Consider the following 128,501-nt stretch of genomic DNA (forward strand, 5'->3'; position numbering starts at 1 on the left):
TTCAAACACATTTGCATGTTTTTGTCTCTGGCTGTATAATCTTCAGCAATTGGATTATGAAAATACATTTGGTCTTAACTTTCCAATCTCTTGTCAGTTTTAACTATGAGAAAATTAGTTGGGGTGAAATTTTAACAAGATGCTGGTGCTGGGTGCTAAAATTTGGTGTTGAAGAGTCTCTCTGAATACTCTCGGGGTTAAGACAGAAGATCTTTGATCTATAACTAGTTAGCCATTACTCATGTTGTTTGAAAATAAATGTCGTTTTCATTCTTTTGATGCACTGGAAAATCAATGTATTTTAACACAAAATATATAGATAGTTGTCTCATAACCATAGTACATAGTAAGTAAAGAAGTACTTGCATAGTTGCATGCATGTTTGATGTTTGTTTCTAGAAACATTCACAACCACTAAGTTTCATTGATAATGTTTTGAAATTATGTTAAACACAAACAGTGTTATGCGGTGAGTTGAAGAAATGGGGCTAAAAAATTTATATATGGAAGTAGAATGAGTGATATACCTTAACATTGTAATTTTTAGTGTTTTTTAAAACTATGGGAGGTACGATTTGTGTTTAAAAAATTTAAAAAATTTGGGATACACAAACAAATCGGACGGTTCGATTTCTATACTTCTTAAAAATTGGACAATCCGATTTGTACTCCCTAAATTAAATCATCCCATATTTTAGAAAAATATCAAAGTAATCACAATTCAGAAAAATACCATTGTTAATCCAATATTAAAAATAAAAATGTGAAGAAATGGAGGATCAAGGAGAGGTTGAAACAACTATCACCTCAAAGTACACATGGATCATCAAGAACTTTTCTAAATTGAAGTGCGACAAGCTCTACTCCGAGACCTTCTTCACTGGCAAGCATCCATGGTACTTGCTTGCAACCAACTCCTATATATGTATTTTGCCATTATTCACTAATAGGCATTCTCTTTGGTACATTGTTTTATTTATGTTATATATATATACATGCTTTGAATTTGATTTTTAGGCGGATTCGTATACATCCAGAAGGGAATAAAGTAAACTGCTTGTCAATCTATTTGTCTGTTGGTGATAATGCTAATTTTCCTGCTGGTTGGAGCAAAACTGCTAACATTAAGATGTCTCTAATTAATCAGCTCTATTCTGATGACACCATAACACATGGTACTTCTGAATTACTATTTCGATTTCTGCATTCTCCTTACAGTGAAGTTTACATATGTAAAGCTTTTAATGGAGTCTCATCGCTATCATTTGTCTTATTGATGAAAACTTTTATTTTCTAGCAATCTCATGCATGTCATAATGCTGTTTTTTGGATGATTTTTGACGATTTTTCATAGATGAATGATCATGTTATGAAGGATTCAGTAGATGGAGCATTTTTCACTCAATTCTCTTGTTCTTATTTTAATTCCAATCTATTCTGCTTTTGCTAGTGGCTGTGCATACCTACAAGCACAACAGCACAGGAGTTGTTGCTGCCTATGGTTTCCCATCCTTTGTGTCTTTACCTGAATTTCGTGACCCTAGTGAAGGGTTTCTTGTGAAGGACACATGCATAATTGTTGCTGAGGTTTCTGTCGAGAATTCAGGACATGAAGATACTAATGTTGATCACTTGCCCAAGGAAATGTACTCACCAACATCAACATGTGATGAGTTGATCAATTTCAAGGGTCTATGCCAAATAGAAAAAGACCATGTTAATCTGTTGGAGGAAGCATGTTTGAAGCATCCTTCCATTATTGAAAGCCATCGAAAGAGAAAACGGAGTCAGAAGTTCACAGAATGGTCAATCACAACTCTAGGGAAAGTGTTGCATTTTCTAAAGACTAAAAAAGTGAAGGACATGAATGATGATGCATGTAAGGAGCTTCAAGATTTGTGGGAGGAGCTTGAGATGGTTAAGTTTGATGATTTGAGTTGGCTGAAGCCCCATGTTGAATCTGCGTTGAGTATGAAAAATTATGCGGAGAGATTGACGAAGGTGAAAAGGCTGAAGGGTAGTGTAGTTGCTCTAGAGGTTAAGAGGAGGAACCTGAAAGAACTGATGATTTTAGCAGAGACAGATCTTGAAAGAGCAAGAAAGGAATTGGCAATAGCTGAAAAGGGGTTTGTAAAGAGAGAATTGGATGATGAACTAGGATGTGGAATATCCTAATTAAGATGACTGCCAAATTAGACTTCTATTTTAGTTTGCTGGCTGAGATTATGTTAGAATCTATTCATATTTTATGGTAATATTTATTGGTGTACTTCAAACATTACACATGCCATATGGAAATAGAGGCCATAACTCCTTAGATTTCTATTCTTTTTCTTTTTATTTGTCAAAGTGCTACTTTATAACTCTGTGTAGCTGAACAAAACTGCAAATCTCAAGTTGAGTCTGCTTAATCAGTTGAATGCCAACAAGAACATATCTTACATTTCATATTACTCTGTCAATATATAGTTGATTGGATAAAGTAAAATTTCGATTTAACTCTTAAAATCTTTCAATATCATCATTTTAAATGAGTTAATTGATTTTAAAAAATTCTACTAAGTCAAATAATTTTACCATTTAAATTATGTTACAATTTTATGTTTTACATGTTTAATTTATTCTTTCAATTTTAGTAATTCTTTTTCCTACCTGTTGGACAACTATACTTATATAAAAGTAAGAAAAGCAAATTTAGGCCATATAAACTATACATAGTTATTAGTTAAGATTAAAAGTTTTTAGAAATTTGTTAGATGGATTGAACAACTTTTAATTTTAGGTATCACAATACAACACATTCATACAACACTAAAAAGTTCCTTTTCAATACTTGGCACATTTGTCAAAATTTGAACTTAAGTACAGCATATTAAGAAGCATATGAATTATCACTGAAGCTTTAGCTTACTTCATGGGCCTAGAAAAAGTCCAAAATTTATTTTTTTTTTTGACATCATTATGGAAAGTAATAATGTTGAGGTCATACAAAATCTCAAAAAAAAAAAAAGAACTCAAAGCAATTATTTTAGTATCTTTATTGTTGACTGTTTGCATCTAGTATTAATATCTAGTTCTAGTACAGTAAAATTTTTATATATTAAGAGAAATAGTAAAAGAGTAGCTCATAAATTGGCAAATATATCTCTTACCAATTCAAATATAGTATGAATGAAAGATGTACCACTAACACATATATAACCTAGCACGTTTGGATAGCCTAGATCCTTTCATGAATAAATTGCTACCAATTTACCCGTCAAAAAAAACTACATAATAAACACACAAACTCTTCTATCTCATCTCTTCACTTATTTCTAGCTATTATCATTATCATCAGGTTCACCTTCTTTCTATTATTACTCTTTCTTTCTCTCATTCATTCCTTTTTCATTGCCTTATTGTGATGTTACTATGGCAAAATTAAATAATTAATTAAAATAGATAGTAGCATATATGGTCTTTCTCATTATGAAAGAATACTCCCAAAAAAATAGTTCTATATATGTGTATGTGTATGTGTATGTGTGAATTGAATTCTCACAAGTAATTACAGCTTAATACTACTTTCTATTATATAAGATTTATTTATTTATTGTTTTTGTTTTTTTAAAAGGTGAGAGCCGTGGCGGCCATGGCAGCACAAAAAGAAATGGGGAGGAATTTCAGTTTCAAAGACAACCTTATAATGTGCTTCAAACCTTACAACAACATTAACAACCACAACAACAACAATAATAATAATATTAAGAAGGAAAGAGATGATGATCCCATGGTGAAAGATAAGTTATCAGATTCTATGTCCAAATTGAAAGGTTAATTTCTTCTACTACAAGACCTTAGTAGAGTTTGAGTATTTTTATCGATTTAATTTCTATTAAAAGATTTGAATATTTGCGTTAGATTGTGAAAAATAAAAAATAAAAAAATACGCCATGGGTTAATACTTTAATTTGTTTACTACTATGGTAGGGGACTTTTTTTTTTTTACCAAAGATAGAAGACTCGAACCGGAGACTATGTCATTTGAACTATAACTCATTGGCACATGTATAATGTATTTGTAATTGAATTTTTATTTAATATTTTTAATATTATCAATTAGAATATAAGTAGTTGCCAATATTCCTAAGACAGGGATATAAAAAAGCTTCAACTAACCTTATCACAATTTCGGAACAAAAGTAGCATTGCTGTTTGTTAAGTCAATTTTAAAATTTTAATTTTTTTTTTTCATTCTGATTCATTTATTTAGTTTTTCTCCATTCTAAATTTAATATCACTTTCAGTATCAGACACAGGGAAGAATTTTTCTCAAGGAAGAATAATTGAAACAAATCTTTCTACAACTGTGAAGTATACATGGACCATTTGGAACTTCTCTGCATTGGAATGTTACCAAAAATACTCAGACACATTTTTTACAGGGAATCATCCATGGTATATATATATAAATACGAGTGACAATATAAAATATTTTATACAGTTGTATAATCATTACTATTTTTTGGATAAACATTTACGCAAATATGAGTTATGTGTATTTGCAATTTAATAATTATGTATTTTTTTTTATTTAATTTTAGGCGAATTAGTCTGTATCCACAAGGATTTCGGCCGAACTATTTGTCAATTTATTTGACTACTGGTGATAATTCTTTTTTACCGGCTGGTAGTTGGAATAAAACCGTTAATTTCAAGTTGACTCTGAAAAATTTGTTCTTCACTGATAAAGACATAACACGAGGTATTTTTCTCTCTACTCTCTCAATTCAGTTTATTTATAATGGAGTTTAGTTACTGTTATTTCATTTGGTTTATTGATTGACATTTAATTGATTGTTTGCCTTGTATTTTTTTTTTAATTTTATAAAAAAATTAGCACTATAATTAAATATTCTGCATTATTATTAGTTGTATGAATTTGATTATTATCACAAAATTTCAATTTATTAGTATATGATTTTGGCAGGTACTAAATATGAATATGGCAGTGCAAAATATCCTGGCTATGGTTTCTCATCGTTTATAACTTTAACCGAGTTTCTTGATCCTAACAACGGGTTTCTTGTGAACGATTCTTGTTCTATCGAGGCTGAAGTTTGTGTTGTGAATGATGGTCATCAACATCATCCTAATGATAATCGCATAGTGCCTTTGGTTACAAGAAATAACGACAACAACAACTTAGTGGATTTCAAGGGTTTATGCAAAGTGAAAAAAGATTTTGTTCCACTACTGGAGGAAGCGTGTTCTAAGCATCCTGAACTTGTTGAAGGTCAGAAAAAGAGAAATCAGAGTGAAAAATTTACTGAAAATTCGTTCATGACTTTGGGAAGAGTTCTTCATTTTCTAAAGAGTCATAAAGATGTAAAGGACTGTACTGATGATTGTGTTAAGGAGTTTCAGAATTTGTGGAAGGAACTTGAGTCTTCTGGATTTGATGATCTGACTTGGTTGGAAAATGATGTTAAAAACTATACGGTGAAAAAGTTAAACGAAAATGTGGATCTTCAAGGAGAAAAAGGAGAATTGTTGAAAGTAGATTAAGACTTTGTTATTATTATTTAGTAGAGAATAAATTCTGATATATTTTAGTAGATTACATCCTAATGTCAGAATTAAATCTCTCTTTGCAAACAATTTTAGTAGATTATATTATATTAGGGCAATTAGGGATTGGTTTAATTTAAGTATGATTAGTGTGTTTGCCTTAATTTAAGTATGTTTGGCTTTATTTAAATGTTATGGGTCTTTTGTATTTACTTTAATATTTAATATTGCTTTTTCAAAAAGATTTGGAACATTAATAATGTTTAACCCATCAATTTTTTTTTTTATTTGAAACAAGAATACTTATTTTTTATATTTTATTATTAATAGTATTAAAAGCATCAGAACGTGTCTTATATTGTTGATCAAATTTAATAAAGTTAGTCTAATATAATAAAAATTAGTTATGACTAATATTATTCAAAGTCGTATATATTGTTTAATTTGATTAAATTTGGTTCATAAAAAATTTTGAATGTGAAGCAATATATATATAATCCAACTATTTCTAAACAGCTTAAACCGCTCCAAGTAACTATACTTAAATTTATTTTCTTCTCTTACAAGTCACCGCATATTCTATTTACAAACCATATGCATCTTTAATAATTAGGAATAGGATGATATATGAATTACCTAATTAAGATGGTAAATTAGACTTTGGTTATTGCTTATTAGTCAGGTTCTTAAATTTTGTCACGATGCATGTCATGGATGCTGCGAATCTAATGACTTCTTGATGGGATATTCTTCTTTTTAAAATATAAGGTTAAAAGGTTGTATATTACTAGTTAATTTTTTGCATTATAAATTATGATACTTCACAGTTGAAAAGTTATGTTATTTTTTTTTTTAAAGAAAGAGCTCAACATAACAAAACTGAACATACTTAAATCTAAGAAAACAAGCAAAATTCTGAAACAAAAGTATTCGAGCACTGTCCTTGATTAATATAGCGTCTTCAACTCCTACCTATTATCATGTTATGTGAAAAGATTATTATAATTTATTTATTTATTTATTTTTGCAATTAGAGTTTAAAAAATTTGTCACGTAAAAACAACACACACATTAAAAGATATATTTGATTCTCCTCTTTAGTAGCATTAAAAGATATATATATATATATATATATATATACACTATTGAGTCTATGATATGAAAACTAAAAAGTCGCTCATTTGTTAGTTGTTAGTTGTTACTATTAATATTATTACCTAGTCTTATAAAAAATCGCTCATTTGTTAGTTGTTAGCAGGAACTTAAATTTTCGAAAAATATAAAAAAAGAAATTTAATAAATGAAAGCAATATTTTTTAATTTATTTTAATTTATTTAGCACCTATAAATAGAGAATATATTGTATCATTAGATACATAGTACCTACATAATAATAAACACACAAACTCTTTCGTCTGATCTCTTCTCTTATTTCTAACTATTATCATTATCAGGTTCACCTAATCACCTTTCTATCATTCTTCTTTCTCTCTTTTTTTTTTTCATTCCTTTTACATTGAATTATTATGATGTTACTATGACGAAATTAAATAATTAATTAAAATATAGTAGCATGTATGGTTTTTCTCATAATGAAATAATACTCCCAAAAAATGGTTCTATATATGTGTCTATGTGAATTCTCAGTAGTTACAGCTTGATACTATATTCTATTATTTAAAATTTATTTATTAGTTATTATTTTTTTTTAAAAAGAGGTGGACACCGAGGCGGTCATGGAAGCAGAAAATACTCAAAATAAAACGGAGAGGAAATTGATCAGTTTTATTAAAGGCCTTACAACGTGGTTCAGACCTTACAACAAGGAAAGAGATGGTGATGCCATGCTGAAAAATAAAAAGGGTAAAATATATTTTTTATTTTTAATTTTGTTTAATTTTATTTTTAATATTTTTATTTATTTAATTTTATTTTTAATATATTTTTATTCGTGTCAAAATTATTTTTAAAAAATTTTAATTTTGTCATTAACATTTTATATAAAATTAATGTCCAAAGTTAATTTTAAAACATTAAAAATAAAACTAAATGAAACTAAATATTAAAAATATTTTAAAAAATAACAAACTTCAAAAACAAAAAACTTACTTTATTCAAATAAAAAGACTGCCGTGGTTTAATTTGTTTACTACTATGGCAGGGGGCTTTTAATTTTTTAATTTTTTGGTATATTGTAGGATTCGATTTATTTTAATCTACTTTAATGTTTTTTTTTTTTGGGCGACTAATCTACTTTAATGTTTGATATTTTACTATTATTTATTTCATCCCCTTGTTTCACATATATGGGATTGAGTTGGTTTTTTACGATTACAAAAAGTATTCATTTTTGTTATTAAAATAATTTGGGTCAAACGTATATGGATTTTTGCATTGTCAGTTATTATCTTAAAATTTGAGAAATTATTGCACATGTATTTATAAATTATAATTACTGATTCTTAAATTTTTATTTAATATTTTAATATTATCAATTAAAATATAAGTAGTGCGAATATTCCTATGACAAATATATAAAATAGCTTCAACTAACCTTGTCACTATTTCGGAATAATAAAAGTAGCATTGCTGTTTGCCAAGTCAAATTTAAAATTTTAATGTATTTTTTTTTCCATTCTGATTCGTTTATTTATTTTTTGATTGATGGATTGATTCATTCATTTATTTTAATGTTTAATATAAATAGAAAAGAGATCGATAAGACTTAAATGATGTTAATTAAAATTAAAGTAAGATAGTTTTGGACCATGGAATCATTCACCTAATTATCTCCTGTATATCTTATTAGTACAAGCCTTTCCTTCTCTTTTTTGTAATAATAATTCTACTTTAATATCAGGGAAGAAATTTATTCAAGAAGGAAGAGTTGAAACAAAAATCTCTACAACTGTGAAGTACACATGGATCCTTTGGAACTTCTCTAAATTGAACGGCGAACCCAAATACTCAGATACATTTTTTACAGGGGACCATCCATGGTATATATATAAATATATATAATTACATATTATATATACCTGCAGTTTAATAAATTCATCTATACCCTAATTATATATTATTTTTTTTATTTGATTTTAGGCGGATTCTTCTGTATCCACATGGAGTTGAAAAGAACTACTTATCAATTTATTTGAGCTGTGGTGATAGTTCTTTTTTACCGACGGGTTGTTGGAGTAAAATCGCTAAATACAAGTTGACTCTAAAAAATTACTATTACTGTGGCAAAGATAAAACACTAGGTACTTTTTTCTCTACTCTCTCAATTTAGAAAAAAAAAAGTATACATGTAACTTATTTATAGGTAAAAATTCAGGTGCAGTTAACTTATTGATAAATAAAAATTTAGTTAAATCAGTTAAATCATTTTATGCACGTATGAAATTGACTGTCATTTCATTTGGTTTATTGATTGACGTTTAATTGATTATTTGGTTTGTATTTCTATTTTTTTTTGTTTTTAAATTTATAAAAAAAGAAATAAAAAACAAAAATTTTAAACTAAATTATTTTTCTTTTTATTCACAAATTATACAAACAGAAGTTAATAAAAATAAAAACTCAAATCTAACATGCCTTATTTCTTAAGAATCACAAGCATACATGAGTGCCAGAATTAAATATTTTGTATTATTATTAGTTTTATGAATTTGATTGTTATCACTCAATTTCAATTTAGTATATGATTTTGTAGAAGGTGAATATGAGTTCAGCAGTGGAAAACATCGTAGCTCTGGTTACTCATCCTTTATAACTTTAACTGAGTTTCATGATCGTAACAAAGGATTTCTTGTGAACGATACTTATACTATCGTGGCTGAAGTTTGTGTTGAGAATGATGGTCATCGACATCCCAATGATAATCACATAATGTCTTTGGTTACAGGAAATAACAACGACGAATTAATGGATTTCAAGGGTTTATGTAGAGTACGAAAAGATTTTGTTCAACTATTGGAGGAAGCGTGTTCTAAACATCCTGAACTTGTTAGAGGAGTGAAAAGAAAAAATTGGAGTGAAAATTTTACTGAAAGATGGTTTATGACTTTGGGAAGAGTTCTACATTTTTTAAAGAGCCATAAAGATATAAAGGACATGGATGATGATACTTATGAGGAGCTTCAGGATTTGTGGGAGCAACTTAACTCTTTTGGATTTGATGATTTGATTTGGTTGGAAGATGATGTTAAAAAATATATGGCAAAAAAAATGAGGAAAAATGTGGATCTTGAAGGAGAAAAAGGAGAATTTTTAAAAGTGGAACTAAGGCTTTGTCATTTAGTGAACTCTGGCCAATATGGTTTGGTTTAGTGTTAATATTTTCGCTCTAGTGACTTACTAGAATATTCCGTCAAAGCATGAAGAGCACCTTTTATTGACAAGGTGTTTGACCTGAAAATTACAATAGACTCTTTCTTAATTAAATTTGGAGTTCAAAGTGACTGTGATTAAAGGATTTGACTTCAACCTCCTCAAACTTGGTTGCACCTATTGTAAAGTGATTTAATTAACTTAGCTCTTAGGCTCTTTGTTTCTCTTTTTCTTTTTTTTTTAAGCACAAAAAAGAAAATTAAGTGTGATTAGTGTGTTTGGCTTAATTTCTTTGAACTTTATTAATATGTTTGACTTTATTTAAATGTTATGGTTATTTCGTATTTACTTTAATATTTAATATTGTCATTTTAAAAATGTTTAGAGATATTATTCAGTCTAAAATTATTCAAATTTTTTTATTTTTTATTTTATTTATTTGGAGATAATATGAAAACTTAGTAGTTTAGGTTACTCATCGTTTATAACTTCAACTGTTTCATGATCTAACAAATATAATTAAAGAATTTTTTTGTGACCGATTCTTCTGCTATGGTGGCTGAAATTTGTGTTGACTGTTGACAATGATGGTTATCAATATCATCCTAATGATAATACTCGAACTCGCAACCTCTTAATTGAGTATGGGGAGACTATACTATTTGAGGTATAACTCATTGACGAATTTCAAAAATTTATGCAAATTGAATAATGTTTTATTAATAGAGATTTGCATGAATGATGAACTAGCTAGAACACACGGCAGAATCTGAATTCATCTTAATTAATAGAGCGTATTCAACTCCTACCTAGCGGGTATGTCTAAAACGAGCACAACCATTATGTGCTTATTGAATGCGTCACATTTATATCGACCATTAGATTTGATTAGATGAAAATCAAAGGCTAATATGAAAGAAGAGCATTGATGGACTCTAATAAATACAGAATATTTTAGTACATAAATAAATATTTTAAATGACAATACTTTAATATACAATACTTTAAATGATAACAGAATCTTTTATTCTTAAATAATTAAATATAAAAATAAATACAAAAATATGAGTATTCTTTATTCAATAAGATTAATTATTATGCAAAAAATTTTTATGATATTAAAAAATCATATTAAAATAAAATTTTAAACTGTAACATAAAAATATAAAATAATTAAAATTTTATTTTATATTACTTAACAAATAATTAGATTATTATATTCAAAATTTATTAATTAATTAATTTTGTTAAAAATATTATTATATAAAATAATTTTTTATCAAAATATATCAAAAATATATTTTATTTAAATTATTATATATAATACATAAAAATATTAACATTTTTTATTTTTTTCAATTTTTTTTAGGAAAACGAAATGAAAATAATATAATTCTAAATACATGCCTATTATATTATATATTTACTTATATTAGTAAGGCCTAAACTAATCAAACTTACATAATTAAAAATATAAAATATATAAATATAAAAAATAAATATTTTTTATTTATTAAAATTAACATTTAAAGTTTCATATATATAATATTTAAAATTATATATTTATAATAAGATCATTTTTTATTTTTATTATTTTCAAGTATTTTTTATTGTTTTAGTTAAATTTTTTATTCTCTAATTCGACCAAATTTATATATATAGGTAAATTCTACTCAACACTCTCTAAAACAACATGTAAACTAGCCTCTATAACGTGACACATTTTAATTAGATGTTTAATTTTAATTTGAGTTAATTTAACTCAATGAGAGTTCACATCTTAACTAAAGTAGGACCATTTTATAATTAAATATTTTTTAAGATGGATAATTATATAATTTTTGTAAATATTAAAAAATAAATTTATATTCTTTTACCAAATCATTATTACTTAAATTCGTTCCACCCTTCTATTGAAAAACACATTCTCTGTTGATTGAAGTATATTTTCTCCCTTCTACTGTTCCTTCATCACTCAAAGCGTGTTGAAGGAACATACACTGTAACTCGAAGCAGGACGGAGAGTAAAGATGCAAGTATCCTTTAAATATCTAATGCAACGGATCTTGTGTACGATCCAATTATCTATAACCATTCCAAAGAACGGCTTTGATCTAATTGATATAGTCCAATTTGAATTCTAATAGACGGATGGATCAAATGCATATCTAATTCAAGCATCACTTTAATATATGCAATAATTATCTATCACAATCCTAAATCATAGATTAATGTATCCTGATAATCAAGAATTTATATGTGACACGAAATTATGTGAGCTAAAGAATAAAAGACAACTACAAAATAGCAGCACGACCAAATATACTCTCTTCAACTAATCGCAGATCTACTACAAATTGAAATCAATACAGAAGAGTAATCAGAGAGAGAAACAACGAGGTTGCAGAGAGCAAAGATTCAGTTTTTAGTATTTTATCAAATTATACATTTATTCTTTTAAATAATTTTTTAATTACAAAATAGCTTAATTATAGTTAACATAACAACCAATTAAAAAGTGACATGTCATATAGGGTAATTTACATGTTAAAATATAAAGAATAGAATAGAATTTTTCATATATATATATATATATATATATATATATATGAAAAATTAGTGTACAATGTCATCGTATTTTCAAAATACTTTTATTTTTTTGTATTTATATGTTTTATTTTTTAATTACATAAGTTTGATTAGTTTAGGTTATTTTTTTTGTATTTATATGTTTTATATTTTTAATTACGTAAGTTTGATTAGTTTAGGTCTTACTAATATAAGTAAATATGTAATATGATAGGCATGTTTTTAGAATTATATTATTTATTTTTTTAAAAAGAAAAATAAAAAGGTTAATATTTTTATGTATTATATAATATTTTAAATAAATTATATTTTTAAAATATTTTGATGAAAAATTATATTATATAATAATATCTTTAATAAAATTAGTTGGTTAATAAATTTTAAATATAATAATCTAATTATTTGTCAAGTAATATAAAATAAAATTTTAATTATTTTATATTTTTATATTACAGTTTAAAATTTTATTTTAATATAATTTTTTAATATCATAAAAATTTCTTACATAATAATTAATCTTATTGAATAAAAAAGACTCATATTTTTGTATTTATATGTTTTATATTTAATTATTTAAAAATAAAAGATTCTGTTAGTATTTAAAGTATTGAGTTACTATTTTTAATTATTTAAAAATAAAAGATTTTCTATTTAAATCATATTTTAATATGATTTTTTAATATCATAAAAATATTTAATTATAAAATGGTCCTACTTTTGTTAAGATGTTAGTTCTCATTGAGTTAAATTAACTCAAATTAAAATTAAACATCTAATTAAAATGTGTCACGTCATAAAGGCTAATTTACATGTTATTTTAGAGAGGGTTGGATAGAATTTACCTATATATATAAATTTGGTCGAGTTAGAGAATAAAAAATTTAACTAAAACAATAAAAAAATACTTGAAAATAATAAAAATAAAAATGATCTTATTATAAATATATAATTTTAAATATTATAATATGAAACTTTAAATGTTAATTTTAATAAATAAAAAATATTTATTTTTATATTTATATATTTTATATTTTTGATTATATAAGTTTGATTAGTTTAGGTCTTACTAATATAAGTAAATATATAATGTAATGAGCATGTATTTAGAATTATATTATTTTTATTCTATTTTCTTAAAAAAAATTGAAAAAAATAAAAAAGGTTAATATTTTCATGTATTATATATAATATTTTAAATAAATTATATTTTCGAAATATTTTGATAAAAAATTATTTTATATAATAATATCTTTAACAAAATTAGTTAATTAATAAATTTTGAATATAATAATCTAATTATTTGTCAAGTAATATAAAATAAAATTTTAATTATTTTATATTTTTATGTTACAGTTTAAAATTTTATTTTAATATGATTTTTTAATATCATAAAAAAATTTTGCATAATAATTAATCTTATTGAATAAAGAATACTCATATTTTTGTATTTATGTTTTATATTTAATTATTTAAGAATAAAAGATTCTGTTACTATTTAAAGTATTATATATTAAAGTATTGTCATTTAACGTATTTATTTATGTACTAAGATATTCTGTATTTATTAGAGTCCATCAATGCTCTTCTTTCATATTAGCATTTGATTTTCATCTAATCAAATCTAATGGTCGATATAAATATGGCGCATTCAATAAGCACATAATGGTTGTGCTCGTTTTAGACATACCCCTACCTAGCTATTATCATGTTATGTGAAAATATTATTGTAATTTGTTTATTTATTTATTTTTGCAATTAGAGTTTAAAAAATTTGTCATGTAAAAACAACAGACACATTAAAAGATTTATTTGATTCTCCTCTATAGTAGCATTAATATCTTTTTCTCTTTGATATATCTATGATATGAAAACTAAAAAGTCGCTCATTTGTTAGTTGTTAGTATTAAACTATTAATATTACCTAGTCTTGTGGAGATAGAGAGATGGCAGGAACTTAAATTTTCCGAAAAAAAATATAAGCTGGTCCGCTTTATTAGTTGTCTTTTAACTAAATACTCAATAGTCGATCAGTCTTGTAACAATAATTTTTTTGAGAAATTTTAATTGGATATTTACTCTATTAATTTTTTTAAATATTCTTAACTTAAATCTTAAATCTTTAAAAAAAATAAAAAAGAAATTAAATAAATGAAAGCAATAATTTTTATAGATGTTCACATTTAATTTTGATTAGGACATAAAATACACTTTTTTAATATTAAACTAATATATGTACTGTCAATGAGTGATAGCTCAAATGGTATAGATTCCCCATACTCAATTAAAAGATTGCGGGTTCGAGTCTCCTATCTTTGGTAAAAAAAAAAAAACTAATATATGTACCTGTATTTTACACGCAATAATATACAAAAATAAAAAAATATATATATAATATATATTTTTTAAATAAAGTACATGATAATTTTTGTTATAAAAGTTTTTTAAAGTTAGTTAAATTAAAGAAATTTAAGTTTATTAATATATAATAAATAGATAATAGATTATACTTTTGAATTAAATTATAATTTTATTTAACCACATTAATTAATTTACCATATATATGTACACAAGGGTAAAATAAAATAGCCAATTAATAACAAAAAAAAGTGTAATGCAGGAAGAAAAAACTAAAAACAAGGGGCGGGTGTGAAGTGTTAAGATAAGTATGTGGATGACCACGTTGATTTATTTTTTTCATATTGAAGGAACCTCTCTCCAAGACAATTAAAATAAATGAAGGTTGAAATCAAAACATTCTCATGTGTATAAATAGTAGAAGCAACGTTTGAAATAAAACAAGCAAGTAATAAGAAATTAATTCTCTCTTTATGTTGCAATCAAATACTCTTCTCTTTATATTTCTACTACAATTCTTTTTCTTCTTTTATTTTATAAGTATTTTAAATACTCTTTTTTATTACTCTTTACATATAATATTAATATCAATATTAATCATTTTTATTATATTGAGATAGTAATTGTAGTACTAGAATCTTCTATTTATACTTATTTACTTTATTTTATAATTACATCTTTCTTATTTATTTAGTTGTTTCACAACACGTTATCAGCACGAGACTCTGATCAAATTTTTAGGAAGACTCAAGTAACAAATTTTCATTATGTCGAAGCTCTCTCATCTTGAATTCAATGCTCTTGATATATCTGAAAACAATTATTTATCATGGATATTAGATGCTGAAATCTATCTTGATTCAATGGATCTTAGAGATACCATTAAGGTTGAAAATAATGCATCCCAGAAGGATAAAGCCAAAGCCATGATTTTTCTTTGTCGTCATCTTGATGAAGGATTGAAAAATGAATATCTCACATTAAAAGATCCTGCAGATCTTTGAAAAGACCTTGAAGAAAGGTATAATCATCAGAAAACGGTGATACTTCCTCAAGCCCGATATGAATGGACGCACTTGTGTCTACAAGATTTTAAATCTATAAAAGAATATAATTCTGCAATGTTTCAAATCACCTCACGAATGAAATTATGTGGGGAAAAGATAACTGATCATGATATGTTGGAGAAAACTTTCTCAACCTTCCATGCCTCGAATGTACTCCTGCAGCAGCAGTATCGAGAAAAAGGGTTTAAAAAATATTCTGAGTTAATTTATTGCCTTCTTGTTGCTGAACGCAACAATGAGTTGTTATTGAAAAATCATGAAGCGCGCCCAGCTGGCGTTGTCCCATTTCCTGAAGTAAATGCGGCAAATTACCCTAGAAGAGGTAAATGGCAAGGTTTTAATAACAAGAAAAATTATGGAAGAAAAAAGAATTATATTCAAAAGAGAGTATCTCACCAAAAGTGGGATAAAGAAAGAAATATCGGGTAGAGTAAATCAACAGAGGATAAGTGTTTCCGTTGTGGTGGAAAGGGCCATTGGTCACGTACCTGTCGTACCCCAAGGCACCTGGTCGATCTTTATCAGGCATCTTTGAAAAAGGATGACAAATGAAAGGAAACAAATTTTGTTTTAAATGATACTGAAAATTCCACCACTCATTATGATGTATCTGATTTCTTTGAGGACCCTAAAGGAAATATTGGCCATTTGATCAATGATGGAATAGTTTAATATGTGAGATTGTGAAGTATCTATGTAAAGAATTTATTGTTAAGTTTTATTTTCTATGTATTTCAGTTTCAAATGTGATGTATATAAATAATGAAATATTAATGTTTATGAATTTTGAAATTATTAAATGTGTCAAATTTTAAAATAAAATTTTAGTATATGATATTATGTTCAGTATTTCTTAGAAAAATAATTCCGATCAAGTATTCAATTTAACTATGCATACTACTCATGTTATTATTATTTGTCTTTGAAGAAAATGGCAAGGATATATAATGAAGATGTATGCCTTGCGAATAGTGCAAGTTCGCACACAATTCTCAAAAGTGATATATATTTTACTCATATTGTGCCAAAAGAGGAATATGTTAATACTATCATTGGCTCAGGCAATGTGATAGAAGGCTCCGGAAGAGCTATAATTTTGTTTCCTAGAGGAACAAAATTTATAATAAATAATGCACTATTATCTACCAAGTCCCTGAGGAACTTGTTGAGTTTCAAAGATATTCGCCGAAATGGATATCATGTTGAGACAATGAATAAGGGAAATCATGAGTATTTATGTATCACAACTCATGATTCAAATAAGAAAGTTATATTAGAAAAATTACCCTCACTTTTATCTGGGTTGTATTATACTAAGATTAGTGCAATTGAATCACATGCCATTGTAAACCAGAAGTTTACTAGCCCAAATGAATTCATAACTTGGCATGATAGATTGGGTCATCCGGGAACAACCATGATGAGGAGAATTATTGAAAACTGTCATGGACATTCACTAAAGAACCAGAAGATTCTTAAAACTAGTGAATTTTGTTGTGCTGTATGTTCTCAAGGGAAGTTAATTTTAAGGCCATCACCAGTAAAGATTGGATTTGATTCCCTGAATTCCTAGAAAGGATTCAAGGTGATATATGTGGACCTATTCATCCACCATGTGGATCTTTTAGATATTTTATGGTCCTAATAGACGCATCTTCAAGATGGTCACATGTGTGCTTATTATCTTCTCGCAACCTGGCGTTTGCGAGATTATTGGCTCAAATTATTCGATTAAAAGCACAATTTCCAGAAAATCCAATTAAAGTAATTCGTCTTGATAATGCTGGTGAATTTACTTCCCAAGCTTTTGATGCTTATTGTATGGCTAATGGAATAAGTGTTGAACATCCAGTAGCTTATGTTCACACACAAAATAGGTTAGCAGAATCGCTTATTAAACGCCTCCAATTAATTGCTAGACCCTTGCTTATGAGAACAAATCTCCCAACCTCGGTTTGGGGCATGCTATTTTACATGTCGCAGCACTTATTCGTTTGAGACCAACGAGTTACCATCAATTCTCTCCTATGCAATTAGCTTTTGGCCAGCAGTCAAATGTTTCCCATTTAAGAATATTTGGGTGTGCGATATATGTTCCCATTGCACCACCTAATCGCACCAAAATGGGACCCCAAAGAAAATTGGGGATATATGTTGGATATGATTCTCCCTCTATAGTGAGGTATCTTGAGATACAAACTGGAGATGTATTTAAAGCCCGGTTTGTAGATTGTCATTTTGATGAATCAAAATTTCCAACATTAGGGGGAGAGAATAAGCTTCCTGAAAAGGAACTTAATTGGAATGCATCATCGTTGATGCATTTAGATCATCGATCAGGGCAATGTGAACTAGAAGTTCAAAAGATTATACATTTGCAAAGAATAGCAAATAAATTGCCTGATGCATTTTCCGATACAAAGAGAATAACCAAATCTTATATACCAGCGAAAAATGCTCCAATTCGAATTGATGTCCCAGTAGGACAAATAGCCACTGAAGCAAATACACGCTAGAAGCGTGGCAGGCCTGTCGGTTCTAAAGATAAAAATCCTCGAAAGAGAAAAGAGGTAAATAATATTCCTGTTGAAAAAGACATAGTAGAGACACCTGCAGTTGTCCAAAATTTTGATGTAGTGTTAACGCCAGAAGACGTTCAGGTACATGAAAATTGTAAAAATGACGAGATCTCGATAAATTATGTCTTTACAGGAGAGAAATTGGATCGAAATAAGACAATTGTCAATAAAATATTTGCATATAATGTGGCATTAAATATCATGCATGAAAGTAAGGATCTTGAGCCAAGATCAGTCGAAGAATGTCGACAAAGGAATGATTGGCCAAAATGGGAAGAAGCCATGAAGGCTGAATTAGACTCACTCGGAAAACGTGAAGTCTTTGGACCTGTAGTCCGTACACCTGCAGATGTAAAACCTGTTGGATACCGATGGGTATTTATGAGAAAACGAAATGAGAAAAATGAAGTTGTGCGCTACAAAGCCCGACTCGTGGCACAAGGTTTTTCACAAAGGCCCGGTATAGATTATGAAGAAACGTATTCTCCTGTAGTGGATGCGATAACATTGCGTTATTTGGTCAGTTTATCTGCATATCATAAACTGCATATGCATTTAATGGATGTGGTAACAGCCTACTTATACGGCTCATTAGATCGGGATATCTATATGAAAGTCCCTGAAGGACTAAAGATATCTAAACCATCCAATGAATATTTGCAAGGGTTATACTCAGTCAAATTGCAAAGATCTTTATATGGTCTAAAGCAATCTGGACGAATGTGGTATAATCGTCTTACTGAGTATCTGGCCAAAAACAGATTCAAGAATGATGATATCTGCCCCTGTGTTTTCATAAAGAAAACTGCATTTGGATTTATTATTATTGCTGTGTACGTTGATGATTTAAATATCATTGGGACTCCTGAAGAGATTCCAACAATTATAAAAACTCTAAAAGAAGAGTTTGAGATGAAAGATCTTAGAAAGACTAAATTTTGTCTCGGCCTGCAGATCGAGCATATCAAAAGTGGGATCTTTATTCATCAAACAACATACACAGAAAAGATCTTGAAGAGATTTTATATGGATAAGTCACATCCCTTGAGTACCCCAATGATCGTAAGATCTTTGGATGTGGAGAAGGATCAATTCCGTCCTAAGGAAGAAAATGAAGATATCATTGGTCCTGAAGTACCATATCTTAGTGCCATTGGAGCGCTAATGTATCTTGCTAATAATACATGACCCGATATATCATTTGCTGTGAACTTACTAGCAAGGTATAGTTCCTCTCCAACTAGAAGACATTGGAGCGGAATCAAGCAAATCTTTCGATATCTTCATGGGACGATTGATATGGGATTGTTTTATCCCTATGGATCCAAGTCACAACTAGTTGGCTATGCAGATGCTGGCTACTTGTCTGATCCACATAAAGGGAGATCTCAAACAGGATACCTGTTTACATATGGTGGAACAGCTATATCATGGAGATCCACGAAACAGACGATTGCTGCAACATCCTTTAATCATGCCGAAATACTAGCGATTCATGAAACAAGTCGCGAGTGTTTTTGGCTCCGGAGTTTGATACAATATATTCTGTCATCATGTGGACTGATTGATCATAAGATAGCTCCAACTGTCCTGTTTGAGGATAATACAGCATGCATTGCTCAACTTAAAGGCGGATATATCAAAGGTGATAGAACAAAGCATATTTCTCCCAAATTCTTCTTCACTCATGATCTTCAAAATTAAGGGACAATTGATATCCAACAGATCCGCTCAAGTAACAATCTGGCAGATTTATTCACAAAGTCACTCCCAAAATCCTCCTTTGAAAGATTGGTACATGAGATTGGGATGCACCGATTTCGAGACATTAAATGATGTCGGCAAGAGGGGGAGACTGTACTCTTTTTTTCTTAGTCAGGTTTTTTTCCCATTGAATTTTTCTTGACAAGGTTTTTAATGAGGCAGTCCCCATCACAAAGGATATTGTACTCTTTTTCCTTCACTAAGGTTTTTCCCACAGGGTTTTCCTTTAGTAAGTTTTTAATGAGGCAATAATCCTAAATGGTCATCCAAGGAGAAGTGTTAAGATAAGTATGTGGATGACCACGTTGGTTTATCTTCTCCATATTGAAGGAACCTCTCTCCAAGACAATTAAAACAAATGAATGTTGAAATCAAAACCTTCTCATGTGTATAAATAGTAGAAGCAATGTTTGAAATAAAACAAACAAGTAATAAGAAATCAATTCTCTCTTTATGTTGCAATCAAATACTCTTCTCTTTATATTTCTACTACAATTCTTTTTCTTCTTTTATTTTATAAGTATTTTAAATACTCTTTTCTATTACTCTTTACATATAATATTAATATTAATATTAATCATCTTTATTATATTGAAATAGTAATTATAGTACTAGAATCTTCTATTTATACTTATTTACTTTATTTTATAATTACATCTTCTTTATTTATTTAGTTGTTTCACAACATGAAGAATTTAATTAACAATAAATCATTATAATCATTCTTCTCTATATGTGCCTGCTAACAACTAACAAGTAGAGTTACCAAATTAGTTGTACTTTTATTAGAATTCTAGTGGTTCATGTTGGAATAACATTTAAATATTTCTTAAATTTCTATTTACGGTTGAATTTAAATTTATTTTTAATCTTAAGTTAAGAATATCAGTTAATTTAGTATTTATATTTAAATTTAAGTAAAATAATTATTTTTTAATTTATTTTAATTTATTTAGCACCTATAAATAAAGAATATATTATATCATTAGATAGTACCTAAATAATAAATACACAAACTCTTTTCTCTTGTTTGTTAGAGTTTTTTTTATCAGTTTTTTGTCAGACAGTTTCTGACCTTACTCAAACTGGTTAAGTAATCGGTTTTCGGTTAATCTAGTTGAACTGATCACTCCGATTTGATTTTTAGAATCATGCTATTATCATTATCAGGTTCACATAATCACCTTCTTTCTATCATTCGGGTTATGGAACTATAGGGAGTTTTACACCAACTATAGTGTAATGCTGGGTTATGGAACTATGGAGAGTTTTACACCGGTGTGACGACATTCAAGTGAAGAGAAGTAATCGGACGGTCTGATTTATTGCAGTTAAAAAGGGACACAAATTGGACCGTCTGATTTGTGGTTCATAGAGGGCAGTACATGGAAATCGGACCCACCGATTTCATGCTTAACGTTCAGATTTTTCTTTTGCACAATAAAATCGGACCCAACGATTTCTTAGCAAGATGAAAAAAAATTTTGGAGGCCATGAAATCAGACCCAGCAATTTCTAAGTGCCACACTTCTGTCAAGCACCCTGCACCCCCATAGTATAGTTATACACCACCACTAACCCAATATCAAAAATAAAAAAGTGCTATCATTCTTCTCTCTTTTTCTCAGTCCTTTTTCATTGCATTATTATGATGTTACTACTTACTATGACGAAATTAAATAATTAATTAAAATATAGTAGCATGTATGGTCTTTCTCATAATGAAATAATACTCCCAAAGCATGGTTCTATATATGTGTCTCCGTGTCTGTGAATTGACTGAATTCTCAGTAGCTACAGCTTGATACTATATTCTATTATTTAAGATTTATTTATTAATTATTTTTTTTTTTTTTAAAAAAAGAGGTGGGCACCGTAGCGGTCATGTAAGCAGAAAATAGAACTGACATGGTGAAAGACAAGATATCAGAGAAAGGTTTGATTACTTCTACTCCTAGACATTAGTAGAGTTTATTAACTAGTTTCATCGGTTTTATTTATAGTAAGAAATAAGATTTGAATATTTGGGTTAGATAGTGAAAAAAAATAAAATAAAATATATTTTTTATCTCTAATTTATTTAATTTTATTTTTAACATTGTTAATTTATTTAATTTTACTTTTAACATATTTTTATTTGTGTTAAAATTATCTTTAAAAAATTTTAATTATGTCACTAACGTTTTACATAAAATTAATGTCCAAAAATAATTTTAAAATATTAAAAATAAAATTGAATAAAATTAAATATTAAAAATATTAAAAAAATCACAAAATAAAAAGTATGCTATGGTTTAATTTATTTACTACTATTGCAGGGGGCTTTTAGTTTTTTGATATATTGTAGGATCCGATTTATTTTAATCTACTTCAATGTTTTTTTGTTGTTGACTAATTTACTTTAATGTTTGATATTTTACTATTATTTATTTCATCCCCTTGTTTCAGATATATATATGGGATTGAGTTGGTTTTTTACGATTATAAAAAATATTCATTTTTGTTATTAAAATAATTTGGGTCAAACGTATATGGATTTTTGCATTGTCAGTTATTATCTTAAAATTTGAGAAATTATTGCACATGTATTTATACTAATTCTTGAATTTTTATTTAATATTTTTAATATTATCAACTAAAATCTAAGTAGTTGTGAATATTTCTATAACCAATATATGGATTTAGATCCTATAAATTTTAGATTTTATTTTAAAAGATAAAATATAATCTCACTATTTATTTTATAATTGAGATAAAAAAAATATAAGAAAAAAAAATATTTAAGAGTAAAAAATTATACTAATTTATTTTCTAAAATAAAAATTTAAAATTTAAAAGAAAATATAAATTTCACATATATAAAAAAGTTTCATTTATTTTTTTTAAATAAAAGTAGCATTGCTGTGTGCCAAGTCAAATTTAAAATTTTAAATGTATTTTTTTCTCCATTTTGATTCATTTAATTATTTTTAATTGATGGATTGATTCATTCATTCATTTATTTTAATACTTAATATAAGGTGAAAAATCATGTGTATATAAAGTTATAGTTGAAAACAGTTAAATAATTGATTTAACTAAATTTTTATTTAACAACTATCGCACCTAAATTTCTATTTTAATATAAATAAAAAAGAGATTGATAAAACTTAAATGATATTAATTAAAATTAAAGTAATATAATTTTAAACCATGAAATCATTTACCTAATCTATTTATCTACTTAATATACTAAAATTGGATTTTCCCCTAATTAATGAAGGTGACGTGTCGATCTCTCATGACTTCGTTTTCCCTTCAAAATGAACTTTCTTATTCTCTATTCTAAATTATTTTATAAAAAATATATTTATTATAATTATATTATAATTAATATTTAATGAATAATACATAATTATACTAATTTAGGAATATATCTTTATTTTTAGAAAGTACTATTTTCATGTAATTAAAGCACTCTTCTCTCTTCTAAAATTATTTTTAGAAAAATATCTTTATTATAATTATATTACAATTAGCATTTAATGAATAATGCTTGATTATACTAATTTAGAAAAATATCTTTATTTTTAGAAAGTACTATTCTCATGTAATGAAAGCACTATTCTCTCTTCTAAGATTATTTTTAGAAAAATATCTTTATTATAATTATATTACAATTAGCATTTAATGAATAATGCATGATTATACTAATTTAGAAAAATATCTTTATTATAATTATTTAAAATAATCTACTTAATATACTAAAATTGGATTTTTCCCCAACTAATGAAAGTAAGATGTCAATTTCTCATGAATTTATTTTCTTTTCAAAATAAAGGCACTATTCTCTCTTCTAAATTTATTTTAAAAAATATATTTATTAGAATTATATTACAATTAGCATTTAATAAATAATGCATAATTATACTGATTTTAAAAATATCTTAATTATAATTATATAAAAAATTAAACATAAATTTATAATTCTAATTGCTATAAATATGATACTAACGTTCATACTAGTAAATTGATATTGCAATAATTAATTTCTATAATTATTTTTGTACTACTAAAAGCTATATATAGTGTTTCTTTGTGGTTAGTGAGTCTAAATCTAAGAATCAAAGCATTTTTTTCTAATCTGTTATTCTTTTTTGATTGGGCAATTGTTTCTAAGGAGATTTGTAGATCAAGTTCAAGTCACATCCCCTCTACGTTTTCTACATTTGTCCAAAAATATTCGAAATGGAGCATATAACGTGATCGAATTTCCTCAATTTAGGTTCAATTTTAAAAAATTCGTGTCACCTTGAAGATGCAATTCAAAGATTGGTACTGTATTTAAATTTTTTTCTCTTGCTTTTTGTATTAAAAATAATTTTATAACATATTGTATTTTTTTCAGAAACTACCGGTCTTTTGGTGCATTAATGCAATGCCATTAAAGAGAATAAAAGTCAATTTAATTTGACAATTTTAACAAGAAGATAGTCTGAATTTGTACCGATTCTAAGTATTCGATCTTATGATCTTATTTCTGTTAGTTGTTACGAGAATGACTCTAATCTATACGTATCTAAGTATTAGAATAGATTAAATATTATTTAAATAATTTAGTTGTAATATTGGTAATTGATTAAATTAGTTTTAGAGAAATTTAAATTGTTGTCTCAATTTATATGTTATGACTATTCTTTACAAATATGTTATTTTTAAACTTTTTAATATAATTTTTTTAAGTCTGTTTTCTTTTTTGATATATGTATCACATTTTTTTGTATTTCAGATTAGTAATGTAATTATTAAGAGAAATGTAATTCATCAATAAATTAGAATGATTAAAATTTTAATTAAGATTAACTAACATCTGTTTTGGACACAAGATTGATTAATTAAGATTAAGGCGTGAAAAAGGAAAAAGAGTCACAATACGTGATTTTGCTTTCTTGCTAATATATAAAAATACGTGAAAAAAAATTAAAATATCACCATTTAAAAAAATTGTTAATCATACATATGAAAATGAATTGAAAAATATGCATGAATATAAAAATAAAAATTATTACTCGATTGATTGTAGAATAAAAAATAATCATATATATATATAAACAAATATTTAGAATTATTTAACAAAATTAATATATATGTATAAATAAATAAAGAAATTATTATAATTTATAAAAATTACACATACGATGACATTAATAATAAAGAATAAAAAAATTATTGAATGATTCTAGACTCAAAAAAAATTAATTATGATAAAAAAATTAATTAATATATACGATTTAAATATATATATATATATATATATATATATATATATTTAGAATTATTTAAAATAATAAATATATTCTAAAAATAAAAAAATTATTAACTAAACAATTAATATATATATATATATATAAATAAATACGAAAATTAGTATGATTTATGAATATTATTACGCATATGATGGTATTAATGGAATAACAAAATCAGTATAATTATTGTAGGCTAAAAAAATTATTTATAATAAAAAAATAAAAAAATAATTAATATATGTGACTTAATATATGTGTACTTAAATAAAGAAAGATTTAAAATTATTTAAACAAAATAAATAAATATATCCTACGAATAAAAAAATCATTGACTAATCGATTAATATATACTGGTAGTATAAATAAAAAACCATTAAATAAAAAAGAAATAGTATGTTTTTAATTTTGGGAATAAAACGTAAATAATTATAATATAATAATTTGTTTAATTATTAATATTTATAATTGTTATTTTAAATCATAAATTTAGAAAAAAAAAAAAGTAGATTAACAAAAATAATTAATAACTATATTAGAGTTGATACACATAACACTAGCTTAAGAAAAAATAAACGCAATTACTACAATTTAAATTAATTTTAATAAAATAATTAAAATTATAATTTTAAACTTATCACGTGCATTGTACAAATTATTGAACAATTTATTATCATATACATGACATAGATTATTAAACAATTTCTCATGTATTTTTTTTCCAAAACAAAAATATTATTTTTACTTATAATTATTATTCTTTATCAACTCTTTCATTTAAACACTAATATTATTTATTATTTTTTTATTTTTATTCCTCACATTTATTAAAAATTCCATTTCAATTTAGGTATTAATTGTTGTTATTTAATTAACTTATTTTAGGTATTTACTTATTAAAATTTTAGGTATTAATTATACCTCAATTACGGTATTAAGACTCTGAACATAATTTTAATTTAATTTTGGACAAATATATATATATATATATATATATATAGTTTGTTATTTTTCTATTACATGACATATTTATTATTATATTTCAAATTTAGAATTTCTTTATCTAACATTGCAGTGAAAAAATAGCAAGCAAAAAAAATTTAAAAAAAAATATGGAAACATTCTAAACATAATTATCGCTAATCTTTTTTTCTTTAGTTTTCAAATATATTATTTATTTTATTTATTTAGAGTAATAACTAAATTTATTATAATTATAGTAAAATTATCTTTAAACTATTAGTATTATTAGTAATTTTTTAAAATTATTGACATATTATTAGTATATATAATAAGCAGTAAATTTTCTTTCATGTTTATTATTTAAAAAATTTATAATTTTCACATAGTCTTTATTCTATTTTTTTCATACCTAATAACTATTGACTATGATTCTATTAATAGTATCATCTATAATAGATTATACAAAGAGAAAGTATGAAAAATAAAGACAAGAATTATAAGGCTATAAAAAGTTCCATTCAAGTTTGATAAGAGTAATACGGTTTACATAGAAATAGTTCTCATGGATGATAAGATTAATTGATTCATTTACTAAATTTTTTTAAGTAATGCTAAGTTCAATTTATAAATAGAGTCTAATTTTGATGCACTGATAGTGTAAAGCGTTTTACATAGTCGTGCAATCACATCCGTTCTTTTGGATGACCATTCACGCGGTCAATGTGAAATGTATTTATTTTTATTGATGTGTCATTACGTAATTGGATACACGTGTAAAACTACTTTACACTGTTAGTGCATCAAAATTAAATCCTTATAAATATTTGTAGTTCATATTTTAAGTTAATTTTATAAGTACACTATTTCACAAGTCAAAGACAATTCTTTTTAATAGCTTTGTAAATGCTAATAGCTTTTATATTTAATTTATTTTGCAATACGATAAAATTCATTGTTCAATCAAGTCAAAGACAATCCTTTTTAATAGCTTTGTAAATGCTAATAGCTTTTATATTTAATTTGTTTTGCAATACGATAAAATTCATTGTTCAGTCAAGAATTATTTGACAAAAATATTTGAGAATGAATTGGTAGAAAGGAAAGTCTATGTCTTCTCAAATTTTGAGATTGAGAAATCAAGCGAAATATATCTTCTGACTGTACACACATGCAAAATATCTTTTAAGATGGAGTTAGGTATAGTACATTTGGTCGACGATCGTAAAATTCTGGATAATCATTTTAATTTTCTTGCTCATAATGATATTTTGAAACAAACAAATATACGATTCTACTTATTTGGTACATAATTAATTTATATTAACCCACACAAAATTATTTTCCTTTTGATTTTAAGTTTTGCCAAAAAAATGTATAATAGCATCATTTTATCGATAACAAAAATTTTAACAGTTTATTTATGAAAATATTTGAAATTGTATTATGACTTTTTTAAAGGTATATCTTTTTATTAATATACTATTGTTAGTTTTATCATTTAATATAAAATAAATCAGTAGATTTTTTTATTTTATACACGTTCGAAGTTATAATTTCTTATATTATTCACTCATTTGTCCTTAATTTGGTACTTTTAATTCAATTTTTTTGTTCAATTAGATGTTATTAGATTCTTGACTAGAAAATAAAAAACTCATATCATGGTCAAAAATAGAGAGAAGTGACCAGTACATTGTGATTGATCTTCATGATTTGTAGTATGTAAAATTTTAATATGAATATTTCTTTAGGTTATAATTATGTGTTGTGGTGCAATTTTTTTTCTTTATATATTACTACTTACTCCCTTAATTCTCGCTTTCATTCAAAAATGAGAAAAAAATTTTAATGTACACTATGAGATCAATTTACAATACAATTACTTGATCATCTATGTGATCACCAAGCAACCGAATACATAATTTATTCTCTAATTTATAAAATTTAACAAAGACATTGGTAAACATATTGGTTTCGCATTTATTTATATATTTTATTTATTTATGTTATATTTTTAATTATATTATATCTATTTTTATCAATATATTTTTTTAAAAAACATTGTGTATTAAATAAATTAAATGATAAAAACATGTAACTATTTTCTTTTTCAGTCAAGATTAAGTAAAATACTGTAATTTAGACTTGCAATATCAACATATTAATAGTAAAATGAAGAAAAAATGTAATATTATATAAAAAAAATTTTAAATCATAATTATAATTTATGATTGAAATTATAATTTAAATATTTTAAACGGAATAATTTTATTTAGAGAATTCATAATTCAAACATAATTTTTATACACTTAATAGCTACATTCAAGTTAATGCATTTAATATTATATTTAAAAAATACGAACAATACACATTATATTATTTATTTATTAATTAATTAAATTATTACAATTTAAATTAATTTTAATAGAATAATTTAAAATTATAATTTTAATTTTATCACGTGCATGGCACATGTTATTACACTTATTATCTACTATATTTCTGAGCATAAGCCTTTCCTTTTTTTTCCGTAATAATTCCTACTTTAATATCACTTTCAGTTTCGGAGGAAGGGAATAAATTTATTCAAGAAGGAAGAGTTGAAACAAAAATCTCTACAACTGTGAAGTATATATGGATCGTTTGGAACTTCTCTGAATTAAACCGCGAACCCAAATACTCAAATACATTTTTTATAGGGGACCATCCATGGTATATAATTATATATAATTACATATTATATATACCTGCAATTTAATAAACTCATCTGTATATATATAAATATAATTATATATATATTTTTTGGATTTGATTTTAGGCGAATTCTTCTCTGTATCCACACAACCAAGTTAAAAAGAACTACTTATCAATATATTTGACCTATGGTGGTGATAGTTCTTCTTTATTGACGACAACGGATAATTGGAGTAAAACGCTAAATACAAGTTGAGTATAAAAAATTATTACTACGTTGATAAAGATAAAACACTAGGTATTTTTTTTTCTACACTCTCAAATTAAAATTTTTTTTTTTATACATGTAATTTATTTATAATGAAGTTTGGTTACTCTCATTTCATTTGGTTTATTGATTGTTTGATTTGTGTTTCTATTTTTTTTTTAGTTTTTGAATTTATAAAAAATAAATAAAAAAGTAAAAATTTTAAACTAAATTATTTTTTCTTTTTATTCACAAATTATATATAATAAAAATAAAAAACTCAAATCAAACATGCCTTATTTTTAAAGAATCACAAGCATACACCGGGAGTACCAGAATTAAATATTCTGTATTATTATTAGTTTTATGAATTTGACTGTTATTATCACATAATTTCAATTTAGTATATGATTTTGCAGAAGGTACATATGAATTCGGCAGTGGAAAACATGATGGCTCTGGTTTCGCATCGTTTATAACTTTAACTGAGTTTCATGATCCTAACAAAGGATTTCTTGTGAACATATATGTACTATCGAGGCTGAAGTTTGTGTTGAGAATGATGGTCATCGACATCCTAATGATAATCACATAATGCCTTTGGTTACAAGAAATAACAACAACAACTTAGTGGATTTCAAGAGTTTATTCAAAGTACGAAAAAATTTTGTTTAACTATTGGAGGAAGCGTGTTCTAAACATCCTGAACTTGTTAGAGGAGTGAAAAAGAGAAATTGGAGTGAAAATTTTACTGAAAGATGGTTTATGGCTTTGAGAAGAGTTCTACATTTTTTAAAGAGTCATAAAGAAGTAAAGGACATGGATGGTGATACTTATGATGAGCTTCAGGATTTGTAGGAGCAACTTAATTCTTTTGGATTTGATGATTTGACTTTGTTGAAAAATGGTGTTAAAAAATATATGATGAAAAAAATGAAAAAAAATGCGCGTAGCTTAATTTAAGTGTGATTAAGTTGTGATGGTAGCGTGTTTTTCAATTCTAGTACAGCTGGTTTTGGTTGTCTTGCGCAATCATAAAAGAAACTGGGTGGTTGGAACTTGGAAGTGCTGGAATGGTCTCGGAAATTGGGTGGTTGGAACTTGAAAGTACTGAAATGGTCTCGGAAACAAGTGTAACGTGATTTAACCTAGGCTCTTTGTTTCTCTTTTTCTTTTTTCTTTTTTTCAGCAAAAAAAAAAATTAAGTGTGATTAGTATGTTTGGCTTAATTTCTTTGGACTTCATTAATATGTTTGACTTTATTTGAATGTTATGGTTATTTCGTATTTACTTTAATATTTAATATTGCTATTTTAGAAATGTTTGGAGATAATACTATTCAGTCCAAAATTATTTAATATTTTTAATTTTTACTTCATTTATTTGGAGATAATATGAAAATGGATTTGGCGTCTCTAAAGTTGTTCATTTACTTTGTAGAGAAAAGTAACGCAATCTAAGTCATTGATAATATAAATGGTTTTGATCATCTTAAATAAATAAATAATAAATAAATGCATTAAAAGACCGTGTGAGTTTTTCTTTTTATTTCATCTTCTTTCTATTTTATTTAGTTTTTTCTTTCTTTTCTTCAACAAAAAAATTTATTTTCGGTTCTATTTTTTCACAATATTTAATTCTCTTTTAATATTTTATTATCATATTCTTCCATGATATTGTTGTTATTTTGGTTATCTTCTTTTTTTTTTATTTTTGTCTTCTATAACTTACATTTAAAGTTTTGTCATGAAAGAGATTAATGGTGATCACTAGTAATCTTTCATTTTTTTGAATCATGAATAATTTTTTGAAAAATCTTATAAAAAAATAAAATTAATTAATTTAAATTGGATCAAGAAATATTTTTTTATTTTAATATAAAAAAAATACTCATGTAAATGTACTAAATCTTTCTTAGATAAATGTACTCAATTTTTTTGTTTATCCTTAAAATAAGAATCTAATTGAGAACAAACTAAAGAGTGTTTAGAATAATTAATGATGTGATGTTAGTTTAATAGATCTCTAAAAAATTTATATTGATATACATTAAGTTAATTTATTTATATTTTTATGTGTTTGTTGAAAAAAAAGAAAGAAAAAATTAAATAAAATAGAAAGAAGATGTAATAAAAAGAAAAACTCACACGGTATTGGAAACTGCTGCTCGCACGAATTTTTAAGGTTTTTTTAATGTATTTATTTATTATTTATTTATTTAAGATGATCAAAACTATTTATATTATTAATGGCTTAGATTGCATTACTTTTCTCTCTAAACTAAATGAACAACTTCATAGAAGACAAATTCTATGAAAATTTAGTGGTTCTGGTTACTCATCGTTTATAACTTCAACTGAGTTTCATGATCTAATAAAGGATTTCTTATGCTATCGTGGCTGAAGTTTGTGTTGAGAATGATGGCCATCAATATCATACTAATGATAATCGCATAATTCCTTTGATTACAAGAAATAACAACAACAATTTAGTGGATTTCAAGGGTTTATGCAAAGTAAAAAAATATTTTGTTCTAACTATTGGCCTGGAGGAAGCGTATTCTAAGCATCCTAAACTTATTGAAGGAGTAAAAAGAAGAAATCGGAGTGAAAAATTTTCTGAAAAGTCATTCATAGCTTTGGGAAGAGTTTTTCATTTTTTAAAGAATTATAAAGATGTAAAGGACATTAATGATGATGTTGTTAAGGAACTTCATAATTTGTGGGAGGAATTTGAATCTTTTGAATCTAATGATTTGACTTGGTTGGAAAATAATGTTAAAATCTATACGGTAAAAAGGTTGAAGGAGAATGTGAATCTTGACTGGTGAAATGTTAACTCTGTAAATATGAGCTTTAACAATGTCAAAATTTGTAATGCCTTAAAATCGTTCTTTTATTAGATGATTTTAGACAATAATTTTTTATAGTGTTACTGTTAAAGTTTAATTTTTTATTATTTATAGAAATAAAATAAAATCGTTCTCTTTGACTAATTTAAAGAACAATTTTATAACGTTACAATTATTTGTTTTTAAGCAACGATTTTTTAATGTTATTTAAATAATTATACAAAAGATACGCATAAAAATCATTACCTAAGAATACTTAATTTATAGTACATATAAAAAACGTTATGCTATACTTTAAAAGCATTTTATTAGATAGTCTTAGACAACAGTTTTTATAATATTATTATTGAAGTTCAATTTTTCATTACGTTACAACAACAAATAAAACTGTTCTTTTTTACTATTTTAAAAAATAATTTTATAATCATTATAACAATTTTTTTATCAAGCAATAATTTTCTAATATTATTTAAATAATTATACAAATAAAAAGATACAATGGTTTTTAATTCGTTGTCCAAATTAATAACAAAGCTAAAACGGCATAAAACTGTTACCTATCGAATTATAATTTTAAGCTGTTCTTTGAAATTGTTATAAAAACGGATGCCTATAACAATAACAAAGACAGCAAATTATATCATTATGATATATTGATATTTAATGTTAGTAAACAGTGAATGCAAATAGTTAATGAATTATAACTCAAATAATATAGCCTCTTCATACTTACCTAAAAGATGGCAGGTTCGAATCTCTTTATCTTTAGTAAAAAAGAAAAACAGTAAATGCAAATATCTTTGTTTAGTTACATTTTGGGATAAATTATTAAAATGGTACTATTTTGTGGACAAAATATTTAAAAAAAAAATTATAAATGACAAACAATTTTTTTAAAAATTTTAAAGTGACAAAAATATACAAAATCACATTTTTTTAAGTAAAATAATTTTATATTTGAAATATAATTTGTACATTTAAATAAAATTTTTGTATAAATATTTTGAATAATTTTAGAAAATTCATGCAAAATTTGATCTCTAAACTTCTCATTTTTTTTAATTTCGATTATTTAAAAAAAATTATATAAAAAGACCAGAGTAAAATTATCAAATTTTAAAATAAAAATATTTTATTTTTAACTATATTTATAAAAATTATATCAAAATTCAATATTTAAAATCTTTTTGAAAATACATTTCTAAATCTAGTTAATTTTATCATATATATTTTTAAATTTTTTTTAGATATACATTATCCAATTTATTTCCACCTCTCCGTTTATATTTCATGTCTCGTAAACATAATTCAATAAATATTACTCTTAACATTTTTCAATGCATGTTCAACCTAAAAATAAAGAGTGATTACTGTGCAACCAATTAGATTAGACATCGACTCCAACGTACCATCATAACTCAATAATGAATCTTTGGATTCCTGTGATTTCGTCCTCCGTTATATATATATACACGCGTAAGTATGAATTTGAACTTCGTCAATATCCTTCTTCTTTCTCTGTGCCCTTGCACTTTGCCTTTATTTCAACGTGGTACGTAATTCCTCCATACTCTGATCTGATAATATATAACTTTAGTTTCCTAATTTCTTATTTTCAAAAATATAAAATGTAAGAATTATTATATGAAAATCAAAGTCGCCAGGATTTCACTTACCTACTACTATTGTATGATAATATTTCAGTTATTTTGTAAGAATTATGGAAAATCATCAAACAATGAGTGAGAAGTTTGAGAAATTCACATGGACCATCAACAATAATTTCTACGTGCTGGTGGAGTTTGAGAAGTACCAGTTTGTTTTTGGTGGCTATTCATGGTACACTCAAAATAGTTATGAATACCCATTTCAAAGTTATATAAAAACATTATATTACGAGGAATGTTAGGGTCAGCAATTTTGGTATTTTGTGGCCATTAATAGTGTTTTTAATGGTGTGAGATTACATCTAATGATAGAAGATTATTCACTTTTGTTTTGATGGTTAAGTGTTGGCCAAAAAACACAAAAGTTACTGCCTCTAGATTTTTCCTTATTATTTGTATGTACCCATTGATATATTTTGACAATTTTTTTATAATTTTGAATTACTTTTAGGAGCATTTCTGTGGGTATAGATGAGAACCGCCTTATGGTCTTTATCTTGGAAGTTGTTGATTGGATTCAAGGACACAGCATCACTACAAATTTCAAGTTCTCATTTGTTAATCAGAGGGTTGACACACTCGTAAAATCAATAGCAATAGGTATCTATGCTTTTTATTAGAAGAATGGTTCACAATTGAATTAAGTTTGTTTAAGTTCTCTGAGTTAATCAACACTGTAGAATTTCGTCTCAAATATAATTTGAAATTGAATAAAATAAAATAAAATTAAATAAGCACGAAGATTAAGATTTAAGATTCTATTACTATTAGCTCCCAATTTTTAATTTAGTCAAATTTTTCTTTTGACATGTACAATTGCATGCAAGATGGACAAGTAAGATTCACTGAAGATACTCATCGTGGAAGTTGTGTTTTCAGTTGGAGGACGTCTTTGGATCCATTAGAACTTACTTTTAATGATAATTTGATCATTGTTGCCGAATTTTTCGTGAAGGAATCACCACATCATCATAACCAATTAGATGATGGAACTAGTAACACTAGTATTGATGGTTCCTCAAAACCATGTTTTCATGTTTATGAAGATTTTGAGAACACAAAGGGAAAGGGTTTTGTTCAATTGGCAGAGGAAGCTTGCCGCAAGCATCCATCAGTCATTGAATGTCATAAGAACAAAAATCATAGTTCTATGTTCACCAAGTGGGGATTCATGGCATTGGGAAGAGTGTTACATTTTCTTAAGACTAAGAAGGTGAAGGATATGAATGAGGAAGCTTGCAAGGAACTACAAGTTTTATGGGAAGAAGTAAAGGCTTTTGGGTTTGATGATTTGGCTTGGTTGGAGCCTCATGTTAAGTGTGCTTTGGGCATGAGAAATCATAAGGAGAGAGCTATGCATGTGAAAAGAATGAAGGAGAATGTGGATGCTCTAGAAGTTGATCTTAAAGTGGCAAGAGATGAATTGGTTAAAGCTCAAGAAGGTTTTGAAGAAAGGGACTTAAATGATGTGTTGGGATATTGAAGACCTACATAGCTAGGTTGGTTTCACTTTTGTGTAGAATGTCTTTAATTAAAAATATTGGTTATTAATTTTGTATCTAAGTGATTAATTACTTTAGTGTGAAATGAATTATTTGGATCCTAAATGAATATTTACTCCTTCTCTGCTCTTTTACTTATATATGCCTCTCTCTTTTTTTTAATTTGGTTTTTTTATAACTTTTTTTTTAAATTAATATGATAATTTGTCATATCTTATTGTTGTCGATTCAGCTAAACTAATCTTGTTGAGTGTTTAAACTTTTCTATATTTATTTATTTTTAATATTTTCATTTGAGCATATAATTTTTCTATTTGTTACAACTGCGATTCAAATGAGACCTTTAATAGACAACATATGAACTTCACTTGATCATGAAAGGTTATGAAAGATAAACTTGAAAGACTTATTAGTGGTTAATTAATCCCTTGAATATGAGTTTGTATTTTTAAAATATTAATAAACTCATAATGATTCCTCTTTCTCTTTTATTGTTGAACAAATTCATGATCATAATTTAGAATTTGTGGGAAGAACTTGAATATTTTGTATTCGATGATCTAACTTTGTTAGAAAATAGTGTTAAAATTTATGCGATGGAAAAGTTGAAGGAGAACATGAATCCTGATCGGGGAAATGTTTACTACAATAAATATTAATCCATCAAAGTTTGGTCTTTGTTGTATATTATGAATTATAATTCAATTCTATTTTTTTTTATTTTAAGTTTGTAACGGATGATCTTAATAATCATTATTTATTCTATATTATGAATTATAACTCAACTCTATTTATCTTTATTTTAAATTTGTAACAGATGATTTTAATAACCATTATTTTAATTTAATGATCAAAGGTTATACTATCAATTTTATGTCTATAAAAAACACCAATTTCTGATCTACATCTTAAAACACACACATACATTATATGTTCTATTTCATGTTTAACATTCTATAATAATAGAATCTTTATACCCCTTAAACACAGTAGGGGAACCACATAGTGGCAAAGGGGGCAATGACCCCCTAATTTTAATTTTTAAATGTAAATTATATGTAAATTTCAGTTTAATCTCTATTAAAATTTTATTTTAGTCTTATTTTATTATGTAAATATTTTTTGTCCCTTATAATATTTCATCTAGCTCTATCCTTGCTTAAACAATTACTGACTTGAGCGTCGGAGTGTCTTTTGCAGGTACGCACTCTCTGTGTTTTTTTTTTGCCAAAGTATACATTCTTTGGAGATGAAGAGACAAATTCGATTTCTTCTAAGTCGAGATATATATACCTAAGAAATTCATCCACACAAGAACAATTGGCGCCACATGTGGTAATGAATAAAATAATTCCTATCATAAGATTTTATGTACATTCAATTTTTTAAATCAATCTCAACAATCTTATTTAAAATTTTATTTAATACCTCTTATCAAATTTTATTCTATCGTAATTATTTATAAAATATGTACTTTATATATTCAAATTGTTGGAAGAACTTGAATCTTTTGGATTTGATGATCTGACTTGGTTGAAAAATAATATTAAAATATATATGATAAAACAGTTGAAGGAGAATGTGAATTCTGACAGTGAAATATTCACTCCAATAAATATGACCTTTAACAATATCAAAATTTGTAATGCGTTAAAATCATTCTCTTATTAGATGATTTTAGACAATAATTTTTTATAGTGCTATTATTAAAATTTAATTTTTTTATTATTTTTAATCATAAAATAAAATTATTTTCTTTGATTATTTTAAATAATGATTTTATGATTATTATAATCATTTATCTTTAAGCAATAATTTTTTAATATTGTATAAATAATTATAAAAAATACACATAAAAACCGTTTCTTAAGAATACTTAATTTATAATACACATAAAAACTATTGTTAAAATTTACTATACTTTAAAATTATTCTATTAGATAGTTTTAGACAATAATTTTTATAATGTTACTATTGAAATTTAATTTTTCATTATGTACTTATAGCCCGGGACGGAGGGAAGCAAGTAGTGGCCCCCTCCCAAATTTTAAGAAACTATACTTATTATATATGAGATATGTGTTTAAAAAATTAAAAAAAATGATATAATTTAATAAATTTGTATGTATTATTTTTTACTATGTGATGAATTTATGTCTTAATTGTTTAATTCACTAATATTTTTTACTTAACTAATTTAATATCATACCTTCGTCAAGTCTTTGTATTTTTCAAATTAATTTTTATATAGTAATCTCTATATTTATTTTTAAGAAAATTATTTATTTTTTTATATTAATATATTTAACATTTATATTATTATATTAATATTGACTTACATAGTTATATTTTGGTAATCACATGATATACTTTAGATATTATTTTTTTTAAAAAATATTCATTTTTCTTCTAAATTTACATTGTTAAATGAAAAAATTTTATAAAAATATTTTATATATTGTATTCTATAAGGGTACGGTGTCTTTCAAATAATTAATAATTAATAATTTATTTTCAAATTTTTTAAAATTTTTGAAAGAATTAATTTTAATTAATAAAATATGTGATAATTTTTAACTAAACACGCTATAAATTATTGATATTTTTAAATTTTATAATGTATTATTGATATTATTATATTTCTTTTATGTAATTATCATATTAAAAATAAAATTTTGAAAAAAATTATAATTATATATATATATATATATATATATATATATAAATTTTTTAAAAAATTAACTCTAATAACTATATGTTGATTATCTTTATGGAAAGAATAAAATTATCTAAAATTTAGCCCCTCTATATTAAAATTTTTGGATCATTCCTGCTTATAGCAACAAATAAAACTGTTCTATTTGACTATTCTAAAAAACGATTTTATAACTATACAATAATATATTTTTTATCAACCAATAATTTTCTAATATTACCAATGAGTTATAGCTAAAATAGCATATTTTTTTTATACTAATCTAAAAGATCGGGTGTTTGAATTTCTCTATTTTTGGTAAAAAAAAAATTTCTAATGTTATTTAAATACTTATAAAAATTAAAAGATACAATGATTTTCAAATTGTTAATAATAACAAGGACATGAGATTATGTCATTATCATATTTTGATATTTGATATTACTAAACAGTAAATATAAATGTCTTTGTTTAGTTACGTTTTTTAGTAAATTATTAAAATGGTACTAAAAGATTCGTGGACAAAATATTTTTAAAAAATTACAGATGACAACAATATAAAAAATTACATTTTTATAGGTAAAAAAATTTTCTATTTGAAATATGATTTGTTCATTTCAATCAAATTTTTGTATAAATATTTTGAATAATTTTAAAAAATTCATGTAAAATTTGATCTCAACTTCTCATTTTTTAATTTCATTTATTTACAATATAAAATTACAAAAAAAATTTAAAATAAAATGATCAAATTTTAAAATAAAAATATTATATTTTTAATTATATTTATAAAGATCATATCAAAATTCAATATTTAAAATCTTTTGAAAATACATTTCTAAATCTAGTTAATTTTATCATAATTTTAAAATTTTTTTGGATATACATTATCCAATTTATTTCCGCCTATTTCATGTCTGGTAAACATAATTCAAATAGACGTATGACTCTAACATTATTACTGTTAACATTTTCCAATGCATGTTCAACCAAAAAAAGAGAGTGATTACTGTGCAACGAATTAGATTAGCGCATCGATACCAATGTACCATCATAACTCGAGAATGACCCTTTTGGACTTGTTTGATTTCATCTCCGTTTTATATATAAGAATGAATCTGAATATGAATTTCAATATCCATCTACTTTCTGTTTCCTTGCACTTTGCCTTTATTTCAACTTGGTACGTTTTTCCTTCATGCTCTGTTAATAAATAACATTAATTTCCTAATTTGTTATTCTTATAAGGGTTTAGCTAATCTTGTATAAATTAAGGTTGCTAGTAATAGAAAATTTTAGATAATTTACTTTAATAAATATACAATAAATGCATTGAAATTAAAATTAAAATTTTGTATTATTTTCTATAAAAATATTTTTAATTGGTAATTTTATCGTGTGCACTAAAGACGTATATTAGTTAAACCCTTCTTATAAAAATAAAATGTCCAAGTGTATGTTGACCATTTTATAAAAATTAAAGTCCCGAAGATTTCACTAACCTACTACTATTTCATAAAAATATTTCAGTTATTTTGTAACAATTATTGGAGGGCTGTGGAAATGTTGAATCATGAAACCATGAATGAGAAGTTTGAGAAATTCACATGGACCATCAACAATTTCTCCAAGCTGGAGACTGAGGCGGAATATTTTATTGTTGGTTGCTACACATGGTACTCTCAAAATAATTATGAATACCCATTTTTTATATAAAAACACTATATTATTATATTAGTGTGTATGTGCCCATTGATAAATTTTGATTTATATAATTTTGGAATTACTTTTAGGCGCATTATTGTGTATATAGATGAGGACCTTGTGGGCATTTGCTTGAATTTTGTTGATTATTCTCTTGATTTGATTCAAGGACACAGCATCACTGTAAATTTCAAGTTGTCTCTTGTTAATCAGAGGATTAACACACTCACAAAATCAATAGGTATATATCTATGCTTTTTATTAGAAGAATGGTTCATAATTGAACTAAGCCTTGTTTAATTTATGAGTTAATCAACACAATAGAATTTCGTCTCAAATATAATTTGAAATTGAATAAAATAAAATAAAATAAAATAAAATAAAAAATAATTACGTAGATTAAGATTTAAGATTGTTTTACTATTAGCTCAGCTCCCAATTTTTAATTAGTTAAATTTATTTTAACATTTATAAAAATTTATAATACGTGTATATGGTTGCATTGACTCATTACATTTGATGAATACAACTTAATACATTTATTATGATATATATGTAGTTTTTTTTGTTAATAATATATTTCATAAAACTTATCAAAAAAGTGTTAACATATACAATTGGATGCATTTATTTGCGGTTATCTGAAATATTTGAGTGGAGCAGAACAGAAGAGTATTTGAGAGTTTAGAGACAAGTGTTGAAGGTGTACATATTGTCATTTTCGAATTATAAGAAATAGTGTGGAGTTGATCCGTTTGGTTGTTGATAGTAATACCGGAGATGACAATGAATTATTCTTGTTATTTGTGTTTATGTCTTGTTTTTAGTGTCATTTGATCTTTACTGCTCCACTTCATAAAAAAATATATATATATATACAATTGGATGCAAGATGGACAAGTTCGATTCAATAGAGATGCTGATGATGCAGCATATATTTTCATTTGGAAAATGTCTTCGGCTCAAATAAAGAGTTTAATTTTGGATGATACTTTTATAATTGTTGCCGAATTCTCCATCAATGAGGAATCGTCACATCATCAGAACCAATTAGATCATGGAGCTGGGAGAACTACTGTTGTGGATTCCCTACTAAAATCATGTTTTCATGATTATGAAGATTTAGTGAAGAACACAAAGGAAAAGGGTTTTATTCAATTGGTAGAGGAAGCTTGTCAAAAGCATCCATCACTCATTGAATGTCATAAGAACAACGATCATAGTTCTATGTTCACCAAGTGCGGATTCATGGCATTGGGAAGAGTGTTACATTTTCTTAAGACTAAGAAGGTGAAGGATATGAATGATGAAGCTTGCAAGGAACTTCAAGTTTTATGGAAAGAAGTAAAGGCTTTTGGATTTGATGATTTGGCTTGGTTGGAGCCTCGTGTTAAGTGTGCTTTCGGCATGAGTAATTATAAGGAAAAAGCTATGCATGTGAAAAAAATGAAGGAGAATGTGGCAGCTCTAGAAGTTGATCTTAAAGTGGCAAGACAAGAATTGGTTAAAGCTGAAGAAGGTTTTGAAGAAAGAGACTTAAATGATGTGTTGGGATATTGAAGACCTACCTAGCTAAGTTGGTTTCCCTTTTGTGTAGAATGTCTCTAATTAAAAATATTGGTTAATAATTTTGTATCTAAGTGATTAATTACTTTAGTGTGAAATGAGTTATCTTGGATCCTAAATGAATATTTACTCCTGTGATCTTTTACATACGAATCCTAAATGAGTTATATGCCTCTTTTTTTTTTAATTTGGTTTTTTTTTGTAACTTTTTTTTTTCAAATTAATATAGTAATTTATCATATCATAGTATTGTCGATTGACTGATTCAGCTAAACTAATCTTGTTGAGTGTTTAAACTTTTCTATAGTTATTCATTTTTAATATTTTCATGTGAGCATATAATTTTTCTTTATGTTACAACTTACAACCGAGATTCAAATGAGACCTTTTAATAAACAACAGATGAATTTCACTTGATCATGAAAGATATGAAAGAAAAACTTAAAAGATTTATTAGTGATTAGTTAATTCCTTAAATATAAGTTCGTATTTTTAAAATATTAATAAACTCTAATGATTCCTCTTTCTCTTTTATTGTTGAACAAAGTCATGATCATAATTCAAAATTTGTGGGAGGAATTTGAATCTTTTGGATTTGATAATCTAATTTGGTTGAAAAATAATATTAAAATCTTTTTTGCGGTGAAAAAGTTGAAGGAGAACATAGATCCTAACCGTAAAACAATAAACATGAACTTTAGCCCCGTCAAAATTTATAATTCTTAATGTTTTTTTATTAGATAATTTTAGACAATAATTTTTTTTATAGTATTATTAGTAAAGTTTAATTTTTTATTCTTAGCATAAGCCTTTCCATTAAAATATTGGTTAATAATTTTTTTATAGTATTATTAGGAATTATTACTATTGATCTCACATGTATTTATACTGATTCTTTAATTTTTATTTAATATTTTTAATATTATCAATTAAAATATAAGTAGTTGCGAATATTCCTGTGACAAATATATGAATTTGGATTTTTTAAATTTTAGATTTTATTTTAGAAAGTAAAATATAATCTTTTATTATTTATTTTATAAGTGAGACAAAAAATATATGAAAGAGAAAATATTCAAGTGTGAGAGATTACATTTTTCTTTTAAAGTGAAAATTTAAAATTTAGAAGATCTAAATTCTAAATATATAAAAGAAACTTCATTTATTTTTTTTAAATAAAAGTGGCATTATTGCTGTTTGCCAAGTCAAATTTAAAATTTTAATATATTTTTGTCTTCATTCTTATTCATTTATTTATTTTTTGATCGATGGATTGATTCATTTATTTATTTTAATATTTAATATAAGGTGAAAAATTATGTGTACATGAAGTTGATAGCTGAAAAGAGTTAAATAATTGATTTAACTAAATTTTTATCTAACGACAATTAGTGAAAAAGTTAACTACACCTAAATTTTTACTTTAATATAAATAGAAAAGATATCTATAAAACTTAAATGATGTTAATTAAAATTAAAGTAATATAGTTTTGGGCCACATGAAATCATTTACCTAATTATCTACTATATATCTTAGCATAAGCCTTTCCATTTTTTTTTTTTTTTTGTAATAATTCCTACTTTAATATCACTTTCAGTTTCGGAGAAAAGGAAGAAATTTATTCAAGAAGGAAGAGTTGAAACAAAAACCTCTACAACTGTGAAGTACACATGGATACTTTGTAACTTCTCTGAATTAAACCACGAACCCAAATACTCAGATACATTTTTTACAGGGGACTATCCATGGCATGTAATTATATATATAAATATATATAATTAGTTAATTACATATTATATATACCTGCAGTTTAATAAACTCATCTATATATATATATATATATATATATATAATAATTATTATTTTTTTTATTTGATTTTAGGCGAATTTTTCTGTATCCATATGAAATTGAAAAGAACTACTTATCAGTTTTTTTGGTTTATGGTGATAGTTCTTTTTTAACGACGGGTAGTTAGAGTAAAACCGCTAAATTCAAGTTCAGTCTAAAAAGTTACTACTCCCATAAAGAAAAAATATTAGGTATTTTTTTTTCTACTCTCTCAATTTAGAAAAAAAATTTATGATAGAAACTCAAGTGCAATCAATTTTACGTGAAATTAATAACTAGGGTTAATTAGACAAAAATTTAATCAAATCAGTCAAATCATTTAACGATTCTTAATTATCAACTTGTGAAGTTATGAGTTTTCACCATTTTTTTATACATGTAGTTTATTTATAATAAAGTTTGGTTACTGTCATTTCATTTGGTTTATTGATTCACATTTAATTGATTTTTTGGTTTGTATTTCTAATTTTTTTTAGTTTTTGAATTTATAAAAAAGAAACAAAAAGTACAAATTTAAAACTAAATTATTTTTATTTTTGTTCAAAAATTATACAAACAAAAGATAGTAAAAACAAAAACTCAAATCAAACATGCCTTAATTCTTAAGAATCACAAGCATACACGAGTATCAGAATTAAATATTTTATATTATTATTAGTTTTATGAATTTGATTGTTATCACATAATTTCAATTTAGTATATGATTTTGTAGAGGGTGGTGAATATGAGTTCAGCAGTGAAAAACATGAAAGCTGTGGTTTCTCACCGTTTATAACTTTAACTGAGCTTCATGATCCTAATAATGGATTTCTTGTGGACGATACTTGTACTATCTTGGCTCAAGTTTATATTGAGAATGATGTTCATCACATAATTCCTTTGGTTACAAGAAATAACACTTAGTGGATTTCAAGAGTTTATGCAAAATACGAAAAGATTTTGTTCAACTATTAGAGGAAGTATGTTCTAAACATCCTGAACTTGTTAGAAGAATGAAAAGGAGAAATTGGAGTCAAAATTTTTCTGAAAGATAGTTTATGGATTTGGGAAGAGTTCTACATTTTTTAAAGAGTCATAAAAATGTAAAGGACATGGATGATGATACTTATGAGGAGATTTGTGGGAGCAACTTAACTCTTTTGAATTTGATGATTTGACTTGGTTGAAAAATAATGTTAAAAAATATAAAGTGGAAAAAAAAAAAAAAGCGCATATATCCTGTTCTTGCTTCTTACAACTATAATATTTTCCAATCAATTGGCTTAATTTAAGTGTCATTAGTGTGTTTAGCTTAATTTCTTTGAACTTCATTAATATGTTTGACTTTATATAAATGTTATGGTTATTTCGTATTTACTTTAATATTTAACATTGCCATTTTAGAAATATTTGGAGAGAAAATAGATCCTCTCCAATGGAAAAAATATTTGAGAAAATAAAGTGTAATCTTTTACTTTTAATTTTATAAGTGGGATCAAAATTAAATAAGAGAGAAAAAACAATGAAAAATTAAATTAAACACGGAATACCAATTGGAGATAATACTATTCAGCCCAAAATTATTCAAGTTTTTTAATTTTTACTTCATTTATTTTGAGATAATATGAAAACTTAGTGGCTTAGGTTACTCGTGGTTTTATAACTTCAACTGACTTTCATGATCTAACAAAGAATTTTTTGTGCTATCGTGGCTGAAGTTTGTGTTGAAAATGACGGTCATCAACATCATCCTAATGATAATCACATAATGCCTTTGATTATAAGAAATAACAACTATTTAGTTGATTTCAAAAGTTTATGCAAAGTAAGAAAATATAATGCCTTTGATTATAAGAAATAACAACTATTTAGTTGATTTCAAAAGTTTATGCAAAGTAAGAAAATATTTTTTTGAATTTTGAAATGGAGAGTGGAGAGAGCGGGGGAGAGTCTTCGAGGGTGGCACATAGCGAGGCAGCCGGCCATGCCGGCGAGAGCAATAAGGGGGAGAGTGGAGGTGGGCATGCATCAGGTGAAAAGGAGGGAATTAAAGGAGACAATAACAAGATTCAAGGTCAGCGGATATCGTTCAGAGATAAAGTTGTGGGTGCCTCAACAAGGAGAGCTTTGGAGGTTGCTGATTCTCTTGATGGGGATAAGATGGCTACAGTAGTTGGTAAGCAAGGCGATTCGGAGATACCAACTGTGACGTTCACTGAAGAAGCAAAGGAGATATTGGCAGAGCCCTACAAAGATGCCATCGTGATCAAAGTTCTTGGAAAAAACTTTAGCTATACGGCGATCACGCACAGGCTTAAAGGAGTCTGGAGAACCAAAGGAGGATATGAGGTACTAGATGTCGGTTTTGGCTATTTCTTAGTTAAATTTGATCTCTTGGAGGATAGAGAAAAAGTTCTCCTTGGAGGACCGTGGATGATTACTGGTAGTTATGTTGCGGTTAAACCTTGGAGTTCTTCATTCAGACCTTGTGAAAACACTTTTGGATCTACCATGGTTTGGATAAGAATCACAGGTTTAAACATTAACTATTATCAAGAGAAAGCCATGAAAATGATTGCGTCAGCTGTTGGTAAACCGATCCGCATCGATTTAGCCACCAAGTCTGCAGAAAGGGGAAAGTATGCAAGAGCATGTGTGCAAATTAACTTGGGACTTCCAGTCATAAAAAAGATTCAAGTTGATGGTCATATGTATGACATAGAATATGAGCACTTGAATTTAATTTGTGAAAAATGTAGCTGCTTTGGGCATATAACAAGAGAATGTGCGAAAGAGAACAACAATGACATTGGGAAGGAAAACATGGTGAAGGAAAAAAATTTGCCGTCACTGTTTTCGGTGGATAACAATGAGAAAACGGCAGAAGGTAGTCAAATCCCAGTAAAAAATCAAAATTCAACTTTTGAATTTGGAATTAATGCCAAATCAATTCCAATTATGGAGAAGCATGGAGCAGTGGGTCTTGTGCATGATAATTTACAAGAATCACGCATGGATAGGGATACTCAAGCAAAAGAGGATGAATGGGTTACAGTTAGTAGAAAAGGCAAGGAAAAAGTGGGTAAAGGCCCCAATGTAGTGCCAAAAAAAGCCAATGTAGCAATATGCTCCAATTTGGTGAGTAAGAAATTTTCTTTTGGGTCTAATAAAATGCATGCTGGATCCTCATCAAATGCAAAGGTGAAGTCTTTATCAAATGCAAAGGTGGAGCCTAAGGAAAAGAAAGATCCTCCATCCACGCTTGGCTCTTTGGGAACAACTCAGGTGGCTTTCAAGGATCAGAGTACTCCTTTTTTTAAAGCAGGGCACAAAAGGCAGCGTCCTATTTCGCTTCAAAACTCACCTATTGAAGCATTGTCAACGGATTCTCGAGTACAAAAAGAGCTTAATAAAGCTAGTGCAACAACAAACTTGGAGAACCAACCTCAACAGAAGAATGATGGTTCTGCGACGCAAGTCCACCAGAAGACAATTGGAGACAGGGGTCCATCAACGTGAGGTAGAATGATTATAAATTCCAATTATTTAATTTATTTTTATGGATTGTGACCATTTAAATATTATTAGTTGGAATGTAAGGGGAGCGTCAAATAAGATGTCTCGGGTGCACTGTAAGGAGTTAGTACGAAAATTTCAACCAACTTTTTTTATTTTGGTGGAAACTCATATTGGGTTTGAAACTATGAAAGAATTTTGGGGGAGATTAGGCTATTATCCTGTAGGGATTGTAGATGCTGTTGGACATAAGGGAGGAATTTGGTTCCTCTCTGCTAATTTAAAATTTTCTTGTAAAATTCTTTGGGTTATGAATCAATGTGTAACTTTGGAAATTGATGGTGGTGGGCGAAGATGGATTTGCAGTGCGGTTTATGGCAGCCCTCAAGCCACTAATAGAGTAGAATTATGGAGTCATCTGCTTGATATTGGTTTGTGCATCCAGGACCCATGGGTGGTGGTTGGGGATTTTAATGATATTTTGAGTGTTCATGAGGTGAAGGGGGGTAATTACTATTCGACTCGCAGTAGTGTCTTTGCAAGTACTCTAGATTCTTGTGGTCTTTTTGATCTGACAACCTCTGGAAGACGGTTTACTTGGTTCCGTAAAATTCAAGGAAACAGAGAAATTGCAAAGAGATTAGATAGAGCTTGCTGTACTGCAGAATGGCGTCTTCTTTTTCCAGAAGCTTTTGTTGAAGTTCTCAGCCGTTCCCACTCTGATCATTGTCCCCTACTTATCCGATGTCAAGGAGTTCCTATCAAGAAAGGAAACCGGCCTTTTAGATTCCAAGCGGCATGGGCAACGCATCCTGATTACAAGGCCATTGTTCAGAAATCTTGGAATAGTACAGACTTTGGCATCCATAGGAAGTTGTTGGGGGTTCAAGAAGCTTCGTTGGAATTCAACTCTACGGTCTTCGGCAATATTTTTATTAAAAAGAGGGAATTGGAGACTTATTTGAATTGTATTCAACAAAAAATGGAGGCTGACGATGATCCGATTTTGAAGCACAAAGAGGAAGAATTGAGAGCTGAGTACAATCTAGTTTTGGCCCAGGAAGAATTGCTTTGGTACCAGAAGTCAAGAGATCAATGGGTTCGGTATGGTGATAGAAATACTAGCTTTTTCCATATGCAAACCATCATTAGAAGAAAATCTAACAAGGTTCATGGGTTGCTGGTCAGTGATGGGTCCTGGTCTAATGATCCGGAAGTTTTGCAAAGAGAGGTCGTTCATTTTTTCAAAAATATTTTTTGCTCTACTGAGCCTGTTGAGGTTAATTGCATGGGAGAAATTCCTATGCCATCTCTTAGCCAGGATGCTTGTGATAATTTGTCTAAACCAGTAACAATGTTGGAGGTTAAAGAAGCTCTGGATAATATGAGCTCGTTCAAAGCTCCTGGGCCGGATGGTTTTCAAGTTTTTTTCTTCAAGGAATATTGGGATGTGGTGGGTCATGAGGTGTGGCGTACTGTTCAGAAAGCATTCTTAGGGGAGACTTTAAGCCATTCTTTGTTGGAAACTTTGATTGTTCTTATCCCTAAATGCGACCCTCCAACTAGATTGAAGAATTTTCGGCCAATAAGCCTTTGTAATGTAATTTATAAGCTAGTGACTAAAGTGCTGGTTAATAGATTACGACCTTTTTTGGATGAGATTGTTAGCCCAACTCAGGGAGGGTTTATACATGGTAGAGGAGCGCCTGATAATATTATTGTGGCCCAAGAAGTTCTTCACTTTCTTAAGCGGACAAAGTCTAGAAAAGGAGCTATGGCTTTTAAGATTGATTTAGAAAAGGCTTATGATAGAGTTGATTGGAATTTTCTTGAGCACACTCTTGAATCTTTTGGCTTTCCTTCTCTAATTATTCGGCTTGTAATGAATTGTGTTCAGGCTTCAAATCTTTCCATCCTTTGGAATGGGAATAGATTAGACAGCTTCCAACCTCGCAGAGGGCTCAGGCAAGGAGATCCAATTTCTCCTTATTTATTTGTTTTGTGCATGGAGAGATTGGCGTGCTTCATTTCCAAACAAGTTGACGAGGGTATTTGGGATGGTGTGGCTGTTTCTAGAGGAGGACCTAGAGTTTCTCACTTGATGTTTGCAGATGACCTCCTCCTTTTTTGTAAAGCGAAGAAAAATCAAGTTCAGAATGTTGTGCACACCTTGGAGTTGTTCTGCAAAGCTTCAGGTATGAAGGTTAACATTAAAAAATCTAAAGCTATTTGTTCTAGAAATATCTCTAATAGAAGGAAGGAAATGTTGTCTGGTGTTTCTCATATTCCTTTTACTAGTGACTTAGGCAAATACTTGGGGGTGAACCTTAACCATCCTCGAGCTGCTAGGTCTATTTTTTCGGACTCTTTAGAGAAGATCAAGAATAGGCTGGCTAGTTGGAAAGGTCGGCTCCTTAACAGAGCAGGCAGGCTTTGCTTAATTAAATCTGTTGCTTCTTCTCTTCCTATTTATCAGATGCAAGTGACTCTTTTTCCTACTTCGATTTGTCAAAAGATTGATTCTGTGCTTAGACAATTCTTGTGGAAGGGAAAGGTGGGGGAGCGATGCTTAAATTATGTCAAGTGGAGCAAAGTTGTCACTCCAAGAAAATATGGAGGCTTGGGAATTAGAGATACCCAGTGTGTAAATTTTGCTTTATTAGGAAAGCTTGTTTGGCAATTACTGCATAATAATGATAAGCTTTGGGTAAGAATTATGTTGGCAAAATATTTATCTGGGAGGTCTTGCTTTTCATCCAGTTTTTCTAATAATGTTTCAAGCACTTGGCGAGCGATTTATAAGACAATAGAAAAGCTTCGTGATGGTTTTGATTGGTGTACAGGCAGGATGTCCCAATCCTTTTGGTATCATGCTTGGCGACCATGTGGAACACTAGCTCCTTTGGTTCCTTTTGTGCACATCTCTGATTCTCACTTGAAGCTAGAAGATGTCTGGTACCATGGACATTGGCGGTGGGATATTCTTTGCACAATGATTCCGGAAGAAGTTAAACTTGATTTGATGCTCTTTGATCCTATCAAGCAGGCAGGAGATAAAACAGGTTGGTTTTGGACAAACTCAAATACTCTCACCTACTCGACTAAAAGCGGGTATGAATGGCTATTGAAGAAGAAATTTGGCTGGAACGATAATGAAAATTGGCTTTGGCTTTGGCGCTTGAGAATACCGGAGAAGATAAAGTGTCTGCTCTGGCTTTGTCTCAACAACGGAGTTCCCACAGCTAGTTACCGGTTTCAAAGAGGTCTTGCTACTTCTGATTTTTGTCAGCGATGTTATCTTGCTCTAGAGGATATTAACCACTGCTTTAGGACTTGCCAAAAAGCTCGTCAGATTTGGATTAGCTTAAATTTGGGAATGACCGCTGAGGACTCTAGTTTGGATTTTGTGTCTTGGATTCGTTCTAACCTCAACAAAAATGAGTTTCTCTTTGCAGCGGCCTTTTGGTGGATTTGGAGGGATAGGAACAATGACATCTTCCATCAAGATGATCCATGGAGTAAGGAGAAAATTGTTCACTTAGTTCAACATGCTGCTCGCGATTTCTCTAAGGTTGTTACCAACCAAAAACATATTATTCCTTCCTCTTTGCAATATAACTGGGAACCACCTCCAATGAATGTCTGTAAAGTAAACTGCGATGCAAGCGTTTTTGAAAATGGGCAATTAGCGGGCTTTGGATGTATTATTAGAGACAGCATGGGAATTTGGATGAAAGGTTGTTCTGCCAGTATACCTCTTTCTAGTGTTCTCTCTTGTGAGCTTCATGCTATTTGGAGAGGGCTTGTTATGGCTTGGGATTGCGAGTGTAAAGAGGTCATATGTGAAACTGATAATCTTGATGCATTTCTTCTTGTTTCGCGAGGCACAACCAGCATGATTACGAATGACTCTGATCTGCTTGGCAAAATCAAAGAGATGCTTCAGCGCAATTGGACAGCTACTTTAGTGCTCATCCAGCGTACAGCAAACAGAGCGGCTGATTTAATGGCTAAGACTGCTGCTTTAAACAAGCAGGTGTACCTAGAGTGGTTACAACCCCCTAATAATTTAGACATTATTATTAGAGAGGAGTGTTACTCTTTCTCTTAGGTATTTTTTCTTTGTGTTATGTTCAGTCACCAAAAAAAAAGTAAGAAAATATTTTGTTCAACTATATATTGGAGGAAGCTGTGTTCTAAGCATCCTAAACTTATTGAAGGAGTGAAAAGAAGAAATCGGAGTTGAAAAATTGACTGAAAAGTCATTCATGGCTTTGGGAAGAGTTTTTTATCTTCTAAAGAGTCATAAAGATGTAAAGGACATGAATGATGATGCTGTTAAAGAACTTCATCATTTGTAGGAGGAACTTGAATCTTTTGAATTTGATGATCTGATTTGATTGGAAAATAATGTTAAAATCTATACGGTAAAAAAGTTGAAGGAGAATGTGGATTTTGACTGGTGAAATGTTCACTCCAATAAATATGAGCTTTAACAATATCAAAGTTTATAATGAGATAAATTACTAAATTGGTTCCTTATGTTTATTAGATGCCTGTTTTGGTTCTTAAGATTTAAATTAAAGTTTTCTATTTGAATCAAAAAAAATTTCATTTAATTTTAATGTAGTACCATAGTGATGTCAAGATTAAATAATTAATAACGAAATGTCCTACGCAATATAAGAACAAGATCGATCATCTGAAGAATAAGTACAAGCTCTAAAGACACAATTAATTTTGGATGCATCAATACATTTATTTATCATTCTTCTTACAATTTAAATGAAATATTTTCGATACACTAAGAAAAATAGTAAATAAATGTATTGATGTATCCACGGTTGATTTTGTATCTCTGTAGTTTGTACTTGTTCTTCAAATTATGGACTTTGTTCTTATACTGCTGTCATATAGGACATTTCATTAATTATTTAAATTTGACCTCATGGTGGGACTAAATTGAAGCTAAATAAAACTTGTTTGGATTTAAATAGAACACTTTAAACTTTATTTAAGGACCAAAACATAATTATGTCCAAATATAAGGGACCAATTTAGTACTTTAACCTTTATAATGCGTTAAAATTGTTCTCTTATTAGATGATTTTAGATAATAATTTTTTATAGTGTTACCATTGAAATTTAACTTTTTATTATTTATAACAATAAAATAAAATCGTTCTCTTTGACTATTTTAAAAAATAATTTTATAACTATTACAATAATTTGTTTTTAAGTAAAAATTTTTTAATGTTGTTTAAATAATTATACAAAAGATATGCATAAAAATCGTTATATACTTAATTTATAGTACATATAGAAACAATTGCCAAACTTTACTATATTTTAAAAATTATTTTATTAGATGGTTTTAGACAATAATTTTTATAATATTGTTGTTAAAATTTAATTTTTCATTTTATTATAATAATAAATTAAATTATTCTTTTTTACTATTTTAAAGAATAATTTTATAACTATTACAACAATATTTTTATCCAGCAATAACTTTTTAATATTGTTTAAATAAATAATTTTATAAATTAAAAGATACAACCATACTTTTTAATATTGTTTAAATAAATAATTTTATAAATTAAAAGATACAACCATTTTTAAATCATTGTTCAAATTAGTAACAAAACTATAACGACATAAAACGGTTACCTATCCAATTATAATTTTAAACCGATCTTTAAAAATTATTGTAAAAATCCTTGGACAACAAATTATGTAATTATGATACATGATGTTAGTAAACAATAAATGTAAATATCTTTGTTTAGTTACATTTTTGAGTAAATTATTAAAATAGTACTATTTTGTGAACAAAATATTTTTAAGAAATTATAAATGACAAACAATTTTTTTGAAAATTTTAAAGTAACAAAAATATATAAAAAATTACATTTTTATAAGTAAAAAAAATTTAAAATATGATTTGTACATTTAAATCAATTTTTTTATAATTGTTTTAAATAATTTTAAAAATTCATGCAAAATTTGATCTCCAAACTTCTCATTTTTTAAATTTCAGTTATTTACAAAAGAAAATTATAAAAAAAAGATTAGAGTAAATTATCAAATTTTAAAATAAAAATATTTTGTTTTTAACTATATTTATAAAAATGATGTTAAAATTCAATATTTAAAATCTTTTTGAAAATACGTTTTTAAATCTAGTTAATTTTATCATGTTTTAAATGTTTTAGATATACATTATCCAATTTATTTCCACCTCGCCCTTTGTATTTCATGTCTCGTAAGCATAATTCAAATAGACCCTAACATTATTACTCTTAACATCTTTCAATGCATGTTCAACCTAAAAAATAAAGTGATTACTGCGCAACCAATTAGATTAGACATCGATTACCAACGTACCATCATAACTCAAGAATGAACCTTTGGACTTCTGTGATTTCCTCCTCCGTTTTATATATAAGTATAGAATGTGGAACGTCTGAAATTTAAATTTTTTCATAAAATATTATTTCTTATTTTCAAATAGCTTTTTTTTTTTATTTTTTTGTCTCACTTATAAAATAAATAATAAAAAATTATATTTTTATTTTTTAAAATAAAATTTAAAATATTTAAATTTATAAGTATGAATATAAATGGATTTAAATTTCATCAATATCTTTATACTTTCTCTTTGCTTTTGCTGTGACATAATTGGTTCAGTCTAATAAGTTAATAATAATTTGTTAGAGATGATTAATTTATAAATCAAAACAATTAAAAATAACTAATAAAGTGGTAATTAGTTATAGATATTTTTTATCACTTGACAAGTTTATTAGAGTTAAATTAATTCCTTGATATATATATATATATTAGCCTAGTAACTAATAGAAAACTTTAAGTTTCTATTTTACTTTACAAAACCATTTTCCTTCATTATTTCTCTCTCGTCTTCATCTCCAACTCCTCTATTTTTATTCTACTTTCACATTTTTCTCCTCTCAAAGAACTCACTCCACAGAGTTTGATGAAAACTGCTGTCCTTCTGGCCCGCATTTACACTTGCACATTACCTTTATTTCAACTTGGTACCTAGCTAATTCCTCCATGCTCTGCTAATATATAACTTTAGATTCCTAATTTCTTATTCTCGCAAATATAAAATGTAAGGATTATTACATGAAAATCAAAGTTACCTACTACTATTGTATGATAATATTTCAGTTATTTTGTAAGAATTATGGAAAATCATCAAACATTGAGTGAGAAGTTTGAGAAATTCACATGGACCATCAACAATAATTTCTACGAGCTGGAGTATTATGAGGACCATTTTGTTGTTGGTGGCTACACATGGTACTCTCAAAATAATTTTTCAAAGTTATATAAAAACATCATATTATTGTGTATGTGCCCATTGATAAATTTTGGCATTTTTTATAATTTTGGAATTACTTTTAGGCTCCTTGTTGTGGCTGTAGATGAGGACCGCCTTATGGACATTTGCTTGAAAGTTGTTGATTATTCTCCGGATTTGATTCAAGGACACAGCGTCACTGCAAATTTTAAGTTGTCTCTTGTTAATCAGAGGGTTGACACACTCACAAAGTCAATAGGTATCTATGCTTTTTATTAGAAGAATGGTTCACAATTGAACTAAGCTTGTTTAAGTTCTCTGAGCTAATCAACACTATAGAATTTCGTCTCAAATATAATTTGAAATCCAAAAAATAAAATAAAATAAATTAATCACGTAGATTAAGATTTAAGATTGTTTTACTATTAGCTCCCAATTTCTACATAGTCAAAATTGTAATACGTATATATATAGTTGACTCAATACATTTTATGAATACAACTTATTCAATACATTTATTATGATATATATTATACATGTAGTTTTTCTTTTGACACGTACAATTGCATGCAAGATGGACAAGTGCGATTCAACGGAGATGCTGATGATGCAGATTATGTTTTCAGTTGGAGGATGTCTTTGGCTCCACTACTACAACTTACTTTGGATGATAATTGCTTCATTGTTGCCGAATTTTTCTTGAAGGAATCACCACGTCATCATAACGAATTAGATGATGGAACTAGTAACACTATTATTGATGATTCCTCAAAACCATGTTTTCATGTTTATGAAGATTTAGATAACACAAACGAAAAGGGTTTTGTTCAATTAGTAGAGGAAGCTTGCCACAAGCATCCATCACTCATTGAATGTCATAAGAACAAAAATCATAGTTCTATATTCACCAAATGGGGATTCATGGCAATGTGGAGAGTGTTACATTTTCTTAAGACTAAGAAGGTGAAGGATATGAATGTGAAGCTTGCAAGGAACTACAGGTATTATGGAAAGAAGTAAAGGCTTTTGGGTTTGATGATTTGGCTTGGTTGGAGCCTCATATTAAGTGTGCTTTGGGCATGAGGAATTATAAGGAGAGAGCTATGCATGTGAAAAAAATGAAGGAGAATGTGGCAGCTCTTGAAGTTGATCTTAAAGTGGCAAGAGAAGAATTGGTTAAAGCTCAACAAGGTTTTGAAGAAAGAGACTTAAATGATGTGTTGGGATATTGAAGACCTACCTAGCTAGGTTGGTTTCAATTTTGTGAAGAATGTCTTTAATTAAAAATATTGGTTTATAATTTTGTATCTAACTGATTAATTATTTTAGTGTGAAATGAGTTATCTTGAATCCTAAATGAATATTTACCCCTTCTGTGATCTTTTACATATATATGCCTCTTTTTTTTTTTCTAATTAGGTTTTTTTGTAACTTTTTTTTTTCAAAGTAATATGATAATTTGTCATATCATAGTATTGTTGATTCAGCTAAACTAATCTTGTTGAGTGTTTAAACTTTTCTATATTTATTCATTTTTAATATTTTCATGTGAGCATATAATTTTTTTTTATGTTACAACCGAGATTCAGATGAGACTTTTAATAGACAACACATGAAATTCATTGATCATGATTCATGAAAGGTTATAAAAGAAAAACTTGGAAGGCTTATTGGTGGTTAATTAATCCCTTGAATATGAGTTCGTATTTTTAAAATATGAATAAACTCATAATGATTCCTCTTCCTCTTTTATTGTTGAACAAAGTCATGACCATAATCTTAGCTTTTGAGTATTAAAATAATACTAATCCTCTTTGGAATTAGTGAATATGTGAATCCTAATGCACAACATGAAACCAATCCTTACGAAAGTATTGGAAATTTGGAATGTTGTTATGACTAATGAACCTAATTGAAGATACAATACTAATTATTAATTAAACTAATGGATTTGTTAAAAAAATTGTTGCTGTCATCATATTCATAATTTCATACCTATCCTCACTCTTCACTCTCTCTCTCTGGTCAAAGGTATGTTGCTCTTGGTGACGAATTTTCCTCCTTCATTCTTTAATAAATAAAAAAAAAAACAAAAAGTGTTTTTCTTCCTCGTAACTGTTGCTGTTGTGTGAATTTGAGTTATTTTCACTTGAAACTCTGTTTTGGATAATTGGACATTAGTTCATCATTTATGCATTCTGATATTGGCAGCATTTTATTATGTATGGTTTTTGTTTGGTTGACTCTCACTTTTGTATGTTACTTCTTCATTCTTCATTTGTTATTCAACTTCTCTGTGATTTCTTATACCCAAAATCCTTATCTTTCGTGGGTGATCCTCAAGTTTTGTTTTTTGTTCATCAAATTCGACATAGTTTATAATAGAACACTATAACTTACAACACTATTTAGGTACATACAGTAGGAGTTAGCTTAGGGGAAGTGAGTCAAGTGCAAAGTCAGGGTTCATGGTGAGAAAGACCAAACTTTTTACCAAGGTGGTTTAATAAAAAGATTTGAAAAAAAAAAAAGGTTATTCCACTAAGGGTATGTTTGGTTGGGGACTTGGGGTAAAAGTGAAGTGAAGTATTTGTAATTTTGCAGTTAAAGAAGGCCTAATTGTTGATTTGCTGTTATATTATATCAAATTCAATTGATTTTTTAGTTTTTTTTAATTATTATTTTTAGTGGTGGTATCAAATGGAGAATCAAGAAAAGATTGGAGAAACGTTTGAGACGTTCAAATGGACCATTAAGGACTTCTGTAAGTTGAAATCCAAGAAGATTTACTCTCAGAACTTCTACATTGGTGGTCATTCATGGTAATTGAATTAATTCTTGTTTACTATATATGTATGATACTTGATTAGTTGACATGACCGTTTGACAAGTGCATTTTAACATGTTTTGGACTTTGATTTTAGGCGGATTCTTATGTATCCAAAGGGAAACAATGTGGATTACTTGTCAATTTATTTAGATGCTGGTACTTTGGCTGATGTAGAGACCAGATTTTCCAAGTTTAAGTTGGTTCTAATTAATCAGGTCAATGACAAATTGACACAGATAAAAGGTATCTTTCGTATTTACCTCTCCCCTGTCCTGTATGTGTTTTCCTGTTCTTTTCTTTGTTGCTTCTTTTAGCTGTGTTATGTTTTTCTTTTTCATGAATGAAAATTGTGTTTCTTAACAATTTCTTGTAAAGTCTGTGTTTTGATTGGGTTTTAGATTTTTGGTTTTGACTACTTAAACTTAAGCTTTCATTTCTACCTTTTTTGAATTCATGGTCATTGATGATAAAGAATGAGCATATGGGTCATGTATCTTAGTCTTACTATATGCACAATCTTCTGGTGATTCTAATTATATAGATTACTTTTTTGGATCAAGATCCTTTATGGGGAGAGTATTGGTAAAATGATAAAGTGAGGAATTAATTACTTTTAAATTAAGATAGTGCATATCTCACATATGATAGGAGTTACAAATTCAATAGTGATTAACTCCTCACTTTATCACTTTACCAATTTCTTCACTTTAGAAGATCTAAATATACTATTTTAACGAGTTTTGTTAGATACATACCAATTTCACAAGTTCAAAACCACTCCAATTGTGTGAAAACAACATTGCTATTTTCTAATTCATTAAGTAATATATGAGTTCTATCTTATCTACAAATACTAGCATGGTGTTAATGTATGTCCTATCTTACAAAAAGTTGACTCTTGACATGTACATATGAATTTTCCAGAAACTCAACATACATTCAATGCCAGAGAGAGTGACTGGGGCTTCACATCGTTTATACCTTTAGCTGACCTTTATATTTAATAACAAGGGGTTTATTGTGAATGACACTTGTATAATTGAAGCTAGGATTTCCATCAGCCACCCAGAACTTGAGAAAAAGGTTGATGAAGCTGCTCCACCAGTTTCTGTGCAAGTTCCTGCTAAGCCTATTGAACATGCTGATAATCCTTTACCTATGGACATATCTGCAATCCCAATTGATGAGCATGTTGATTTCAGTGGTTTAGGGAAAATAGAAAAAGCGTTTGTTCCTCTTCTAGACGAAGTATGTGCAAAGCATCCCTCAGTTATTGGATGCCAGAAGAAGAGAAGTCGAAGGTTTAGCGAATGGGCATTCACGGCTTTGGGAAGAGTTCTGCATTTCCTCAAGACTAAAAAGGTGAGAGATATGGATGAAGAGGCTTGTAGCCATCTTCAAATCTTATGGGAGGAACTCGAGACGTTTAGATTCAATTTAACTTGGCTGGAGCCACATGTTCAATCTGCCTTAGGTATGAAAAATTACATGGAAAGATCCGCTAAGGTGAAAAGTGTGAAGGAGAATGTGGCTGCTCTGGAGATGGAAATGAAGAAGCTGAAGGCAATGGTTACTTCCGTAGAAGTTGATCTTGAAATGGCAAGAAGTGAATTGGTGAAAGTTGAAGAAGGCTTTGAAGAGATAGATTTGGATGGTGAACTAGGATATGGACCATAGACTCACTTATTTTGTTGAAATTTCACTTAATCTATGCAGATATTGTAAGGAACAAATGAATCCTTGTGCAAGAAAACAGTCCTAACTAGTTTTGGTTGAATTGCACAAAGAAAGAAGATTACCAATTAAATTAACTAACACATTGCTGTAATTTTGTGAAACGTGACTCTTATTGAGTTATTTCTACTGAAGCTAATATTAATCTCCTCTTTTTAGGGAGGTTACTGTAGGTAAGAAAAATCTAAGTGTTTGTGTACTATATCACCTAATATTAGGAGAAGTTAGTATAATTATTTATTATTATTAACATGAACTTTAAAGTAGTTAGGAAAGATTTAGTGAGCTCACCAAGGGGAATAATGCCATAAATTAGATAAACTAAAATACCATAGTATCAATATAGATATATCGTGTCATGGTAATTGTGACATGACATTACAACGACTTATTGTAAATGTGGTCTCTGATTCACATTCTCAAGATATTACATTTTCCAATTTCATCCTCTTCGTTTCTATTTCATGGCTCGGAAACGTAATTCAAATAAAATAAAACGAGAAGAATTATTATTACTCTTAACATTTTCCCATGCATGTTCAACATAAAAAAGATACTGATTACTGTGCAACCATTTAGATTAGACATCGATACCACTGTATCATCATAACTAAGAATGAATCTTTGGACCAATTTACTCCTACGTTTTATATATAAAAGTATGAATATGATTTCAACATTCTAAACTCTGCGTCTATCTAAACTTGGTACGTATTATCTTTATTCTCTGTTGATATAAATAGTTTCCTCATTTCTTATTTCTCATAAATATAAAATGTCAAATATTAATCATTTTATAACAATCAAAATCAACAAGAATTCACTTACCCGCTACTATTTTATAATAATATTTCAGTTATTTTGTAAGAGTTATTGGGCAGCTGTTGAAATATAACGTTGAATCATCAAAGTATCAAACCATGAATGAGAAGTTTCTTTCTTTCTCCCATAAGTAGAAAAAAAAAAAAAAACTCTTTCTTTCTTGTAACTGTTGCTGTTGTGGGAACTTGAGTGTTATTTGAAGCTGCCTTTATATGAGAACCATTTGGGGTTACACCGTTTCCTTAATGTCACTTGAATCTCTGTTTTTTGGATAATTTTGCCAGCATTTTCCTATGTATGAATTTTGTTTAGTTGACTCCCTCTTTTGCATGTTACTTCTTCATTCTTCGTTTTTTTATTCAACTTCTTTGTGATTTCTTATACCCAAATCCTTATCAAATTCGACTTAGCCCACTCGCGGGGTAATAATAAATAATGTGAAGCTTTTGTAATTTTACAGTTGAAGAAGGTGTACTTATTTATTTCTTGTTGTAATATTTATCGAATTCAATTGATTTTAGTTTTCTTTTTCTTTCTTTTTTGTCCTTTTTTTTCCCTAGCGGTGGTGTGAAATGGAGAATCAGAAAAAAAATTGGTGAAATGTTTGAGACATTCAAATTGACCATTAAGAACTTATCTAAGTTGAACAACAAGATTATTTTTTTGGTAAGGAGGAACACCAAGAAGATTTACTCTCAGGAATTCTTCATTGGTGGCCATTCATGGTACTTGAACTAATTCTAATTTATATATATATATACGTGATACCTCATTAGTTGACGTGAACATTGAGCCGTGTTACACGTTTTGGACTTTGCTTTTAGGCGGTTTCTTATGTTTTCGAAAGGAAATAAGGTGGATTACTTGTCAATTTATTTGGACGCTAGTGATGCTGCTACTCTGCCAAATGGATGGACCAGATTTTCCAAATTCCAGTTGGTTCTGATTAATCAGGTTAATAGCAAAATGACAGAAGTAAGAGGTAACTTTCATATTTCCCTCAACTGCCCTTATGCTTTGTTGGGTTTTAGATTTTTTTTGTTTTGACTACTTAAGCTTATGCACTCATTTTTACATATCGGTCATGTATCTTATGATATGCATAGTTTTCTGGTTATTCATATTATATAGATTAGTTTCTTTACAAGTTTCGTTAGATACGTACCAATTTTACAAGTTTCCAAAACCACTCCAACTGTACGACCACAACATTGCTATTTTCTAATTCATTAAGTATGAATTCTAACTAATCTAAAATACCAGGATGGTGTTAAGGGCTGCATCTTCCGACTGGAAGGCAGCAAGAGCGTCCTTGTTGGTTGGTTTACTTTCATCAATACTTTTGTTTGATGATTACAACACTAAAAATATTTTTGATTAATAAATTGTTTTTTTAGATTAATGTGATTGTCTTCGATAACATTATCGAAGAATAGAACACTTAATCCAAAAATGTCAGTTTTCAAATCAGTAATAATTGTCATTTAAAATCTCTATTACTATTGACCCATTCAACACGTCTACCAAAACTTGCGATTTTTTTTTATAGTTTCCAAGTGGCTAAGAGAAGGAGGGTTGAATCTTAGCCCTCTTTTTGCTCAATAACACTTGCTGGTCTTTGAAATATCTTCAGGAGACTTTTTGATTTTTGTCTCGTCCCTAGCCACGAGACTTTTATTTTTGTCTCGTCACTTGGCACGAGATATTTTTCCAGTTTTAGCTCCTGTGCAGTAGAAACAGAAATGGGAGTAGAAAAGAGAAAAAATTACACCCAGATATATCCTGGTTCAGCTGCTAAGTGCAGTGCAGCCTACATCCAGTCTCCATCACAACCATGATGGAATTTCACTATAATCTTATTGATTACAGGCTGTAAAGTGCTAACCCAACTTACAAGGGGATTCCCACAGAATAATGAAACATAACATAGTTGAACAAAGGAACTCTAAGGACATCTATGGCTTTTTTTTTTAATTTTGCACTCTTTGCCTTTTTCCACTCTATAGCTTTTTCATACAAACCTCACTGTTTGCCTTTTTTCCATCAGACTCAAGACATGACAAAATTAAACAGAATACATTGAAGGAGAAGAGAAATCTGTTAGCTCAGGTAGCTATGAGAACCCTGTGCCTTGCACTCTCACACTTTCTTTTTGCTTCAAACCATGGGTGTTCTCCCTTTTTATAGAAGGGGGAAGCCTCCACAGTTGAAAATAAAAAACCAAGCTAACTTCTTCTTCTCCATGAACAAAACCGGTTCGGCCAGAGAGAGAGAAGAGATAACCCATGCAAAACCCAACATGCAATTACCTATAGTCTTTCCTTGGTCATCACTCTTCATCAATCCGAGCGCTCCATCCTTGGCTTGCTCTCCAAGATGGATTTCTGGCCCTTGATGCTTCATGATGATGATGGCTTCTTCTGCTCCACTTTTGCTTCCTCCCTGACATAGCCACCCTAGCTACCTTCTGTGATGAGTGAACCCAAAAGCAGTGACAAGCCATCCCTCCAAGGATCTTCTCCTTGCTGGCTGAATCTTTTTCAACCATTTTTGGTATGAAGAAGCCAAGATCTCATCACAAAATCTTACTACAAGTGATAAGAATCTCAACCACAGCATACTTTATGTTTTCTTTTTCGTGCCATCATTTTGATGGTCTTGTAGCGTGCTTCTTTTTCTCTTCGGTGGCTATGCTTAGCTTCCATGGTTTCTCTGTGTTATGACCGAAGGTTAGAAGCAGAGAGAGAAGAAGGGAAGGTATGAATATTAACTAAAGAATTTAGACAAGATAAATTAAATGTCCACTTCCCTTTTGTTTCTTAGTAGCGTGCCTTTCATTAAGGCCATCAATCAAATCAATGAAACTCTCTCTCATAGTTCCAATGCATTTATTAGCTTCACTCTAATGAAATTTGAATTCCATCATATGGTGAAGTGTGAGATCCGTTGAAGGCATAAAGCAATAACATTTGCTTTCCTGATTAATTGTTTTCTGATCATGCATTGGGTGTATAGCAAAAAATGATTAACTTGGGCTTGTAACAATAATGGATCAATTTGGCCCAAGCAACATAATAATCAATTTCAGCCATATAATATAGAAAACTTTCAACTAGGCTGAATGTAGATCTTGATTTTGGGCTTGCAATGTTTCTTTTATTTTTCGGCCCAATAATAAACCTGCATCACAAAATTATTGATTAACATGTGTTAAATGAAAATCAATTTAATAATTTTGTAATTAATATAATTAATAATGTTTAGTCATCACAAATATTAATTTAGAATTTTCCAAACTCATCAATCTCCCCTTTGATGACAAACATTATTAAAAATGAAATGGAAAGAAATTAAAGATTAGAGTATAGAGTACTCCCTTTGAATATTTGAATTTCTCCTCCTCTCAAATTGTCACATGGCTCCCCCTTAATATGTGCTATTTTACCAAGGGAAGCTCCAACCTGTAACAATTTTATCAAGCCTAATACAACAATGTTATTCAACATATTCATTATATAATGTAGAATGGCTTGATTTATGAGCAGAATTTGAATGATAATCAAAACTCATTTGTTATCAATAATTTGATTTTCTGCTCAAACATTACACACATCAATTGAGTACATAAAAATTTCTGTTCAAATGATTTTCAAATATTTTCCAGTCAAGATATCAGAGCAATATAATTATGGTGAGGAAAATACTTTGAGTCACACATGAGCATCTCAAAACATGGCGGCTGTTAGATTTTATTTACATATCACAGCTTAAAGAAACTGCCAAAAATAAAGTATCTAACATGTTTACCAAGATGAATCAGAATATTCCTATTCCACTAGTAGCAAGCATATTCATCCAGATAAATCCATCACAAGAGTACATGTTAACAACCAATTAACAGCCAGACAGTCATATACTCAAAACAAGTACCTCACAATTATAATCAACCAAGTATTATTAGTATGCATTATTAAGCATCAAGTGTATCCTTTTAACAAGGGTGATCATGAACTTTCAAAAAGAAAACTTCATCTCCTGTTTTCCAGATTCAATTTTCAGCACTTTCTCCCTCTTTTGTCATCAAAGGGGCACCTGCAAAAAGATTTGACATAGGAAATAGAGTATGCAAAATATAACCCAAAAGTATCCACAAAGTATCACAGAATTATAGTACTAACAGTATCCAACCCAACAAAACAAAGTATCAAATTGAGCTTAAGAATGCCAATATCAAATAAAGAAGACAGGAATTAATCATCAGAGAGATTAAGATCAGATTCTTCAGCGCCTTCTTCACTACCACCTCCCAGCTCCTCTTCAAAGTTTTTCAGCATCAGACTCACTCTATCCTTGCATCTCATCCAAGCCCTTTCATTTTCATAGGCTAGCTTGCGAGCCGCCCTATGAGATTGCACCATTAGTTCAGACATATTTGAGAATTCAGTGAGTATTTCCTTGATCGATTCGGTTGCTTTGGAGGATTCAGGCTGGCTCTCAAAGTCGCTATCCGAAGGCATGGATTTCTTACCCTTGGTTCCTTTAACAGCTCCACCCCCCTTTGATCATAGAGACTTTATTTTCTACATCCTCATTTGTTAAATCTACCTTAAAGTACTCAAAAATACATGTGAGAAACATTTCATAAGGTAAATTAGCCTTTTTGGTACTTTTTACAGACTTTCACATATGTCTAATGATGAGATAACCAAATGAAATAGGAGATGAAGTAACAAGAGCAAAAATTATGAGAGAATCAGATACTGTTACCCTGTTATGAGAGCCACTCTGTGGGATAAGAATGTGAGTTATGATGCGGTGCAGTAGTGAGTTGGTTGGTCCAAGAGCTTTGTGGGTAGGGACAGTGCTGTCTAGTCCAGACAGATTTTCACAAATATGTTGAAGATCTTGCTTGTATGTGACCCCAACGTGTGCATCCCATTTGTCAGTCATGTATACCCTCGGTCCTTCATCCGTGTAACCAAGGGCAGAGCCGATGGTTTCAGCGTTCAAAGTGATGTGCACACACTTTACATAGGAGTAAAGACTACCATCAATCAATCTCAGATTAGCATAAAATTGTCTCACCAGCCCTGGGTAAACCATTTTGTGAATGAGGAGCAATAGGGACCATTTGAGATTGTCAAACAGAGGATGTATATTGATCCCTTTGGCAGCCAGAGAATCAAGATTCACCAAGTATGAGAGACACAGATGCCGCTTTTCCAATACCTCCTGGTGGAATTCATAGAATGCACATGTAGAAAACCTTGAGGGTTCATAGTGAAAATGTGGTTTATGAAATTTGTTCTTGAATTCCAATGATCCAAGGTTTGCGGGTTCCCTAGTCTCGTGCAACACGAAACCTTTGGTCTTCTGAGGGCTTTTTCCAGATGCATGTGGAGTGGACTTCTTCGATGGTGGTGGAGGGGGTTATGTGTGAGATTCCTCTTTCTCTTCTTCCATGCTTGATTCCTTGTTCTTTTCACTTTTCCTCCTTCTAGAAGATTTCTGGGCTATTACTTAGCGCCTCATTGATTCGGGTTGCTTGGTGGAAGGTGAGGGAGAAGATGAAGAAGTGGAATGAATATGTATGTGTGTGTGAGTTTGAGGAGTAGAAGGTTTTTGAGAGAGACGAATTCTTTCGCTCTTTCTAGATGCAGTTTTCTTTTTTATTATGTGAAAAAGATGAATGGAGATGGAAGTTAAAGAGAAGGCCGAAGGGTGAGGTGAGTGGAGGGAGGTTAGAGGGACATTAAATGCTGATTATAAAGAGATAGTGGATGGAGTTAATGACCATCAAGGGCGCGGTTATTAACCAAGGAGGTTTCCATTTATTTGAAATAAAACTGTAAAAGATGGTTTTCTTGAATCAAGGGATTAGTTGAAAGAAAAGATTTGATTTGTTAGTTCCTCATTTTTGAAAATACCAATCCTTTTTGTTGTCTCATCAAATCTAATTGGAAGAGGATAATGTCAAATCAAATCTTTCCTTTCAACTAAACCCTTGATTTAAGGAAAAAACCTTTTTCAGTTTTATTTCAAATAAATGGAAACCTCCTTGGTTAATAACCGCGCCCTTGATGGTCATTAACTCCCTCCACTATCTCTTTCCAATCAGCATTTAATGTCCCTCTAACCTCCCTCCACTCACCTCACCCTTCAGCCTTCTCTTCAACTTCCATCTCTATTCATCTTTTTCATATAATGAAAAAGAAAACTGCATCTAGAAAGAGCGAAAGAATTCGTCTCTCTCAAAAACCTTCCACTCCCCAAACTCACACACACATACATATTCATTCCACTTCTTCATCTTCTCCCTCACCTCCCACCAAGCAACCCGAATCAATGAGGCGCAAAGTAATAGCCCAGAAATCTTCTGGAAGGAGGAAAAGTGAAAAAAACAAGGAACCAAGCATGGAAGAAGAGGAAGAGGAATCTCACACATCACCCCCTCCACCACCATCGAAGAAGTCCACTCCACATGCATATGGAAAAAGTCCTCAGAAGACCAAAGGTTTCGTGTTGCACAAGACTAGGGAACCCGCAAACCAAGGATCATTGGAATTCAAGAACAAATTTCATAAACCACATTCTCATTATGATCCCTCAAGGTTTTTTACATGTGCATTCTATGAATTCCACCAGGAGGTATTGGAAAAGCGGCATCTGTGTCTCTTATACTTGGTGAATCTTGATTCTCTGGCTGCCAAAGGGATCAATTTACATCCTCTGTTTGACAATCTCAAATGGTCTCCATTGCTCCTCATTCACAAAATGGTTTACCCAGGGCTGGTGAGACAATTTTATGCTAATCTGAGATTGATTGATGGTAGTCTTCACTCCTATGTGAAGCGTGTGCATATCACTCTGAACGCTGAGACCATCGGCTCTGCCCTTGGTTACACGGATGAAGGACCGAGGGTATACATGACTGACAAATGGGATGCACATGTTGGGGTCACATACAAGCAAGCTCTTCAACATATTTGTGAAAATCTGTCTGGACTAGACGACACTGTCCCTACCCACAAAGCTCTTGGACCAACCAACTCACTACTGCACCGCATCATAACTCACATTCTTATCCCACAGAGTGGCTCTCATAACAGGGTAACAGTATCTGATTCTCTCATAATTTTTGCTCTTGTTACTTCATCTCCTATTTCATTTGGTTATCTCATGATTAGACATATGTGAAAGTCTGTAAAAAGTACCAAAAAGGCTAATTTACCTTATGGAATGTTTCTCACATGTATTTTTGAGTACTTTAAGGTAGATTTAACAAATGAGGATGTAGAAAACAAAGTCTCTATGATCAAAGGGTGGTGGAGCTGTTAAAGGAACCAAGGGTAAGAAATCCATGCCTTCGGATAGCGACTTTGAGAGCCAGCTTGAATCCTCCAAAGAAACCGAATCGATCAAGGAAATACTCACTGAATTCTCAAATATGTCTGAACTAATGGTGCAATCTCATAGGGCGGCTCGCAAGCTAGCCTATGAAAATGAAAGGGCTTGGATGAGATGCAAGGATAGAGTGAGTCTGATGCTGGAAAACTTTGAAGAGGAGCTGGGAGGTGGTAGTGAAGAAGGCGCTGAAGAATCTGATCTTAATATCTCTGATGATTAATTACTGTCTTCTTTATTTGATATTGGCATTCTTAGGCTAAATTTCATACTTTGTTTTGTTGGGTTGGATAATGTTAGTACTATAACTCTATGATACTTTGTGGATACTTTTGGGTTATATTTTGCATACTCTATTTCCTATGTCAAATCTTTTTGCAGGTGCCCCTTTGATGACAAAAGGGGGAGAAAGTGCTGAAAATTGAATATGGAAAACAGGGGATGAAATTTTCTTTTTGAAAGTTCATGATCACCCTTGTTAAAAGGATACACCTGATTCTTGATAATGCATACTAATAATACTTGGTTGATTATAATTGTGAGGTACTTGTTTTGAGTATATGACTGTCTGGCTGTTAATTGGTTGTTAACATGTATTCTTGTGATGGATTTATCTGGATGAATATGCTTGCTACTAGTGGAATAGGAATATTCTGATTCATCTTGGTAAACATGTTAGATACTTTATTTTTGGCAGTTTCTTTAAGCTGTGATATATGTAAATAAAATCTAACAGCTGCCATGTTGTGAGATGCTCATGTGTGACTCAAAGTATTTTCCTCACCATAATTATATTGCTCTGATATCTTGACTGGAAAATATTTGAAAATTATTTGAACAGAAATTTTTATGTACTCAATTGATGTGTGTAATGTTTGAGCAGAAAATCAAATTATTGATAACAAATAAGTTTTTATTATCATTCAAATTCTACTCATAAATCAAGCCATTCAACATTACATAATGAATATGTTGAATAACATTGTTGCATTAGGCTTGATAAAATTGTTACAGGTTGGAGCTTCCCTTGGTAAAATAGCACATATTAAGGAGGAGCCATATGACAATTTGAAAGGGGGAGAAATTCAAATATTCAAAGGGAGTACTCTATACTCTAATCTTTAATTTCTTTCCATTTCAATTTTAATAATGTTTGTCATCAAGGGGGAGATTGATGAGTTTGGAAAACTCTAAATTAATATTTGTGATGACTAAACATTATTAATTATATTAATTACAAAATTATTAAATTAATTTTTATTTAACAGATGTTAATCAATAATTTTGTGATGCAGGTTTATTATTGGGCCAAAAAATAAAAGAAATATTGCAACCCTAAATCAAGATCTACATTCAGCCTGGTTGAAAGTTTCCTATATTATATGGTTGAAATTCATTATTATGTTGCTTGGGCCAAATTGATCCATTATTGTTACAAGCCCAAGTTAATCACTTTTTGCTATACACCCAATGCATGATTCACAAACAATTAATCAGGAAAGCAAATATTGTTATTGCTTTATGCCTTCAATGGATCTCACACTTCACCATATGATGGAATTCAAATTTCATTAGAGTGAAGCTAATAAATGCATTGGAACTATGAGAGAGAAAGTTTCATTGATTTGATTGATGGCCTTAATGAAAGGCATGCTACCAAGAAACAAAACGAAAATGGACGTTTAATTTATCTTATCTAAATCCTTTAGTTAATATTCATACCTTCCCTTCTTCTCTCTCTGCTTCTAACCTTCGGTCATAACACAGAGAAACCATGGAAGCTAAGCATTGCCACCGAAGAGAAAAAGAAGCACGCTACAAGACCATCAAAATGATGGCACGAAAAAGAAAACATAAAATATGCTGTGGCTATGATTCTTATCACTTGTAGTAAGATTTTGTGATGAGATCTTGGCTTTTTCATACCAAAAATGGTTGAAGGAGATTCGGCCAGCAATGAGAAGATCCTTGGAGGGATGGCTTGTCACTGTTTTTGGGTTCACTCATCACAGAAGGTAGCTAGGGTGGCTACGTGAGGGAGGAAGCAGAAGAAGCCATCATCATCATGAAGCATCAAGGGCCAGAAATCTATCTTAGAGAGCAAGCCAAGGATGGAGTGCTCGGATTGATGAAGAGTGATGACCAAGGAAGGATTAGAGGTAATTGCATGTTGGGTTTTGCATGGGTTATCTCTTCTCTCTCTCTGGACGAACCGGTGTTGTTCATGGAGAAGAAGAAGTTAGCTTGGTTTTTTAGTTTCAACTGTGGAGGCTTCCCCCTTCTATAAAAAGGGAGAACAGCCACGGTTTGAAGCAAGGAGAAAGTGTGAGAGTGCAAGGCACAGGATTCTCAGAGCTACCTGAGCTAACAGATTTCTCTTCTCCATCAATGTATTCTGTTTTGTAATTTTTTGTTTAATTTTGTCATGTCTTGAGTCTCATGGAAAAAGACAAATAGTGAGGTTTGTATGAAAAATCCATAGAGCGGAAAAAGGCAGAGAGTGCAAAATTAAAAGAAAAAGCCATAGATGTCCTTAGAGTTCCTTTGTTCATCTATGTTGTGTTTCATGATTCTGTGGGAATCCCCTTAGTTGGGTTAGCACTTTACAGCCTGTAATCAAGAAGATTATAGTGAAATTCCATCATGGTTGTGATGGAGACTGTATGTAGGCTGCACTGCACTTAGCAGCTGAACCAGGATATATCTGGGTGTAATTTTCTCTCTTTTCTACTCCCATTTCTATTTCTACTGCACAGGAGCTAAAACTGGAAAAATATCTCGTGCCAAGTGACGAGACAAAAATAAAAGTCTCGTGGCTAGGGACGAGACAAAAATCAAAAAGTCTCCTGAAGATATTTCAAAGACCAGCAAGTGTTACTGAGCAAAAAGGGGGCTAAGATTCAACCCCCCTTCTCTTAGCCACTGGAAACCATCAGTTCTTATATTCCCAGGGCTCCCCGGATAGCACATTTTGTGGGTTCGAGGCGTTGGTACCAAGTTGTGAAATCGAACCCTCGAGGATTGATTTTTGGATTATTTTGGAAGGGTTTTCGGTTGATGAAGTGAGAGATGTTAAAAGCTTGATTTATCAATAAATCTTCATCTTCAGCATTAGGGAAGAAATGAAGTTTTTTGTTTGCTCTTTCAAGAATTTCAATCGGTCCAAGGAAGCAGTGTGTATCTGTACCGATTGTGAAGGGGATTAGAATTCTGGTGTCATTGACCTGCAAATGGGGATCGTCAATGATGATATCATTGACTTGATTAAGAATGCGAAGGGCTGGTGGAGATGGTGGTGCAATTACATGACCTTTACCCTTATCTTGAATAGTGGCATGAGAAGAGGAACCAGCCATTGTCAAAGAAAAGAAAGGAGATTGAAGGTTGAGGATTTTGTGAAGAAATTCTTGGTGTAGAGAAAATTCAAAGAATGATGAGGTTCGAGAGAACAAAGGAGAAAGTGAGGAATTTAAAGTATTACTGTAGCCATTACTGTGGAAGGAATGCGAATAAAGGTAACTTCGTGAGGAAGATGAAGTGGTGGAGAGAGAAATCGCAAGTTTCGGGAGACGTGTTGAGTGGGTCAGTAGTAATGGGGAGTTTAAATGACAATTATTACTAATTTGAAAATTGACGTCTCTTGGATTAAGTGTTTTACTCTTCGATAATGTTATCGAAGGCAACCACATTAATCCAAGGGGGGCAATTTGTTGATCAAAAATATTTTCGATAAAAGCGAATTGATTCGGAATGAGTCTGGTATGGTCTCTCGAGAAGATATACGTATAAGCATGAGGTTGGAAGTAATTAGCGTTGATTTGGATTTCAATTGTTTTGTTAATCGAGTAGGCCTGATCGAATAGGAAATTCGATTCGAGAAATCGAGTAAGGCCTTCGATGAGCTGGTCGAATAGTCATAGAAGAGGGAGAGTTAGTAGCTTCTATCACACGAGAAAATCATGGGGAATATCTACAATCATGCAGCGGGAACGGTTACCAAGAGCAATTACATTTCAAATTTGTAATTTTGTATTTAATTGTAAATTAATTGTTAGTTATGTAAGATTAGTCTATAAATACTAAGAAATGTTAGGGAATAAATGTTAGAACTTTTACTCAGAAACAAACTCAAGTACACTCACATCCCAGGAAATTCCTGAGTCTGCAATCGAGTAACTTTTTTGTAGGGTTCCTTCCATCTTTTCATTCTTTCAATTTGTATTTTTGTAAATTTAACATTTCAAGTAAATTTATTTTCCAAATGTTCTTTATTTTCATCGTTCAATTTATCTTTCTGCATTTTAACTTTCATGTCAAAGCCCTTTGATCCAGTTGAAGGCATTTTACTATTTTTTTCTCGATTTTAATACATTTTCTTTTTGAAAACCTTATTCATTTGTTCCTTTTATTGCTTTACAAGTTGTTAATTTACCTTTTATCCTATTTTTCGTCTAATCGAAGACGCTTTGATGCACTTTTAGAAAACTGGTACTCGCATAGAGGAGTAGATTTCGCTCACAGACCACTAGATATCGAATGACCATCGATTTGCTAAAAATCAAGAAAACAGGAATTTTCTATCTTACAATAAGTTGACTCTGGTGGACTCTTGATATGCATATATGAATTTTCCAGAAACTCAACACACATTTAGTGCCGAAAAGAGTGACTGCGGCTTCCCATCATTCATACCTTCACCTGACTTTTATGATCATAGCAAGGGTTTATTGTGAATGACACTTGTATAATTGAAGCTAAGATTTCCATCAGCCACCCAGAACTTGAGAAAAAGGTTGATCAAGCTCCTGATAATCCTTTATCTATGGACATGTCTACGGTCTCAATTGATGAGCTTGTTGATTTCAGGGGTTTAGGGAAAATAGAAAAATCATTTGTTCCTCTTCTTGAGGAAGTATGTGCAATGCATCCCTTAGTTATTGAATGCCAGAAGAAGAGAAGTCAAAGGTTTAGCGAATGGGCATTCACGGCTTTGGGTAGAGTTCTGCATTTCCTCAAGACCAAAAAGGTGAGAGATATGGATGAAGAGGCTTCTAGCCATCTTCAAATCTTATCGGAGGAACTCAAGACGTTTAGATTCGATTTAACTTGGCTGGAGCCGCATGTTCAATCCGCCTTAAGTATGAAAAATTACATGGAAAGATCTGCTGAGGTGAAAATTGTGAAGGAGAATGTGGCAGCTCTGGAAATGGAAATGAAGAAGCTGAAGGCAATGGTTGCTGATGTAGAAGTTGATCTTGAAATGGCAAGAAGAGAATTGGTGAAAGTTGAAGAAGGCTTTGAAGAGAGAGATTTGGATGGTGAACTAGGATATGGACTATAGACTCACTTATTTTGTTGAAATTTCACTTAATCTATGCAAAGATTGTAAGGAACAAATGAATCTTTGTGCAAGAAAACAGTCCTAATTAGTTTTGATGAGTTGCACAAAGAAGGAAGATTACCAATTAACTTTCTGACAATTACCAATTAACTTGACTAACAAATTGCTGTAATTTTGTGAAACGTGACACTTATTTCTACCGAAGCTAATATTGATCCCCTCTTTTAGGGAGGCTACTATAGTTATGAAAAATCTAAGAGTTTGTGTACTTATATCACCTAATATTAGAAGTTAGTATACTTATTTATTATTATTAACATGAACTTTAAAGTAGTTAGAAAAGATGCCAATGAGTTATATCTCAAATAGCATAGTTTTTCCATCCTCATCTAAGAAGTTGCGGGTTCGAGTCTCCCTGTATTTGGTAAAAAGAAAAAAAAAGTAGTTAGGTAAGATTTATTGAGCTCACCAAGAAGTTGCGGGTTCGAGTCTCCCTATATTTGGTAAAAAGAAAAAAAAAGTAGTTAGGTAAGATTTATTGAGCTCACCAAGGGGAATAATGCCATATATTAGGTAAACTAAAATACCATAGTATGAATATAGACATGTTGGTTGACTCAATAACAAGATGGTAGTAAAATCTGAAAAAGAAACAATAATACATGCATATTCTCTTAATAAGACCATCGCTCGAGCTAATTTTAAGTTTAATCTTATTTTGGATCTCATAAAATAACATTTTGGATCTCATAAAATAACACTTAGGACTATATATCATATATAATTATCTGAAACTAAAAATGAGATTTATATTTACTTTTACTTCATTTAGATTTTTATATTATTTAATAGTTATATAAATTGTAAAAATTTTTATTAATTTTTCATCAAGGTAATCGTCTCTTTAAGATGAGATCAATTTTATTCACCTATTAATTTTAATATAAATTTTAATTCTAAATCAGTTAATTTCTTAAATGTATCGAAAATAATACTAAAAAAGTACTGCATTAAAATAGTTTTAAGATATTAATATTTTTTTATTTAAATAGTAAAAAATATATTTCTTTTCTAAATTTTTTTTATGTTAGCAAAAATTGGCAAACAGGCATATAATATAATATTTGGGAATTTTTTATTTAAATTATTTAAATATAATATTTATCAAAATATATAATCTGAAGAGTGTTTAACTATTTATGCATAAAATTTTAAATAACGAAAATGGTAAACAATGTGAATAATAGATTGTATTTTCGAGCCACAAAAGCAAAAGGTAACTTTCATATTTCCCTCTCCCCTGCCCTCATGCCCTTATGCTCTGTTCGGTTTTAATTTTTTTTTTGTTTGTTTTGACTACTTAAGCTTGTGCACTCATTTCTACACGTGGGTCATGTATGTTATGATATGCATAGTGTTCTGGTAATTCTTTGGGTTTTGATCAACTTAATTACATGATTACGTGGATGTGTAGTATACCTCTTCTTATTATATAGATTACTTTCTTTACAAGTTTTGTCTGAATAATACCAATTTTACAAGTTCTCAAAACCACTCCAATTGTATGACAACATTGCTATTTTCTAATTCATTATGAGTTTTATCTAATCTACAATACTAGCATGGCGTTAACGAATGTTCTACTTACAATTAGTTGACCCTGGTTGACTCTTGATATGTATATATGGATTTTTTTGAAGCTCAACACACATTCAATGCCAAAGAGAGTAACTGGGGCTTCAATTCATTTTTACGTTTAGCTGACTTTTACGATCTTAGAAAGGGGTTTATTGTGAATGACACTTGTATAATTGAAGCTAAGATTTCCGTCAGCACCCTAGAGCTTGAGAAAATGTTGATCAACCTGCTCCACCAGTTCCTGTTGAAGTACCTGCTAAAGCCTATTGAACATGCTGATCATCCTTCATCTATGGACATGTGTGCAATCTCAATTGACGAGCTTGTTGATTCCAGGAGTTTAGGGAAAATAGAAAAAGCGTTAGTTTCGCTTCTTGACGAAGTATGTGCAAAGCATCCCTCAGTTATTGAATGCTAGAAGAAGAGAAGTCGAAGGTTTAGCGAATGGGCATTCACGGATTTGGGAAGAGTTCTACATTTTCTCAAGACTAAAAAGGTGAGAGATATGGATGAAGAGGGTTGTAGCAATCTTCAAATCTTATGGGGAGAACTTGAGATGTTTAGATTTGATTTAACTTGGCTGGAGCCACATGTTCAATCCGCCTTAAGTATGAAAAATTACACAGAGAGATCCGCTAAAGTGCAAAGTGTGAAGGAGAATATGGCTGGTCTGGAGATGGAAATGAAGAAGCTGAAGGCAATGGTTGCTTCTGTTGAAGTTGATCTTGAAATGGCAAGAAGTTAATTGGTGAAAGTTGAAGAAGGCTTTGAAGAGAGAGATTTGGATGGTAAACTAGGATATAGACCTAGATTCATATTGTTGAAATTCACTTAATCTATGCAGATATTTTGAGGAACCAATGAATCTATGTGTATGTATGACTAACTCGTGTAATAGCATTATAATTTCTTGCACTTAGTTGAGTTGCACAAAGAAAGAAGATTACAAATTGACTTATTTACCAACGAAATTTCTGTAAAATGTGACACTTATAATATTGACTCTTCTTTCTCTTATATTATTAGGCTAAGTGATTTTGGTCCCAACTTAGAGGTCGAAAATCGATTTTGTTTTTGGTCTTTTTTTCGCTACAAAATGGTCCCCAATATTTCAGTTTGTTTTAAAATTGTCTTTTGGACGAAAATACTCTTTCCCTTCACCCAAAATCAACCAAACTCAACAGAAGTCTACGCCGAACCAGAACCCACCACCACCAATATCATCATGGTCATCATCATCATCATCATCATCAAAAGAACAACAAAACTCAAAACATAACCCACCATCACCCCACCATCATCATCAACACAAGAACCCACTACCACCCCCACCTCAGAAAATAAGAACTCAGAAAATTAGAACTCAGAAAATCAGAACAATCAAAACTCAGAACCATCAACAAAATTCAAAACTAAAAATTCAGAAATTCCACAAAAAATCCAGCTCACAGAAGAAGCGGCAGACGGTGAGCGTCGTGGAGCAGCGGCAAGGACGCGGGTAGCAGTACGAGCGGCGAGAACTGAACGACGAGGAGCAGGAGCGGTAGCGGCGACAGCGAAGAGTAACGGCGGTAGCCCTTAGCTTTCTCCCTTTCGATCTCTCTCTTCTCCTTTAGCTTTCTCCTCTCTTGCTCTTTATTTCCCCCTTCCGAGGCGGCGGTACGGCGGTACAGCGGTGCGGCCTCCCCTTCCCCCTTCTTCCCTCCCCTTCCCCCTGATTCTCCCTCCCCCCCTCGATTCTCTTTCTCCCTCCCCCCCCAAACCCGGATTCTCTTTCTCCGTCACATGGCTTTTTTTCTTTTTTTTTTATGTTATAACTAGAATGGGACCCGCGCGATGCGCGGGACGATAAATTAACGATAGTATATAATAAATATTAAAAATTGATATGTTTTGTAGAAATAAATTAAATATGTGTAAATTGAAGTTAAATTTAAAAGATATTTTATTTTAAATAATTTGTAGTACAAAAGATTTGGATGTTGGAGTTGTACAAAGTAACATTTTTATTTGGTGGTTTGATTTTTGCATTTGTTTTAATTGATGGACTTAGTCATTTTATGTGGCGCTCGTCCTCCTTTTTTTTGTTGGTAGTTAGAGTTGGTGCTTTCTTCTTTTTGTCGTAAGTTCTTGTGAAGACATGTTCTTTATGAATTGTTGAGTTTGATACACTTTCTATTGTGTTATTTGGTTCCATCTTTGTATGTATGTTCTTCTTCCGAAGATGTGTCTTGATTTTGTATGGTTTTCTTTTTCCTTAATCTCTTGATGGAGTGGTGCTTCAATGTCATTATTTTTCTGAAATGTCATTAGATTTAAAGCAATTGTGGCCAATAAGTTTTTTGCGTCGCCATCAAATAGTACAAAAGTTGTTGTAACACTTTGATCTAAAACCTTTAATTGAATTTTGAATCTAAAATAAGTATTGGCTAACAACTAATAATTTGATAGATGAGATTATGAAAAGTATATAGAGTTACCTTATTGTTGGATATTGTGGTGTTTGATTATATGTGCCACAAATGTAGTTGTTTCTTTTTTTATATATACTTTCTTCTGACACTTTTTACATTTAACACAGTTCCATCCTAATTTGTCATCAATTTCGTTTATAGTTGCTAAAATTGTGAAAATCTTTTCCTATTTCAATATTCAATTTATGTTATCATTAGGTATATGGTATTTGAGTAAGTATGAATGTATGATGCATGTTGTGATTTTTTTTTTTGTCATACCTGATTATCAAATTCTCATTACATGGCCATTAGATCTAATCGTTCTGTTCTGAAAGAATGATGCTCTATTGAGTAAGTTTGAGATGTGTAGTTCGAAAATAATATTTTGTGCTAAATTTGATGTTATGTGAAGGAATAGTGATAAGAGACTTATATATGTAGTTTAAATGATATGGAATTTAAATACTTATAACGTAAAATTTATTATGATTAATAATATTATTATAACATTTGTAATATGGATGTTTATTACCTTTAATGAGTTATTTATAAAAATTAATAAATTAATTGTTACGGTTATAAATTTATTGTATTGTTTATAACGGTTAAATATAATAAATATAGGAATATGAATTCAATGTATTTGGAGGTTACAAATTTATTGGATTCTATTTTTTAGTTTTTTATTTGTATATTTTATTTTTTTGATGATTTAAAAATAATAGTTAATTTGTCAAGAATTGAGTAGTTGATTTTAAAGTTGTGCCAAATAATAATTATTCTAAAGTTGGCAATGCAATTGACATAGTCAATGGCTTAAACTTATGGAATTACGGTCAACATAATTATTGTAATAATTATATATTTAGATTTGTATCCATGCATGATGCATCTTATATGTACAAATATACGCAACAAAAGCTAAAAGTTAAACATTTTTAGTAAAAAAAAAATAGTTAATTAATGTTTTGAGGTAAACATGCATGCATGATGCATCTTATATACTACAAATGTATCTAATATAAAAATATATGTCTAATATCATATATTTTTTGGTTTTCAAATATTCTTTTCAAAATTTATATTGGTAAAATAAAATAGAATTTGTTTTTAATAATAAGTAAAAACTACAATAATAGTTCTTTGTACCTAGTGTTACTTCTAAACCTTAAAATGATTATTTTTTTTTTTACCAAAGATACCGCTCGTGATCAATATGGAAGACTATGCTATTTGAGATATAACTCATTGGCAAAAATAAAAATGATTATAATAAACATAATTATAATAATAAAATATAATTTTCATTTTTTAAACTTTTAATTTATAAATTAATTGTTGCGGTTATAAATTTATTGTATTATTTATAACGGCAAGATATAATAAATATAGGAATATGAATTCAATGTATTTGGAGGTTACAAATTTATTGGATTCTATTTTTTAGTTTTTTATTTATATATTTTATTTTTTTGCTGATTTGGAAATAGTAGTTGATTTGGCAAGAATTGAGTGGTTGATTCTAAAATTGTGCCAAGTAAGTAATATTGCTGATATGGCATTAGTAGGAGAAAAGAAATGTCTCAAAAATAATGTGGTGCATGCTTATGTATCTACTTTTATATATTAAGAATAGATTTTTTAATGAAGGATAATTTGGTAATAAAAAAAAATAAAATTGGTAAAAAAGTCAATTTTAAAATAAACTAAAATTTTGGGACCATTTTGTAGCGAAAAAAAGGCCGAAAACAAAATTAATTTTCGGCCTCTACATTGGAACCAAAATCATACTTAACCCATATTATTATTATTATTATTATTATTAACATGAACTTTAAAATAGTTAAGAAAGATTTAGTGAGCACACCAAGGGGAATAATGCCATGTACTAGGTAAACTAAAATACGATAGCATCAATATAGACATATTAGTGTCACCGTATATGTAGGATATTAAATGCATATCTATATCCATATGAAGAAGCATCTCGTTTGTCTCTATAAAACACCCAAAAACATATTATATTACCTATGGTTAGGGGGTGCACATGGGTCGGGTGAAGCCGGGTTTGATGTGATCCAGATCTGATCCGAAATATACACCGGGTCTATTTATTAGACTCGAACCCGGTCTTAGACCCGATGAAACCAATACACTTTCGGGCCACAATTATACCGGGTAAAAACCGGGTGAAAACCGGGTGAAAACCGGGCCGTTAACATTACATTACATTGATACCTTCTTGTAAGCTAGCATGTAAAAATATCCAAATTTCCAAGACTCCAACCATTATTTAACATGGTAAAATTCACTTAGAAAAATATAACAAGAACCAACCATTCTTCAAAATTAAAGCATAACCACAATCAATACTAAAGTATAACCACAATCAATACTAATATTGTCTAATAATACCAAATATTTAAATCAATACAAATAACACAATATTATGCATTAGTCTAAAGTCTTATGCATTCTAAACATAAAACATTAACTTATAGTTTTATAATGACTAATAATACAAAATATTAATATTTACAATACTTAAATTCCACATAAGAATAGTCATGATCCATCACTAATAACACAAAATATTAATTGTGTATGATGACCGGGTCACCGGGTCGACTTCGGGTGACTCGAGTTATGGCCCGGACCCGACCCGAAATAATGACCGGGTCTATTTTTGAGACCCTTACCCGACCCTAAACCCGATGAAATCACACCAAATTAGTCCCAAAAGTGTTCGGGACCAGACCGGGCCGGGTCTGTGCACCCCTACCTATGGTACATGACACTAATATGTTGAAAAGTGAAAATATAACACAATATCTCATACTAAGAAGGATATTATCTGTGATCAATAGGGGTGGCAAAGCGGGCTGGCCCGCCCCAACCCGCCCCGCCCCGCCTAGGCCCGCCACATAAACGGGGCGGACCGGCCCGCCCCGCCAACTAAAATGGGTTCAAAATGCTAGCCCGCCCCGCTTTATGGCGGATTGGCGGGCTAGCCCGCTTGACTTTTTTTTTTTTTTGAAAAATAAAATTCATTAAAATTAACCAAAAAATAATAATTAAAAAATGAAATACAAATAAAAAATAGTCAAATTATAATATAATTTTTTTACTATTTTTTTTTATTTTTAACTTCAATAAAATTGTTCAAAATAATATTTGTCAATAGAATCATCTTTATTTTAAAAAATAAGTTACATAATTTGAGCATATATACGAAATTGTAAAATAAAATAAATAAAGTTAATAACTCAAAAAAGAATAAAAACAAAAAATAAAAAAAAATGTTTAAAAATTCTATAATTATTAATTTTATAATAGTAATCACTCTTTTATTTAATTAAAAAAAATAAAAAATAAAAATTTTCGGCCCGGCGGACCGGCCCGCCCCGCCCCGCCAAAACCCGCCAATTTAGCGGTGCAGGTTTGGCGGGTTTTTTAATTTGGCGGGCTCCAATTCCTAGCCCGACCCGCCTTTTTTAGCGGATTTAGTGGATCGGCCCGACAGACTCGACCCATTTTGCCACCCCTAGTGATCAACAACAAAATCTTCAAAAATTAAATAAGAAATAAACTTCTAAGAAGCGCCTGTAGCTCAGTGGATAGAGCGTCTGTTTCCTAAGCAGAAAGTCGTAGGTTCGACCCCTACCTGGCGCGTTCCACTGTTTTATCCTCAAAGATATTGAACTGTGCACTCATCACATTAGCGCATAGACAGTTAGACACAGGCTTTCTTTATCAAATTAACAAATGAAAAACATGTTCTTGTTGCTCTTTCTAGCATGAATTTTTTACAGGAAAGTCTGTATATGGAACATAATATTACTATACCGCTGTATTAAGAGACTAGTTGATAATCTAGATCTTTATGTACAAAAACTAAAACAACTTAATGCATATTAAATTAACTAGTTTCTTCATTTGTCTTTTCACTCAACACAAAGCACACACTTGATGAATTTCCAGAATACAAGAAGAATGATACAACACTTTCCAAATTTGAAGTTGCCTTCTTACAGTTTTCTTTGGTCAAGTGTACTGCTTTTCTTACATTCATGCTTTTCGAAGAAATACTTCCAAAAGAATAGCTTTCTACTTGGCTTTCCTTCTTTCAAATACATAGTAAGCCTCATTTTTTCTTCTTTAATGCACCATACTTGACCTACTTTTGTATCTTTTCCTTTGGTGTCATTTTCCTATCACATTTAGAATGAAAACATCGAGATTATAATGTTTGTTCCAATTTACAAATTTACACTACAAATAGTGAGCACAGAAAAACTGCATACTCAACAAACTCAGCAAACAGAAATTATCTTGTTTCTTAGGAATCTTAATGCCCTCTATTGACACTAGGCATTGATGAAGGTGCTGCAATATAAAATGTGTAGAAAGAAAAAGCTTCAGGACTTTGTGAGAAAAATGATATGAGACTGAATAACCTCATTCATTGATTATACATAAGATACAAAAGGCAATCTTATATATGTGAGGAAACTATCCAATAGAATAAGAGATTCAAAACAGATTCAAACAGAAAGAGCAAAGCAGAAATTAACACCCTAACTAAAATATACAGAATGGGTCCTAACTTCCCAACTCAAACTCAGGGTATTCCTTGGTAAAACTGAGTTTGGACTTAATGAACTAGTAATGGTTGACCATGAAACTTGAACGAATGGCAGTCCCAGTCGTATTGTATTTCAGCATTCCAGCAAAGAAATCCATATTGTATTTCAGGGTCTGGATCATGAGAAACCTGCATAGAACAAAAATTGACCAGTTTTATTATAATAAGCATAATGAGATAGTACCGCACAATGCTGATTGGTTAGAAAGTAGAAGAACATTTGTTTTATGAAAGATGAAAACATAAACCAACCAATGGGGAGCTAGAATTACGTTTAGATACAAATATGTAATCAATTTAATTTTTTCATTACGGCATGGGAACTGAGGTTCTGCAGGTTATGACTTCTAAACTAAAGATGAGAAATTTTCTATTGCAATTACCCATCTAAAAAGGATGAAGAGTGTGCTGTGCCAAGAACTCACAAGACGCTTGAAACCACAACATCCTTGGACTGGTTTTCATAGAATGCTTGCATTATCATATCTATGAATTTCTTGGAACATTCAACTCTGCATTTTGGACAAAGAAAAGTATAATTAGATGGAGACAAGGAAAAAGTAGGAGGCATTGTAGAAAACTTCAAATAATAAATAACATCAAAGCTTGAACATATGCCAAAACTTACTTTAATTCACCCCCATTCTCACCTTACCACATCCATGAATTGAAACTCCTGCTTCCACCTTACCAATTATAAATGGAAACCAACATAGAACACATTAGTATGAGATAAACAGAGTCCAAAAATTAAAAAATAAAAAGCAAAATTGTATGAACTAAAATCTGACAGAAATAGAAAACTGAAATTAAATGGCATAACTAAAGTATGTTCTGTTTTGTAATTCGAGAATTGGTATGACTTTGCAAATCAAACGGAATAATGTATTTCATAAAGTACGAACGCACCTCCTCCTTAACATATTAAATTATGAATAGACAGAATCCTTGCATGTTGCAGAAATCAACGGAACTCATACTCCTAGTCTGCAATCAAGGGGAAAAGACATATTAAAAATTAAGCAGAAAAATTGGTTTGGCATATTAACAAGGGAAAGAGAATGTTTGGTGGCAACAATTTAGCATTATAATTGGAGAGCGTGCAGTGAGTTTAGGGAAGATGAGAGCAAAAACAATTACCTGTGTCGAATTGAATTCGTGGGTCGTTCATCTCTTCCAGCTTACTCCTCAATGGACATATACTGTTGATGATGAATTTTGATAAGGAGGCAGGCAGGTTTTGTTGTGTGATATTCTCCAGCTTTCCACAGTATTGAATTGTTAATTTTTGGAGGGAGGTGAGTTGGTGAAGGCCCTTGCAGTCTAGCGTCTCCAGATTTGAAAAGTACGACAAAGATAGATACTGGAGGGAAGCAGGAAGGCAACCCTCTCTCGGGAACGACTTAACTTCCTTCCAGCCTTCAAGGATGAGACGGGTAAGGCCTTCACTCTGCAAACCCCTCCAAGTTATCCACCTCTCTAATTTCTGGCATCTACTGATCTCAAGAGTTGTCAAGCTCCGCGGGAGGCACTCCTCTCCAAAACAATCCATTTCTGGGCAATCTGAGATAGAGAGTGTCTTCAGATTTGGAAGGGCCCCCAATGGCAACAACGTCAGTGAACGACATTCTTCGACAAGTATCTCCGTTAGGGACTTGGAATGCAGTGGCCCTGAGAATGTTAAGTCTGAACACCCAGTGATTTGCAGATATTGTAATGAATCGGGCAAATAATCTCCTGAAAATGATAGTGCTGGCCAAGGATTCTCGATTGTCAAACGTTGGACACACGACCATTCGATGTGAGGCAGGCACTCCAATACGGACTTGGTAAGCAAAGTTTCTAAAATTACTACCTCATGCGGTTTCGATAAATGCTCATACGCATACTCATCAGGCTCATACCAAGGACCCATTACAAGTAATTGGTGAAGCTTGGGAGCTCTCGGCAGTGAACATGCAAGCTCGTCGCTGTTAACAATGTTAAGTTTCTCCAGAGCTGGAAGGTGAGCAGGCAGATCTCCACTTAACACCGGACAGTTGACTATGGAAAGGCTTTTAAGTTTCGGAAATCCATCAAAGTCATGAGGAATATGCCACTCTCGCCAGCGAGGCATATGAGTAAATCTCAGAGTTTGAAGAGATCTGAAGGGTGTCCCCTGATGAGATGATTCAGCGTTATTGTAAAACTCACCACCAATTCTCTCCAACCCTTCAAGTCCCGTTATATACAGATGCTGCAGAGAGGGTACCTGTCCCAGTGAAGGAAGCTGACGGCAATTCTTACAACGATGCATACTCAAGTCGGTTAAATTGGAGTAGCAAGAAAGGCCTAACCAATCAGGGAATATTTCACCCCTATAACCATCAATTGATAACTCTCTCAAGTTTCGGTGAGGTTGTAACAACTCAAGAATGCTTCTCTCTTTTTGAAAATCAACATCATCGTCGTCGTCATCATTATCTGGAATCCATTTCAATTCTAAAACGTTGATGTGCTTCTTGTTAGCCATCTTTGCCTCCAAAGCTTCACGGCTGTTGTTGACATTCTTTAAGTTGGAAATACATAGTGAGCCATGAAGATTGTCAAGTGATCCCAGTTCTCTTATTCCATTCTCCTCCTTCTTGCCGAGAATATAACCACTCAAGAAGTTCAGATGTTTTAACTTGCTCATTCCCTTCGGCATCTCTATCAACGAAGGCGTTTCTTCAATATCAAGATGGCGCAGGTTTACAAGATCTTGCATGCGGCTAGGTAGCATCTTTAGATGAACACAATAAGTCAACTTCAACGTTTGGAGATTGTGTAATTTACACAATGACTCAGACAATTCCACAATAGGTGTGTAAGAGAGATCCAAATAATGTAAATGGATCAGTTTATCTATTGAATCCGGCAATGACTCAATAGAAAAAGATTTAAATGACAACGCTCTTAAACACCTCAATTCTAATAATTGTAAGTGCCTAGAATCACTTGTTATATCAATTGATTCATAAAGATGAAGCAAATGAACAGCTAGAAATGTTCTCATATGAATTGCTCCCTTGTAGACCTCTCCAAGTCGTATGACTGGATCGTTAGGATTTACCATATATGACAAATGACGAGTTTTGTTGTAAATCTTTTGCAGATCTCCAAATTCTGTGACTCTGAAATAGAACTTTCCAGCAAAAAATGTTGCTAAATCATGCATGAGATCATGCATTACAAATACACCAACATCAATACTAGAAGGTTGAAAAAATGACCTTGCAACTAACTCATCAAAATATGTACAACCAATATTTTCTAACGTGTAGTTTTTGTTTGGTAGTACGAGATCCTCAGCCATCCACAGCAAGATTAATTCATTTTTGTCAAATTGATAATCCTCAGGAAATAATGAGCAGTAAATAAAGCACCGCTTTAGATGTGAAGGAAGATAGTGATAGCTTACTCTTAATGCAGGAATAATCTTACTGTCATTTTCTGGGAGTTTCCAAATTTTACTTTCAAGTATATTCTCCCAATCCCCTACATCATACTTATGGCGCAATAAACCTCCAAGTGTTTTCACAGCCAAAGGTAACCCCTTACACTTTTCAACAATTTTTCTACCGATTGGTTCTAAAGTTGCATGTTGTTCAGAATTAATAGAAAGAGATGAGTGCTTGAGAAACACAGACCAACAGTCTTGATCAGACAATAAACCTAGTCGGTAATGTTGTTTAATAGCTGTGAACATAGAAGCAACCTTTTCACTACGGGTTGTTAAGAGAATTTTACTTCCCTTATTCCCATACTGAAAAGGTTTTAGAATATCCTCCCATATGTCCCCTCGATCATCCCAGACGTCATCTAAAACAACTAAGAATCTCTTCCGTACCAACTTATCCTTCAAATCAGTCTGAAGTGATTCAAAGTCATCCGTGTCACAAGAACAAGAAGTTATTTTCTTTAGTATAATCCGTGTAAGGTTAACAGGATCAAAGTTTTCAGCAACACACACCCACACTTTAAGGTCAAAATTTTTCACCACTTTGGCATCATTGTAAACCAATTGAGCCAAAGTAGTTTTTCCTATTCCACCCAGACCCACAATGGGGATCACAGTGACAGGTGATTCAGCATGACAACCATCATCTAGCAACAATTTGATTATCTCCTCCTTATCGTTGTCCCGACCAAATATGTGGGAACTTACAACGAGAGATGTGGATGGAGTTCTCCATGATGACATGTCCACCTTGGCACTCTCCTTCAGATGAAGTAAATTTTTGCGTGCTACAACATACTCTAGTCTTTGAACTACTTTTTCCATGCCACCACTATAATTAATATATGAATCAACAGGATGAGACCAGGAATAAGAGTTACCTGGATCCCTTTGGGTGGCAATGGCAGCTTCAGTTGAGAGTTCATCGAGCAAGTCATCAGCCTTATAGAGAGCATCTTGGAGATCATCAAGCCAACTCTTGACTTTCTCGTTAGTGAACTGCTTCTGCTCAGCATCATCAAGAACAGGTCCAACATCAGACAGACTTTTCTCCAATCTTCCAAGCAAGTTGTTCCTTTCGGTGAATGAGTCGTCGTCATCAAGTACTAAAGACAGCTTGTTTAAAACAACATCTACAAAGGAAGAGAGATAAGCTCCACCACCTTCAAGTTTTGCAGCCATGATTGAATCTCAACTGCAGCAGATGATGAGAAAAGAAATAAAGAAGGAAGGAAAGAATGAAAGGTGACGAGGAAAGTTGTTGTAGCTAGAATGCTATAACGTTATTCAGATCTCAATGGGTTCTCTCGAGCACAATGGGATCTCAAGTGTTTGCGGTTCGCAATGCACTAACAATGTTCTTTGCTAAGGATTATATACTGTTATAGTGCTGAAAATATGCATAATTAATAATTAATTATTAATTACATGAGAAGCATAAATTAGGTGATATCAATAATGCACAATTGTGTTGATAGAAGCAATAAAATAAACGATTCAGGCATCCAGCCCCGCAAGGATTTTTTTAAGGGAAAAAATTTGTGCAGTGTAGATAAAATATTAATGTTGACCAATGACCATGGGCAATTTGTTAGAACGATCATGAGATCAAGTAATAGTAGCAAGAGTGTTATTAAACATATTTGAGCAGTGCTGAAATAATATGTATAATAATTACTTAATTAATAACGTGATAAGATGTTACTAAATAAACAATATGTATTATTGTGAAAAGTCAACTCTCTTTTCTGGCGTACTATGCCAATGTCCTCAAGAAGTTATCTCTGTTCTGTAAAAAGTCAACTCTCTTTTAATGGTAGACTTTTTCATGAAAAGATGTAGTATGATCCTGAGTTGTATTATTTTTATAACTAAAAGTGAATGTGATAGACATTAGATACATTTAAGATGTGTAAAATGAAAGTGTGACTATTAAAATGATCATACTAAAATTTAGAAGTTGTGAAAATAAATAGGGTTTAATTTCAATGTATTTTTGTTAATATGTCTTTTCCTAACTTGATATACTGTGAAATTATTCACGCTAAGTGGCTAACGGTGCCTCAAAATTAAATTCAAATAAATATTAACTTAGTGTGTGGAGAATTGGTTATTCAAAAATAAGTGCTACTAGGTGAACAAGTAATTATTTAACCAAACTCCTAAGTATTCCAAAACGATCCACCATATGTATTATTTATATAACCAAAAGTGAATTATTTGTTAGGAATCCCCAATTCTGTTGTTGCTCAATGCTCAATTGCTCACTGTTAAATTCTGCAGAATTATATGAAGTGTAATTGAAGAAGATGATTGTGAGAGAAGAAAGGGAAACACATACTGAATTTCCTCAATTGCATTCTGATGTGTACCCCTCAAATCTCGGCGATTACCTTTTCACCAAAACTGACCAAATATCTCGGAACTAAGGGCATACTCCAAATGTACTTGGTCATAGTTACACACAAGTCAGGTATTATCTTTAGCCCGTTACTAACAAACAGAGCTCGCCAAAATTATCGGAACAAACACAAGAACGTAAGCCCTCCACTTGTCTATAAAAGCAAATCAAGCAACTCATATGAGATCAGGTCACATATACACTCTCATTTCTACTTATTTATATTACTTCGGATACTCTTTTGACTTGAGCGTCGGAGTACTTTTTGCAGGTGCTCCCGCCGCCGTGTTTCGGTTAATCCCGAAGGCCATCTCCAAGGTGACGTACAGCTCACCCCCAAGACAAGCAGTCCCGCCTGGAGACATATACCTCGGCTGAAGCTGAACGGAACATTTGGCGCCCACCGTGGGGCCCGAGAGTTAATCTAACCCCACTATTTCTTCTATATTGCACGTTGTATTTTTCTTCTACGCAGGGTTTTCCAACCTTCCAATATGGCCGATAATGGAGTTCACCAACTCACTCAGGCCGAACTCATGGCCCAGATGGTCGAGCTACAAGCAGAAGTCAGAAGACTTGTTGAACTGTCCACCCAAAACAGCGCCAGCAAACATGAGGAGAATGGTTCCAAAGGCCCAGTCAAAAGCAACGCAGACTAAGCGTCAACCCGCCAAAGGAGAAGCTGACCTTAGACAACCCATTCTCCGAAAAAATCACCAATTACCAGATGCCAAAGAATTTCACACTGCCTTCCTCACTCGAGCCATATAAGGGGATTGGTGACCCCGGGCTCATATTAAGAAATTTCAATCCATGATGTTTTTTAACGGCCCTAACAATGAGCCTGTACTTTGCAGGGCTTTCCCTACTTACCTTGACGGCATTGCATTACTTTGGTTTTCAAAATTACCTGCAGGATCAATCTCTTCCTTTGAAGAACTGGCGAAGTCCTTCATCGACTAATTCGCGGCAGCACGGATATACATACACGGATCAGATTACCTCGGAACCATCCGCCAAGGTCCTCAAGAAAGTCTGGAAGACTACGTGACCAGATTTGCAGAAGCAACCATGGAGATACCAGATCTGGACCCTGCTGTCCACCTACATGCCCTGAAGGCCGGTCTCCAACCCGGAAAATTCAGAGAGAGAATCGCGGTTACTAAGCCGAAGACGCTAGAAGAATTTCGAGAAAGAGCGGCAGGACAGACAAAACCACAAGGTCGGCGAATAACAAAGACTCCAGAAGGCCCTTCAAGCTCACCCCAAAATTTGACAATTATACCAGATTAAGAGGGAGAAGATAATTAAAGAAATACTCAACGCTAAAATACCAACGATTTGTTGACAAAAGCACATTTGTCTTTTCACATCTTTATGTACATCTTTATGTACAAAAACTAAAACAACTTAATGCATATTAAATTAACTAGTTTCTTCATTTGTCTTTTCACTCAACACAAAGCACACACTTGATGAATTTCCAGAATACAAGAAGAATGATACAACACTTTCCAAATTTGAAGTTGCCTTCTTACAGTTTTCTTTGGTCAAGTGTACTGCTTTTCTTACATTCATGCTTTTCGAAGAAATACTTCCAAAAGAATAGGCTGAATAGCTTTCTACTTGGCTTTCCTTCTTTCAAATACATAGTAAGCCTCATTTTTTCTTCTTTAATGCACCATACTTGACCTACTTTTGTATCTTTTCCTTTCGCGTCATTTTCATATCACATTTAGAATGAAAACATCGACATTATAATGTTTGTTCCAATTTACAGATTTACACTACAAATAGTGAGTAAAGAAAAACTGCATACTCAACAAACTCAGCAAACAGAAATTATCTTGTTTCTTAGGAATCTTAATGCCCTCTATTGACACTAGGCATTGATGAAGGTGCTGCAATATAAAATGGGTCGAAAGAAAAAGCTTCAGGACTTTGCAAGATAAATGATATGAAACCGAAAAACCTCATTTATTGATTATACATAAGATACAAAAAGGCAATCTTACATATGTGAGGAAACTAACCAATAGAAAAAGAGATTCAAAACAGATTCAAACAGAAAGAGCAAAGCAGAAATTAGCACCCTAACTAAAATATACAGAATGGGTGTTACAACCAACACTTATTCCTAAGTTCCCAACTCAAACTCAGGGTATTTCTTGGTAAAACTGAGTTTGGACGTAATGAACTAGTGATGGTTGACCATGAAACATGAATAGGGCAGTCCCAGTCATAGATTCAGCAATTTCAGCAAAGAAATCCAAATTGTATTTCAGGGTCTGAATCATGAGAAACCTGCATAGAACAAAATTGACCAGTTTTATTATAATAAGCATAATGAGATAGTACCGCACAATGCTGATTGGTTAGAAAGTAGAAGAACATTTGTTCTATGAAAAATGAAAATATCAACCAACCAATGGAGCTAGAATTGCTTTTATATACATATTAATCAATTTAATTTTTTCACAACTGCATGGGAACTGAGGTTTTGCAGGTTATGACTTCTAAACAAATTCTATTGCAATTGCAATTACCCCCATCTAAAATGGATGAAGTGTGTGCTGTGCCAAGCACTCACAAAGACGCTTGAAACCACAAAATCCTTGCACTGGTTTTAATAGAATGCTTGCAACATCATATCTATGAATTTCTTGCAACATTAAACTCTGGATTCAAGAATTGGTATAACTTTGCAAATCAAACGGAATAATGTATTTCATAAAGTATGAACGCACCTCCTCCTTAACATATTAATAGACAGAATCCTTGCATGTTGCAGAAATCAACGAAACTAGTCCTCCTAGTCTGCAATCAAGGGGAAAAGATATATTAAAAATTAAGGGGAAAAATTGGTTTGGCATATTAACAAGGTAAAGAGAATGTTTTTGTGCTAACAATTAGCATTGTAATTGGAGAGCATGCAGTGAGTTTAGGGAAGATGAGAGCAAAAACAATTACATGTGTCGAATTGAATCCGTGGGTCGTCCATCTCTTCCAGCTTACTCCTCAAAGGACATTGTCCCCAGATGTGGAGTTTTGATATGGAGGCAGGCAGGTTTTCTTGTGTGATATTCCCCAGCTTTGGACACTCTTCAATTGTTAATTTTTGGAGGGAGGTGAGTTGGTGAAGGCCCTTGCAGTCTAGCGTCTCCAGATTTGAAAAGGACGACAAATGTAGATACTCGAGGGAAGCAGGAAGGCAACCCTCTCTCGGGAACAACTTAACTTCATTCCATTGTTGAAGGCTAAGATAGGTAAGGCCTTCACTCTGCAAACCTTTTGATGTTATCCACCTCTCTACTTTCTGGCAATTAGAGATCGCAATTGTTGTCAAGCTCGGCGGGAGACCCTCCTCTCCAAAACAATCCATTTCTGGGCAATCTGAGATATACAGTGTCTTGAGATTTGGAAGGGCTGCCAATGGAAACAACGTCAGTGAATCACACTTGCTCACAACTACCTCCGTTAGGGACTTGTGTTGCAGTTGCTCTGAGAACGTTAATTTTGAACAATCCCATATTCTAAGAAATTGTAATGAATTGGGCAAACAATCTCCTGAAATTGATATGGCTGACCTACACTGCTGGATTTCCAACCGTTGGAGACACGGCGATTGGACGTGGGGCAGGCACTCCAATACGGACTTCGCCAGCTGGGTTTTTTTAATTAATATCTTGTGCGGTGCCGCATTCCCGAAGAACACAGAATCCTTTACAGTTAATTGGTGAAGCTTGGGAGCCCTCGGAAGTGAACACGCAAGCTCTTCGCATCTATCAATGGTAAGTTCCTCCAGAACCGGGAGGTGAGCTGGCAGATCTCCACTTAACACCGGACAGTCTTCTATTAAAAGGCTTTTAAGTTTCAGAAATCCATCAAACCCATCAGGAATTTGCCATTGCCGCCAGCGAGGCATATCACAAAATTCCAGAGTTTCAAGAGATCTGAAGGGTGTCCCCTGATGAGATGATTCAGTGTTGTTGTAAAACTCACCACCAATCCTCTCCAACCCATCAAGTCCCCATATCTCCAGATGCTGCAGAGAGGGTAACTGTCCCAGTGAAGGAACCTGACCACAATTCTTACAATCCTTCAAACTCAATTCGGTTAAATTGGAGTAGCAAGGAAGGCCTAACCAATTAGGGAATATTTTACCCCTGAAACCCACAATGGATAACCCTTTCAAGTTTTGGTGAGGTTGTAACTTGTCAAGTATATCTCTTGCAGTTTCAACATCAACAATATCACCTTTTGGAAGCCATTTCAATTCTAAAGCGTTGATGTGCTTCTTGTTACCTATCTTCGCCTCCAAAGCTTCACGGCTGTTGTTCACATTCTCTAACTTGGAGATGCAAAGTGAGCCATGAAGGTTGTCAAGTGCTCCCAATTCTCTTGTCCCGTTCTCCTCATGCTTTCCCACAATATAACCACTTAAGAAGTTCAGATGCTTTAACTTGCTCATTCCCTTCGGCATCTCTTTTAAAGAATCAGATCCTCTGACATCAAGATGGCGCAGGTTCACAAGATCTTGCATACGGCTAGGAAGCATCTCCAGTTTCTTACAATAACTCAACTTCAACGTTTGGAGATTGTATAATTTACACAATGACTCAGGCAATGTCAAAATAAATGTGTAAGAGAGATCCAAATAATGCAAATGGATCAGTTTATCTATTGAATCCGGCAATGACTCAATAGACAAACATTTAAATGACAAAACTCTTAAACACCTCCTTTGTAATTGTAAAAGCCAAGAATCACTTTCTAAATTAATTAATTTATGAGGATGAAGCAAATGTACATTTAGAAATGTTCTCATATGGATTGCTCCCTTATAGGCCTCACCAAGTCTTACGACTGAATGATGACGATTTACCATATATGAGAAGTGACGAGTTTTGCTGCAAATTTTTTTTGGGTCTCCAAATTCGCTGACTCTAAAATAGAACTTTCCAGCAAAATATGTTGCTAAATCATGCACGAGATCATGCATTACGAAGAAGCTAACATTTTTACTAGAGGGTTGGAAAAATGACCTTGCAACTAATTCATCAAAATATGCACGACCAATATTTTCTAATGTGTAATTTTCTATTGGTTGTACAAAATCTTGAGCCATCCACAGCAAGATTAATTCATCTTTGTCAAATTGATAATCTTGGGGATATAATGAGCAATAAACAAAACACCGCTTTAAATTTGAAGGAAGATAGTGATAACTAACTCTTAATGCAGCAACAATCTTACTCTCATCTTCCGGAAGCTCCCAAATTTCACTGTTCAGTATATTCTCCCAATCCTCTACTTTATCCTTACTACGCAATAAACCCCCAAGAGTCTTCACAGCCAAAGGTAATCCCTTACATTTTTCAACAATTTTTTTACCAATTTGTTCTAAGATTACATATTGTCTAGAACTAGTAGAAATAGATGAATGTTTCAAAAACAAAGACCAGCAATCTTTGTCAGACAACATATCTAGTTTATAATGTAGATTTGTAGTTGACACTACAGAATCAACATTTTTATTACGAGTAGTTAAAAGAATTTTACTTCCTTTATTTCCACTCAAAAAAGGTTTCAGAAAATTATCCCACAAATTTTGCTGATTATCCCAAACATCATCTAAAACTACCAAGAATGTCTTTTCTGTTAACTTTTCCTTCAATTCGGTTTGAATTGAATTCAAGTTAACCCTATTACAAGGAGAACCTATGTCTTCCATTATAGACTTGGTAACATTAACAGGATCAAATTTTGTTGCAACACACGCCCATGCTTTAATGGCAAACTTCTCCTTCACTCTGGCATCATTGTAAACTAACTGAGCCAAAGTAGTCTTTCCAATTCCACCTATACCTTCTATAGAGATCACAGACAATATATCATCACAATTTTCATCTAATAACAATTTTATGATGGCCTCCTTGTCATCATTCCTGCCATATATATCAGAACTTTCAAGCAGAGATGATTGAATTCTCCATGACATGTCCTCCAGATCTTTGGCATCCCCTTGTTTCAGATCAAGATCATCTTTCTCTTCAACAATAGACTCTAGTTTGTCAACTATGTCTTGCATGCTAGTCACTACCCCCATCTCATCGTCATCACTATCTTCCAAAATTGAATCAACATAGTGAGACCAGGAAGAAGAGTTACCTGTATCCCTCTGAGTGGGAGTGGGAGTGGCAGTGGCAGCTTTGGTGGAGAGTTCATCGAGCAAGTCATCAGCCAGATAAAGAGCATCTTGGAGATCAACAAGCCACTTGTTGACTTCTTGGTCTCGGATCTGCTTCTGCTCAGCATCATCAAGCACAGGTCGAGTGGCACGGAGACTCGCTTTCAGTCTTCGAAACAACTTCTGGTCCGCTAACTTCTTTGCTTCTGGGTTTGAGTTGACATCGAGTGAAGACAGCTTGTTCAAAACACCATCAACAAAGGAAGAGAGATAAGCTCTATCCCCAAGTTTTCCAGCCATGATTGAGAATCAAGTTCAGGAGATGATCAGATCACAACAAAGAAAAGAAAGAAAGAAAAGTCTGGATTAATGTATTTTATAACATAAGCAATAAGCAATACAATCAACAATGCAGCCCCTCATATAAAATTATATGTGATTGCTTTTTTCTTTTTTAATTTCTGCTTCATTTTAGAAGGTTTCACTTTGAGATTGGTAATCTTGAAAAAATAATAAGGAATTGTTTATTTCAAACATTTATCATTTTTTTGTGACTTAAAAGAAAATAAACAAAAAAAAAAAAGAAACTGCTTAAGAAATGCAGTCCCGCTGAATACTACTCTCAAACTCTTTCCAAGGCAATGGAAGCTCCACTTGGGAGAAATAGTCCTCATTGCAGTCTTTGTCATGATGTCTGCTACTGTATTTGCATCTCTCAAGATTAACCGAAGATCAGCACGCCATTTCCAAGACATGATATCTCGGATTTTTAACACCAAAGGATCAATAAACCCAGAGCAATCTTATAAATTATTGACAATAGTAAAAGCCTCCACACAGTCTGTCTCACATATAATGTCTCTTTGTCCCGAGTCCCATGCTAAAAGAAAGCCTCTTCAAATAGCAAACAACTCTCCTTGCAAAATGCTACGATTCTCAATTGTTCCCAGACAGCCTCGTTGCCACCTTCCCTTCCAATCTCTGCTAACACAAGCAAAACCAACTCGAGCACCACTGCCAGGATAGCTAGCATCACAATTAATCTTAAAGGTACCCACTGAAGGGGGAATCCAAGAGCCACTAATGGTTGATGGGATAGATAGTCGTTGCAACTCAAAAATATTTCGGAGCTCCTTTTCTAAGGACAAAGCCATACCAATCACCTTGTCTGTGGTCCAATGCTCATGAGGATGAAAGATCTCGTTATTTCTCGAACACCAAATCCACCAGAGACCAGAAAAAAATCTAAAGGGACGCTGTTTGCTATTATGTAAGAACCAACTCATCAAATCCACTGGTTGATCGGAGATCCCTAAAGCTTGCCAAACAAGTTGGGCTTTTGGACAATCCCGAATACAATGTAAAACCGACTCCTGACTTGAGAAACATCGTGGACAGCTATCCGTGTGCGAAATGCCCCTTCTAAAACGAAATGCAGCAGTAGGAAGAGCCTCCCGAAGACATAGCCAGGCCAAAAATTTGTGCTTTTCCGGAACATGTTGACGCCAAAGCCAAAGCCAATTACCCCTATCCTCCCAACTAAACATCTTCTTACTGAGCCATAAATAACCACTATGAGCATCATAAACCTTTGAGGCCGCACCAGTCCAACACCAACCAACCTCTGAACCAGCTTGAACATCTGGGTTGTAAGAATTAATATTGCTCTGCAGAGACTGATTCAGAGGAGAATAGATATTCTCAAGGTTCCACTGTCCAGATGACCAAAGGTCCAAGATCCTGAGATCCGAATCAGAAATGTGAACATAATTCATCTCCTGACACAGTCGCCCCTTTCTTCTCCATTTAGAAAACCAAAAGTTCTGTTCCAAATCCCCAATGCACCAACTAAAACCTTCCTTTAGGATATCCCAAGCTCGACATATACTCTTCCAAACATAAGATCCCCTTCCTCGAGACCGACTAAAACAATCATCCTTAGAAGAATGGTATTTCTCCGTCAAAAGTTGAACCCATAGCTTGTTGGGATGGTGAAAAAGTTGCCAAACTAGTTTTCCAAGAAGAGCAATATTGGCACAAAAAGGATCTCTGATTCCCAGACCTCCAAACTTCTTAGGAGTGACCAACACTTTCCAGTTAACTAGATTCAGGCCTCTACCATCAGTTTGACCCTTCCATAGAAAGTTTCGCATCATGGATTCTATCTTATTAGTTACCCCTTTAGGGAAGAGAGATACTTGCATGCGATAAGTAGGAATCGCAGTCACTACCGAGTTGAGCAAACAGAGTCTGCCTGCCTTATTAAGCAATCTTCCTTTCCAGCTGGCTAGCCTTCCCCGAATCTTGTCCAAAACATCGTTGAAAGTTGCGCGTGTCACCCGAGAGTGATTAAGGTTCACCCCTAAATACTTGCCCAAGTTCTGAACGAATCCGATGGAGGAGACTCCAGTGAAAATCTCTTTTCTTGTCGTTGAAACATTCCTGGAGCATAATCATAATATAATATATTAGAACAATATAATATAGATAAAATATTAATGATTGACTTATAAAATAAACTAAACATGTGCTAAGTGGCAATTATTTTAGTTAGTTAGGATAAGTACTTTTATTTTTTTAAAAATATTTTTACAGGAGTTCTGTTACATGTTAAAAATTAAACTAAAAATGTAAAAGGTCTAAAAATATTTTATTAATTAAGGACAGCCTACTCTTAGAGATAGAAAATTGATAATACGAAATTACGAATCTACTTTATTTCTGGGATGATTTCGCTCACACTTATTTTTATTTTTTTATTTATAAAATAAAACTACCTGCAAATAAAATAATAATTTGATAGATAATAAAACATTGATTATAAAGAGCTCTTGTCTCGTCTATATAAAAACCACACCTACTAGCTGCCCACCTCTTTGCTTCTTTCAACTGTACTCTTCTAATTTAAATAAGAAATGCACGTTACTACATTCTATTATAGAGCTGACTAATATTTTAGTAATATACTTGTAAGATATATATTCAGACTTGAGTATTAATTTGAACTTTTACCAAGAACATGTCCAGCAACGTTGAATGGATGAGAATTCCTTTACCCTTCCGTGACAAATTGAATGCTTGCATTACCATATCTATGAATTTCATGCAATATTGAACTCTGCATTTTTCACCAAAAAAAAAAAAAAAACTCTGCATTTCAAACAGAGACAAGTATAATTAGATGGAGACAAGGAACAAGCAGGAGGCACCATAGAAAATTAAAATAATAAATGACATTAACACATAATAGAGAAATTGACTTCATGAGCTTTTTTAGAAGAACTTCTTATAAACAATTCTTTTTTGGCTCACATTTTTTAACACACTTTTCTTTTCTTTTCAAGCAGCCTCACTCATTCCTTCGTTTTTTTTAACCTTGCAATATTTTGGTGCATGAATTATGAGTGTAGGGCATGAGTTCGAAAGGAAGAACCAAAGAAACATTAGAAGACAGAAATGAGGTATGCACCAGGGAGGGGATGAAGAGTTTTTATAGCTGAAAAGCATGCTTTAATATATCTTGGCAGTGCTATTTTTGCTGCATAATTTTACAGGTCAGAGGCAAGAGATTGCTACATATATGACTACACATAAACCTGAAAAATATTTCAGAAATATTTTAACATGTGCTAAAAGATAGTCCACTGATATATCGTCAGAATTTAGGACCAATTTTAACTTTTAGTGAGAACGTGTTCAGCAAATTATAATTAAGGTTCCGTTGTATTGTCATTGCTATGTCTCCCTTGTTGGCTTATACAAAAATCTTTTCCTCCTTCACTTTTCTGAGATCAAATTAGTAATTCATGAAGCAGGAAATAAAAAGGTATTCTTGTGGCAGGAAAGAAGAACATAACATGCAAGAAAAAATAGCACGTTAAAAATGAAATAGCTCAGAATTATCATTATATAAATTTCTGCAATATTTTCTATATATATAAAAGTATTATGCAACTATTGGTTAGTGCTTTACTTGATCTAATAACTAAGCTAGCACTTGTTTTTCAAAAGTTTCAATATAATTATTTAAGTTGCTGATACAAGCAGACTTGAGAAGGGGATGATAAATCAATCACTAGGACTAGTAAAACATCTGCAAAACTATGCACATGTTCTTAAGTGATGAAATGTTTACTTCTAAGAAACAATTTGACATTTAACAATCTGTTACTGCACCTGTATCGAAAAGTATTTAATTGACTAAAATGCTCAAACAATGATTCAAGAAATAAAAAATTCTCATGGAGCCTAACAAGCTGCATTTACACAGAACTCTGCTCTTTCATTTCCAACTTGGGATGATAAAGATCGTCTTGAGTTCCCGTATGAGTTTTAGCCTCAAAGCGCATAATTTCCCCCATGGTGGATTTCATCATCTTAACAGAACAAAAGAATAATCAGTCTAGATAAATTGAAGCCTCTAATAAGAATAATATTATTTAAATTTGGGCTGAATTTCATTTAGATTATCAAATTGATGTAAGTTCTAACTAATTCACTGACCTTTTCCACCAAATTGAGCAGAGGATTTTTATTGACGAAGACTCGAAGAGTCAGATCAAAGAAGTAGGAGATGTTCTATTCCAAGACAATTAAGCTAGCTGGGGTACAACCAAACATTAAATTGCTACTGGTTTTTCTTTGATACACAGTCTAGCAGTCCCCATCGCAGATTCAACAGTTTCAAGGAAGAAATCATACTGCTTTCAGGGTCTTTGTGAGGTCCAATACCTGTAAAGAAAGGAAAATTCGTAACTGTCAAGTTTACTATAAGAAGCATAATAAGATAGTACCATAATGCTAAAAAGAATGTCAGAAAGTTGAACATTTTGTTTTATGAAAGATGAAACCACCAAGCAACCAATGGAGCTATAATTGTGTATATATACATATATTTGATCAATTTAATTTTTCAGTACAGCATAGGAACTGAAGTTTTGCATGCTATGACTTCTAAACTAGAGATGAGAAATTCTACTGCAATTACCAATCTAAAATGGATGAAATGTGTGTTGTGCCAAGCACTCACAGGATGCTTGAAACCACAACATCCTTGCACTGGTTTTCATGGAATGCTTGCATTACCATACCTATGAATTTCTTGCAACATTAAACTCTGCATTTCAGACTTGGACAAGTATAATTAGATGGAGACAAGGAAAAAGTAGGAGGAATTATAGAAAAATTCAAATAATAAATATCAGAGCTTGAACAAATGTCAAAACTTACTTCAGTGCACGGTGCACCCCAATTACCACCTTGCCTCAGCTGTGTATTGATATTCACGCTTCAGCTAAATGGAAACCAACATAAAAGACGTATCAGAGATTGAAGCACAGTGTGATACTAACATTCGGTTTTTTCTTCTTTTATTTTTTTCATAACCCCCCCCCCCCCCCCCCAACCCCCTCTTCTAAAAACAAAAAAAACAACCGCAAGAATGTTAGGTAGATCAATTTGGATTGAAGATGATAAAAGTGAGATTAGCAACACATAATAGAATTTGATGAGGTCAAATGAGGAGGACCCATTGCAAGAGTATGCGGGAAAAAAAATTGTCAAATTGAATTAAAAATTGGAGAACCTTCAAAATCTATACTTTCATCTCTTCAGGAACCTCGGTTTTTAGTCAATGTGGATTAAAGATGAAAAATTCAGATAAGCAACACATAAGAGAATTCTAGGAGATTTAAAAATAAAAATTAAAACTCTATGAACCCAAATCTGACAGAAATAGAAAAGTGAAATTGAATGGCATAACTAAAGTATGTTCTGTTTTGGTAATTCGAAAATTGGTATGAGTTTGCAAATCAAAGAGAATAATATATTTTATAAAGTACGAACACACCTCCTCCATAACCTATTAATAGACAGAATCCGTGAAGAAATGGTGGAAAATCAGAATGAACGAAACGGATCCTCCTAGTCTGCAATCAACCATAGAAATTGTGAGTGAAACGGTAGCTAAGGTATAGATAAATGGCTCAGATCAAAGAATGAAAAAATTAAGGGGGAAAAATTGGGTTGGCATATTCACAAGGGAATGAGAAAGTTTGGTGCAAAGAATTAGCATTGTAATTGGAGGGCGTGCAGTGAGTTTAGGTAAGATGAGAGCAAAAACAATTACCTGTGTCCTAAGTTTCAAACTGAATCCGTGGATCATTCATCTCTTCCAGCTTACGCCTCAAAGGACATTCTCCCTCAAATCTGAGTTTTGGTATGGAGGCAGGCAGGTTTTCTTGTGTGATATTCTCCAGCTTTGGATAGTCTTCAATTGCTAATGTTTGAAGGGAGGTGAGATGCTGAAGGCCCTTGCAGTCTAGCGTCTCCAGATTTGCAAAGTCATACAGTTGTAGAGACTGAAGGGAAGCAGGAAGGCAGCCCTCTCTTGGGAACGACTTAACTTCATTCCACTCTATAAGGAAAAGATGGATAAGGCCTTCAGTCTGCAAACCGTTTGATGTTATCCACCTCTCTAGTTTCTGGCAATCATAGATCCTAAGAGTTGTCAAGCTTGATGGCAGGCAGTCCTCTCCAAAAGGTTCCATTTCTTGGCATTTCTCTACACACAGCTCCTCTAGGTGGGGCGCAGCCAGCCTTAGCGCTGGCATGGATACTAAACCGGGGCACTCTGAGATTTGTAAGACACGGAGACTTGGAAGGGCCCCCAATGCAAATGACGTCAGTGAATCACACTTGTACACAAGTATCTCCATTAGCGACTTGTGTTGCAGTTGCTCTGAGAATGTTAATTTTGGACACATAGCGATTTGCAGATATTGTAATGAATCAGGCAAATAATCTCCTGAAATTGGTATTGCCGACCAACAATTCACGATTCTCAAAGTTTGGAGATACGGCGATTGGACGTGGGCAGGCACTCCAATACGGACTTGGCTAGCTGCGTCTCCATAGAAGTCACCGTACCCGTTACAAGTAATTGGCGAAGCTTGGGAGCTCTCGGCAGTGAACATGCGAGCTCTTCGCATCCACCAATGACAAGTTCCTCCAGAGCTGGAAGGTAAGCTGGCAGATCTCCGGTTAACACCGGACAGTCTACTATCAAAAGCCTTTCAAGCTTAGGAAAACAATCAAACTCATCAGGAACACGCCACTCTCGCCACCGGTGCATTCCACCAAGCAACAGTCTTCGAAGAGCTTGGAAGGGTGTCTCCTGCTGAATTGATTTATCGTTCTTGTAAAACTCGCAACCAATTCTCTCCAGCCCATCAAGTTCACAAATAATCAGTTCCTGCAGAGATAGTAACTGTCCCAGTGAAGGGAGCTCACAACAGTTTTTACAACGAACCACACTCAATTTTGTAATATTGGAGCAGCAAGAAAGGCCTAGGCCTAACCAATTGGGGAATATTTCACCCCTATAACCATCAATTAACAACTCTTTCAAGTTCCGGTGAGGTTGTAACTTGTCAAGTATATCTCTTTCACTTTCAACAATCAACATTATCACCATCGCCATGTGGAAGCCATTTCAATTTTAAAATGTTGATGTGCTTCTTGTTGCCCATCTTTGCCTCGGAAGCTTCTCCGCTATTGTTGACATTCTCCAAGTTGGAAATGCAGAATGAGCCATGAAGATTGTCAAGTGTTCCTAATTCTTTTATCCCATTCTCCTCATGCTTTCCGACAATGTTTTAACTTACTCATTCTCTTTGGCATCTCTTTCAAACACGAAGCTCCTTCAATATCAAGGTGGCGCAAGTTCACAAGATCTTGCATGTTGCTGGGAAGCTTCTCTAATTTATAACATCTCTTCAACTTCAAGGTTTGGAGATTGTATAATTTACACAATGACTCAGGCAATCTCACAACAGGTGTAAAAGTGAGATCTAAATAACGCAAATGGATTAATTCTCCTATGGAATCAGGTAATGATAGAATATTAAAGCCTTTAAATGATAAAACTCTTAGGCATCTCAATTGCAGCAGCAACAGCAAATCACTTTCACCACAGATTGAACGAAAATGACATTGTAGAAATGTTCTCATATGCATTGCTCCATTATAAGCCTCTCCAATTATTCTTGAGACTAGATCGCCAAGATTTTCAGTATATGACAAATGACGAGTTTTGCTGAAAATCTTTTGTGGGATTCCAATTTCTTTGACTTTGAAATGGAATTCCCCAGCGAAAGATGTTGCTAGATCATGCATGAGATCATGCATTACGAATAAGTTAATATCAGTACTAGACGGTTGAAAAAATGATCTTGCAACTAATTCATCAAAATACGCACAACCAATATTTTCTAATGTGTTGTTTCCCATTGGTTGTAAAAGATCTTCAGCCATCCATAGCAACATTAATTCATCTTTGCCAAATTGATGATCCTCAGGATATAATGAGCAATAAACAAAGCACCGCTTTAAATGTGAAGGGAGGTAGTGATAACTAACTCTTAATGCAGGAACAATCTTACTATCATCTTCTGAAAGTTCCCAAATTTCACTTTCTAATATATTCTCCCAATCTCCTTCATTATACTTATTGCGCAATAAACCCCCCAGTGTCTTCACAGCCAAAGGTAACCCCTTACTTTTTTTAACAATTTTTCTACCAATTTGTTCTAGAGTTGTATATTGTGTAGAATTAGTAGAAAGAGATGAATGTTTCAAAAACATTGACCAGCAATCATTGGGAGACAATATGTGTAGTGAGTAATGTCGATTAGTAGTTGACACTACAGAATCAACATTTTTATTACGAGAAGTTAAAAGAATTTTACTTCCTTTATTCCCACACAAAAAAGACTTTAAAAAATTGTCCCACAAATTTTGCTGATTGTCCCAAACATCATCCAAGACAATTAAGAATGTCTTGTCTGTTAACTTTTCCTTCAATTCAGTTTGAAGTGAATTCAAGTTAACCATATTACAAGGAGAAGAGGTTATGTCCTCTATTATAGCCTTTGTAACATTAACAGGATCAAATTTTGTAGCAACACACACCCATGCTTTAATGGCAAACTTTTCCTTCATTCTGGCATCATTGTAAACCCACTGAGCCAAAGTAGTTTTTCCGATTCCACCAATGCCTTCTATAGAGATCACAGACAGTTTATCATTGCAAGTATTATCTAACAACCACTCAACTATGGCCTCCTTGTCACTGTCCCTGCCATAAATATCAGAAGATTCAACCAGAGATGACTGAATTCTCCATGATATGTCCTCTAGATCTTCAGCAAATCTCTTGTTTCAGACCAAGAACATCTTTCTCCTCAACGATAGACTCTAGTTTATCAACTATGTCTTGCATGTTATCTACTACCTCCATCTCATCATCATCGATATATTCGACCATTGAATTAACAGCAGAGTGACACTGGGAAGAAAAGTTACCTGGATCCCTTTGGGTGGGGGTGGCAGTGGCAGCTTTAGTGGAGAGTTCATCCAGAAGATCATCAGCCAAATAGAGAGCATCTTGGAGATCAACAAGCCATTTCTTCACTTCTTGGTCTCTGATCTGCTTCTGCTCAGCATCATCGAGCACAGGTCGAGTGGCACGGAGACTCTTCCGCAGCTTTTGAAGCAACTTCTGGTCAGCTAACTTCCTTGCATTTGGGGTTGAGTTGATATCAAGTGAAGAGAGCTTGTTCAAAACAGCATCAGCAAAGGAAGATAGATAAGCTCTACCCTGAAGTTTTGCAGCCATGGTTGATGCTCAAGTTTAGGAGATGATGAGATCACAAGAAAGAAAGATTGGAAAGTTATGAGAAAAGTTGTTGTAGCAAGATTGCTACAAGGTAGCTGATCTTCTCAACGCTCAAGCACAAGGGATTTCAAGTGTCTGCAGTTTGCAGTGTACTAACAAGGTTCTTTGCTGGGTATTATATATTTGTGCAATGCTGAAAGATGTATAGTAATTAATTGATTAATAACGTTCTATTGTTTTCTCCATGATGTTTTCACATGTTGTCCTTTCATTTGTTTAACACTTCGTTAAGGATCTTGTGTTTGATGATAGATTACATAAACAAAGTGTAGAACTTTTAACTTTTTATTTTCTTTTATTCTGAACGAATATTTTTAATTTATCAGGTAAAGAGTTACATATTCTTTTTCATATACACGTTACGTAAATAGCATGTCAAAATAAGAATAGTTTGAAAAATGAATCATACTCCTTTTGTCGAAAATTTTAATGTCAAGTGCAATGCAAAAATGCAGTAGTGTTGTCAATAGGCATGCACATGCTTCCTTCTTCATCACGCGACTCCATCACAGAATATACTATAATACTATTGTTTCTTTTATTCCTCAGTCCTCACAAAACGGAAGATGTTCCCTTCACATATTCAACTATTTGTTCAATGCTTCTTGACATTGATGCTCTCATATATATATATATAAATTTTACTGCACGCGTATCACTGCTCTTTTAATTTGGGTGGAAACTCAGATGCAGTCGACTTCACGTGAAGTTGATAGGTGAGAGCATTAGATTAAAATTTAGTCAAATTAGTCAAATCATCTAACGCTCTCAAATATCAACTTCACGTGAAGTCGACAGCACGAGTTTTCACCTTCTTTCTTTAATATTGGTTTTGTTCATCCCTAAAAAAAGGAGAAAAGAGAAACTCAGTTTTCATAATCACAAAGCACCAGGAAAAAAAACATTTATTTTCGAGCTTTAAGTTTAACACATTATCTATTTTAAATATCTCATATCATCTAATAAAATTATCAATTTTAAAATCTCATAAGTTGAGTAAAAATTCACGTACAATAGTCTTCATGTAAAATTGATATTTAAAAACTTAGATAATTTGACAAATTGACTAAATCATCGTTTAATGATTCTCAACTATTAATTGTATATAAAATAGAAATGACTTTAAAATTTTAAATTACATTAATAAATATATTAAGATGTGACACATAGTACGGTAGTACCATACTTGGACAGTTGTACTTCATCCTGAGAATGAGAATTCAATTAGATATTATTCTGCATCTGAGACTTCATCCTCATCTTCCTCCAAAATGTAGACCAGGGCACGCTTTCTCGCAGCAAATACACAAGCCACGCCTCTTGATGCTGCCAGCAAGACATATCAACGAACAGGGAACAGTTACCCACATTAACACACCATAACCAGCTTGAGTATAGGAAAATTCAACTATAAGGAGGGAAAGAGAACATATGTTTTCAAGGGCCTGACTATTATTAGAAATACGTTGTATGCTTCCTACATTTAAATTCTTGTGACCTAAACATGAATATATTTCACAGGTTGATTGTTCTCGCATGAATTCTAATGCATTTAAGTCACACATACACAGAGAAGAGAGTACTCACCACTAACTGCCAAGGGAGCAGTTACAGAATGCGGAATGGTGCGGGCTTTCTCGTCCCCTATGTTCAAGTGGGCCACAGAATCCTAGGTGCACACAATTACAAAAAAGGGTTGGTGGAATTTGGAAGTTAGAAGAAACTAAAAGTTGAGAGCAACTCATGGTACTTTCATTATATACACGTATTTGTTAGTACAGAGATCATTAATTTACGTTATCAATCGTGAAGACAATGGGCATGGTGTGACTTACCTTCAGTTCTTGCAATGTCCAGTTGTCTGTACAAGCAGATCTTGATATAGAGACATATGGTAGATCACTTGCGTGCATAATCATCATACAGCCATCTACAGCGCTTTCTGATCTCTTTGTAGCTCTGTTTAGTAGCATGACAATTTGACTATCCTGTTTCAAACATCACATTTAGATTAAAAAGTCTGGAAAAAATAAAAGAAACCGAGTATAGAAAGTTGTATGAAATATTTATAATTTTATCGTTGTTACCTTATACAAAGACAGATCCACACATTGATAATCAGCAGGAATATATAACAGCACAGCTTCCAAAGAACTATAGCCGTTCTTTAGACGGTGTGAGTCGTACATAAATCCTCTGACAATGCATACACAATTTGCAATATCTGAGAAAGACTCGTTCGGTACTTGGAGAGATACATAATCAATATATTGCTTTTGACAGGTGTAATGTGACAAAGAAGCTTTAGAGGAATCCTACAGAACGAAAACAAGTAATGAAGATAAGAATACAGCACTTCTGTCAAATTAGAGAACTGAGATGAAATTCAAATACAAATACAAATATAACATAAAAAGCCCCAACAACTGGGACTGACGTATTGAAGATTAGATAAATACCTCATAATATGATACTGAAGTGGGAATTCTCATGGATGAAGGTGCTTTTGATAGAGAAGGAAGAGGACACAACGGCAGAAAATCCTCGCATAATATTTTTCTTGAGACCGTAATAAAAGGCATTTCAAAAGCCTCTCTGAAGCTGTAATAGTCACAATGAGAATCTATAAAATCCACCGAAATAATTGGAACTGTGAAGAATATTTATGGATTAGAGGACATGACTTGCTTCTCTGCAGAGAAATTATTGACATTTATTTTTTTTTTATTTTTAAGTGAAGGCAATTTCTAAACAAGAAGCTGCACCTTCCTCACTAGTGCTATTTTCAGGTGCCATCCATTCAAGCTCAGCATGTAAATTGGATCAAACAATGATACTCAAATGGCAATTCTCCACGTCATACAACTAAGAATAAATTCACAATGGTTTCATTCTGGTGGAAGCATAATTAAACAGAGAAAGAAAGCAGATAGTTTTGTTCACATTTTCTCAGCATTTTTGTTATCTTGTTCACCACATCATCAAAGAATGAAAACAAGAAGAGGGCAAAGCAACTTATCCAAACTGGTGGCTTGAACGGAAGAAGATAATACCTTATTTCCATCTGCTGGAATTCTTTTGCCAATGTTCTTCTTAGATATTCAGTGTCAGAAAATCCTCCAAACTGAACTAATTCCCGAATTCTTTGCATTGTTTCCCTGGAAAGTTTTATTCTATTAAATCTAAAATGCAACTAACATCAGGAAGTCATGTCAACTTAAACTATTATAAAAACAAGGACACTCAAGACCATCTAATATCTTACTATTTACATTGCTCACTGAAAATTTGTGTACATACTATCAGACAAAGGCATTTCTCCTCACTTTATTATAGTTTATGTGGTGCTCAGCTTTCAGCTTTGACTTATTAAATTTAATTTCATTTTTTCTGACCAGAAATGACAAAAAGATTGGCAAGCTTCCGTTCATTTGCAAAGCTCTTTCGCATGTCAAATGACATTATTTATTTACTAAGAGGGGGGGAGGGGGGGTTGTAGGAAGGGCTGAAAATCATTCTTCTCGAAAAAAATAATGTTCTTGTAACAGAAATTTTCTTTAAAACATATACAATTTCAAGAAAAATTTCAATTGCCAAGTATCAATTACATTCAAAGTCCCATAATAAGTTAATAACTGTACAAGCCATAGTTGAGCCAAAATGATAAATAAATATGTAATATCACGCACAGTGGAAATTTACATCTAATAGATTTGAAAAAAAAACCCCGAGTATGGGGTAGATAACAAACTTACACATCAATTTCGATATCATAGTCTGCATCTGATATTTCCAGCAATTGTTTAACTGGATCTTGTTCATATAAAAACTTCAGGAATATAACAATAAGTTCGCTGCCAACACCAAAAGAAAAATCAGATAAATAACATCTTTAAGCCCAAAGCATTGATGAATAGTTAGACAAACCTGTTATATGGTAGAAGCTGGTCACTTGGTTCTGACATGAGCAATTTTATACATTTAAAGAGCCAGTTGAAGAAATTTGCATACTGGCAAAATAAATGTTAGCAGCCCATTAAAAACAAAATCAACAGACAAAATAGGCTTTTAAAATGGTGTACCATGTGTTGATTTTTGCCATTCATTTTATACTCTAGTGGGTCACATACTGCAATTTATCATTCTATTAATACACTCTGGTCATAGGAATATTCATATCTCATTATTGCAAATCTCATTGAAGTATGTAACTTATCAAAATTACAGAATACTATTTCCAAATAGTAAAGTAGACCTACTATGATCCATTTCAAACATAAAAAGGCACACCTGCTGCAAGACAGATGAAAGAACCCTCATAAATCGTTCAACTTGAACAAGTAGCATACCAGCCTTTTCTGTTGCGTTGTTAACAAGTGACTCATCCAAGCCAATGCCATGATAACGTGCACGCCATCTTGAAAGCCCTCTTAGTTCTCCCATTCTGAATCCAATGACTTCCGCAGCAGGCTTACAAAAATATTTATTGATTCAATTTCATATATAGTAGCTTGCACTGAAATTGAATGACTATTTTGAGTAGATTAAAACAGCAATTAACTTCTAATATCATGTCATCAATGGGAAAACCAACCATCCTAGAACTTCAATCAACTAGGCAACTAGGCATGGTTTACATTTGACATCTTGACAATTGATACAATAAATTACCATACACCAGTTGATAATTGGTCCTACGATTGTAACCTCCACCATTGATATTAAAGTAGGTGAATTTTTCTTTTACTTATTTTAACTTTAAAACAAAATAAAAGAAAAATAAATACTAAGGTTCCTTTGGGATATTAAAACTGGAACTTCATGCATTTTTATGAAAGATTTTTGTTTATTTATTTGGGAAGATATTGAACTCCACCTGCTTCAACTAGTAACACATTTTTATGCAATCAGTAAATATTGCAGCACAAGGAAGAGTACAATAGTATACCTGGAGGTGGTCCAAGACAATACTTTGGAGTTCTTTGCCAGCACCACAGATAACCTTCGAAATGCGCTTGACACCCTGTAAAGCAATAAACATGCTGAATGAAAACAGCATTCATAAACTACTCAGTAATAAACGAACACGTGACAAGCTATATAAGGTTGTCTGTATACCACTTCACTAAGAGTGTTAACAAGGAATTGATGAACTGGTGGACTAGTCCTTGCACCACCCAAAAGACTCAGAAACTCCTCTTGAGGAGAGGAATCAATTCCTAATTATGAGTGATTTGAACAAATTAGTTACAAGATATGATCCAAATGAATTCTATTATTGTTAATTCAGTTACCATGATCTATAATCAGAGTAGACAAAGAGCTGAACTTCTCCTGAAATGTGTGCATCGCATCAGACCATTGCCTACACATGACTGATAATGATGTTCGGACAACCTCAGTCAAATCCTCAATGCTAGAAGCCTGTTGAGCTACTTGATGAAGCTCATTTTTCCTACACAAAGGAAGAGGGAAACACATTGAGAAAATATGAAGCAGAATGTATATCCAACAAAAAGCAAACCTAGAAAGCATGGTACTATCATTTTCATTTGTGTTTGTCTCAGAACAGGTCTACATTAACAAATAAAAGAATGTGATAGAAATTAAAGACCATATCATAATGAATTAGATTACACATCTTAACTTATCTCATGTTTTAGTAGAATATGCATTACTCAGAAAATTTACCTGTCACAGAATATAGATGTTTTAAGTGCTAGGCAATGCAGGCCATGCTCATTGTGCCCAGCCAAGTGAACATCCTTCAATTCATCACCAACCACAACAAGGTCTCCTGAGCACATGACTATCAATCTACAAAGATCTTTTGATAAGGCCACCTAATGATATTAACAACATTAGCTTCCACAAGTATATTATAAGAGTACTAAGAAACTTATGCAAGTTATTGTTTCAACTTCTTTCTTGACTGATTTATTCATGCATTGATTTTGTTGAACATGGATTCTCTCCTTCACCTGATTTTTCCTAAGAGGTACACTTGGTAGCATTTGGTCCAATACTTCATTACTCCTCTAGTGATATTTTGAACAAATACCAAGATAGATTATCTTCCTGGATATAACTTATTGTACCACTTAAGGTTATTTCAAACTGCTCCTTTAAGTTGATCATAATCATTCACATGCTTATGTTTATATATCATACTAGTCGATCTCCAGCATCCAAGCATTGTTTTGCATTTTCATGCTTATGTCCCCAATAAATGGGAGAGTGGGACCTCAAATGAAGTAGAGTGATCAAACAGAAGAAGAATCTACCTTGTGTATAGAAGCATTTAAAAGTTTGTAAGTAGTTTCTGCACCCTCGCGGGAAAGTGGAAAAGTAAGATCATATATGTTCTGAAACATCCAAAGGCAAGAGAAGTGTTTAACAATAAGATCATGTATGTTTCATCTCATCAACTTGACAAGCACAAAGATTAGAGTGCCATCTTCTATCATGCCATAATAGTAATTGGAGAAAAGAAAAAAAATGACAGCTTCTCAGGTAGACAATAACTTACAATTTTCGATATAGGGAATATACCAAATATGCTAAAACAAATATTTCCGTCTTTATCACCACTGCATAGAATGTTGAAACGCTGGAGAGAAGAATTTGATAACTCCTGAAATGATTCTTCACCATCATCCATGAAGCCGTTATCTCCTGATACTAGTCCAGGCATCCGAGGAGCTTTTGGAGCAGGAGGAAAGAAACGCGAGGTTCTATCTTCGTATTTTGAAGTGTGACTGCAGTCGTCCTAGAAGGCAAACTGGAATGTGAAGATTAAAATAGTAGAAAGGAAAATGAAGACACAGCCAGTCAATATTATGCAATCTAAATCCCAAGAGAGAGCACAGAAACACAAACGCAGAACAATAGAAATGGGAATTTTCTCTAAGTAAATTGTGTACGCTTGACAAAAAGAGTATTGATTCAGATCTAATACTGCATAATGTGTGAATCTATTTAAGATGCATAGCCAGTAATTCATTTTTCTAGCTTTATTACAAATGTTCAGTAATCAAGGGGAGATAGGACAAAGACAAACAATAATTCAAAAAAATGTAATTGTTGCTTTGTTGATTTATCATTGTTTCCCAGCTTCCTTTTCTTTATTCCAATTTCCAAGTATGGTTGGCCTGAATATAATATACGAGATTTTCTGTTTAGCGTGTACCAGACTTGCTCAACTTTGAATAAAATCAAACTCAACAGCTATTAAATAAGAAACATACCCTAACTAGGTGATTGTCCTCCTCCCAGTTGAGACATATAATAGCAGAACAATGCGATTTTAAGCTTCTTAACAACTTTCCATTCTACTTTGCAGAAAAAGGAAAAAAAATCAGATAATTTTTTTTGGCATAAAAATATTAAGTAAAATGAACTATGAACCGCATCAGAAGAAAAGAAGCATGACTTCAACATCATGGAGTGACAAAGTTCCATCGTCAAGTCCAACAGCTATGGCTTTGCCGTCAGGACGCCAACAGAGGGAGGTTATGGACTTTCCCGGGGAAATGGTCCAAAGGCGCTGCCAATTGAAACGGTGGAGCAAGATCTTGGAGTCGTGGGTAACCATGGCGAGGAGGTCCTTCTCGGGATTCCACTCCGCCATTGTAACGTGAGAAGGGAGGGGTTTATCGAACTGGAGCTGAAAGGGAACCACGCGACATGACTCCTCCGTTTCCATTTCTGCTGGAAGAGGAAGTAAAGTGAAACAAAACCCTAAAGCGATGCGTTCAGAAGAATGAGTGAGAATGAAAGATTGAACTACTGAGTCTGATTGGCAGAGAAACTGAGAGAGCCGCTAAATTCAAACAAACTCTACCAAGGGCTGGGGCGGTTTTTCTTTTTGTCGCCGCTTATAGTAAAGTCCTTCTCCTTTTTTAAGAAGGATAAAGCGATTTCTATAATAATAATCATACTAATAATAATAATAATAATAATAATAAAGTACATTTCAATCCCCAATTCTTTTATTTTGGTACAATAGATTTTTCTGTTAAAAAATTTATTAAATAATAATAAAAATTAATTTTGTAGATATTTTATTTGTATTTTATGGGAGTTTTAAATTTTTACAAACTATTAATAAGTTTATTTTTTAAAAAATTTTTTATTAATGGTAGTTAAATGAAAAAAATTATTGATGAAAATGAAGTAAATGTACAAGTAGGGATGGCAAAATTTTCGAACCAGCCCATGAAGTAAATCCTTCAGAAAACAGATATTGTGGGTAGAACGGTTTAATGGGCCATAGAGCTATCTGAGTTCAACTTTAGGTACGAAACTCGGACAGCAATTAAAGCCCAATGTCTCACCGACTTCGTGGCAGAATATGCAGGAGATCAAGAGGAAGCCTCCACTACATGGGAGCTATATGTGGATGGATCCTCCGACTTTAGCGGTGCAGGCATAATATTAGTAAACCAAGAGGGAACCCAAATAGAAGTCTCTCTCAAATTTGAATTCCCAGCTTCTAACAATCAGGCAAAATATGAAGCCTTGATTGCAGGGTTAAAGCTGGTCGAGGAAGTCGGTGCGACAAAAGTAGTCGTGTTCAGGGACTCTCAGGTGGTGACCTCCCAAATAAATTGAGAGTATCAGGCTAAAGACCCCAACATGAAGAGGTACTTAGACAAAATCTTAGAGCATCTTAGGCGTTTTGCAGAGACCGAGGTCAAACACATAACTCGGGATCTTAACAGCAGAGCAGACGCCCTCTACAAACTAGCAAGTACCAAGACAGGAGGGAATAATAGAATCCTGGTCCAAGAAACTCTCCAAGAACCCTCAGTTACAAAAACAGAGGACAGACAAAACGCCCTTGAGGTATCCGGATTGGACCTCGGATGGATGAACCCACTAATCGAATACATGAAATTCGACATCCTACCCAAAAAGGAAAAAGAAGTCAAGAAAATTCGGAGGGAAGTACAAAACTACACTTTGGTAAAAAAAAAAAAATATCCTCTATAAAAGAGGGATATCCACACCATTGTTAAAGTGCGTCCCGACCTCAAGGACAACAGAAGTCATAGAAGATGTCCATAATGGTATCTGTGGGAACCATCTCGGAGCAAGGTCATTGGCTAGAAAATTCATACGAGCCGGGTTCTACTGGCCGACCTTGCAGAAAGATGCCACCGAATTCGTAAAGAAGTGTCAGCCATGCCAAATGCATGCAAACTTCCATGTCGCTCCCCCCGAAGATCTCATTAGCATAACTTCTCCAAGGCCTTTTGCAAAATGGGGATTGGACCTATTGGGACCCTTTCCCCAAGCGCCTAGACAAGTAAAATATCTAATAGTAAGAGTAGACTACTTCACGAAATAGATTGAAGCAGAGCCATTAGCCACCATCATAGCCCAAAGAAGTCGGAGGTTCCTCTACAAGAACATTATCACAAGGTATGGAGTCCCTCACTCCATTACTACTGATAATGGGACTCAGTTCATCGATTCTACCTTCAGAAACCTAGTAGCCAGTATGAAGATCAAGCATCAATTCACCTCGGTAGAGCACCCGCAAGCAAACGGGCAAGCTGAAGCAGCTGACAAAGTCATACTGGCTGGGTTGAAGAAAATGTTGCAAGATGCAAAGGGAGTATGAGCTGAAGAACTCCCTCAAGTACTATGGACTTATCGGACTACACCTCAGTCTGCCACAGAAAAAACACCCTTCTGACTTGCTTATGGCATAGAAGCCATAATACCAGTTGAAATCAACGACCAAAACCTAAGGGTGAGCTTCTACGACGAGGTTGGCAACATACAGGGGGCACAAAGGGGAGCTTGAGTTACTCCCTGAAGTCCGAGAACTAGCCCAGATAAGAGAAGTAGCGTTAAAGCAAAGAATGACAAACAGATACAACAAGGAAGTCATCCGAAGAAGCTTCACCCCAGAAGACTTGGTCTTGATTAGAAAAGACATCAGAGTCAACAAATCGGGAGAAGGAAAGCTTACTACTAATTGAAAAGGGCCTTATAAGATAAGTGAAGTCTTAGGAAAGGGATACTATAAGGTAACCGACTTGAACGGTACCGAGCTACCAAGGTCGTGGCATGCTGTAACATGAAAAGGTACTACAGTTAAAAGCGAATTCCACTCCCTAGTGTACTCTTTTTCCCGACTTCTGGTCTTTTTCCAAAAAGGATTTTTCCTGAAGGGGGTTTTAACGAGGCATCAAAGTGGAGACTAGGAAAGAGCCTTGAAGACTCCCCTAGTAGCAAAAGAGTACCTTCATCAAATGAATAAAGATTTGTTTACCACATCTCTTTATAAATTCCATTAATTGTTATCATTGTTCTACGAAACGCACCGACTTAAGCTCGATAAAACGTGAAAATTCAGTGCCCGACCTACGTGGTTGTTAGGATAAAATGACGAGGTACAAGTCGATGTAAAGAGGTTACACGGTCGATCATAGTAACTCGGAATTCCAAAACTTAAAACGACTACTTAGTCGGAGGAACCGAGAAAATAGAAATGCATCGCAAAAATAACCTAAGTTACAGAAACTCAATAAGCAAAAACTGAGTACAAGGAATACAAAAGAGACAAAAAAACCCATCAAAAATCAAAGGCAGAAGCTGTCTCAAGTCTTTGAAAAGTCAAGTAACTTAGACAAAGCACAACCTGCCAAGATAAAAGGTTTTTTTTTTCAAAGCTAAAAGATCAGAGAGGTTTTTTCTACGAGAAACCTAGCAAAAGAAAAAATTGCAGAAAGCATGCACGCACCAAATATATTATAAAGCCCTTATCCAAAAAAAGGACAAAAAGTTAAACGCAGTTTTTGTTAACGGCCATAAAAGGCCAGAAAAGTTAATAACAAACCACCACAAAAATAACAAATAAAATTGTTCAACAAGGGCCCACAAGCCGGGCCCCAAATAGCTCAAATCAATTAAAGAAGAAAAATTAAGAGTCACCAGAAGGAAGAGAGGTCGAATTAGCGGCAGGGGAGGACGGAGCAGTCTCTTCGGCAGCAGGGGTTGGAACATCAGAAGACGTCGGCTGCGATCCCTCCGGTTGATCTTCACGAGGAGGAGATTCTACAAGTCTTTGCCCACGAGTCTTCAGCTCAGAATCCGTCTCAGGTAGGGGAAGAGAAAAATAGCCCCATCCGCAACAATCTTATCAGGATCAAGAGTGGAAAGATCCAGGCCAGGAGCAATAACTCCGACCTGCTCTTTGAAAATTCTCCAGGCCTCCTCCGAGCTCTCCGCCACAGTGTCCTCCAAATCCTGATAAGCCTCCCGACCTTTCTCCAATTCCCGCTGGAGATCAATATTCTCGGAAAAGACCCTAACATAATTCTGCTTCGCCTTCTCCTTTAGGCCCTCTGCCATGGCACACTAGGCCATCAACTTCTTCTCCATCTCCTGAAGTCGGGACCGCTCCTCCTTCAACCCGGCAACTTCTTCCTGGAGCCTCTTCTCTTCCTCTTGATAAAGGAAAATCCTCCCTTCAAACTCTTCAACCTTTTGGGTGGAACCCAAAGAGCTAAGGGGAGTCTTCTCCAAAATATCAAGAAGCTTTGTGCATACCCCAGTGGCTCGAACACTCCCCCGAACTAAAATTTGAAAATGGTTTCGGACAGAGCATCATCCATACTAATATGAGTATGGGGATAGATGTGATTCCGAACGAATCTGGGACCATCAAAATTAGATTTCCCAGAAAAAGAGCCAGACGCTGAAGTTTTACGCTTCTTCTTCTCGGGTTCGGGAGAAGCTCGGACCGGAAGGATAGGGGGAGGAAGAGGAAGTTACCAAGATCAGATGGGAAGAAGTCCCAGAATCACGAGGGGGAGGAGGAGGAGCACCAGCAGCCCTCGCGGCATCAACCCGAGCCCAAGACCTTCTCTTGGCATCCTGAACCTTCTGGTAGGAAGTGCTGGAACCTTTCTTCACCATCTCTGAAAAGAAGAAAACAAAGAGTTAGACTACAAGTCGGAAGATTACAAGTCGGAAGATTACAAGACGGAAGTTACCAAAATCAACGACAAGAAAAACGAATGCTACCCAATTGGGTCTGCACGAAACCCGTAGAACCCATGTTGAGTTAAAAAATTAACTAAACTAATTAATGATGACAAACATGATTTTTGGGCAATTATCTAACTAATGTCAATTATTTATGATTAAGTGTTGCAGGCCAAAATTGATATACATTGCAGCAGCCCAGTATAAAGCAAGCCAAATCTACCTTAGTGGGCCACAAATTAATAGAATCCCGAAGATAAGAAAAAGAATGAAAACGGGTTGAACATGAGTAGAACCAACCCAAGCCCGACTTGAGTTCAGCAAGCTAATCCCTCCATCATTGCTTCCAAAGCAACGTACACTTTTTCATGCTTTGGTCAAAACTCAAAGAAAGTGAGAGAGAGCTTATTCCCTAAGCTGTCCACTAAAGAAGAAAGAAAGAGAAAAATTAAGCTTGAAAGGCAGAGGTCTAATCAACCATTTCAAACTACATCAAGCTAAGACAGAGCTAATAGGTAACCCATTTCCGTATACATGCATCATATCTTCTTCTCTTCATCTTCAACGTTTTGCCTATCCATTCTGAGATACATGGGAAAGATGATCTCTGCTCCCACTGCTATGCATCTACGGTCACAAGTGAGTCTTGGGGGATCAAGCATCTTCTCAATGGCCAAGATATGGGTTTACCATTGAGGATATCTATTTTATGCTTTTCTATGGCTTTCGATCAACAAGAGAATGTCAGAACCAGAGTTTCTATTCTAAAGATTAATGGAAAAAGTGAGTTGGTGGGTTGGTGAAGCACAAATCTCAAGAAGTTGACTTAGGAAGAACAACCCAGCAACATGCAAGGAGATACAAAAGAAGATTTTTGTTCATTCAGAAACTAAGGAGAGATAACTAGTGTTCTTGAGGTGTATGTTCTAAGAAGAGCTCTCTGAAGAAGTTCATCTACTTGGACAGTGCTTCCTAGTCAAAGGAGCATTCCGCCAGAATGAAGAACTGAATCAGAGGCTAGCGAATCTGGTTTATCACATAGCAAAGAGGCTGTTGTAGAGTCAACCTCCTTCATGTTTTACAGATTGTAATATACTTTTCAATGTTTATCTTTCTGTAATTTCTTGAGGTAAAAGGCTGAATGAGAGAGCCATTGAAAGAGCCTAAGAGAGAAAAAGGCAAAGAGATACACATGAGTGAAAAAGCCTGGAGTTATTTTAGATTTCTTTAGGTTAAGTCTATGTCTTGTATTTTGTACCTGTGAGGTACCCCTTTCTTAGTTGGGTTAGCACTAAGAGAAAGAGTTAGGTATTAGCATAACCAAGTCAAGTTAGGTTAGAACTTGAGTGTGAAAGGATTGGAGCAATCCTATAGAATTGGTGTATGTAATACTTTAACTATAGTAGAAATTTCACCACTGTTATGGTGGAGACTAGACGTAGGTTGCATAGCACATGGCAACCGAACCAGGATACTTGATGGTGTCAGCTTCTCTCTTCTCTGCTCTATTCTGTTTTCTGATATTCATGAGACAAAATAAAATTGTCTCATAAATTTTCCGCTGCTGAGTTCAAACAGTTTCATATTTCAAGTTTGCTGAAAAGGGTTAAGTTTATTAACATAAAAGAAGGTCATAGATTCAACCCCCTTCTCTAAGCCTTCTACAACATTCAACCCAGAAGAAACTTTTTCGTGTCCAGATTAAGGGCCTTCCCTAAACTTCTCGGAAGAACTCCACAACGGCCTCCTCAACCTCATCTAAGTCATCCAGGCCATATTTCTCCACAGGAGAGGCCTCTAACCAATAAAGAGGAAAGCAGGGAGAAGAATTTTCGTCCAGAAAAAAAGGATGGTGACCCTCTACGGCTTGAATTTTGAAGAAAAAGTTTTTAAAATCATGAAAAGACTCGTCAAAGATAGAAAAAATTTTCCGACCTTGAATGGCCCAAAAAGACACCCACTGCTGCTTATTATTTTGATCACTAAAAGGCTTGATCAGATGAAAAAGAAAGAAAAAGAATTTTGTGGAGGTCAGAAAGTCCAGCTCTCGGCTGACAAGTTGGTAAATTTTCATAAAACCCCAAGAATTGGGGTAGAGCTGAGTAGGAGCAACTCGGCAATGGTTCAAACCTCTATCTCAAAATCAGAAAAAGGCAGAAAAACCCTCAGACGAGTAAAAAGACAATCATACATGAAAAAAAAATGGGGTCTGATTCAGAAACCCTCCCGAAACAAACCTGGTCTTCAGGACTCGGGGCTACTAACTCATATTTGGGCTCATCAACCTCATCACTACAAATCCTATGATAGGTACGAAGGTCGGCGATATAACCAACATCTACTAAAGGGCTTTCCTCCATAACGGTATCATCCACCCATTGCGAAAGGGACTTGAGGGAAGACATCTTTTCCAGTAAAAAAGAAGTAGGTAAAAAGACAACCAGACCTACAAAAAAAACGGAAAAAAGATAAAAAAAAAAATAGGGTCTCTAAAAGAATAAAGTAGTCCCTCAATAAAACATAGTCGCTAGACCTACACACAGACTCACCACGAATACGCAAAAACTCCTCCAATGTGCAAAATAAAGCATCAAATAATAAAGAGGGAAAGAAGAAGAGACTAACCTTTGTTGATAAGCGTGAAGAAAAACGAATACAGTAGCAGTGGAACACTCCAAAAAAGGAAGAATAGAGAGTTTTTTCCTTTGAAAGAAACAGAGAGTGTAAGCAGAAAGTTTTTAGAAAGCGAAAGAAAACAAAGAAAAGAGAGGAAAAAGCATTTATAAACATGCCAGAGGCAACTTGGTAAAAATTGACGCAATCATTAAAGAAATGCGCCGTTACCAATGTAACTGCTCCCATGTGTAAATGCAAAACCCGTAACAGACGTGACGCTTGATTAGACGCGACTGTTGAGAAATTTAAATCACGTCGGTTTCGAAATCACGTCGGTTTCAATATCACGTCGACTACAAGCCCGAGTTCAAATACTCGAATCCAACTCATAAGTGAAAGAGATCGGACTCTAGTAGGGGCACTGTTCATACCCTGACCCAACACTAGGGATCAGGTCCAAATAAACAAAAAAGGCCCAATCCAAAGATTGGTCTTTGCTATCCACTGACCTCCTTATAAGAGGTCGGATCAAATACAGACTCCACTCCAAAGAAGTCGGGATCGAATGATAGCTGGCAGATAACCCTTACTCAAATAAGCAACTGCCTTTAAAATCTCTCAACCCACTTTCAGGAGTCATATATCAACTTCCCTAAGATAAAGGGACGGTTATCCACCTTAAAAGATGGAACTACTCCAACGATGGTTATTGGTTCACCACTATAAATACACTGGCACCCCTCAGGTATCTCTAAGTTCCAATACTCTCCAAATCTGCTTAACCCTTGCTAACTTAGGTATCGGAGTGTCTTTGCAGGTACCACCACCACTCTGTCATACACACAAGTCGGACGGCAGCTCCCAGATGCATACCAAGTCGGAGACTATATCCTTCTGATAATTGGACTAATCTTACAAGTCCAGTTCATTAATCTCCGGTTACCCAATGTAACAATGGTGTTTTTGGAAACCCATCACATATGGAAAACCGAAGCCCTTGATTCAAATGAAGGGACAAAACAACACCCAAAAACACAATAGAACAAAACAACGTTATTAGTATCTTTGTCTTATTACCAAGATTTTTTTAATTACCTTTTAAAGGTTTTTATTCATATCTACATGTTTGCAAAAAGCATAAGAGCTCAATATAGATAAATAATGGTGACCACACCTTTAGGTACACGACATATGGCAAGTTTACATGGGCTCGCTATTTGTTGAAGAAAAGAAAGAACAAGATGTTTCTTTTAAGTAAATTATAGGGTACAGAGCAAAAACCATACAGATTTAAAGATTTGCTTACCTAGATCACACTTTTTAAAGCCACACTTTTCACTTAAAACCGTAGCTCTTCACAAAGAAAAGCGTCACTTAATGGAAAAAAGTAAATTAGAAGATTTAAGAGAAGAAATAATTAAGTTATCAAAATTAATAGATCAAAAATTAATGATTTTAACTAATGTTAACTGTAATGACACCGAATTCTTAAAATCAATACAAAATGATTTTTCTCAAAATCTTTATTTTACTATAAGTTTTATTGAAGGACTTCAAAAACTTGAAAAAACTTATTTTTCACACGGAACTTCTAAAAAATGTTACCATGGAAATGATTCCCCACATCTTTATCATACTTTTAACCCACAATTAAATTCTATAGTAGATATGCTCGAAAAAATATTGGTATCCATAAAATTTCAAAGAAATAAGGAAAAAGAGAATCCCAAAGAAGAAAAATTCCAAAATATAATCAACATAACAGACTTAAAAGTAAAACCACCATTGAAATTATGAATATTGAAGAAAAATTAGAAGAAGTTACAATGCTTTTTAAACAATTAAAAATGGCTCAAGAAAATAATATTATGGAACATGGTTTTCAAATAGAAGAAGAATTAGTAAATTCTGAAAATATAGAAAATGAAGAACACATTCTAGATTATTCAAGTGACGAAGAACCAGCAATTTCAATACAAGTAAAAAATGAAGCTGGAACATCTAAGGATAATCAATCTCAATTTAAATGGGAAACAGGTTTTGATAATTATGCTTTTAAAAAAGGGTTTACAAATAAAAATTCAAAATATACAAAAATACCATCAAAATATGTTCCTAAAATCCAGGAAATGGAAGGAGAAAGAATGCTCGATTTAGACTGTAAAAAGAACGAAATAGAAATTTTCGAAAATTGGTTGAATTCCTTTTTATTAGAAGCCTTTACTAATCCAAAACTTAGTGAATTGTCTGGAAAAGATATTTGGAATTACATAGGGTTTCATACTAAAGGAACTATAAGAGATTATATGACATCAATAGAAAACCAAATAATAGAAGAATTAGCAACAAAAACTACAGCTTATGATAAGATATTATATATAATGATGATTCTATATAAAGAATTTTTTGGAAAAAATATTATAGATCATAGACAAGAAGTTTATAATAAAGAATATCAAGAAGCAAAAAATCATTTAGCTAATATTCAGATATATGATCTATGTAATGTGGAGTCTTATATATGTGAATATAGAATACATTATTACAAATTAAAAGAAGAAGATAAAAATCATTATCTTAGTATGTATATAACAAAACTTCCATATCCTGCTAATGAATTTATAATGGGAAGATTTATAAGAGAAATAAATAGAGGAACAATTGAAAATAACTTTGGTGGAGCAACCTCTGCAATAAGAGAGGAAATAAAAGAACGTTGTATGCAAGAAGCAACTTAAAAAAGATTTGCAAATATAATTAGAATTTGCTGTCAAGATAATGAAGAGATACCTCAAAAATATGGTCTTAATAAAAATTTTCAAAGAAAAAGAAAATATCAATTTAGAAAAAGAAAATACTATCCAAACTGGAGAAAAAAGAGATATTTTAGAAAGAAAAATAATAATAAAAACAAAAGACAAAGAAATAACTATTGCCCGAATAAAAAAGAAAATTGTAAATGTTGGTATTGCCAAGAAGAAGGACATTATGCAAATGAATGTCCGAAAAAGAAGGATAAAAAGGAACTTACTAAACAAATAGAAATTGCTAAGTCTTGTTTCATGGAACCTTTAGAGGAATCTGATGATAACTTAGACTATATTTTTGAATATGTCTCGGAAACAGACTCAGAGACTGAGTAATAATGCTACATTTATTACTATAAAAATAACAGAAAAGTTTATAAATGCTTTCATAGATTCTGGAGCAACACAATGCTTTGCTAGTTCAAATATAAAACTTGATTGGAAAAAATTAAAAAAACCATTAAGAGTTAGAATAGCTGACAAATCAATACATAAAATTGACCAAAAAGCAGAGATGGTTGAAATTTTTATTCAAAATTATAGGTTCATTGTTCCATCTATATATATGTTAGATTCTGGAATGGATTTTATCATAGGAAATAATTTTTTAAAGCTATATCATCCATTCATTCAAGAATTAACATATATAGTTTTAAAAGCTCCACACGATTCTTCAATAAATCAAAAATCAAAACGTATAAAAATACCAACTACTACTATAGATAAGATCTTAAAATTTAAAATATTTTCTATATTAGAGACATGTTATTTAAATTTATACTTTCAGATAAATATCCCAAAAAATAATCTTGAAATAAAGATAGAAGAACTTTTGGATGAAATTTGTGCTGAAAATCCTTTAGATATTAAAAATACAAATAACGAATTAGTAAGTATTAAATTAAAAGATCTTACAAAAGAGATAAATGTTCCAAATAAAATTCCTTATTCCGCAAGAGATAGAGAAGAGTTTTCACTAGAATGTAGAGATCTTTTGGAAAAAGGAATTATAAGATTAAGTAAAAGTCCTCATGCGGCTCCGGCCTTTTATGTCGAAAACAATAATGAAATTAAAAGGGGAAAGCGAAGAATGGTTATTAACTATAAGAAGATGAATGAAGCAACTATTGGTGATGCTCATAAACTTCCAAGAAAAGATTCTATTTTAGAAAAAATCAAAGGAGCAACTTGGTTTTCATCTCTTGATGCAAAATCAGGATATTGGCAACTTCGTTTAGACGAAGAAACAAAGAAATTAACTGTTTTTACTTGCCCAACAAAAGAATCAACAAGTGTGTTGCTCTATGAATGGAATGTATTACCATTCGGATTAAAACAAGCCCCAGGTATTTATCAAAGATTTATGGAAGAAAATTTAAAAGAGTTAAATGAATTTGTTTGTGTACATTGATGATATACTAATTTTTACAAAACAGGATAGAGAAGATCATCTTCAAAAATTATTAATACTTTTAGAAAGATGTAAAGAAAAAGGATTAGTTCTTAGCAAAAAGAAAGCAAGAATAGCAAAACAGGAAATAGAGTTTCTTGGATTAATTCTATCCACTCAAGGAAAGCTAAAACTTCAGCCAAATGTCCTAGAAAAGGTAAATTTATTTCCTAATAAAATAGAAGATAGAAAGCAATTACAAAGATTTTTAGGGTGTATAAATTATATTTCTGATCAAGGATTTTTAAAGAACATAACAGAATACACTAAAAGCCTATTTCCAAAAAGAAGTACTAAAAAAGAATGGAAATGGGATGAAAAAGATAGTATGCAAATTCAAAAGATTAAAGAATTATGTGAAAAACTTCCAGAACTTTATATTCCAGAAGAAAATGACTACTTAATAGTAGAAACAGATGCTTCAGACATAACCTGGTCAGGATGTCTAAAAGCTAAGAAAGCTATAAAAAGTTTGGAACAAGAAAAAGAATCACTAGATTCTAAAGATTCCCCAAAGGAATTACTTTGCAGGTATATTTCAGGAACTTTTACTCCAACAGAACAAAGATATACTCTAGCAGCAATTAAATCTCTTAAGAAATGAAAAATTGATTTACTACCCAGAGAATTTACATTAAGGACAGATTCAAGTTACCTAACAGGTTTCATACGATATAATTTAAAAGTTGATTATAATCATGGACGATTGGTAAGATGGCAATTATTTTTGTTACAATATCCAATAAAAATTGAATATATTAAGGGTGACAAAAATGTTATTGCAGATACATTAACAAGAGAATGGAGTTCGTCTACAACGCATTAGATCAAGAAATTCAAAAATACGAGCAAGAACTCGAAAAATGCAAGCATTGTCAGCAAATAAGGACACAGATCCAATCTCTCAAGAAGGCCATTGAAGCAATGAAATCAACACAACAAGCAAAACCATCAGAGTTCAGCCAGCTAAGCATGGTGGACAAAACAGGTGAAGAAAAAATTTCAGAAAATAAAACAATTACTGAAATCATTAAAAAATCGACCCAAGATAAAAAATATTATGTAATTTATAATGGCCCCATGAAAGGAGTATATGATGCCTGGGAAAAAGCAGCACCATTCACACACCAGTCAAGGATAATTCATAAATGAGGGTTTCTAACACTGGAAGAGGCAAAGAAATCCTTTAGGGAATATGAAGCTCTCCATCCAGAGCAAACTCTAAAAAGAGCAGATAAAGCTCCGATTCAAACCCAGAGAAACAGGAATAATAAGAAACATTCCTACAAGGGCTGAAATCAAGGAAAAGAAAAGGGTCTGTAGATCAAATCTCAGAGAAACCCTTAACATAGTCCTGAATTGGACTGAAGAAAAAATGACAATTTTGGGATATTATCCTATTGCCAAAGAACAGCTAACAAAGCTGGTTATATTTCCAGATGCTTCCCCATCTAACACCTATCAGTTCTTCCAATATGGATTAATTGATACAATTTTAATTTTTAATGATCTAAAAATTATTAGTGAGTTTCCTGCAGGATTCGTTGATGCAGTAAAGAGATTTAAAAATATGATTGACAATGTAAATCCAAGGGATATATCCCTAAAATTTATAAACAGTCAACCTATTTTTAATGAAGAAGAAGAATGCTTGGTTCCAGCACACCAAGTAATATTCATGTCCGTCTTACCAGGAAATTTTCAACCAATTGATCAGATTCAAGACTTAACAGTTTACAGTCATGAAGGAAGGCTAGCCAGCACATTAGCAAGGGTCTTTGAAAGAACTCAAAAAATAACGAAGGAATCTCACACAAGGATTAATTATAAAAGTAGAAATACTCTGCTTGTGTCCAGTAAAAGAAATGAAATCGAAGAAAGAGAGATGAGACTCTTGGTGGAATTTGAATCAGCATTCTATAACTTATCTGGACTCTTAGAAAAGCTCCCTGAAGGGATAAAGAGGAATCTCTGCTATTTGATAAAAGACAGAGAAGACCACAAGTGCCAGCTATGTGCCTCAGAGATATCTGAAGAAAGCAATAATGAAACGGAATCAACTCACATGATGAAGGAAGAAGACAATGCATCTGAAGGTCACATGATAAAAGAGGAGGACAGTGCATCTGAAGCATCTCTTAACATTATTGCATAGTGACGTAAGCACTTAGGTCATAGAGCACCAATAATGTAGCTGGTGCAAGAGAACAAAACAATGACGTAAGCAATGACGTCATAAGAAGGGTAAGGATGGGAATTGTACATCAAACCCAACTATTATAAATAGGCTGCTTAGGCAATTGTAAAATCATCAGACAATAGAAAGCAGGAGGCTAAGAGTACTCATATGCTAGGAGAGCAAGGAGGAAGCTGCCAAGGCGATTCTATAGTCTGAGGAAGAATTCCCTTAGGGAAAATAATTCTAAACTCCCCTCTGGAGTTAGTATCTACAATCTCCCCTCTGGAGATAAAAACACCTTATGTAAAATATACTAAATAAAGGAAGTTTTTTTCCAGAAAGGTACATCTTCATCCTAGTCTTTCATTTATGAATTATTTAGAAAGTTTAGAATTAACAGAAGAATCTGATTATTATAGATTAACTACTTTATTAGATAATGAAAAACAGGCTGTTCTAAAAACAGAATTAAATCTCAAATCAAATGAAAATTTTAATAAACAAAATCTCTTAAAAGAAGTTTTTAATAGAGAAAATATAATATACTATGGAAAAATTCAACTTGAAGCCCCTATAAAAATAAAATCCGCCAATGGAGAACTTGAAATAGCTTTGATAAATGATGAAGAATTGAGTAAACAGATTGAGAAAATTAAGGATCAACAAAAAAGATCTAAAATTGGATGGATTCATATTAGTACTATACAAGTCTTAATCAAATCTACATATATGAAAGGAATTAATTCACCAATAAGCTTAGCAATCTGTGACAAAAGAATTACTGATGACCCAATAGATCAAATAATCGGAATTGTTCATGGAAACCTGGCAAATATAAATGTTAAATTCAACGCCCATCTTGGATATGCTATACCTTTATCAACTGAAAACCTTGGTAGATCTATAAGTTTGGCTTATAAATTTCACAGAAAGAATCTAATGGAACAAGATGATGAACCATTTTCGATTACATATGCTATAAATTATGCTTTAACAAATAGCCATCATAGTATAATATTTAAAAACAGAGAAAGAATTTATGTCGATGAATTATTTCAGAAAATTGTAAAAACAGAAATACCAAAATATAAAGCTATTGAAAACCCAGTTCTATTATTAAAAGAACCATCAGGAAAATTAGTTTCATCGAATTTTCAAATAAGAGAATCTAAAATTAATAGCCCTTTAAGTTTATCTAAGTTAAAAATTAAAGAAGAAAATTCTGAAATAAAAGAATTAATAAAAAAGGTCGAAAAGTTAAATGAAACTCTAAACACTAAATTATGACAATAAATAAAGAATAAATATAAACAAGTTGGAATTAAACTTAAAAAATTTATAAATGCCTGGAAAACCATATTATGACTTAAAAGAATTAAAACTATTGAAAGAAAAAATGGAGAATGAAGTTGAAAAATTAAAAAGATATTTAGAAACAACAGAAAGTGTAGAAATAAAAGAAGTTCTTGAGAATTTGAAAAATTATATTAAAGAAAAAGACAAACAGATAAAAGATTTTATATACAATAATCCATGCAAAAAAGAATATTACAAACTAAAACAAGATTGAAAAACTATAAAAATCATAATTATAAATCAAGGACTAATAATAAATAATCACACAAGAAAAATAATAGAAATGGTCAATACTTTAGATTATAAATTTGCACCACCAATTGAATCTATACAAATTATAATCTTATTTGAAGTAAAATATGAAGAATTAATTTCGAAAAAGAAAAAAAAGTCGAATGTTAAAAAATTGGTATCAGAGCCAAGTTAACGATTAAGGGTAACACTTTCTCTTTAAGCAACACTTTTAGTGACACGTTTTTCAGCCCCAAAAAGACAAAAATCTGTACACCCACATCTGTACACTAGAAGGCCCTTTCTTTTATTCTTTTGCACTTACAATGAAATCATAGAAAGTGGTGTAAAATCTCTTAATTCAATTGATGGACTTCTTATTTTGGGCTGGCGTTGTAAACTGACTCGCACAATAATTTCTTTGCCCCTTCTTTTCCGGTCCAAGTTTTTCATCACACAAACACTCCAAGCCCAACAATCAGCACTTGTGGTTAGGCAAGCAGTTTCACCACTACAATTCTAACCCATTCAAGCTCACTCATAATTCTTAATTGGGTTAGATCGTTATTCTAGAACTTTGCAATTCACCGGCTTAAATGGGTCAATCCAAAAAAAAAAAAAAAAACTACACAAATAAATCTTTTTTATTAATCTATTCAATTAAATTAATCTAATATAATAAAAATGAGTTATAACTAATATTATTTTAAATTTTATTATTTAACTTGATTAGACTTAATTTATAAAAAAATTTAAATGTGTAGTATTATTTTCTAAAAAAAAAAATGCACTAAATTTGTGCTTTTTCTGTTATGACGTTTGACCTCCGTTCGACCAAAAAAAAAAAGACGGTCAATCCAAACTGCAAGATTTTTTTATTAACGATCATTACAAAATAGGTCAATCGAATTTTTAATAATAAAACCTAAATATCACTTGTTCAATTGAGATATATAAAAAAAAAGTAACAGTGTTTTCAGAAAATTATGTTAGGAAATTATTTGATTTCCTAACTTATTTGTGGGCAATACATATATTAATTATAATTACAAATTATGCTATTTCAAATTAAATGACTTATATAATGATGATTTTATTTATTGTTATAAATGTTAAATTGAATAAGTCATTATTACTTTTGATTTGGAATTAAATGAGAATAAAATCGGATATTATCTTTTGTTTCTTAGATAATTATCTTTTTGGATTTTAGATATATTATCTTTTGGGCTTTAGATACTATTTTATTTGGGCTTAAGGGTTTAATGGGTGCCATGCTCAAATATAAATAGACCTTTAGGGTTTCGGTCCCCAATATACCAAAGCCGCTTTTGTTGCTCTTTCTCCATCAAAAGAGTTGCAGTTCAGCCTCCTAGGAATACAGAAGGCTTTGGTTGAGGAAGATCGAAAGAACCACAAGATCCAAACTCTTCCGATCGTATGATTCATGTTTATGAATTCAGGTACGCTTCCGTATTATGATATGTTATATTTTTGATGATTCAATATGGATGATCTGGAATATTAAAATTAATTTATTCCAACAAGTGGTATCAGAGCCATCCATAATTTAATCATCGAAAATATTTAATTTTATTAAATCAATATATATACATATGCACGATTTACGTTACATATAAAATCGCTGCACGCTTTGTGAAATAGTTTCTGTCGTGCATATATGTATATATATATATTCGTGAAATTGTTTCTGTCGTGCATATATATATTAATTAGTATGTTTACTTATGCACATCATGAATTTTCTGTGTGTATAGAAGTGCTAGTAAGTATATATATGTTGATAAACATTATCATTGTTTGGTTATCTATTAAAGTATATATATGTATAGATATATTATATGAGATCGATTTGGCATTTAATTTATATAATGATTAATTTTAATTTAATGGATCAAGAATTTATTTGGCACATATATTCAGTTATAATCATATTTTTTTAAGGTCTGAAAAGATACCATTAAGATTTAAATCCTTTTGTGATTTAATTTTTTTTTTTAAATTGTTACATAAGGAAATTAGTAACAATTTGAATTATTATACCCACATATTTTATAAAGATTTGGTTTTTGAAATAAATTGATTGAATATTATGCTGCTAAAGTAGCATCTTTTGTGAAAATTGATTTATTTAAAACATTAGAAATATGGTGTTATGTAATTCATGCGAATATTGGTCAGCCCAAAGGAAGGTCTATATTTGGCCGAATTACATACACATATTGATAGTAAATACATGTTTGGGTATAACTAATTAAGAATAAAGTAATACTTATTATTTATGCGAACAATAATCGGCCCAAAGGAAGTTTATTGTTTGGCCAAATAATAAGCATTGCACACTTCTGTTTATTTTCTATTAATTATGCGTTCAATAGTCGGCCCAAAGGAAGGTTATTGTTTGGCCAATTAATAGAAAATATATGCGGTAATAAATAGGTTGCGAAGTTTAAGTTTCCATGTGCGCATTAAGTCGGTCCAAAGAAAGGCTTAATGTGTGACAGGAATTTCGACAATATTTGATTACTGCAATGAGAGTATCACTTACAGTTAATTTTCTATCCAAAGATTGAAAATTAATGTTGTTCTAGATATCTCAATATGGATTTTTTCCCATTATTTAACTAATGTTTACTGCATGTTTATTTGTTCTAATACAAAAACTGTGGCTTTAGCTACCAATGTTTCTGCACAAATTAGCAGTATTCCTATGCTGAATGGTTCAAACTTTATAGTTTGAAAAGATACCGTGGAGATTGTCCTTGGTTGTATGAATATAGATATAGCTCTTCGAGAGGAGAAACTCACTTCCACTTCGGAAAATCTCAATGAGGTTAAAATAGAGAAGTGGGAGAGATCCAATCGAATGAGCATTATGATCATGAAACGCTCAATTCCTGAGGTGTTTCGGGGCTCAATTACTGAGGATAAAAATGCCAAATAGTTCCTAAAGGATGTTGAGAAATTCTTTACTAAGAAATTCAGTGCTCACATGGCTTTATCTTCTCAGTATAAAAGAAAGCGTGATACTACTGCGGATGCGCCTTCTCAGCAGAAAAAGGCTAAGAAACAGGATCAAGTTTC

The 128,501-nt window shown here is 31.8% G+C and overlaps 7 protein-coding genes, 1 non-coding gene and 4 pseudogenes across 14 annotated transcripts in view; 8 read left to right on the forward strand and 4 right to left on the reverse strand.

Annotated features, from left to right (window-relative positions):
* LOC107628587 (MATH domain and coiled-coil domain-containing protein At3g58370-like) overlaps positions 1-2,426 on the forward strand; it is a 2,828-nt gene extending 402 nt beyond the window's left edge. Inside the window, exons 2-4 of the mRNA XM_016331215.3 lie at positions 770-896; positions 1,018-1,175; positions 1,451-2,426. Of these exons, the coding sequence (XP_016186701.2) occupies positions 770-896; positions 1,018-1,175; positions 1,451-2,175 (1,010 nt within the window). The 3' untranslated portion in view covers positions 2,176-2,426. The remainder of the gene's footprint in view (positions 1-769; positions 897-1,017; positions 1,176-1,450) is intronic.
* A 4,863-nt stretch (positions 2,427-7,289) lies between these two features.
* On the forward strand, positions 7,290-9,882 carry LOC148575450 (uncharacterized). The gene is made up of 2 exons (XM_088506240.1): positions 7,290-7,416; positions 9,251-9,882. The coding sequence occupies exons 1-2, from the start codon at positions 7,290-7,292 to the stop codon at positions 9,880-9,882; spliced, it is 759 nt and encodes a 252-aa protein (XP_088362366.1).
* Positions 9,883-33,978: 24,096 nt separating this feature from the next.
* LOC107628588 (uncharacterized) lies at positions 33,979-35,423 on the forward strand. Its single transcript, XM_016331216.3, has 3 exons — positions 33,979-34,112; positions 34,392-34,540; positions 34,768-35,423. Exons 1-3 carry the CDS (start codon positions 33,994-33,996, stop codon positions 35,421-35,423), a joined length of 924 nt encoding a protein of 307 aa, XP_016186702.3. The 5' UTR covers positions 33,979-33,993.
* Positions 35,424-39,700: 4,277 nt separating this feature from the next.
* On the forward strand, positions 39,701-41,401 carry LOC148575451 (MATH domain and coiled-coil domain-containing protein At3g44790-like). The gene is made up of 3 exons (XM_088504156.1): positions 39,701-39,813; positions 39,931-40,082; positions 40,734-41,401. Exons 1-3 carry the CDS (start codon positions 39,701-39,703, stop codon positions 41,399-41,401), a joined length of 933 nt encoding a protein of 310 aa, XP_088360282.1.
* A 13,796-nt stretch (positions 41,402-55,197) lies between these two features.
* LOC107628590 (MATH domain and coiled-coil domain-containing protein At3g58370-like) lies at positions 55,198-58,752 on the forward strand (annotated as a pseudogene). Its single transcript, XR_015905409.1, has 4 exons — positions 55,198-55,254; positions 56,768-56,901; positions 57,004-57,152; positions 57,834-58,752. The product of XR_015905409.1 is annotated as an MATH domain and coiled-coil domain-containing protein At3g58370-like (transcript).
* Positions 58,753-60,065: 1,313 nt separating this feature from the next.
* Positions 60,066-72,210, forward strand: LOC110269326 (MATH domain and coiled-coil domain-containing protein At3g58250-like; annotated as a pseudogene).
* A 1,224-nt stretch (positions 72,211-73,434) lies between these two features.
* On the forward strand, positions 73,435-74,683 carry LOC148575452 (uncharacterized; annotated as a pseudogene).
* A 5,220-nt stretch (positions 74,684-79,903) lies between these two features.
* On the forward strand, positions 79,904-79,976 carry TRNAR-CCU (transfer RNA arginine (anticodon CCU)). The gene has a single exon. It is a non-coding gene; the product is annotated as a tRNA-Arg (tRNA).
* Positions 79,977-80,747: 771 nt separating this feature from the next.
* LOC107626223 (putative disease resistance RPP13-like protein 1) lies at positions 80,748-85,758 on the reverse strand. 3 transcript variants are annotated; one of them, XR_015904989.1, is made up of 5 exons: positions 82,090-85,758; positions 81,859-81,936; positions 81,600-81,635; positions 81,333-81,461; positions 80,748-81,078 (listed from the first exon to the last, which is right to left on the reverse strand). XR_015904989.1 is itself a non-coding variant. In XM_021116541.2 (1 exon), exon 1 carries the CDS (start codon positions 85,607-85,609, stop codon positions 82,061-82,063), a length of 3,549 nt encoding a protein of 1,182 aa, XP_020972200.2. In that variant the 5' UTR covers positions 85,610-85,758. The 3 variants fall into 3 exon arrangements, 1 of the variants encoding a protein (XP_020972200.2); XR_015904988.1 differs by having other exon boundaries at positions 81,578-81,635; XM_021116541.2 differs by lacking the exons at positions 80,748-81,078; positions 81,333-81,461; positions 81,600-81,635; positions 81,859-81,936 and having other exon boundaries at positions 82,061-85,758.
* Positions 85,759-88,777: 3,019 nt separating this feature from the next.
* Positions 88,778-93,459, reverse strand: LOC107626225 (putative disease resistance RPP13-like protein 1). Of its 2 annotated transcripts, XR_015904990.1 has the most exons (3): positions 89,799-93,459; positions 89,576-89,645; positions 88,778-89,132 (listed from the first exon to the last, which is right to left on the reverse strand). XR_015904990.1 is itself a non-coding variant. In XM_088504158.1 (1 exon), exon 1 carries the CDS (start codon positions 93,316-93,318, stop codon positions 89,770-89,772), a length of 3,549 nt encoding a protein of 1,182 aa, XP_088360284.1. In that variant the 5' UTR covers positions 93,319-93,453. The 2 variants fall into 2 exon arrangements, 1 of the variants encoding a protein (XP_088360284.1); XM_088504158.1 differs by lacking the exons at positions 88,778-89,132; positions 89,576-89,645 and having other exon boundaries at positions 89,770-93,453.
* A 3,464-nt stretch (positions 93,460-96,923) lies between these two features.
* Positions 96,924-102,826, reverse strand: LOC107626226 (putative disease resistance RPP13-like protein 1; annotated as a pseudogene). Its single transcript, XR_015904991.1, has 6 exons — positions 99,146-102,826; positions 98,867-98,945; positions 98,248-98,311; positions 98,048-98,134; positions 97,522-97,749; positions 96,924-97,394 (listed from the first exon to the last, which is right to left on the reverse strand). The product of XR_015904991.1 is annotated as a putative disease resistance RPP13-like protein 1 (transcript).
* An 865-nt stretch (positions 102,827-103,691) lies between these two features.
* APC4 (Transducin/WD40 repeat-like superfamily protein) lies at positions 103,692-110,648 on the reverse strand. Of its 2 annotated transcripts, none has more exons than XM_088504159.1 (17): positions 110,187-110,648; positions 110,002-110,085; positions 109,284-109,523; positions 109,039-109,119; positions 108,446-108,597; positions 108,049-108,209; positions 107,873-107,973; positions 107,703-107,777; positions 107,045-107,224; positions 106,682-106,764; positions 106,510-106,608; positions 105,808-105,912; positions 105,214-105,355; positions 104,842-105,069; positions 104,590-104,742; positions 104,342-104,423; positions 103,692-104,080 (listed from the first exon to the last, which is right to left on the reverse strand). In XM_088504159.1, exons 1-17 carry the CDS (start codon positions 110,457-110,459, stop codon positions 103,986-103,988), a joined length of 2,334 nt encoding a protein of 777 aa, XP_088360285.1. In that variant the 5' UTR covers positions 110,460-110,648; the 3' UTR covers positions 103,692-103,985. The 2 variants fall into 2 exon arrangements, with proteins under 2 accessions (XP_088360285.1, XP_088360286.1); XM_088504160.1 differs by having other exon boundaries at positions 109,284-109,535; positions 110,187-110,550.
* Positions 110,649-128,501: the final 17,853 nt, after the last annotated feature.

The sequence above is a fragment of the Arachis ipaensis genome, chromosome B2, assembly GCF_059453495.1.
Source record: "Arachis ipaensis isolate K30076 ecotype BB chromosome B2, ASM5945349v1, whole genome shotgun sequence".
In the NCBI taxonomy this organism is placed as follows: domain Eukaryota; kingdom Viridiplantae; phylum Streptophyta; class Magnoliopsida; order Fabales; family Fabaceae; genus Arachis; species Arachis ipaensis.

Bases quoted from the DNA above. Each gene is read 5' to 3' on its own strand.
- LOC148575450 (XM_088506240.1), top strand. From the start codon at position 7,290: ATGGAAGCAGAAAATACTCAAAATAAAACGGAGAGGAAATTGATCAGT. The intron at 7,417-9,250 runs GTAAAATATATT...ATTTCAATTTAG, and splicing joins CATGCTGAAAAATAAAAAGG to TATATGATTTTGTAGAAGGT.
- LOC107628588 (XM_016331216.3), top strand. From the start codon at position 33,994: ATGGAAAATCATCAAACAATGAGTGAGAAGTTTGAGAAATTCACATGG. The intron at 34,113-34,391 runs GTACACTCAAAA...AATTACTTTTAG, and splicing joins GTTTTTGGTGGCTATTCATG to GAGCATTTCTGTGGGTATAG. The intron at 34,541-34,767 runs GTATCTATGCTT...ATTGCATGCAAG, and splicing joins CGTAAAATCAATAGCAATAG to ATGGACAAGTAAGATTCACT.
- LOC148575451 (XM_088504156.1), top strand. From the start codon at position 39,701: ATGTTGAATCATGAAACCATGAATGAGAAGTTTGAGAAATTCACATGG. The intron at 39,814-39,930 runs GTACTCTCAAAA...AATTACTTTTAG, and splicing joins ATTGTTGGTTGCTACACATG to GCGCATTATTGTGTATATAG. The intron at 40,083-40,733 runs GTATATATCTAT...ATTGGATGCAAG, and splicing joins CACACTCACAAAATCAATAG to ATGGACAAGTTCGATTCAAT.
- LOC107626223 (XM_021116541.2), bottom strand. From the start codon at position 85,609: ATGGCTGCAAAACTTGAAGGTGGTGGAGCTTATCTCTCTTCCTTTGTA.
- LOC107626225 (XM_088504158.1), bottom strand. From the start codon at position 93,318: ATGGCTGGAAAACTTGGGGATAGAGCTTATCTCTCTTCCTTTGTTGAT.
- APC4 (XM_088504159.1), bottom strand. From the start codon at position 110,459: ATGGAAACGGAGGAGTCATGTCGCGTGGTTCCCTTTCAGCTCCAGTTC. The intron at 109,524-110,001 runs GTATGTTTCTTA...TTTGCCTTCTAG, and splicing joins AGGACAATCACCTAGTTAGG to GACGACTGCAGTCACACTTC. The intron at 105,913-106,509 runs GTAAGTTTGTTA...AAAACTTTCCAG, and splicing joins TATGATATCGAAATTGATGT to GGAAACAATGCAAAGAATTC.